The sequence below is a fragment of the Papio anubis genome, chromosome 6, assembly GCF_008728515.1.
Source record: "Papio anubis isolate 15944 chromosome 6, Panubis1.0, whole genome shotgun sequence".
Classification (NCBI taxonomy): domain Eukaryota; kingdom Metazoa; phylum Chordata; class Mammalia; order Primates; family Cercopithecidae; genus Papio; species Papio anubis.
The window spans coordinates 98,054,373-98,198,551 of NC_044981.1; positions in this window are offsets into that span (position 1 = coordinate 98,054,373).

Below are 144,179 nucleotides of genomic sequence, written 5' to 3' on the forward strand. Positions count from 1 at the left end.
AGAAGACCAAACGTCACACGTTCTCACTCCTAAGTGGGAGTTGAACAATGAGAACAAGTGGACACAGGGCGGGGAACAACACACAACTGGGCCTGTCTGGGGGTGGGGGAAAAGGGGAGGGAGAACATTAGGACAAATACCTGATGCATGTGGGGTTTAAACCCTAGATGACAGGTTGATAGGCGCAGCAAATCATATGGCACATGTGTACCTATGTAACAAACTTGCCTGTTCAGCATATGTATCCCAGAACTTAAAGTAAAAAAAAAAAACAATGAAAAGAAAAAGAGAAATAGATTAGATATTCATACAGGTTTCTCATAAATGTTTGTTTCCTATTGATAATAACTGACTTGTCTATTTTTACAGGTAACAGTACTTTATTTTAAACCCCTGTCCAGATCTGTTGGGTACTAGTTGCTTCTTTTTTCCCAAGCATTTTCTTAATGCAATTATATGTACTCTCACCGGCTTGTTCTGCTCAAATCTTTAGTGTTGAACAGGGAAGTACATAATTACAATCTATTTTTATAGCTTTATTGAAGTATAATGAACAAATAAAATTGTATATATTCAAGGTGTACAATGTGATAAATTTATATGTGTATACATTGTGTAATGATTACTACAATAAAATTAATTAACATATCCACACCACACATGGTTGCCATTTTATGTGTGTGGTAAGGACACTTGAAATCTACTTTCATCAAATTTCAAGTAAACAACACTGTATTGCTAAATATAGTCAGCGTGCTATATATTAGATACCCAGAATTTATTCATTTTAATATGAAATTTTTTATACTTTGACCAACAACTTTTGATTTTCCTCACTCCCTAGCTCTGCCAACTACCGTTCTACTCTCTGCTTCTATTCAGTTTTTTTTAGACTCCCCATATATATGAGGTCATACAGTATTTGTGTTTCTGTGTCTTACTTTTTTCACTTAGTACAATGTTTTCTAGGTTCATCCATATTGTTGAAAATGGCAAGATTTCTATTTTTTACTTCTGAATAATATCATTGTGTATATGCAAGCATTAGCATTTAAATAGATAGTAAATTTAGAAAAGCCAAGAGTGTTTATTCCTTATACATGCTTATAGTGTTTTCTGGAATAAATAAAATTTAAAGACTCACATACATGGATTATGATTAAGAGCAAGTATTGTTTACTGGGAATGACAAGAAAGTTTTAACCTCATATATTGTATTTAATTGATTGTATATGGCTCTAATAAGTGTATCTTTCTGAGAAGGAAGCTGAGAGTGTCCTGGCTCACAATAAATGCTGAATGGGATTAATTAATTATTTAATATTATTTAATTAATTGGGATTAATTAATTAGCAATTGTGCTATACTCCTCATTGTGGTCAAATTTTGGCAAATGCTGCGGCATTTTTTCTAAAGGCAGTTTGATTTATTTAGATGATTATAAACAATGCACTTTTACGTATCTTTGTGCTATGTGCACTAAATGGTGGCTAAATAGATTTGTTGTTTTCGGTTGCATGAAATGGACCATAACATTATATTTTGTTTTAGCATCCAAATAAATGCTCTACTTGTTTGAATAAGATTAATTAAAAAAAATAAATATACATCATCAATGTAAATCATTATTCTGGGTTTAAAAATAAATTTCATTCTTTATTTCTTCCCAAATTCAGCAATATTTCCCAATGAGAACCTACATGTTTGAAAAATAAAATGTTGACAGTAAGTATCAAAGAGGCTTATAACTCAGTTTCAGTGGGGATGGGAGGGAGAAATCAAAGGTGCACAAGCCAAATGAACAAGGCAAGAAATAAAATAAAACACACAGACACAGAGACACACATATACATACACACAGCATTTCCATGGCTTTAAATATTATACTGGTATGCCACAATATCTTATGTATTTTATGCCAATGAAAAACAGCTTTTCATCAATAGAGCTTATTATGCTTAGTATAATTAGAAGAAAAAAATTAAAAAATCTCTCTAACTTGGAAACAAGTAAACTTCATGTGTCTTGTTCTGCTTTTTATATTAAGAATGTATGCCTGTTTTGTAGAATAACTAAAGCAAGCTACAGAGGTGATTCATGAAATAAACAATTTCTGCCTGATGTTCAAAGTGAACTATAGTCAAACCTATGTAATTTCATATCTGTTATTTTCTTTTCTATCAACACATGCAATTGGAATGGAAAAGTAACAGCAAAGTATAACATTAGAGTAACACAAGTAGATAATAATATATTTTTATAGAATGTAATACATATACTTTTGCAAGTACTATGTCCCTTTCATACAACTATGACTTCATAGCTTTCTTATAATGCTCAAATGGCAATGAAGAATTTCAGTATGAAGACCTAAGTTTCATATGATGAAAAAATTGTCATTAAGAAAAGACATTTACTATGCTGTACTTAAAGACAATATATTGGTGGAGAGATGAGTCAAAGGAGAAAATATAAACATAATCTATGTTAGAAGTATTTCTTTTATCGAAGTCTTCCTGGCTAAATTCTGGAATGTGGACTGTGTTATGCAGCTGAAATAGAGTTCATAAATTTAATTTAAATGCCATTATTTTATACAGTAACTTTGTTGTAGTTATCAAAACCCATAAATTTTCTGGTACTTTAACTTTGCAATACCCTACAAATACAGTTTATTGGTAGTAGTTGTATTGGTAGTAGTTGTATTCTTTAGGTCTGAATAGCATTTATATTCACTTTAGAAACCACGTCTTTTCAATGCCTTTTTAAGGCTGTGATAACAAAACCTTAGCCACTTTGATCCAAGATCTCACAAGCATTACTCAAGCTCTGTCATATTGATCCCTTGTGTTTCACTTTATCATTGTAGAGCCTTTGGGTGTCAAATATAGGAAACTTTTAATTAAATTGTTGCTTGCAATATGAAGAAAATCTACATTTAGTAGCTGAGAATGGAGCTAAGCAGACATAAGCTGTAAGCATGGGGAGAAGCAAACAAAAAGAGGAGAGGGTGTGGAGAGATAGAGACAGACAGAGAGGAAGAGAGAGAGAGAGAGACCAAAAGCAGTCTGGTTGGCTCTTTTCTCCACAGCCATCCCAGGGGACTGTTCACAAATTCCTCTGTATCTAGATTTATATCATTTGTATCATAAAAGAGTAGACAGAAGGTATAGGTACTTAGAAAGATAGAATAAAATCAAGTAAAGTGTGTGACTAATATTGCTGTCTAACATTTGAAGCTTTGTGTTTAATCATATTGAAAGTTACATATTTTGCCAGTATTCTTATTATCTACTAAGAGGTATATTACCTTTAATCAACTTATTCTGATAGTGGAATAAAAGTGGATTTTCCAACTTGACATAATCCAGATTTAAGAATTTAACATATTACATCAATCCATTGCTAGTTTTAAATTTTCCTTGTATGTGCTAAACTGGCAATTGAGGCAATATAGGATATTCTGCATAAGTTCTGAATTGTCAAAATTAAGTTAAAAATGGCATTACTGCATTTCAGGAGACTCTTTCTGGAGTGGGTTTGCAACTGAATTTAGACAAAATTACCAAGTAATGTAGTAACAGGAAACAGATTTGGGCTAAAGAAAAAACATAAAATATTAGCAGGAAGAGTTCAGACAGGTATAGTTAGCAAGTGAAAGATACGCAAATGGAAACATTTGACTTGACATAGAAACAAGAATAGTACCAAATTATTAAAGAAGAAGTGCTTAGGGTGGGCATTCTAGAAAGAGTAGTCTTACCAAGACAGCTAAGAAACAAAGCAGATTGATAATATGATGTCTCCGCATAGTGTTAGAAGAGTTCGTGAGAACAGAATGAAGAAGGAAAACCCTTTGATAACTCAGTTGTCAGAGAAAATTTGACTCTGGTTACAAACTTATAAACCTGACTCAGCAACATAATCCTAGAAGAAACTGGACCTATTGATCCTAAAAGCAAATGCAATCTATTTGATATTGGAGATAATAAAACAGGCACACACTTACCAAAAATTTCCTTCCAACATATACTATTTTTATCTAGGAAGACTTTCAAGACACCTTTTATATGCTAGAATTTCACCAAAGTTTTGGTACACACACTCTCACCTAAGAATTGTTTGCTACCACTTAGCATTTGGTATTCTATGCAGCTGGTTGTCCAGCACACACCTTAATCCATCTGTGTACACAGGATGTTAGTAAGTTAGGGAGATGATTCAGGAGGGCTATGTTTAATAAGCAAAATAATTGGTTAGCTGAAAATAAGAACATAAAGAAGAGTTGTAGTACTATAATATTATAACATAAGTTTAATGTAATTTGGAGAAACTTCAAAGATGTGGGTAGAGATTTAGGGAGTAAAGCTGTATGACTCTCACTCTTTTACATGTGTTTTGGCTGAACAGACCAGGCAATGTTTGCCTTTTCACCGAGGTCATGGAGCCAAGTTGAGCACACCAACAAGGCACAAGTATACATATGTAACAAACCTGCACGTTATGCACATGTACCCTACAACTTACAGTATAATAATAATAAATAAATTAAAAAAAAAAAAAAAAAAAAGAAAATTCAGATAGCTGCAGCTGCTCCAGGTCCTTCATATTGCTCATAGAGTAATCAGATATAACCTTACCTCATGACCTGCTATGCATCTCTCCCTGTGTACCCCAGGACTTCCTTGGTGCCACCAAAGCATGAGGTTCCAATGAGTCACACTGGTGGCTACAGATGTGTATTGACTTGACCAGTGCACTGTGGCTTACTATTTGGATGCTACTACTTCTGTAATGGGCTCTAGATTTTCTTGCAGAACCAAAAGGACTGGGAGGTTCAAATTTTGTTAATACAAAAATAACAAATTAATCTTTCCCAGTTCTTCCTCAATGAACTCCTTAGAGATGCCGTATACGATCTCTTTGAAAGGATAAAGCAACCAGCTGTATGTTTTGAAAAATTGTAGTTACGTATTCCCTTATATTCACTGTAATTCCTTTTCTGCCTTACTCCCTTTATTCTCTCACTCCTGCTTTCCTGCCTTCCTCCCTTTATTCTCTCACTCCTGCTTCCCTGGTATTGCATTTCCAGTAAAGAATTAGCAGCTTTTTTTTTTTTTTTTCCTTTAGCCTCTCCGTGATGGTTAATACTAAGTGTCAGCTTGATTGAATTGAAGGATGAAAAGAATTGATCCTGGGTGTGTCTGTGAGGGTGTTGCCAAAGGAGATTAACATTTGAGTCAGTTGGCTGGGAAAGGTAGGCCTTCCCTTAATCTGGGTGGGCACCATGTAATCACCTGCCAGTCTGGCTAGAATATAAAGCAGGCAGAAAAATGTGAAAACACAAGACCGGCCTAGCCTCCCAGCCTACATCTTTCTCCTGTGCTGGATGCTTCCTGCTCTCGAACATCAGACTCCGAGTTCCTCAGTTTTGGGACTCAGACTGATTCTCCAAGCTCCTCAGCTTGCAGACGGCCTATTGTGGGGCCTTGTGATCATGTGAGTTAATACTTAACAAACTCTCCTTTGTATATGTGTCAATACATATATATATATATATACACACATACATATCTCCTGTTAGTTCTGTACCTCAAGAGAACCCTGGCTAATACAATCTCTAAGTAAAAACAATGTTAAAAAATAAAAATAAGAAAAAACTTAAAAATAGCACAAATCCAGGATCAAAACAAGTGAGTACAAAGAGATAGAAGATGGATAGGGTTTATGAAGGAGATGAAATGTCAGAGAACACTGGCTAGGTATGTATGTTGAGGAGAATCGGGGATGAGTGTGCCAAGCTTGGGCATTTTCATCCAGTTAAAGGTTGCTGGTGTTTACTGAAAGCCTAAGTTGAGAAGGAAGACAGTGAGTTTTGTGGATAATAATAATTACTCAATTTTTACATTCTCAGTTTCAGATCTTAGATAAATTGCCAAGATGAAATTTAAATGACCCCTAGATAGTGAGATAGTTGTTGTGTTAGGAAAGGCATAAGAGGGAAAAATTACGAAGATCACTAATGTTTGATGAGCAAATGGTATAAAAAGACCTTTGGAAATAATTCTTCCTACAAAGGAAATTCTAAAATTTCAATATTTTTTTTTCTAAAGCACTTATATTTAGGTAATATTACCTATACTAGGGAAGAGGTAAACTCTAACACTGTGAAACTGTTTAACACTTTATATCAGGACAAGGTAGATTTCCTTTTATTTTTTTTCTCCGGTTTACAGTCTTGATTTTATCCATGAACTAACTAAACCTCAATGAATACATAAAATTTTCATAATACTTTTAAATTATTTATCTCATTTATACTTTGAAGTGACCATGTGATATAAGATTTACAATCTTATTTTTCCGAGAATGTAAGTGCCTTACTTATGGATCATGGGCATAACTTAGTCTGAAACATATTTTTTTAAATTTAGTTCTTTTCTGATATATGTTTCTATGTTTGTTGTACATATTTGTTATATTCGCTATGATAGCAGTGTATTTAATTCGTGGTGTGATTTCGCAAATGATTGTGGTGTGATTTCACAAATGAGAGAGTGAGAGAGTCTCACTCTCTCTCCCAAGCTGGAGTGCAGTGGCACCATCTCGGCTGGCTGCAACCTTCGTCTCCCCGGTTCAAGCGATTCTCCTACCTCAGCCTCCTGAATAGCTGGGATTACAGGCACCAACCATCACGCCCAGCTAATTTTTGTATTTTTAGTAGAGATGGGTTTTCTCCATGGTGGCCAGGTTGGTCTTGAACTCCCGACCTCATGTGATCTGATCACCTCAGTCTCCCAAAGTGTTGAAATTACAGGCATGAGCCACTGCACAGGGCCCACCAATGCCATTTTTTCTTTCTTCTTTTTTTTTTTTTTGAGATGGAGTCTCACTCTGTCGCCCAGGCTGGGGTGCAGTGGCTGGATCTCAGCTCACTGCAAGCTCCGCCTCCCGGGTTTATGCCATTCTCCTGCCTCAGCCTCCCGAGTAGCTGGGACTATAGGCGCCCGCCACCTCGCCCGGCTAGTTTTTTTGTATTTTTTAGTAGAGACGGGGTTTCACCGTGTTAGCCAGGATGGTCTCGATCTCCTGACCTGGTGATCCGCTCGTCTCGGCAGCACATAACTGTGATATACACTTCAATAAAGTAAATCAAGAATGGTACTATGTATGTTTTGACATTATTATTTATTTGTATGAATATTATTTCACATTAAGAGTAATTATTATTACTGCTATTATTATTATTATTATTTTGAGGTTCAGTTTTGCTCTGTCACTTATGCTGAAGTGCAGTGGTAAGACAATGTCTTACTGCAGCCTCCAACTCCTGGGCTCAAGTGATTCTCCCATCTCTGTTCCCCAAGCAGCTGGGACTACAGGCTTAAGCCACCATGCCTGGCAAGGAGTAATTTATATGTTATATTATATTATATTATATTATATTATATTATATTATATTATATTATATTGTATTACATTAATTACATCAAATATATGGGCAAGTTCCTCAATGAGCATACACTAAAGGTAAAATAATTAAAAGTGTTTTAACGTGAAGAAGTATGGACTAGAATTTGTAAGAGCTTATTTTAGGCCTTCTGTTTCTATCAATATGAAAATAGTGAATGCTGTAAACTTCCTAACAAATAATCTCTAAAAGTTCTTGAAGTGATATTTAAAACATCATTTTTCTTTCATGCCTGAAAAAAATTTTAAGAATATTCTAAAATAAGGGAAAAGTGTTTGAAGACATGAGAAATTTATGCCTAGAGCATCAGTGGGTTCAGAACAAAAATATTTGAACCATTCAGGTTTTGGAGTTGAATGCAATTCAAGAAGAAGTACTAACTAACTGAGTAAATAAATATATAAATAAATAAAATAAAATAAGATGGTCCAAGAGGAACAGTCTGGGACACGAAGGGTAGAGTGAATAAAAGGAGTTACTGACTTAGTTAGTTTAAATAAGCATTGATGGTTTAAAACAAGAATAATAGCTATTAGACACACATAGGTTGACTTTGTTCTATAATATTTACTAAATATCTAGTAATATTTCTTTGTCTATATACTTTAGTTGTGTCTCTTGTCAAATCCAGTTATCTGCTTTACAAGAGAAACACCTAAAACTCACCTGGATGAGGAAACATTAGTAGAAAGATATGCCAAGCAGGTACTACCTAGAAGAAAATTGATAAAACTGATGCAAGTGAATCCCAAAACTGGGGCTGGGCCCAGGAGGGTTCTTGACTTCGTGTAAGAAAGAATTCAAAAGAGAGTCAACAATGTAAAGTGAAAGCAAAGCAAATTTATTACAGCAACAGAGTAGAAGAATGTGGCTGCTCCATACACAGAGCAGGGTTACCCCATAGACAGTGTAGCAGTCATGGATTGCTGGCTGGCTATGTTTATACTAACTCCATCCTCTATGGTAAATAAGGGGTGAGTTATTCATTAATATTCTAGAAAAGGAGGTGGGGAGTTTTTCAGAACCAAGAGTTCCTCCCCCTTTAAACCATATAAGGTAACTTCTGGGCATTGCCTTGGCATTTGTAATCTGTCACGGGACTAGTGGGAGTGTCTTTAGCTGCTAATTCATTACAATTAGCATATACTGAGCAATGAAGGCAACCAGAGGTTGCTTTCACCACCATCTTGGTTTTAACTGGTTTTAGTAGTATTTTTTACTGCATCCTGTTTTGATCAGATCCTGTTTTGATCAGCAGGGTAGTGAGTGGTGTGTAAAATACAAATCCTGCTGATCTCTTACCGAAAAATTATTAATATCATTCAAAACAGACACTCATTCTAAAACCATCATTAAAGTTGAAAATATTCAATACATAATATTAAAAGGCCAATGTGGTAAGCAGAATAATGTTCCCTCCAAGGATGTCCACGTTATAATTCTTACATCCAATGAACATGTTATATTGCACAACAAAGGTGAATTTAGGTTGCAGATGAAATTAAGATTGCTAATCAGATGATCATAAAAGAGGGAGATCATCCTGTATTATTTGGGTGGACCAATGTAATCATGCAATTTTTAAATGGAAGCAAAAGAAAGTTACAGAAAGAGTTGTAAAGATGCAAGTAGGGTGAGAGATATATTATGCTGCCAGCTTTGAAGATGAAGGATAGGAGCTCCTGGCCAAGCAATGTGGGTGGTACTAGAAGCTGGAAAAGGCAGTGAAATAGATTTCCCCTACAGCTCCCAGAAGGGAACACAGCTAAGCTGACACTTTGATTTAGTCCAGATACCCATGGTAGACTTCTAACCTACAGAACTGTAAGATAACAAATTGATGTGTTTTTTTTTTTTTTTTTTAAGCCGCTAAATCTGTGGTAATTTGTTATAACAGCAATAGGAAACAAACACAACTAGAATGATATTATAGAGATTACAGAATAAAAATTTACAGAAGTATACAGATCAAGTGACATGTAACAGATTTACTCTCAGGGTAACTAATCTACTCCCTGGATAACTCATTAATTTAATAATTCAATAATTCATGAATGGATTACTCTGTTTACGAGGGCAGAGTTGTGATGATCCAATCTCCTCCCCAAAGTCCCATTTCTCAACAATGAGGCAAGTTTCAAACACATAAAATTTGATAAGACACATTCAAGCAGTAGCATATGGGTAATATATTTTTTTTTTTTTCTTGAATCAGGAGGCTCGTGTTTTCTCTCACCATTTAAAAAACTGTGACTTACCGTAGCTTTTCATCTTGCAAACGGTAAAATCTCAGATCTTCAGAGTAGTTAACTGTTCTGGAGCCAATTTGCGCTGACTCTGAAGAGCTGATTAGGTACAATTCTTCCTAACTCTGGATTCAGTTACATTACACTGGTAGATTAAACTTGGCCATGTTGTGAATATTCACACCATGGAAATTGGCCAACACTACAAATTATGGTTTTGTTTACTTTTGTTTTTGTTTTTGTTTTTGTTTTTCCCTGGAAAGTTCCTATTAAAAATTTACCAGCTCAACACGGAACTAGGGACAAATAGAATCCTGAATGATGATAGCACTTTTACACATTTGAACAAGGATTTAAAAATTCCATACAGAAAACAATAGAATGAGCAATTTCACAGTTGAAATCTGTCAAATAATCAAGACTCACCCAAAAAAAAAAACTCTTTCAGATAATAGTAAAAAGAGGGAAGACTCCCCAAATTATTCTGAGATTAATGTGAATTTAATATCAAACCCAGTATAAATACCAGGATAAATGAAAACTAATTTCACTTATATTTGTATATATAAGTATCCTAAACACAATAAAGTACATCAATTTTAAAAGTGTAGCAGAAAAATGTAATATAGCATTAATATGTTTTTAGTATTCTACAAACTGTCACAGAATGTTCACACTTGAAATATCTCAAAATAATTTATCACATGAATGGTGAAAATTAAAACAATAAAATTTTCTCAATCAATGCATTTGCTAGAATTCACTATTAAATCATGATTTTTTTTTTTAAAAGCAAGAAACTTAGAACAAATTGCAACATCTTTAAACTAACAAATGATGACTTCCAAAATATTGCAGGAACCATCATTTTTCATGTCTGTATATAAAAGAAATCTCATAAAAATCAATAAATGTGAGGCTTGCTGTAACCAATTATATTCAATGCTCTACAAAGTTTTAACCTGTGCAGTATGTAAACTGTACAAAAGTGATAGGAATTACAAGAATTTAATTATCATTGTTTAGAAGTGCTACAATTGCCTATACAGAAAACCCAAAGGATCTACAGAAAAATGATTAAAGTTAATTAAGATAGCACAGCAATTTTACAAAACATACAGTCCATATCCAAATATTAGTTATATTTGTATATACTAGCTACAATTAGAAAATTTTTCTGGCTGCTAGAATTCTAGAGAATTATCGGGGGAACCAGCCCCCAATATTTCAATGTAGGTCCTTTCTATTTTCCATAAGTGTTGGCCAGCTGAGAAATAAAGAGAAAGAGTACAAAGAGAGGAATTTTACAGTTGGACCTCCAGGGGTGACATCACATATCGGTAGGATGATACCCATGATACCCACCTGAGTCGCAAAAACAGCAGGTTTTTACTGAGGATTTCAAAAAGGGAGGGAGTGCAAGAACAGGGAGTAGGCCACAAAATCACATGCTTCAAAGGACAAAAAGGAGAACAAAGATCACATGCTTCTGAGGCCAATAAAGATCACAAGGTAAAGGGCAAAATCAAAAACTCCTGATAAGGGTCTATGTTCAGCTGTGCACGTATTGTCTTGATAAACATCTTAAACAACAGAAAACAGAGTTTGAGAGCAAAGAACCGGTCTGACCTCAAATTTACCAGGGTGGGGTTTCTTCCCCACCCTAATAAGCCTGAGGGTACTGCAGGAGACCAGAAGGTAGTTCAGTCCTTATCTCAATAGCATAAAACAGACACTTCCAGAGTGGCCGTTTATAGACCTCCCTCCAAGAATGCATACCTTTCCCAGGGTCTTAATTATGAATATTCCTTGTTAGGAAAAGAATTCAGTGATATCATCCTTACTTGCACGTCCATTTAGAGGCTCTCTGCAAGAAGAAAAATATGGCTCTATTTTGCCTGACCCCACAGGCAGTCAGACCTTGTGCTTGTCTTCCCTTGTTCCCTAAAATTGCTGTTATTCTGTTCTTTCTCAAGGTGCAATGATTTCATATTGTTCAAACACACATGTTTTACAATCAATTTGTACAGTTTACACAGTCATCACAGTGGTCCTGAGGTGACATACATCCTCAGCTTACGAAGATAACAGGATTAAGAGATTAAAATAAAGAAAGACATAAGAAATTATGAAAGTATTATTAGGGAAGTGATAAGTGTCCATGAAATCTTCACGATTTATGTTCCTCTGATGTGACTTCAGCCGGTCCCTCCATTTGGGGTCCCTGACTTCCCACAACATCTCTCCCTTTCTTTTTTTTATTTTTTTATTATTTTTTTGAGATGGAGTCTCGCTCTGTCGCCCAGGCTGGAGTGCCGTGGCGCGATCTCCACTCACTGCAAGCTCCACCTCCCGGGTTCACACCATTCTCCTGCCTCAGCCTCCCTTGTAGCTGGGACTACAGATGCCCGCCACCGCGCTCGGCTAATTTTTTGTATTTTTAGTAGAGATGGGGTTTCACCGTGTTAGCCAGGATGGTCTCGATCTCCTGACCTCGTGATCCGCCTGTCTCGGCCTCCCAAAGTGCTGGGATTCTCCCTTTCTTTTTATATAAATGTGCCATGGTATTGAAGGCTTGTTCATTCTCTCGGTTTTGATGCGGGATTCTTTGACTGGTCCAGCACACTAAAAACAAGCCGATTAAACAGATAAACATAATTCCAAAATTTACTACAGTGGAGCCCCCAATAGACTTAATCCAAGTCATGGGGTTTAGTCCAGAAAGGCTTTCTGCCACCTGATCTATCGCCTCAGTTCCAGGCACAATGGATAAATGAGCCTGAGATGCTTTGAAAAGTTGTTTCTTTAATTTAGTTATGTCCAAGGATAAATTATCTTCCCTACCCAGAAGGTGTCCTTTGACCATTTCCCATGAGGGATGGGTCTCATTGTAGGAATATGGTGTGATACAGAAATCAGAAGTATTCCAATTGCACTGCATTTGCATGTGATGTTCCAGACTCATTAGCCGATCCCCAAGCCAAATAGCAGACTGTCTTAAATCATTAATTTGATTAACTAATTTTTGATCAATGCCTTGTCGAGAATTCCACATTTAGGTGGTATTGGCTTGCCAATCATTAACAAAATGAGCCGTTCGAATAGATTGAAGTAACGCCATTCTGGCAGTGGTGGCCAGTGCAGTGGCTGTAATTAGGCCCATGATCACAACAATTAAAGTGAAAACAAATCTCTTAGATCTTTTGATAATTCGTTGTGATACTTCATTAATTAAATGTACTAAGGGGGAAGATTCCCAAGGTCTGGATAAGGTTACTGGTATCCGGATTCCTTCTCAAGCTCGAACCAACATTATACTTTTCCTAGGGTCAAAACAGGAGTTAACACAAGTGTATAATTGACAATTAATGCTTTGGACAGTTTGATTGTTTGCCCAAATTTTGATATTTCCCACAAGCAGCATGTAAGGAGGCTTAACACAACTCTGTATGGGAATAGTCAAGTTGAGGTAAACAAAGCAGAAAGTCTGAAGCTACATTGATACTGAGGGAGAGGAGCGGTGGTGGCCACGCCAGATGTTCTCTGCCATAAAGAAGCAAACCAAGATGCCGGGGGAAGCCAAAGAGGTAAAGGAGCATACCTGTGTTGATAAGAATTATCATAATGCCAGTTGGAGTCCCATAAGGAGGATTGGCATCAAAAAGAGGAAAAGGGCTCAAAGGGGATTTATCATGGTGTTTAGAATCACGGATGTGAGGGGCGGTAGTGGGGACAACAGAGAAAAGTTTCCCCTTCCCATACTCACAGTCTGGAAATGGCAATACCCAATTTCCAAAGTTCTGGGTATTCTGGGCTCAGAATGGGAAATATCATATGAGACCTTGTGGGGGTAATGTCTTTATCTTCTCATTTTAAGGGAAAGAATGAGCTGAACCTCCTATGTGAAGTAGAATGATGATTCTCGTCCTCCCAATAAGAAATAAAATAAGTAGCCCCCAGGCATTCCCTTCTGCCAGAGGAGCAATTGTTTTTTAAATAGCCCTTTGGTGCCCAGTCTACTACTAAATCATAGGATTCATTTTTTAATATTACTGCATGTGAGTTAACACAATCTTCTCAAATTAAAGTTTTAGATGGGCCCTCAAAATTTTTAGGACATGGTTTTCCTGGAGATTTATACTGAAAGTATGGGGTATCTCCTATTATTCCCCTTTTCATTTGTCTTAAAAGAGAAAGGGAGAGGCCAGAGACCAAATGTCCACATTACCCTGTGGCTAATCTCTCTGAAAGATAAGCAGCCCAGACTTGAGTTTCTAGATGTATACAACCAGGTGCATATCCGAGGCACAGAGGAGAGTATTTATAACCCATAATAACATTAAATGCAGTGCCTTCTTCTCCTGGTTGAGTGGGGCAATGGTCATCTGCAGCTCCAGGGATCCACATACTATCATTAGTATAGATTTCCGCAGGAGCATCCATCCAGGTGAGAGGTCGAATAAGTGTAGGAAAAGGCACATAAGCTCAATAAGAATAATTTTGTGTAGCAGGTAAATCAGTGTGAGGGGAAACTGGTGAGACAAAGTATGAGGAGGAGAATTATTAAATAAAACGTATTGTAAGCGAGATCCAGTGTTGAGGGAGGAAAAGAAGAACAGAGGGATGTTATTTTTAGGATAAGAGGAATGGTGAGATTTTTAGGTTTAGGAGTAATGGGATTAGTTAGAGGGGTCTCCATTGTCATTAGGGAGGATTGAACCCTACCCATTTCGATTTGGCATGCCAGTTTCTGAGGACTCGGCACAGATCTCACCACGTATGAGGGCAGTCTTTGACATGGACATCTTTTCCCTGTGGTTTTCATTGTCAGTATTCACATGAAGTTTAAGTCTCCTAGTGGGCACCGAGACAGGGGATTGATATCTCCTGGTGAAACACAAGCATACCCTCTTCCCTACATTATAATTGTTCCAGGTTCCCAGGTATTGGTTTGGGAGTTTTTCCGTAACACTGGCTTGCCTTCACTCAGGGAGAATTTTTTGCTTGTATAATGGCATTCAACTGCAGTCATAGTGTTTTCTTTAGGAACATTTAGAAAGTTTAAAGTAAATAATGGTAAATGTAATTGGGAGTGAGGAGTAGTTAAATTATGCTTTTGTTGCTCAGACTGTTTGGACAACTGAGTTTTTAAAGTGCAATTGACCCATTCCACCACAATCTGTCCCTGAGGATTGTAAGGGATTCTGGTAATATGGGAAATTCCTCATTGTTGCATAAATAAATCAAAAGCCTTGCTAACACATCCAGGGGTGTTGTCTGTTTTTATCTGATATGGAAGCCCCATAACTGCAAAGCCAGAATACAGATGTCTTTTAACATAGGTCATGCCTTCTCCCGTTTGGCAAGTAACCCAAATAAAGCCTGAAAAGGTGTCTACAGAAACATGTACACGTGAAAGTCTGCCAAAGGAGCTAACACGTGTCACATGCATTTGCCATAAATCATTAGGAGTTAGGCCTCTGGGATTAACGCCAGGTTCTTGATTTGGAAGTACAAAAACTTGGCACTGAGGGCAGCAGTGGACAATAAGCTTAACCTCCTTCCAGGTGAGAGCAAATTTATCTTTTAATCCAGCAGCATTGGCATAAGTGCAATTATGGAACTCCTGAGCTTCTTGGGTTGCAAAAGACATCACACAGTCGACTTTATGGTTACCAGCAGACATGGGTCCCGGTAAAGTGGTATGAGATCTAATATGTGTAATACAGAAAGGGTGTTTACGTTGGTGAACCACCTGTTTATTATAACCTTGAAAATAAAGAAACCAATTCATAATCATCAACATGTTTGATAGTAGCAGTTTCTATATTTTTAGTGGCATGTACAACATAAGCAGAATCAGAGACAATATTTAAAGGTTTGGGGAAATCCTGTAAGGCAGTAATTACAGAAATTAACTCTGCCTTTTGAGCAGAGGTATAAGGAATAGAAACAAGCTTGTCTGTAGGACACACATAACCAACATTTCCATTACTGGAGCCATCAGTGAACACTGTAACAGCCTCAGGAATAGGCTGATCCTTGGTCAATCGAGGGACCATCCAAGAAGTCATTTTTATAAAATCAAACAATTTGTTTTTTGGATAATGATAGTCAATAACAATGATAAAATCTGCCAAGTGAATTTGCCACAGTATGGAATGTTGAAAGCAGCTTGAACTTCCAGCCAATTTAAAGAAACCTCTTCAAGGAGAACTACAAACCACTGCTCAGTGAAATAAAAGAGGACACAAACAAATGGAAGAACATACCATGCTCATGGATAGGAAGAATCAATATCGTGAAAATGGCCATACTGCCCAAGGTAATTTATAGATTCAATGCCATCCCCATCAAGCTACCAATGAGTTTCTTCACAGAATTGGAAAAAACTGCTTTAAAGTTCATATGGAACCAAAAAAGAGCCCGCATCTCCAAGACAATCCTAAGTCAAAAGAACAAAGCTGGAGGCATCACGCTACCTGACTTCAAACTATACTACAAGGCTACAGTAACCAAAACAGCATGGTACTGGTAACAAAACAGAGATATAGACCAATGGAACAGAACAGAGTCCTCAGAAATAATACCACACATCTACAGCCATCTGATCTTTGACAAACCTGAGAAAAACAAGAAATGGGGAAAGGATTCCCTATTTAATAAATGGTGCTGGGAAAATTGGCTAGCCATCAGTAGAAAGCTGAAACTGGATCCTTTCCTTACTCCTTATACAAAAATTAATTCAAGATGGATTAGAGACTTAAATGTTAGACCTAATACCATAAAAATCCTAGAGGAAAACCTAGGTAGTACCATTCAGGACATAGGCATGGGCAAAGACTTCATGTCTAAAACACCAAAAGCAACGGCAGCAAAAGCCAAAATTGACAAATGGGATCTAATTAAACTAAAGAGCTTCTGCACAGCAAAAGAAACTACCATCAGAGTGAACAGGCAACCTACAGAATGGGAGAAAATTTTTGCAATCTACTCATCTGATAAAGGGCTAATATCCAGAACCTACAAAGAACTCCAACAAATTTACAAGAAAAAAACAAACAACCCCATCAAAAAGTGGGCAAAGGATATGAACAGACATTTCTCAAAAGAGGACATTCATACAGCCAACAGACATATGAAAAAATGCTCATCATCACTGGCCATCAGAGAAATGCAAATCAAAACCACAATGAGATACCATCTCACACCAGTTAGAATGGCGATCATTCAAAAGTCAGGAAACAACAGGTGCTGGAGAGGATGTGGAGAAATAGGAACACTTTTACACTGTTGGTAGGATTGTAAACTAGTTCAACCATTATGGAAAACAGTATGGCGATTCCTCAAGGATCTAGAACTAGATGTACCATATGACCCAGCCATCCCATTACTGGGGATATACCCAAAGGATTATAAATTATGCTGCTATAAAGACACATGCACACGTATGTTTATTGCAGCACTATTCACAATAGCAAGGACTTGGAATCAACCCAAATGTCCATCAGTGACAGATTGGATTAAGAAAATGTGGCACATATACACCATGGAATACTATGCAGCCATAAAAAAGGATGAGTTTGCATCCTTTGTAGGGACATGGATGCAGCTGGAAACCATCATTCTTAGCAAACTATCACAAGAACAGAAAACCAAACACCGCATGTTCTCACTCATAGGTGGGAACTGGACAATGAGATCACTTGGACTCAGGAAGGGGAACATCACACACCGGGGCCTATCATGGGGAGGGGGGAGGGGGGAGGGATTGCATTGGGAGTTAGACCTGATGTAAATGACGAGTTGATGGGTGCAGCAGACCAACATGGCACAAGTATACATATGTAACAAACCTGCATGTTATGCACATGTACCCTACAACTTAAAGTATAATAATAATAAATAAATTAAAAAAAAAAAATTTTACTCCATTTTGAAGGAAAACTTAAAATAAAGCTGGAAATTTTAAGTTAAATAAAAAGGTCATTTTAAATTAATCAGTAATCTATAAAAATGAGCTAATTATTTTCTGGATTTTTGTGAATTAAAGGTAAAGTGTTCAATGCAAAATGTACACAAAAGAATCATTTGAGATGAAATAGTGTATCATAGATACAGAATTCAAGCTTCAGATTCTCCCTTACGCAAGTGTATCTTGGTCAAGTTAATTACACACTCTGAATCTCAATAGAGTCAACTGTAAAATATGGATTCCATTAATATAATTTCTCAGTTTATTGTAAGAAATAAGATATATAACTCCATTTATATACTTCTGTTATATAAATTTTAGTAAATTGTTCTACTTTTTATTTTTGAACAATGATGTCACTTGCCAATTAGTTAATATTGTTAATGACATAAATTATCTTGATAAATGCCCTGTAGGACTCATTTACATTTTAATATAAGTCAAAGAACCCAGGGTATACTCTAATAATAATGCAGAATTTTATGTTATTTATTGTTACCTAATACTAGAGATTTTTATATTGACATGTGTGTATCGAGGTACTTTTTTAAGAGGATCCTATAAAACTCATTGAAATTCAGTCATAGACACAAATGACTTATTTTATATTTTTCAAAATATGCCAGATTTATGAAACTGCTAAATATTTTCTTTGTTTCTGGGAAAGCACTTAATAAAAGTAGTGAATTACTTATTATATATATTTATTCACTTTGTTAGAATTGTCTAAAATTCACCACACTTACATATATCTGTCTGTTTCTAAGGTTAATACACTGCAGTGGTTTTTCACTATCCACAGAGCTAAAAGTACTAGTAAGCAAATTAACAAATCAAATTTTAAGTGATAGTAGGCATTATAGCATTTTGGTACCAGCAGTGGTTCTAGAGGAACAAAATTTTAAGGATAGATTTCTTTAGTTGGCTTTGGAGTTTCTGGAGTTGGCTGCTTAATCTGATTAGACCCCAAAATGCTAAGGACTCTACTTTTAATAGTATGAAGAACACCAGTAGTCCTTGATGTGAACTGTTTAGAGAGTTATGCAAAATGAATGCATTTGACACTCTCGATTCATCACTCTTGAGAGTTGAGGAGTTTAGTGACTGTATACATCATTCCTTCAACCATATGTGGAGAACCAAGGAATATAATGAAGTTGGTTGGTTGCCCATATGTTCACTGGACAAAGTGATGAAAGTAAAGGATGAGCTTAGGGATTCTAACTCCCAGCCTCAGAAGGAGATACTGAGCCTCGAATCTTCAAAGATTGCCCTGAGTGAGAGTCTTATCTCCTGCAGACAAAGGGCTAAAATTGTGAAAATCAGACACAAGCTCTTATCATGTGAGTGGCTGACCTGCAACGAAAGGTTCATGCACAGCCTCACCAGGTGTCTACTGTCAAAATGAGGGCATTGATTGGAAAAGAATGAGACCCTGCAACTTGGAATGGGGATGTGTGGGAGGACCCTGATGTGGCTGGGGCACTGAGCTCCTACATTCTGATGAGACTTTTTGTGAGGAAACAACCTGTTCACCCACGTTGTCCTCAGTGGTGGCAACATCCCCTCCCCCACCCACATTGCCATCAGCCTTTCCACTTTGGTCTGAGGAGATTAGCCATGCACTGCCTGAGGCTATAAGTGGCCTCCTTTGAGGCAGTTCTGAGGCAAGGCAATGCTGATTCTCCTCAGTAACCACCCCTAACACCCAGTTTGCTTCTACACCTATAACTTGACTCAACTCCCTGCAGGCCCCACAGGTGAGGTTCAGAGTGTGACCATGAGGAAGTGTGCTACACTCCAAAAGAACTGCTTGAGTTTTCTAATTTATATAAGCAGAAATCTGGGGAACAGGCATGGGAGTAAATATTAACGGTGTGGGATAATGGTGGAAGGAACATAAATTTGGATCAGACTGAATTTATTGATATGGGTCCATTAAGCAGGAATTCTGCATTTAATGATGCAGCTCAGGAAGTTAAAAGGGGTACTAATACTTTACTTGCTTGATTAGCTGAAATATGGATCAAAAGATGGCCCACTGAGAAAGAGCTGAAAATGCCTGATCTCCTTTGGTTTAATGTAGAGGAAGGGATTCAAAGGCTTAGGGAGACTGGAATGCTGGAGTGTATTAGTTACTTTAGGCCTACTCATTCCAGCTGGGAGGGCCCAGAAGACACACCCTTCACCAACACCTTGTGAAACAGATTTTTGAGGGGAGAACCTGCATCTTTGAAGAGCTCTGTTATTGCTTTTCCTCTGTATGCCAGATCTTACGGTGGAAACTCCAGTCACTCAATTAGAAAACTTAAACACAATGGGAATAGTTAGATTCCAGGGTGGCAGGTGCCAAGTGGCAGCACTTAACCATCAAAGGCAAGGTGGGCAGTTACCATAATAGACAGCAGAGCCAAAGTAACAATCAGAATAGTTTGGCTTGTGTAGAGCTCCAGCATTGGATAATTAATCATGGTGTTCCTAGAAGTGAAATTGATAGGAAACTTACTGCATTCTTACTTAATTTGTAAAAGCAGAAAACTTCCAGGTCAAATGGACAAAACACAAATTTGAATTATAAAAACAGACGATCACATACCCTCAATTTCCAGACTTGAACCAGTTTATGGACTCAAAACCCCTTGAATGAAGGGGAGGCTGGATCCGCTTGAGGAGAACCTCACTACACTACTAACAATGTATACTGTTAATCTTACTCCCATCCTTCCCCAGGGAAACCTCTGACCTTTTAGCAGGGTAGCTGTGCATTGAGGAAAAGGGAATGATCAGATCTGGTGGGAATTACTAGACACTGGCTCTGAGCTGACATTGGTTTCAGGGGACACAACACATCACTGTAGTTTTTCAGTTGAAGTAGGGGCTTATGGCAGGTATTAATGAAGTTTTAGCTCAGGTCTGCCTTTGCAGTGGGTCCAATAGGTCCTCAGACTCATTTTGTGGTCATTTCACCAGTACCAGAATGCATAATTGTCATAGACATAATTAGCATACTTAGCATGTGGCAGAATCCCCACATTGGCTCCCTGACTGGTAGAATGAGGGATATTATGATGGGAAAGGCCAAATTGAAGCTATTAGAGCTGCCTTTGCCTAGAAAAATAGTAAATCAAAAACAATATTGCATCCCTGGAGGGACTGCAGAGATTAGTGCCCCCATCAAAGACTTGAAAGATGCAGGGGTGGTGATTCCCATCACATCTCCATTCACCTCTCTCATTTGGCCTGTGCAGAAGACAGATGGATCTTGGAGAATGACAGTACATTATTGTAAGCTTAACCAAGTGGTGATTCCAGTTGCAGCTGCTGTACCGGACATGCTTTCATTGCTTGAGCAATATTAACACATCTCTTGATACCTGATATCCAACCCACCCATTGATTTGGCAAATACTTTTTTCTCCATTTCTATTCATAATGGCTGCCAGAAGCAATTGGCCTTCAGTTAGCAAAGCCAGCAATATACCTTCACTGTCCTACCTCAGGGGTATATCAGTTCTTTGGCTTTGTGTCATAATCTTGTTTGGAGAGATCTTGATAGCTTTTTCCTTCCACAAGATATTACACTGGTCCATTGTATTGATGGCATTATGCTGATTCGACCCAGTGAGCAAGAAGTAGCAAACACACTGGACTTATTTGTGAGACATTTGTGTGCCATGGGATGGGAAAAAAAAATATGACTAAAATTCAGGGTTGCCTCAGTGAAATTTCTAGGGGTCCAGCGGCATGTGGCCTGTCAAGATATTCCTTTTAAGGTGAAAAATAAGTTGATGCATTTGGCCTCTCCTACAACAAAGAAGAGGGCACCATGCCTAGTGGGCCTATTTGCATTCTGGAGATTACATGTTCCTCATTTGGGTGCCTTACTCCAGCCCATTTATCAAGTGACATGAAAGGCTGTCAGTTCTGTCTGCCCAGAACAGGAGAAGGCTTTGCAACCGGTCCAGGCTGCTGTGCAAGCTGCTCTGCCACTTGAGCCATATGACCCAGCAGATCCAATGGTCCTTGAGGTGTCAGTGGCAGATAGGGATTGTTTGGAGCCTTTGGCAGGCCTCCATAGGTGAATCACAGCAGAGGCCTCAAGGGTTTTGGAGCAAAACCCTGCTGTCTGCTGCAGATAACTACTCTCCTTTTGAGAGGGAGCTCTTGGCCTGTTACTGGGCTTTGGTAGAAACTAAATGTTTGACTGTGGGTCATCTAGTCACCACGTGACCTGAACTGCCTATCATGAACTGGGTGTTTTCTGGCCCATCTAACCATAAAGTGGGGGTGTGCAGAGGCATTCCATCATCAAATGAAAGAGTTATATACGTGATCAGGCTAGAGAGGATCTTGAAGGCACAAGCAAGACAATGAGGAAGTGGCTCAAATGCCCATACCCCCCTCCCTTCTCTCTCCCAGCCTGCACTGATAGCTTCATGGGGAGTTCTCTATGATCAGTTTACAGAGGAAGAAAAGACTAGGGCCTGGTTTACAGAGCGATCTGCATGATATGCAGGCACCACCCGAAAATGGACAGCTGCAGCACTACAGTCCTTTTCTAGGACATCCCTGAAGGACAGTGGTGAAGGGAAATCTTCCCAGCAGGCAGAACTTTGAACAGTGCATCTTCTTGTACACGTTGCATGGAAGGAGAAATGGCCAGATGTGCGATTATATACTGATTCATGGGGTGTAGCCAATGGTTTGACTGAATGGTCAGACACTTGGAAGAAGCATAATTGGAAAATTGGTGACAAAGAAATTTGGGGAAGATGTATGTGGATGGACCTCTCTGAGTGGTGGAAAACTGTGAAGATATTTGTATCTCATGTGACTGCGCACCAGCGGGTGACCTCAGCAGAGGAGGATTTTAACAATCAAGTGGATAGGATGACTCGTTCTGTGATCACCACTCAGAATCTTCCCCCAGCCACCCCTGTCAATGACCAATGGGCCCATCAACAAAGTGGCCATGTTGCAGAGATGGAGGTTATGCATGGGCTCAGCAACATGGACTTCCACTCACCAAGGCTGACCAAGCTACAGCCACCACTGAGTATCCAATTTACCAGTAGCAGAGACCAACACTGAACCCTTGATCTGGCACCATTACTTGGCTGATCAGCCAGCTGTAGCTACAGCCCAGGTTGATTATATTAGACATCTTCCATCATGGAAAGGGCAGCAGTTTGTCCTCACCAGAATAGACACTTACTCCAGATATGGGTTTGCCTATCCTGCACATGATGCTTCTGCCAAGACTACCATCTGTGGACTCAGGATGCCTTATCCACCAGCATGGTATTCCATGCAGCACTGCCTCTGACCTAGGCACTTTACAGCTAAAGAAGTGCAGCAGTGTGCTCATGCTTATGAAATACACCGATCTTACCATGTTCCCCATCATGCTGAAGCAGCTGGATTGATAGAATGATGTAATGGCCTTCTGCAGTCACAATTACAATGCCAACTAGGTGACAATACTTTCCAGAGCTGGGGCAAAGTTATCCAGAAGGCTGTGTTTGCTCTAAATCAGCATCCAACATATGGTATTGTTTCTCCTATAGCCACAATTCACGCATCCAGGAATCAAAGAATGGAAGTGGTAGTGCACCACCCACCATGACCCCTAGTGACCATGAGCAAATTTTTGCTGTTGTTTCTGTGACATTACTTTCTGCTTGTCTAGAGGTCTTAGTTACAGAGAGAGGAATGCTGCCACCAGGAGACACAGCAATGATTCCATTAAAATAGAAGTTAAAATTACCATCTGGCCACATTGAACTCCTCCTATCTCTAAGTCAACAGGCTCAGAAGAAAGCTACACTGTTGGCTGGGGTGATTGACCTACACTTTCAAGATGAAATCAGTCTACTACTCCATAACGGAGGTAAGGAAGAGTATGCATGGAATACAGGAAATCCCTTAGGATGTCTCTTAGTATTACCATGCCCTGTGATTAAGGTCAATGGGAAACTATAACAACCCAATTCAGACAGGACTACAAATGGCCCAGAGCCTTCATGAATTAAGATTTGGGTCACTCCACCATGTAAAAAAAAACATGACCTGTTGAGGTGCTTGCTAAAGGCAAAGTGAATACAGAATAGGTAGTAGAAGAAGGTAGTCATCAATATCAGCTACAAATATGTGACCAGTTGCAGAAATGAGGACTGTAATTGTCAGGAATGTTTCCTCCTTCTTTTGTTAAGAACATGTTTGTACATGTATACACTGTTACTAAGAAATTATCTTCGTTTCATTTCCTTTCTTTTTGCTTTATCACATGACATAAGGTTTATTGACTTTGTATCAGCATTTAAGTGTTGTTAACTTTATGTGATAGCATTTAGGTTAAGGATTAGTGTGCTTCCTGTTGAAGGAAGGATAGTTGTGTTATGTTAGGCATAATTATGACCTTATTATTATCTTTATTTAAAGATTATAAATAATTTCATGACGTGTATTGGTTCAAGTTGACAAGGGGTGGACTTGTGGTGGTTAATATTGAATGCCAACTTGATTGGATTGAAGGATGCAAGGTATTGTTCCTGGATGTGTCTGTGAGTGTGTTGCCAAAGCAGATTAACATTTGAGTCAGTATACAGGGAGAGGCTGACCCATCCTCAATCTAGGTGGGCACCATCTCATCAGCTTCCAGTGCAGTTAGAGTAAAGCAGGCAGAAGAAAGTGGAAGGGGTTGACTTTCTGAGTCTTCTGACCTTCATCTTTCACTCATGCTGGTTGCTTTCTGCCCTCTAAGTTCTTCTGCTTTTTGACTCTTGGACTTATTCCAGTGGTTTGCCAGGGGCTCTCAGGTGCCTATCGTGGGACTTCACCTTATGACCATGTGAGTCAATACTCCTTAAGGAACTCCTCTTCATGTATACATCTATTCTATTAGTTCCTCTAGAGAACCCTGACTAGTACAAACTCCAGCGGTTTGTCACTGCCCAAAGAACTAAAAGTACTACTAAACAAATTAACAAATCAAATTTTAAGTGATAGTAGGCATTATAACATTTGTAGGTGCTTACTCCTAAAGGAAAGGGAAGAGTAAGTATTTGGTTATCTCACTTGAGATACTTTGAACAATTATGAGGCTAAGACTGACAAATATCATATTAGGACAAAATTATTATAGCCAATATACTTCCTTTTATATTTTGTGTTTAGTACAATAAGTTCTATCTGCTTTAAATGTGCTAATTAATACTTTTCCTCTACATGAAATAGCTTATTTCCAGTTTTACGTATTTCCTTTCTTTTTTTTTTTTTTTTTTTTTTTTTGAGGCAAAGTGTTGCTCTGTTGCCCAGGCTTGAGTGCAATGGTGCGATCTCGGCTCACTGCAACCTCCACCTCCTGAGTTCCAACAAGTCTCCTGCCTCAGCCTCCTGAGTAACTGGGATTACAGGCACCAGCCACCTTGCCTGGCTAGTGTTGGTGTTTTTTAATAGAGATGGGGTTTCACCATGTTGGCCAGGCTGGTCTCAAATTCAATATTTGCTTTTATAAGACTGTATTTTTAGTACTTTTGAAAATTGCTGCCACAATTATTTAGATAATAATGTTTATGTTTATAATATATAATAAACTTCTATGATAAATTGTTTATTGCCATTTTATTTGAAGTTTATTATTAGATTACTTCTTATTTTTTATGGATATATAAAAATATAGATTGCAAAAAAACATTGCTACCTGTTAAAAGTTTACTTAAAGATATGGATTATGGGCTTATTTCCTACAATATGTTTAGTTGACTTTTATTTTAAATATATATGTACAAAATAAAATAACATAAGGTACAGATACTAGGGTAAGGTAATATAATCTTCATGAAAAAGGAGACAGCATAATTTTGGGATATATTGAGTGTTCAGTGTATTAATATAATCAAAACAAAATCAAAACCAAAACTAATCAAAACAAACAAAAAAATTTAATTGAACATCAAAAAGTTTCCAAAATAATGCATACATAAATGTTTTATTATGTTTGTTTAAATGTTTGGAAACGTTTTCTGATATTCTTCAGCTTTCCTGTGCATTTTTTTCTACTATGGCAATAATATCTTTGAGCAATTTTGAAACAAGTGTATATATTTTTTTGCTTTTCTAAGCTATGTTATATAAATTACATTTATTTTTTAGTGTTTACAAATCAATTTGGTTAAAGTAGGTCTACTACTTGCTCTATAACTGGAAAATCTAATGCATCCATAAGTCTCTGTCCTCTCCTAAGGTCTTCATTAAGAACAGTAATAGTATTATGTTGGCCATTTGTTAGTGGTTATGGTGAAGCCTTGAAGGGCAGAGGAGAAAGATGTTTGTTGTGTTTATTCAATTTCATTCCATTCCTAAAATACTCAGATTCGTTGCTGCTAGTTCTCCTATTTTAATGTTTCTAAGAAATGTTTCCAATAGTGATTTTTGTTTATTTACTTTTTAGAAATTGGCATATTGAGTTTCCATATTTGAATGAAATGTTTATGTAAATAAATACTTCTACAGATAGTATAAAAAGTAAATAAATACATTTGATATATGAGGCATTTTTTTCACACATGTAATAAAGCATAAAATAATCTTGCATTTTGATGATTTCTGTAATCATTAAATAATATATCTTTGTGTTTTTAATTGTTGACATATAGCCCAATTCAACAATCATATGTATTTATAGGTAATATGAATTATTTGGTTCAGTGTGATATGAGCTAATAATTTGAGTGACATCTATATCAAAATCAAATGATGATTAAAATAACTTTAAGCAGAAACATTTATAAAAATATTTTAAATATTATTTTTTTCAGTTAAATAATACAGATATAAACAACAATCCTATGAACATGTATTAATTAATTAACATAAATTATATTTCAGTTAATAATTTATATGGCAATTTATTCACAACTATGAAAGATTTCACTGTTATTGTAATTCTAAAGCAAACTGAAGTATGAGATTATATTAGAAAGGAAGCCACATACCTATGCTTTGGCCTACCATCAGTGATTGCCCTAGATTGATGTCATCTTTCCTTTGTATTTGTATTAAATAATATGAGTAATTCCTAATTTTAAAAGTTCATATTGACATGTTACCAAGAATTACAAAATAATTATTTACATATAAGAGTTTATAACATCACTGAGATTGCCCATTTAGCAACTAATATTTATATAGTATTGAAGTTAGTTCATATTTAATTTAAAATGTAATTTAAACCCACTTAAATAGCCAAAAAGTGCACATATTCTACACATTCCAAGAAATTCAGTTTGCAGCTATTTGATGTATTTGAATATAATATTTTTAATTAATTGTAATTGCCCTTTTTAGGGCAGAAATTATTTTGAAAGTTGTGCATGGAGACTCAATTACAATAATTTATTGGGCTAAAATTTAAAGATAATAAAAAAATTAAAAAACTAGTATGATTTTCAGAATGCAAAAATGAAACAATTGAATGACTTTTTAGTAGAGAAAAAATATATATAAAAAGAAAGCAATTTTTTAACAGAATAAAGGCAAAATAAGATGCACTTTCAGAGCTTCTTAATGCTGGGCTCAGATATTTCAGCATGATAATTTTTCTACCATCTCTTTATCAAAGTGGTCCCATAGGTCAAGCCAGGTTCAATGGGAGGGAAAGTAACTTTCATCTCTTAAGTGAGTATCAAGTACTAAACATAGGTGCAGATGTTTTTTTGGTCGTTTCTGGAAACTAGCTATCACATTCTACTCCCTGAAAAAAGCTATTCCTATTTTTCCCCTGTGCAAAATCAATCCTGTCTCCATCCCAAGATTCAAATTCATCTTCAATTATGGCATCAACTCAAAATCCATTATCTTGTCATGTAAATCAAATCCAGATGAAAATGAAGCTTTTCAGGAACTGTTACATAGAAGCAGCTCTTTCAGGTATGTTTCCTTTTATTTAAGAGTAATTTCTGAAATATTAGAAAATATAACTCATAAAATTATACGATAAGTACATTCAATGGACTTGATTTTATTTATTAGCTAATGATGTAATCAATAAGATGTTAAAAATGGTTCTTATAAAACTTCAGCTAATTATTCATAGATAATTTAATGAAAATATGTCAGATTAAGATTATTGGGTTACCATCCAAGAGGGGAGTAACCTGTGTGTATGCTTTAGACTTATCTTTTTCTAAAGAAAGAAGATACTGGGATCTTTACTAATCAAACATTTCTAAATTAATATTTACCCCTCCCAAGTTGTAAAATAATTCAGTTAAAAATCCAATCAAAGTTTCAAGACCAACACTGCACTGGGAGAAAAATCTAGTAATCTTTTCCTATTTTCATGTTTTAGATAATTCTCAAAAACAGTAAATTTGATGACCTGTGAAGGGAAAAATAGAGAGACAAATTACCTGCCCCTACCTGTATGAGAAAAATGGCACATGAGGAACAATAAAACTACCGTAGACACTCTATTATAAAGAAGGAACATGGGAGTCACAGAGTAGTCACTGATAATTCTGACACTTTGGAGTCCTTAATTAAGGAACAGTTCTGATCTCTAGCAGTGGTTCCTCGTGGCTTTTGGCTCAGATCTCTGGGCACTTAATTCTACATTGTGACTCAGTCTTCACATCCACAATAAGTGACCCATGTTTTCACAGAATGTCGTTTGCAGCCCATTTGCTGGCTGTAGAGATTTGAGAGACAAGAGACCTCTCTGGTTAGTTTACATCAATCTGGCACTTTAAAAAATTTTTGAGATTTTTTATTAGCAAATTATAATCACCTCCACTAGACAAAATGCACTCTTAGTTTTTTTTCCAAGACAAGATATTCTCTACCATGTATTACACATAAAGTTTAAATAGGTTAATTACCTATTAGAAGTGAATACTTTAGAAGTGATTCACTTCTAAAGTATTAGGAATACAACTACTTATTTGAGTAGGTCCAGGTTTCATACCCCTAGGATTCTTAGAAGTGTTTTGGCCAAATAATAGAGACAATGAGATAATATCTTAAATCTTCCTGAGGTCATGATTATAAGTCTGAATTTTACCGTGAGAACATATCTTCCCAGCAGTCTGTTAGATTTGAGCTCTACCCTAAGGCTTTTTTTTTTTTTTTCTAATGGTAATATTTTACTACCTAGAAAGTTCAGGAGGAAGAATATAATTTTATGTTTATTTATATTTCACCTGGATTCTGCCTAAAAACATTTTACTATATACAAATAAAAGAAGTTCATTGATATTGTAAATTTTAGGCTTGTAAATGTATTTAGCACAACCCATAATTTTTTTAGGTAATCTTTCTATCTTCCACATTACCTCTGGTAACAGTTTTGCTAATTGTCTTGCTGGTATGTAACAGGTCTGGCTTAAAAACAATTTCTTCATCATTTTTCAAATACTCACTAACAGTATGTTTCAGACCCTTCCTGGTTCTATCTGATGCTTACACTTTGACCCAGTGAAACAATATGTTTTCAGTATTTATTTGACATCACCTTATTCTAGATACAAAATTCTGTTTTATGATCTATTGCCCCATAAAAAACCACCACAAAATTTAATGATCCAAACCTATTATTGCGTATATCTCACAACTCAGCTGAGTTGGATAGTTTCCCTAATGGTCTCACTTTAAATTTCTTATGTGATTGCATTCAGGTGGCAGCAGGAGCTCTGCCTGAGGTTAGATATCTAAAGCTTCAGTAGTCCCCTGTAGTCTTCTCTCTCCATAGGGTATTTCATTCTCCAGAACCTCTCCATGTAGCCTCTGTCACTAGCAGGGTAGCCTGGGGTTATTACTTGGCTACTCAGAGCTTCAAATAGTAGAATGCATGAGCTTTGAAGACTTCTTAATGCCTGGACTTGAAATGTTACTTCCTTCACCTGTAATTGGCCAAAATATTCAAAGGTTCAGCTGCTGTGGGGAAGTGTCATAGGTCTATTTCTTAATGTGAGAGGGAGAATGTGTCTATACAGAAAGTAATACTTGTCAGAGGTCATATACTGAACCTAGCCAGAGAAGTTAGAATTGAATCTAAACGTTTACGCAGAAGTCTCTGTTGATTATAATAGCAGCAGCTGATTGTTAATTTGAGGTCAAATGCATCAGAAACTGAGAAGCTCAGAAGAACATTTAACTCACTTAAAGATTAATATGCAGGCAGGTGCGGTGGCACACACCTGTAAGCCTAATCCCAATTACTCAGGAGGCTGAGACAGGAGAATCCCTTGAACCTGGGAGGTGGAGAGTGCAGAAAGCCGAGATCGCGCCACTGCACTGCAGCATGGGTGACAGCGAGACTCTGTCTCAAAAAAAAAATAATAATAAATAAAGTTCAAAATTTTTATTCAAAGAGCAATGGGTAAGAGGCATGTTCAACATCTCAGGTTTTGCTTTTTGGTCATAGAAATAATTGTGAACTAAAGACTGATCTTCAAACGACCTGAAGTTCGGTTTAGAGCCAGTCTCACCTTTTGAATTAAGAAAATACTACTGAATCTATTTGCTTTATGGAAACGTACATAAGAAAAAGTATTACCAGGAGTTCAAACTTACCTGCATAATTTTTCATATTCAGTATGTGACATCCAATTAAATAACAACCAAACATAAAGGAGGCATGAATATATGAATGAAACTTAGGGGTAACAACAGACAATATGGATAGAAACACTGATAGAGAAAATGGAGTATCATACAAGAAATATAAAGTAGCCATGCTTGAAGTTTGAATAAATGAAAAACAAATAAGTTTAATAATTTTGGCAAATAGTAAAACAGAAAAAATAAAAATAAAAAATTCAGAATAGAATTAAGAACTCAATGAATGGGTTTGACAACAGAACAGACAAACATTATAAGCTAGATCATGCATTGGAAGATATTTAAAAGAAAGTATTCAACGGATGCAAGGAGAAGAAAAAAATTGAAGTCTATAGTACACAGAATATAAGAAAAAGCCTTGAGATACTTCTACACAGAGTCTTAAAAATAGGGGAAAAAAAAAAGATTAAAAGAAAATAGCTGAGAATAATTGTAACTGTTAACACATACATATCAAAGAATATGTTACAAAAGAGAATAATACCAAACCAGGATAAACAAAAGGAGCATTACATTCAGGTATATAACAAAGCTGTTGAATAACAACAACAAATAAAATTTTTAAGTAACCAGGGGAAAATGTATGCTACCGTTGAAAGCAAAAATAAGTCTAAAACCTTATTTTTAACTTGGCAAATAATAAGTAAAAACCAGAGGCATAGAATCATTTCATATATGTATGGTGAAAAAAGATGTGCTTACCCAGAATGCTACATTCAGAAAAAAATAAACTTCAGGAATAAAAATGAGATGAATATTTTCAGGCCAAACCCAACAAACACACACACACAAAAAAAAAAAAAAAAAAAAAATCAATTGACTCAGTATATGAGCAGGGGATTCACATTTAAGAATAAATGAATTTTCTTTTTGGTGGGGGCGTGAGAAGGGCAGTGCAGAAACCCATGATTTCAGAGGAAACTCAGACATAGAGCAAAAATAAACAATAAAAGGTAAAAATTTGTGTAAATGCAAATATTGACGATGTAAACAATTGTAATAATGTCATTTTGAGTTTATAATTTAAAGATGAGTATACAATCCCATAATGCCATTCAGGAAGAAGGGAAATAGAGTGAAAATGCTCTAAGTTAATTACATTCTCCTTGAAGGGGCAAAAGTAATAATTTTTATTCCACTCCGAGTATTTAAAGATGCATGTTTTCATCTCCAGGGTAATTACTATAATAAAAATATGTAAAATTGTTATAATATACAAAGAAATGTAATATTAAAATATACTTTAAGATGAGGAAAAATAACATGAGAAAATTTACAAACTAGTTTATGACAGTCATTTGTTCACTTAAAAGAAGTGGATGAATCTCTACAAAAATAGCACTTCCCATCCTGAAAAAAATGACTATGGATGACAAATTACCAGATTTATACTATTTAAAATTTCCATATGTATATAAAACCTTTTCTACAATTAAGCATACACATAAGATAGGAACAAGCAATTGCAATCTTGGGCATTTACCCCAGAGAAATGAGTACTGTTTTTTAATGCAAAATTCCATACATGAATATTTATAGTAGATTGATTTCTAATTTTAAAAACTGAAAACAATCAAAATATACCTTATCAGACAAGTAGGTAAAGTGTGATAGATCAATACTGCAAATACTATTCAGCAATACAAAATATTTAAGAAATAATACACAGAATAACTTGTGTGTATTGTAAAGGCATTTTCCTCTGTAAAAAGAGCAAATTTCACTTAAAAAAATTCCAACTTTTATTTTAGATGTAGAGGTTACATGTGTACATTTTTTACACAGGTATGCTGTGTTATGACGAGATTTGGGATACAAATGATCCCCTCCCTCAGGCAGTGAGAATAGTGCCCAACAGTTAGTATTTCAACCCTTACTCCTACCACCTCCTTTCCCTCTCTAGTGGTATGCATTACAGTAATGTCTACTGTTGCCATTTTTATGTCCATGAGTACCCAATAGTTAGCTCCAACTTATAAGTGAAAATATGCAGTATTTGATGTTCTGTTTCTGCATTAATTTACGTGGAATAATGGCCTCCAGCTGCATCCATGTTGCTACAAATGACATTATTCTATGATTTTTATGGCTGTGTAGTATTCTACGGTATATATGTACCACATATTCCTCATCCAATCCACTATTGATAAATATTTAGGTTAATTCCATTTATTTGCTACTGTGAATAGAGGTTCAAAGAACATATGAGTTCATATGTCATTTTGGTAGAATAATTTCTATTTTTTTGGGATATATTCCCAGTAATGGGACTGCTGGGTCAAAGGGTAGTTGTGTTATAAGATTTTTGAGAAATCTCCAAACCATTTTCCACAGAGGCTGAACTAATTTATATTCCCTCGAAGAATATATAAGCATTCCCTGTCTCCATAGCCTCTCCAGTGTCTGTTGCTTTTTGGCACTTTAAAAAGAGCAGTTCTGTCTCATGTGAGATGCTATCTCACTGTGGTTTTGATTTGTATTTCTCTGATTATTGATGTGGAGTATTGGTTTGTTGGCCATTTTTATGTCTTCTTTTAAGAGGTGTATCTGTTTGTGTCTTTTGCCCATGATTTTTTAACTTTCATTTTAGGTTCAGAGGTACATGTGAAAGTTTGTTACATAGGTAAACTCATGTCATGGGGGTTTGTTGTACATATTATTTCATCACTCAAGTATTAAACCCAGTACCCAATAGTTATCTTGTCTACACCTCTCTCTCCTCCTGCCCTCTACCCTCAGCTAGATCACTGTGTCTGTTGTTTCCTTCTTTGTATTCACAAGTTTTCATCATTTAGCTCCCATTTATAGTTGAGAAATGTAGTATTTGGTTTTCTGTTCCTGCATAAGATTGCCGAAGATAATAGCCTCCAGCTACATCCATGTTCCCACAAAAGACATGATCCCATTTTTTTAATGACTGCACAGTATTCCATGGTGTGCAGTATTCCACGTACTACATTTTTAAAATCCAACCTATCACTGATGGACATTTAGGTGGATTCCATGTCTTTGCTATTGTAAACAGTGCTGCAATGAACATTTGTGTGCATGTGTCTTTGTGGTAGAATGATTTATATTCCTCTGGGTATATGCTCAATAATGAGTTTGCTGGGTCGAATAGTAGTTTTGCTTTTAGCTCTTTGAGGAATTCTCATACTGTTTTCCACAATTGTTAAACTAATTTACACTCCAACCAACAGTATATAAGTGCCCTCTTTTCTGTACAACCTCTCCAGCATCTGTGATTTTTTGGCTTTTTAATAATAGCTATTCTGACTGGTGTGAAATGGTATCTCATTGTGGTTTTGATTTGCATTTCTCTAATGATCAGTTAGATGTTGAATGTTAATGATGTTGAACTTTTATTCATATGCTTGTTGGTTGCATGTATGTCTCTTTTTCAAAAGCCTTCATGTCTTTTGTCCATTTTTAAGTGGTTTCTCTTGTAAATTTGTTTAAGTTTCTTACAGATGCTGGATATTGGACCTTTGTCAGACGCATAGTTTGCAAATATTTTCTCCCATTGTACAGTATGTCTGTTTACTCCGTTGTTAATTTCTTTTGTTATGCAGAAGGTCTTAAGTTTATTAGATACCATTTGTGAGTTTTTGCTTTTGTTGCTTTTGCTTTGGGTATCTTTTTTCATGAAATCTTTGCTCATTCTAAGGTCCAGGATGGTCTTGCCTAGGTTGTCATCCAGGGTTTTCATAGTTGGGGGTTTTACGTTTAATTCTTTAATCCATCTTGTTCAAAATATTATTGGAAGTCCTAGCCAGAGAAATCAGGCAAGAGAAAGAAATAAAGGGCATCCAAATAGAAAGAGAGGAAGCCAATCTATCTCTATTTTCAGATCATATAACTCTATATCTAGAAAACTTCATAGTCTTGGCCCAAAGCTCCTTTAGCTGATAAACAACTTCAGCAAAGTTTCAGGATTAAAAAAATCAAAAATCACTGGCATTCCTATACACCATCAACACCCAAGCTGAGAGCCAAATCAGAAAGGCAATCCCATTCACAACTGCCACAAAAAGAGTGAAATATCTAGGAATACAGACAACAAGGGAGGTGAAAGATTTCTACAAGGAAAATTGCAAAACACTGCTCAGGAATCTTAGAAGACAGAAATGGAAAAACATTCCATGATTATGGATAGGAAGAATCAATATCATTAAAATATTCATATGGCCCAAAGCAATTTACAGATTCAGTGCTCTTTCTATTAAACTACCCAGTGCATTCACAGAACTAGAAAAAGTACTATTTTAAAATTCATATGGAACCAAAAAAGAGCCCAAATAACCAAGGCAATCCTAAGCATAAAGAACAAAGCTGGAGGCATCATGCTACCTGACCTCAAACTATATTACAAGGCTACAATAACCAAAACAGCATCGTACAGATACAAAAATGTACACATAGAGCAATGGAACAGAATAAAGAGCCCCAAAATAAAGCTGCACAGTTATGACCATCTATCTGATCTTCCACAAAGCTGACAAAAGCAAGCAATGGGTAAAATATATCATTTAATAAGTGATGCCGAGATAACTGGTTAGCCATATGTGGAAGACTGAAGCTGGACCCCTTATACCATTTTTAATGGGTTATATTATTATTATTGTTTGGTTTGTTGAATTAAGTTTCTGACAGATTCTGGATTATAGACCCATGGAAGTGCATACTTGGTGAATATGTTCTCCCATTCTGTAGGTTGTCTGTTTATTCTGTTGATTTCTTTTTCTGTGTAGAAACTCTTTAGTTTAATTATGTCGTATCTTATTCTTTAATCTGACTTGAGTTAATTTTTGTATATGACAAAAAGCAAGAGTCCAGTTTAATTCTGCATGTGGCTACCCAGCTATTCGACAACCACTTATTGAATAGGGAGTCATTTTTTATTGCTTATTTTTGTCGATTTTGTCAAAGATCAGAAGGCTGTATGGATTTATTTCTAGGTTCTTTATTCTGTTTCATTAGTATATGTATCTGTTTTTGCATCAATGCCATGCTGTTTTGGTTACTGTAGCCTTCTAGTACAGTTTGCAATCAAGTAATGTGATGCTTTGGCTACATTCTTTTCACTCAGAATTGCTTTGGTTATTCAGGTTCATTCTGAGTTCATATGAATCTCAGAATAGGATTTTTTTTTTTTTTTTCCTAATTCTGTGAAAAAATAACATTGGCAGTTTGATAGGAAATAGCACTGAATCTGTAGATTGCTTTGAGCAGTATAGCCATTTTAACAATATTGATTCCTCCAATCCATGAGTGTGGAATATTTTTACTTTTGTTTGTATTATCTATGATTCTTTTCAGCAGCGTTTTGTAGTTCTTTTTGTAGAGATTTTTCACCTATTTTATCAGATATATTTCTACATACTTTATGTTTTGTGGCTACTGTAAATAAAAGTGCCTTCTTGATTTGCTTCTCAGTTTGAATGTTTTTGCTGCATAGAAATTCTACTAATTTTTTATATTAATTTTGTATCCCAAAATTTACTGAAGTCATTCATCAGTTCTAGGAGCATTTGGTAGAGTCTTTTGGGTTTTCTAGGCATAGAATCATATTGACAGTGAAGAGAGATAGTTTTATTCCTCTTTGTCCTATTTGGATTTCTTTCACTTATATATTTCAATGGATTATTCTGGCAAGGACTTCCAGTGCCATGTTGAATAGGTGTGGTGACAGTGAGCATCCTTTTCTTATTCTGGTTCTCAAGAAGAACGTTTCCACTTTTGTCCATTCAGTATGATACTGGCTGTGAGTTTGTCTTAGATGACTCTCCTATTATTTTGAAGTGTATTCCTTCAAGGCCTAGTTTGTTGAGGGTTTTTATCATAAAGAGACATTGGATTATTTTAACAAAGACTTTTATTGATCTATTGAGATGCTAATGTGATTCTTGTTTTTATTTCTGTATATGTGAATATGTTCTCTCATTCTGTAGGTTGTCTGTTTGTTCTGCTGATTTTTTCTGTGTAGAAACTCTTTAGCTTAATTATGTCAAATCTTATTCTTTAATCCAGCTTGAGTTAATTTTTGTATATGAATCACATTTATTGATTTGCATGTGTTTAACCAACTTGCGTCCCAGAAATGAAGCCTACTTAATTATGGTGAATTAACTTTTTAATGTGCTGCTGGATTCAGTTTCCTAGTATGTTGAGGATTTTTGAGTGTATGATTATCAAGGATATTCACTGGCAGTTTTCTCTTTTTGTTGGATCTATGTAATGTTTTGGTATCAGGATGATTTTTCTTTTGTAGAGTAAGTTAGATAGTAGCCCCTCCTCCTCAGTTCTTTGAAATAGCTTCAATAAGACTAATATGGACCATTTGTTGCACATCTGGCAGAATTTGGTTGAGAATCCATGTGGTTTGGGGCTTTCTGTGGTTTGTAAGTTTTTATTACTGAGTAAATTTTGGAACTCATTATTGAGTCTGTTCAGGGTTTTAAGTTCTTCCTGATTCAATTTTGGGAGGTTGTGTGTTTCCAGAAATTTATCAATTTCCTCTAGATTTTTTAGTTTGTGTGCACAGAGGTGCTCATATTTGTCTTTGAGGATCTTCTGTATTTCTGTGAGATCAGTTGTAATGTCACCTTTGTTGTCTCTGATTGTTCTTATTCGTACCTTCTCTTTTTCCTTATTCATCTAACTAGCAGTCTATCAATCTTGATTATCCTTTCAAATAATCAAATTTTTGTTCTATTGAGTCTTTGTATGAATTTATCTTCTCAGTTTTGTTCAGTTTTGCTCCGATTTTAGTTAATGTTTTTTCTTCTTAAAAGCTTGGGGTTAGTTTGTTCTTATTTTTCTAGTTCCTTTAGATGTGATGTTCAGCTGTTAATTTGACATCTTTCCAACTTTTGAGATGGACATTTAGTGCTACAAACTTTGCTCTTAATACCTCTTTTGCTGCATCTCAGAAATTTTGGTGTGTTGTGTATCTGTTTTCATTTATTTCAAATACTTCCTTTTAAAATTTCTGCCTTAAATTTGTTGTTTACCCAGAAGTTATTCTGGAAAACATTGTTTAATTTCCATGTAATGGTGTAGTTTTGAGAGATCTTCTTGGTATTGATTTATAATTTAATTCCACTGTGGTCTGAGAGTATGGATTATATGATTTTAATTTTTTTATTTGTTGAGACTTACTTTAGAGCAAAGCATATAATTGACCTTGGAGTATATTCTGTGTGCAGGTGAGAAGAATGTATATTCTATGGATGATGGGTGGAGTATTCTGTAATTGTCTATTAAGTCCAATTAGTCAAGTGACAAATTTAAGTTCAATTTTTCTTTGTTAGTTTTCTGCCTTGATTTTCCATCTAACCCTGTGAGTGGGTTGTTGAAGTTCTCCACTATCATTGTATAGATATCTAAATATTTTTGTATGTCTAGATGTAGGAGTTTTATCAACCTGGATTGTCCAATTTTGGGTAGGTATATATTTAGAATAGTTAAGTCTTCTTATTGAATGGAAAACTTTATTATTATGTAATGCCCTTCTTTGTCCCATTTTACTTTTTGGTTATTGTATGTTTCATCTGATATAAGAATAGCAACCCCTATTTTTTATTTGTGTTCCATTTGTGTGATAAATCTTTCTCCAACATCTTCCTTTGAGCCTATAGGGTGTTCTTATGTATAAGTTGAGTCTCTTGAAGGCAGAAGGTAAATAAGTCTTAAAATGTTTGTCCAACATGCAACTCTGTGCCTTTTAAGTGGGGCAATTAGATCATTTACTGTCAAGGTTAATATCGATATGTGATGTTGTGATGCTGTTGTGAAGTTGTTAATTGGTTGCTTAGTAATTTCTCTTGTGTTGTTGCTTTACAGAGTCTATGGGCTATATACTTCAGTGTGGTTTTGTGGTGAAAGGAATCATGTGTTTCCATGTTTAAAATTCTGGTAAGGATCTCTTGTAAGGCTGGTTTAGTGGTAATGAATTTCTGTAGTGCTTGCTTATCTGGAAAACATTTTATTTCTCCTTCACTCAGGAAGCTTAGTTAGGTGGGATAGAAAAATTTTTGGTTAGTGGCTGGGCACAATGGCTCATGCCTGTAATCCCAGGACTTTGGGAGTCTGAGGCATGTGGGTCACTTGAAATCAAGGGTTTAAGACCAGGCTGACCAACATGATGAAACCCTGTATCTACAAGAAAAAAAAAAGAAAGAAAAAAAAAAAAAGAAAGAAAAAAAAAAAAAAAAAAAAGAACCAGTCGTGGTGGCTGGAGCCTGTAACCCCAGCTACTTGGGAGGCTGAGGCAGGAGAATCACTTGAACCTGGGAGGTGGAGGTTGCAGTGAGCCAAGATCATGCCATTGCACTCCAGCCTGGGTGATAGAATGAGATTCCATCTCAAAAAAAAAAAAAAAAAAAAAAAAAAAAAACAATCTTGGTTAGAAATTCTTTACTTTAAAAATTCTGAATATACGTCTGGCACAGTGGTTCATGCCTGTAATCCCAGCATTTTGGGAGGACTAGGTGGGCAGATCACCTGAGATCAGAAGTTCGAGACCAGTCTGGCCAACATGATAAAACCCCATCTCTACTAAAAGTACAAAAATTAGTTGTACATGGTGGCAGGTGCCTGTAATCCCAGCTACTCAGGACATTGAGGCAGAAAAATTGCTTGAACCCAGGAGGCAGAGGTGGCAGTGAGTGGAGATCTCGCCACTTCACTCCAGCCTGGACGACACAGCAATACTCCATCTCAAAAAGAAAAAAAAAAAAAAATCTGAAAATAGGCCTGCATTTTTTTCTGTCTTGTAAGGTTTCTGCTGAGAAGTTTCACCATTAGCTTAAAGGTGTACCCTTTCCACATAATTTAATTTTTTTCTCTAACAACCTTAAAGATTTTTTTCTCAATATATTTTGAGACACAGTCTGGCTCTGTCACCCAGCCTGGAGTGAAATATTGTGATCACTGCTCAACATCTTGAACTTAATCAATGCTTAAACCTCAGCATCCCAAGCTCCTGGGACTAGATGCCCATATTTTAATGCAGCGCAAAATTCTTAAATTTTTGTAGAGACAGGGTCTCTCTATGTTGTCTCCAAATTTGTATCGAACTCCTGGGGTCAAGTGATCCGCCCTCCTTGGCATGCAAAGTTCTGGAATTACAGGTGTGAGCCACTGCACCTAGCCACATTTTTTTTTCCTCTAACTTTGACTTAGGATCGTCTGGTAATTATATACATAGGTGTTCTTCATTTTGTGTAATATCTCACAGGTGTTCCCTAAATTGCCCATATCCAGATGTCTAACTCTCCAGAACAATTAGGGAAGTTTTCCTGAATTGGTGCCTCAAATATATTTTCCAGATTGTTTACTTTGTTTCTTTTCTCTCAGGAATGCCAATAATTCATAAGTTTCATTACTTTACATAATCCCATATTGCTTGAAGAGTTTATTAATTTTTCTTAATTTTTAATTTTTTGGGGGTACTTAGTAGGCATATGTAGATGTACATTTATGGAGTAAATGAGATATTGTGACACAGCTACACAATGAATAATAATGACATCAGGGTAAATGGGGTGTCTATCACCAGAAGCACTCATTCTTTGTGTTACAAACAATTCAATTATACTCTTTTGGTTATCCTTAAATGTACACTAGAATATTGTTGACTACAGTCACTCTGTTGTGTGATCAAATGTTGAATCTAATTTATCTCATTCACGCTCCTTTTTTTTTGTACCCATTAATCATCCCACCCCCGAACTCCACCTGCCAAAACTACACTACCAGTCTCAGCCTCTGGTAACCATCATTCTATTATCTCCATGAATTCAATTGTTTTAATTTTTAACTCCCACAAATAAGTCAGAGCATGTGAAGTTTGTGTTTCTGTGCCTGGCTTGTTTCACTTAACATAATGACCTGCAATTTCAACCATGTTCTACAAATGACAGAATCCCATTCTTCTTTATGATTGGATAGTACTCTGTTGTGTATATGTACCATATTTTATTTATCCATTTATCTGTTAATGGACACTTAGTTTGTTTCTAAATCTTAGTTATTGTGAATAGTGCTGCAATAAACATAGCAGTGCAGATATCTCTTCAATATGCTGATTTCTTTTCTTTTGGGAATACACTTGGCAATGGGATTCCTGGATTACATGGTAGCTCTATTTTTATTTTTTCAAGCAACTCTATTGTGTATTCTGTGGTGGTTATACTACCTGAGATAAAAGCCATTTTAACTTAGATGAGATGATGTCTCATTGTAGTTTGATTTGCACTTCTCTGTTGATCAATTATGTTGGGTACTTTTCATATACCTGTCTGCCATTTGTATGTCTTCTTTTTAAAAATGTATATTCAGATATTTCCCCATTTTAAATGGGTTATTAGAATTTTTTCCTATGGAGTTGGTTGAGCTCCTTATATATTTTAGTTACTAATCCCTTATCACTTGAATAGTTTTCAAATATTTTCTCTCATTCTGCAGGTTGTGTCTTCACTTTGTTCATTTTTTATTTCTGTAGATAAAACTTGATATGATCCCATGTGTTCATTTTTGCTTTAGTTGCCTGCACTTTTGGGGGAATTACTCAATAAACCATTGCCCAGCTCAACGGTCTAGAGAGTTTTCCCAGTGTTTTATTTTGGTAATTCCATAGTTTAAGGTCTTACATTTAAGTTTTTAATTCATTTTTACTTGAGTTTTATATATGGCAATAGATAGGGCCCTGGTTTTATTCTTTTGCATATGGACATCCCATTTTTCCAGCACTATCTTTTGACGACAGTATCATTTTTCCAATGATACTTTCTCAATTTTGTCAACTTTGTCAAAAATGAGATTGTTCTAGATGTATAGATTTGCCTCTGGGTTCTCTATTTTGTTGCATTGGTCTATGTGTCTTTTGTATTGTTTTCTTGTTTTTTCGATTTTATCTATTTCTATTCTGATCTTTTTTATTTCTTTTCTTCTACTAATTTTGAGTTTGCTTGCTCTTGCTTTTCTAGTTATTTTAGATGTAATGCTACATTGCTTATTTGAAATTTTTCTACTTTTTTGATGTAGGAGCTTAATGCTTTATGAACTTTCCTCTTAGCACTACTTTCTCTGTATCCTATAGAATTTGATCATTTATTTTTCCATTATCATTTGTTTCAATATATTTTTCAATTTTCTTCTTAATTTCTTTATTGACTCACTGGCCATTCAGAAACATATTGTTTAATTTTAACATGTTTATATTGTTTTGAAAATTCCTCTTGTTATATCTAGTTTTATTCCATTGTGGTTGGAGAAAATACTTGATGTTATTTCCATTTTTAAAACGTTTTAAGATATGTTTGTGGCCTAACATATGGCCTGTCTTTGAGAATGATCCATGTGCTGAGGTGAAAAATATGTTTTCTGTGAACATTGAATACAATTTTCTGTAAATATTTATTAGGCCCATTTGGTCTGTAGTGTAGATTATGTTCAGTGTTTCTTTGTTTATTTTCTGTCTGAATGATTTTTCCAGTGCTGAGAGTGGAGTGTTTAAATCTCCAGCAATCTCTTATTGTAGAGAGGGCTATCTCTCTTTTTATCTCTAAAGATATTTGCTTTACATGTCTGAACGCTCCAGTTTTGGGTGCATATAGACACAGAATTTTTATATTCTCTTTCTGAGTTAACACACACATCAACATATAATGACCTCCTTTGTCTCTCATAATTTTAGCCCTGAAATCTATTGTGTCTGATATAAGTCTAGCTACTCCTGCTCTTTTTTGGTTTCCATTGACATGTAAGTATTTTATTTTTTTTGTCTATCTCTTTATTTTCAATCTTTGTGTGTATTTAAAGGTGACATGAGTTTTCCTTAGGCAACAGGTCATTGGGTCTTTTTCTCCCATACATTCAGCCACTCCGTGTTTCTGCCTACAGAGTTTAGTGTGTTTACATTCAATGTTATTATTGATAAGTAAGGACTTACTTCTACCATTTTGTTGTTTGTTTTCTGGTTGTTTTGTAGTCTGCTCTTCCTTTTTTTCTTCTTTGCTGTTTTACTTTTTGTAAGGGAGATTTTTTTCTGGTAGTATGTTTTAATTTCTTATTTGTGTGTGTGTGTGTGTGTGTGTGTGTGTGTGTCCACTGCATGTTTATAGATTTGAGGTTACCGCAACACTTGCAAATAATATCTTATAACCTATTATTTTAAACTGATGACAACTAAACACTGATTGGATAAACAAACAAATAAGGAAGGAAGGAAAAAGAAAACTAATAAAAACTCTACACTTTAACTTCATGTGCCCATTTTTTCACTTTTTGTTCCTTTTATTTATGTTTTATTATACTGCCTAAGTCTTGAAATTTGTTGTAGTAATTATTTTTTATTTTTCTTTTAGTCTTTTTACTCAAGATGAGTAGTATTTGTTGTACTTATTATGTTTGGTTGATCCATCTTTCAGTCTTTTTACTCAAAATATGAATAGTCTACACATCACAGCTACAGTGTTATAATATTGTATGATTTTCTGTGTACTTACTACTACCAGTGAGGTTTCTACCTTCAGATGATTTCTTATTTTTTATTAACATTTATTTCATTAAGACTTAAGAACTTTTTTTAGCATTTATATTAGGACAGATTTGGTGTTGATAAAATCCTTCAGCTTTTTATCTGGGAAAGTCTTTATTTCTCCTTCACAGATGAAGCGTATTTTTACCAGATATACTCTTTGTGGGTACAAGTTATTTCCTTCAGCACTTTAAATATGTCATGCCACTCTCTCCTGGCCCGGAAAATTTTCTGTGAGAAGTCTTCTGGCAGGTTTATTGGTGCTCCATTGTATGTTATTTGTTTTCTCTTATTGGTTTTAGAATTTTTTCTTTCTTCTTTGCCTTTGAGTGTTTGATTATTAAATGCCTTGAGTTAGTCTTATTTGGGTTGAATCTGCTTGGTGTTCCATAAACTTCTTGTACTTGGATATCTGTTTTTTCCTGTAGGTTTGAGAAGTTCTCTGTTATTATCCCTTTGAAAAAACTTCCTACACTGATCTTCCTCTCTAAATCCTCTTTAAGGTCAATAACTTTTAGATTTTCCCTTTTGAGGCCATTTTCTAGATAATGTTGGCATACTTCATGCTTTATTATTCTTTTGTCTTTTGAGTCCTCTGTGTATTTTCAAATATCCTGTCTTGAAGTTCACGAATTATTTCTTCTGCTTGATCAATTCTGCTGGATAGAGATTCTGATGCATTCTTCAGTATATCAGTTGCATTTTTCAATTCCAAAATTACCGTTTACTTATTTTTAATTATTTTAAACTATATGTTAAATTTATCTGATAAACTTCTGAATTCCTTCTCTGTGGTATCTTGAATTCTTTGAGTTTCCTCAAGACAAATATTTGGTATTATCTGTCTAAAAGGTCACATATCTCTGTCTCTCCAGGATTAATCCCTGGCGACTTATTTTGTTCATTTGTTGAGATCATGTTTTTCATGGTCGTGATGCTTTGTGTGTATTCATCAGTGTCTGGGCATGGAAAAATAGAAGAGTTAGGTATTTATTCTAGTCTTTGCAGTTTGGCCTTGTATGTACCCGTTCTGTTGGGAAGGCTTTTCAGGTATTCAAAGGGACTTGGATGTTGTGATTTTTTTTTTTTCCACTGCTGTCATATCTGCATTAGGGGGAACTTCAAGTCCAGTAATTCTGTGACTCTTGCAGACTCATAGAGGTACCACTTTGGTGGTCTTGGAAATTATCTTCAAGAATTCTCTGGATTGTGGTCTTGGAAATTACTTAAAGAATTATCTGGATTACCAGGCAGAGAGTCTTGTTTTCTTTCCTTATTTTCTCCAAAAAAACAGTCACTCTCTCTGTACTGAACTGCATGGATCTGCAGGTGGCGTGACACAAGGCCCCCTGTAGCCACCACCACTGGGACTGTGCTAGTTGTGACTCTAAGCCATAATCATACTGGTTCTCCCTTGAGGCTCATTGTAATCACTACCTGCTTATCTCCTGCGTATTCTCTTGGTCATGGGGCTCTAGAATAAGCAGGTGGCAAATCCATCCATGCTTTCGTCCTTCCCTTAAGGGTTGCAAGGTCCCCCCAAGCCAGGGTGTCCCTAGAGATACAATATGGGAGCCAAGGCCTGAAGTCAGATTCTTTGGGGATGTACCTGATGCTCTGTTCTACTGCAACTGATCTGGGACTCAAGCCACAAGAAAAAGCCTTTCCCACTCTTTCCCTCTCTTTTCACAAGTAGAAGAGCCTCTCCCCACCATTGCCACAGACCTACAAGCTGTCAGGCTACTGCTAATGTTCACTCAGCGCCCAGGAGCTCTTCAGTCAACTCATGGTGAATGCTGCCAGGCCTAGAACTCACCCTTCAGGGCAGTGAGATTTCCTCTGGTCCAGGGATATCCACAAAAGCTATAAAAGAGCCCCCGTCTAGAATTGGACACCTTAAGCATCTGCCTAGTACTCTATCCCATAGTGTCTAAGCTGGTATCTAAGCTTTAAGACAAAATTTCCCACTCCGATTTTCTTAAACAGATGGGGTCTGTCCCTGTAGCCAGCACAGCTTAGAATGTGCTGGATTATATCTGAAACCAATTTGTCTCAGAGTCTCACCTAAGACCCACAACATGAATTAACTGCTCTCACTGCTGATTATTCAGGGCCCAAGGGTTCTTTAGTCAGCAATCGATTAATCCTTCCCGATTCCTAGTTTCTTCCCTTCAAGACAAGAGTTTCATCCCTGGCCCAGGATATACCTTAAAATGTCATCTGGGAGCTAGGGCCTGCACTGAGTTACTCAGTATTCTCCCCAGTAGCCTGTCCTATTGTGGCTGAGGCAGTGTTAAAGTTAAAAGACAAAGTTGCAGGTTTTCTTTACTCTTCCATCTCCTGTCCTCGAGTGGAAGGAAGGAGTCTCTTTCAGAGCTGTGAGCTATGCTGTTTGGGGCTGTGGAAAAGGAGGTGCAAGCATTCCCTCGCTCACCCTGGCTGGTGTCTCACTAGGACACCTGCCCCTCATATTCACTGGCTCTGAGTCCACCACTGCACTAGTACTTGCATAAAAGCTGCAATCCCTGTGGCATAGCCTGCCTTTCGAGTTTATTTAGAACCACAGAGTACTTAAGCCCATGGTGGTGAGACTTGCCAGAGCTCAAGTTCTGACTGCTAGGATATATGATTTCCCTCTGTCTAGGGCTGATCTAAATGGTCCCTCCATGGGCATCAGCTGAGTGATGCCCTCTGTTGCTTCCAATGTGACAGGGCAGCACTGAGTACCAATGCAAAGTCCCACAATCATTAGACTCTCCCTCCTCCAAGTGCAAAGTTTCTAATCACTCTGTGGGTTTCTGACAGTGGATGGGGGAAGGGTGGCATTGGAAGTATGAGCTTGTCTTTCTTCTTCAGAGCCTCTTTCAGTGATATAACATTACAACCAACTATTGTGATCACTCACCTGAATTTTGGTTCTTATGAAGGTGATTTTTGTGTGGATATTAAACTTGACATTTGAGCAGAGAGAACAATCAGTGGAAACATCTTTCGAGCCATCTTGCTCCATCTTCTATCCTGTTCTTTTTTTTTTTACTTTTTTCTTTTTTTTTCCTGACTGACTGGATAGTTCAAAAGGCTGGTCTTTAGGCTCCGAAATTCTTCTGTTGTTTTATCCAGTCTATTGATAAAGCTTTCAACTGTATTTTGAAATTCCTTAAGTGAGTTCTTCAATTCCAGAACATCTGATTGATTTATCTTTAATATGTTTATCTCTTCCTTTATTTCCTGGATTAACTTAGAGTTTCTTTGTGTTATTTTTTAACCTTGTCTTGGAGCTTACTGTGCTTCCTTGAAATCCATGCTTTTAATTATTTATCTGTCATTTCTTGTATTCTATTTTGATTAAGAACTGTTGCTAGAGAGCTAGTTTGATCCTTTGGTGCTGTCACTACATTCCTATTTTTCCTGGTGCCAGAATTTTTGCATTGTTTCCTTCTCATATGGAGACACTGGCATTCCAACTTTTGTAATTATTTCCAAGTGCATAGGGTCTTAAATTTTTCCTTCTTTCCCTATAGTACTATTGCTTCCCTCCTCCCTTTTTTTCCCCTTCCTAGCTTGTGTGTCTATTGAGAATGTTGAGTAAGGTATTTTGACTTTGCTTCTACAGTTATATTCACTTCTGTGGCAGGTTTTATATTGGGCTGTGCAGTTTTACCTAGAAGCCAGTAGATGGTGCTTATAGGTAAGAACTGGCTGCAGTCAACATTGCTGGATATACATTTGATCCTTGTATACCACAAGCCCTCTATTGCCTTGGGCATTAGACTGATGTGTGGAGTACACAGTCAATCTGAGCTCCCTCCCAAAGACAGGCTGCGGGGCAAGATGTGTATGGGAAAGATGGACCCCCAGATGGCAGACACAAGCGCCAGTGCCAAAGGAGTGTCCATTGAATGGTCACCAAGCACCCAGAGGTGTGCCTAACCACGAAGGTGGGAAACCTCCCCAGTCCCAAGTTCTCTGCATGGGCAGGGGCACAGCCTTAAATTTCTAATCCAGAAGAGTGGGTGCTCCAAATGCCTAAAGATCTGCCTAGGAATGCAGTGTAGAGGGCCTTGCTATTCCACAATCTCTGCATGAAAAGTGTTGAAGGCTCTGGCGGGTAATCCAGATGAATGGGTGCTCTCATTGCCAGATATTCCTGGATGTTGAATGGAGAGAATCCTACTTCACCCTAGTCTCTGCACAGGAAGGGTGGGCTGGCTCAGGCCTTTGATTCAGGTAAATGGTTGCTCCAAATGGCTGGAAATGTGACTAAATGTAAGGCACAGAGGGACTCACTTCACCACAGTCTCTGCCCAGGAAGGGGTAGCTCAGGCTGCTTATCTGGTGAGCAGGTGCTCAAACTGCCTGAAGATCAGCCTGGGTGTGAAGCAGAGAGGGCCCACCACACCACGATCTCTGTGGAGGAAGGGTGGGTCAGCTCAGGTTACCTGTCTGAGCAAGCAGATACTCCAGATTCCTGAAGAGCTGCATAACTGAGGAATTCATGCTATTTGAAAATCTACTATGAAAGTATTATAATTTATACAGTGTGGTATTGGTGAATGTTGGCCAGACGGACCAAACCAAAAGAATAGACAGTCCAAATTCTTATTTACCTATGTAGGGTCAACTGATTTATAAAATGGGCATGTTAGAACAGTAACAAATATAACTTAAATATACAGTGCTGGGAAAATTGGGTAGCCATAAGTAGAAAGCAGAAAGTGCATCCTTTCCTTACTCCTTATACAAAAATTAATTCAAGATGGATTAGAGACTTAAATGTTAGACCCAAAACCATAAAAACCCTAGAAGAAAACCTAGGTAATACCATTCAGGACATAGGCATGGGCAAGGACTTCATGTCTAAAATACCAAAAGCAACGGCAACAGAAGTCAAAATTGACAAATGGGATCTAATTAAACTGAAGAGCTTCTGCACAGCAAAAGAAACTACCATCAGAGTGAATAGGCAACCTACAGAATAGGAGAAAATTTTTGCAATCTACTCATCTGACAAAGGGCTAATATCCAGAACCTATAAAGAACTCAATCAAATTTATAAGAAAAAAACAAACACCACCATCAAAAAGTGGGCAAAAGACATGAACAGACACTTCTCAAAAGAAGACATTCATATAGCCAACAGACACATGAAAAAATGCTCATCATCACTCGCCATCAGAGAAATGCAAATCAAAACCACAATGAGATACCATCTCACACCGGTTAGAATGGCAATCATTAAAGTCAGGAAACAACAAGTGCTGGAGAGGATGTGGAGAATAGGAACACTTCTACACTGTTGGTGGGACTGTAAACTAGTTCAACCATTGTGGAAAACAGTGTGGTGATTCCTCAAGGATCTAGAACTAGAACACCATTTGACCCAACCATCGTACTACCAGGATTATAAGTCATGCTGGTATAAAGACACATGGACACGTATGTTTACTGCAGCACTATTCACAATAGCAAAGACTTGGAATCAACCCAAATGTCCATCAGTGACAGACTGGCTTAAGAAAATGTGGCACATATACACCATGGAATACTATGCAGCCATAAAAAAGGATGAGTTCATGTCCTTTGTAGGGACATGGATGCAGCTGGAAACCATCATTCTCAGCAAGCTATCGCAAGAGCAGAAAACCAAACACTGCACGTTCTCACTCATAGGTGGGAATTGAACAATGAGACACAGGACACAGGAAGGGGAACTTGGACACAGGAAGGGGAACATCTCACATTGGGGCCTATTGTGGGGAGGGGGGAGGGTTAGGTATAGCATTAAGAGATATACCTAATGTAAATGATGAGTTAATGGATGCAGCACACCAACATGGCACATGTATAACTATGTAACAAACCTGCAAGTTGTGCACATGTACCCTAGAACTTAAAGTATAATATTAATGAAAAAAATAAAATAAAAATAAAAAGCTCGTTCTCCAGCAAAAAAATAAATAACTTAAATATATAACATATATTATTATATATTATGTATAATATATGATATATTATAACATATATAATTATACATAATATATATAAATATAACTTAAATATAACAAATATAACTTAAATGCATAGAAATACCATATTCATGGAGTAGAAAGTTTAATATTGTAAAGATGTCAATTCTCCCTAATTGATCTATTGAGGTAAACTTTCTACAGGATTTTTATAGAAATAAACAGGTTCAATTTCTGTGGAAATTGAAAGGATGAAGACTGGGTAAAATAATAAATATTTTAAAATATAACATAAATGTATTTTTTACCTTAGAATGAGCATATAATTTAAAACAATATCCTCAAACTATTCAAATTTAAAGAAAATAATTAATACATTTGATTAGATTAGGATGAAGACCACATATACCATGGAAATTACTTTAAGAATTATCTGGATTACCAGGCAGAGAGTCTTGTTTTCTTTCCTTATTTTCTCCAAAACAGTCACTCTCTCTGTACTGAGCTGCGTGGATCTGCGGGAGGGGTGACACAAGGCCTCCTGTAGCCACCACCACTGGGACTGTGCTAGTTGTGACTCCAAGCCATAATCATACTGGTCCTCCCTTGAGTTTCCAGTTTTGAGTTATTGTGAAAAGAAACTCTATGAAATTTCTTGTGAATGACTCCTGATTCACATGCACTCTCATTTAAATTGGATACTTCCCTAGTAATAAAACATCTGAGTCAAAATATGAATTTATTCAAAATTAGGAGATATTGCAGAAATGTTTACGAAAGTATTTGTACCAATTTACACTCACACTAGTGATGAATAAGAATTCATTTTTATCCATATCTTTGTCGGCATTCACCTTAATACTACTAACAGGGGGGCTGTGGTAATTCATTGTAGCTTTAGTTTGAATTCTCCTGATTACTAATAATGTTGAGAAATTTGTATAATCCAATGGCCATGTGGATATTTATTATTATCAATTGCCTTTTCAATTATCCTATATTTTTTCTACTGTCCTGTCTTTTACTTACTGATGCACATGAGTTGTTTATAAATTCATTTATCACAGAATTAGCAAAAGCTATTCTGAAATCCATATGAAACATAAAAGAGCCCAAATAGTCAAAGAAATTCTAAGCAAAAATAACAAAGTTGAAAGTATAACATTGCCACAAGTAGACCAATAGTACAGAATAGAGAGCTGAGAAATAAAACTGCACACTTACAATCATCTTACCTTTGACAAAGTCAACAAAAACAAGCAACGCAAAAGGACTCCCTATTCAATAAGTGGTGCTTGGATAGCTACCTATTCATCTGCAGAAGAAGGAAACTGGACTCTGACTTTTCACCATATACAAAAATTAGCCTAAGATGCATCACAGATTTAAATGTAAGACCTCAAACTATAAAAATACTGGAAGAGAACCTAGGAATATCATTCTATACATCAGCCTTGGCAACGAACTTATGGCTAAGACCTCAAATGCAATTGCAACTAAAACAAAAGTTGACAAGTGTAACCTAATTAAAGAGTCCCTGCACAGCCAAATAAGCTATTAATACCAACAGATTACACAGACAACATGCAGAATGGGAGAAAAGATTTTCAAAGCATGCATTTGACAAAGGTCTACTATCCAGAGTATCTGACGAACTTAAATAATTCCAGAAGCAACAAACAACCCCATTAAAAAGTGGACAAAAGACCTTAACGAACATTTCTCAAGTGAAGACATACAAGTGACCAACAAACATTAAAAAAAAGGCCCACATCACTAATCATTGGATAAATGAAAATCAAAACCATAATGAAATACCATTTCACACCAGTCAGAATGGTTATTACTGAAAAATCAAAAAATATCAGATCCTGGTAAGGCTGCAGAGAAAGGGGAAGAGTATGCAGTGTTGGTGAGAATGTAAATTTGTTCAGTCACTGTGGAAAGCAATTTGTAAATTTCTCAAGGAATTTAAAACAGAACTACCAAATGACCCAGCAATCCCATTACTGGATATATACTCAAAGGAAAATAAATCACTTACTTTATTTATGTACTCGACGTGTACTCGCATGTTAACACTATTCACAATAGCAAAGGTGTGGAATCAACCTATATGCCTATCGACAGTGAGTTGAATAAAGAAAATGTGGTACACATACACCATGGAATACTACACAGCCATAGAAAAGAATAAAATCCTGTCCTTTGCAGCAACATGGATGCAGCTAGAGCTCATTATATTAAGTGAATTAACACAGGAACCAAAAACCAAATACCACATGTTCTCATTTATAAGTGGGAGCTAAGCGTTCAGTACACATGGACATGAAAATGGCAGTAATAAACACTGGTGACTCTAGAAGGGGAAGGTAGGGAGAAGAGTAAGGGTTGAAAAACTACCTATTGGGTACTACATTCACCACCTGTGTGATGGAATCATTCAAACCCCAAACCTCAGGATCATGATATACTCATGTCACAAACTTACATATGTACTCCCTGAATCTAAAATAAAAACTAAAATTATATATAAAAGAGTAACATTATATTAAGAACTTGATATGATTGAAATGTGTATGCCACATTTCCTGTGTTGGAAACTTAATTTGAAAATGCGTATGTTGATGGTATTTGGAAGTGGGGCCTTTTAAAAGTAGGAACTTTGGAAGATAATTCTGGATTAGACAGGGTCATCAGTGTGTTGTTCACACGATGGGACAACTGATTTTAGAAGAAAAGAAAGAGAGACCTGTGGCGGCATGTTCTTGCCCTTTTGCCATGTGATGTTCTTCACCATATTATGATTCAACAAGAAAGCCTTCACCAGATGTGGCCCTCAACTTAGGACTTCTCAGCTTCCAGAACTGTAAGACATAAATTTATTTTCCTTATAAATTACCCTGTCTATGATATTCTGTTATAGCAACAGAAAATGAACTAAGATATTAAAAAAAAAAAACCCACCAAACTACAATACTTTTTTTTTTTTTGCAGGTTTTTGTGTGGATATGAGTTATTATTATTTATCTATTTATTTATTTTTAATTATACTTTATGTTCTAGGGTACATTTGCACAACATGCAGGTTTGTTACAAAAGTATACATGTGCCATGTTGGTGTGCTGCACCCATTAACTCATTATTTACATTATGTATATCTCCTAATACTATCCCTCCCTGCTCCCCCCACCCCACAACAGGCCCAGGTGTGTGATGCTCCCCTTCTTGTGTCCAGATGTTCTCATTGTTAAATTCCCACCTATGAGTGACAACATGCTGTGTTTGGTTTTCTGTTCTTGCGATAGTTTGCTGAGAATGATGGTTTCCAACTGTAAACTAGTTCAACCATTGTGGAAGACAAACTACAATACTTTTAAATCTTGAATGGATTAATTGAAAATTTTCATTTCAAATCTAAAATTTCTGCATTTCATGTAGACAAAGATTTTCCAAGATTTAAGCAGCATGAGTGATATTTAAACATAGATATTCAAACTATTTTGTTAATATCATGTAGTCTCTCCAATTATGGTCCCATCATATGGAAATTTTCACTTGGAAAATAATATGGATCCTGTGGGTCATGTTCATTACAATAGTTTGACATTTCAGTAGTTTAGGTATCTATAATTTGTGGCATTAAGTTGCTTAGCTAATTTGATGTTTTTCTTTAAAGCATATTTTATATATTAGAAACATGATGCTCACAAATGAATATGTGATTAGGCATTAAAAATATTTGCTTTTAATATAAGATATTTCTCATATAGAGTGCTGTATTTTATAGTATTTTATAAACATTTCTCGTCAACCTTAAAATGTACATAAGGAGAAACAAAACCTAACAAAACCAAACAGTAGGATTCTGTGCTTTAGAGTCTCTAAGATGTACACTAAGCTAGATAAAGAGTTTAAAGTTGCCCTACTTTACCATCATTATGAAATCTCGTTGTTGTTTGAATCCTAAGTAGATAGCAGGCAGCCATTATGTAGCATATGGGATTGCTATGGAAGTCCATATGCCTTGTAACAGTTGGTGTTCAAATGAAAATGTGTGAAGTCAAATAAGAATGTGGCCCAGACAACAAAACCTCATTACCATCAGCAGCATCAAACTGCAGGCTTTCTTTCAAATTACCTATACCACTTTTTATGCTGCTTCCCAGAAATTTTCTTGGTAATGTAATTTTTCTACAAAACTATAGATTATAATAAAACATTCTTCTTTGATAAAGTGAAATATGAGATTAGAAAAATAGCTTTCATTCTAATTTTATACTTCAGATAAAAGAGATGTTTTCATCTTATCGAAAAACCACCCCAAAGCAACACCATATACAGAAAAACCCATAGTCATCATACATAAGACTAGGAGATGTCTGTATCCCAAAGTTCACACACACACACACATGCGCACACACACACACACGCACACACTCACTATTTATGTCTATATTTGTATGGATATTTATCTTATTTATCTATATGTACCTGTGTGTACATGTAGGTGCCTGGGAGCAAACTCTGATGGGAATTTTATGCCGAAATTTGTAAAGTAAGGCTGACAAAATGTTGTTTTTTAAAGTAAGTAGCGTCATCTGAAATTAAAATACAATAATCACACTTTGGAAACATTCAAACATGTATGCAGCCTAGCTGGGTGTTCTTACTGAACCAAATTAAGTATGAATTCTTGAGAAGAAGGAAAAGTCAGTTTTTGTTTTATAAACAGAAAACCTTTGCCAGGACGTTTCTGATTGGAAAGAGATAAGGATAAAGAGACATTCTGCATTATGAGTAGTCTTTGTGAGTAATATTTGTTAAATGGAAAGACACAAATGTTAAAACAGCTCACACTAAATAGTAGGTTATAAGAAGACACTTTATTCTGGAAGATATACTTGTCTCTGCCCTGACATAAATATCCAGAAAATAACTTGTTCAGGAAACAATACCATGGCAATCAAATAAGAATTAGCTGAAGGACACAAGTAAATTTACCACTGCAGAGATGAATATTTTTACTGAATATACTGCCAGCAATTAAAAAATATTGTGGAAACAATCTCTTCTATAAAATAAGGAAGCAAAATGAATATAAAAATAGTCCTGGCTCTGTGTGTGTGTGTGTGTGTGTGTGTGTGTGTGTGTGTGTGTTTGTGTGTGAAAGAGAGAGGTAACAAGAGAGAGATTGTGAAAAAACAGAGTTGGAAAACCACAGGCCTAAGAAGAGTGAAAGCAAACTGCAGAGAGACTTGAAAACATAGTAATGACTTGCAGAACAGTGTTGAAGAAACAGTAAATCGAGAGCGTAAACACAAAATTTCAACAGTTAATAATTAAGAGATCAAACTCGGTATGCGTCCATCACTCATCAATTGCTCATGAGGGTATTTTTCTATATGAATATTGTTTCATGTTTGGGAAAATAGTAGCTAAATATTTCATTGTCCCTCATCTGCAAAAGAAACACAATTCTGCTTTCTTTGCTTGTAATCATTAGATGACTGGTTTTATCTATATTGCCATTACTTCTGCCTTCTTCAAACAGCAGTACGTTTTGTGAAATCACAATACATATTCTTTTATTCTGACATATTTTTAAAGTTGTATTGTAAATATAGTTTCTAATTACGGATGTAAAATTAAATGTAATTTTAATTACAACAATTCAGTAAAAACACACTGATACAGAAAACAGCTTTAAAAATGTAATAGTTTTGATATAAAAACAGTGATATTCAAGATATACAGAAAAGATAATTGCCTTGAAGTAATAAAATAACGAGATAATAAAAGAGTACAATTTATCAAAATGCAAAAATATTAAATCTTGAGTTGTGAAGTTTTTGTACTATCTCAAGACAATTGATATGAAATCTTCAAAATACACACATCATTTTAAGGTACACTCAGGCAAAGAGATCAGAGTATTAAAAAAATTAACAAATTCTGTGAGGTATGTACATTTTTATACTAATATGTATTTATATTTTATTCAAGGAAATAAAATGTGGTTAATATTATTTAGACCCAATTTATATTTATCAAACCCAAGAAATTTACCACAAAAAATTAAACCTCATGAAACATTCATAACATTTCATCTTACTAAAATTACAAAAAATCTTAAATTATAGACAAAAATTAAAATTACAGATAATTATATTTGATCATAATGAAATAATATTTAAAATTAATTTAGGAGAAAAAATCTGGAAGTGAAAAAAATCTATCATCTGGAAATTAAATGTGTCAACACATAAACAAACACACATTCTAAATTTCAAAATGAACTCAAAACTGAAATTGCAGTTAATATGTAAGGGAAAGAAGGTAGAGAAAGCAATATAAACAGAACCTAATAGCTATAGCTAAAGGAAATCCCAGACCCTTGAATATATATAATTAACTAACACAGAATTGAAATACATGTTAATTATCCTCCTAAAGAAATTTAAAAATGAAAATCAAATAAATCTGTAGAAAGTAGAAGAAAAAATTAAAGTCAATAGAATAAAGCAAATCATAAAGTGGCTGATATGAGCCTTTTCCTTGGCAGGGATTGGGTGGAGGCAAAAGAAAAATATTTAGAAGCAAAAGGGAAAGGTATGAAACCTCAAACTAAGTGACACAGTGAGCATAATCACTGTCAGAGGACAATGTTAAGAAAACACAAAAGAGAGGAGAATGTTAAGAAAATACATAAGTAAACTGTATGCAATGAAGTGATGTGCATAAAATGTACAATTTTAATAATGTATATAAATCAGCAAACAGCTATGTAGAAGAAATAGGGAAATTTACCAAAAGGTACCAGGTCAATCTATTTTTATTGTGCAATTCCACCATAACTTTAAGAAACAGGAAACTCTAATATTATTTAAACTAAGTTGAAAGAATGATTTTTTTCTAAACTTTATGGGGGTTATTAATGCCATGAACCTCTTATAATTAAGAGAGTTTATACATTTTTTAAATTACAAAATAAAATTAATAAGATTACTAAAAATTCATGCCGAGGTACAAACATACTTTTAAAGGCAATATTAAAAGTATGTGTTTCTTTATTAACACATTATGTAAAAATCTAACGTACGGTTTAAAAATACATATAATTTTAATGCAATAATGAGAGTTAACCATAATTCAAAATATCCACAATATCTGTAACCACATTTGAAAATATATCCAATACCTATTAGTGAACAAGTCACATTTACTGCTAACACTACTACAGTTCATTGCCTACACTCATAATGAAAGGAAATACTAAATTTTAGATTAGTAAAAACATAGGTGTAATTCTTTCTACTGAAGTTTATTGGCTTCCTCATTATCCTGATGTAAGTTGTTTCAGATCATAGAAAGAAAATAAAGTTTTTAATTTTAGGATTTTAGCATAAGAGTCGTAGATGGCACACATATGGGGGCACACAAGGGCAGTTACAGAATATCAATTAACAATCTAAGCATTACCTATCATAAGGTCTATAATTAAAAACATGCATATATGTACTGATATGGAAAGATTGCTGTGATTTGCAGAACACTGAGTAGAATACGCTACCATATGTGTAAAACAATAGTGATGCAAACACACCCATATTCATATGTATATGAACAGCTCTCAAAAGAGATATAGATGAGGAAGAAGGTAACTGGGTGACCAGGGAGACAAGGCTTACTTTCACTATGTACCTTTCTTTCCTTTCTATGTTCTAAAATGTTCCATAATTATCTCTTTAAAATCAACAAAACAATTAAGAAGCAAACAAAGCACTAATGAAAACATAAATACCATTCTCCACTTCAATAATAAGTTGTCTTAATGAGTGGAAACTATGAAGAGAATAATTTAGATATAAACATACCATTAAAAAAACTGTTTGAGCATTTTCTTTGTGCCAAAATTTAAACGGACATAATTTAGACATAAATCTCAAGGAAACTGATATACCAGGGCACGTAAGACAGACATATTTGAAATGGATAAGTAGCCTAGGAATTATTTAAAGTCTCTATCAACTATGTATTTGGCAGTTAGATGATAGCAGAGAGTATGGCTTAGGGATATGTAAATATCTCCACGTGTCACTTTTCTGCGAGCCTGCAGACTTCAGGTTAGTGACAGTAGTAGGCAGTTGGACTTGTTGATAGCTTTCTGACAAAAATAAAACATGGCAAAGTACATATTTTTCCCGTGTCTGCTCTGCCAAAGTCCAGAGTGTCAATGGCAGAGGAAAGATACTTCTCGGTTTTGAATATTCTTTATAACCAAGAGCCTATAGGAGTCATGAATACAGCATTACAGTGAAAACCAACGGAAGTAATAGCATACACACATTGATTTTCTTCTGCTTAATAGAAAATGAACTGTTTCAACATGAGTTAAATTTCATTAAACATCCTTTTTCTCTTTTAGCAGAAAAATATGCCAAAGGAATCATTAGCCTGCTTTACTACCTGACACAGTGGACTAGTCTAACAGCTTTGGTTTTATGCCCCAACTGTGCACTCTATAGGTGTGAGCCATTTCATAAATTACAGGAACTCTCTAAGCTTCAGTAATCTCCTCTGTAAAATAAGGGTAATTACATGTAACTCATGTTGTGTTAATGAAAATTAAATGACATGATATATATAATCTACTTAACATTGTATCTGATACTTTGGGAGCTTTTGAGAAATGGCAGATATGTAGATAGAATAATATACTCTTCCCTTAGACTGGCTGAGTTCAAACCCTTGCTTCACCAGCTACTGCCTGCATCACCATGGTCCAGTTGGTTAACCTACCTATTACTCATGTTACTTTTCTAGATTGAAAGGATAATAAGAGCATATTCCCCCTAGAATTGTTAAAATAATTGAGATTATACACATTCATACAAACATAAACACACACAAGCACACACACACACACAAACATATGCCCAAAGACTGATTAAAACAAGATCTGACACACAGTAAATGCACACTACATTCTATTACTTAAAATGTAATATTAAACTCTTAATATTTTCATTGTATGTAAATTTGATTCAAACCTTTGACTCTTCAATTCTGCAACAAACTTCCAAATATATTTAAATAATTTTTAAGTGTTTGCCACTATTTAGGAATTTTAAAATTGTTTTTCAATTATTGTTAAAATTTAAAAAAATACACAGTAAAGACAAAATATTAATGACTTGTAGGAATTGGAAATAAAATTTTTCAAAGCAATGGATATTGCCAATATTATCACTGTTTAACAAAATATTTATCTGATAAATCCAGGCAGTAAAACATACTTCCAACCTCAGGTGCACCAAAGAGAAATAAAAATGGTGTAGTCCTAAATCAATAACTTATTAGTTTTCTATAATACAGTTCTTTATTATATATTTTATAAACTGAAAATGTGATTATATATAGTTTTCTTTATGTATTGCTGCTATTAATATAGTCTTATCACACAACATTTATATTATGATTGTGGTAAAATTCCATATTATGCATAAAGTACCTTGCATTTTTGTTTTTCACTACAAAGGACAACTATCTACTTTCAGAGATCCGAATTAAAGTTATCTTTCCTTACTTTAAAAAGAAATAATTACTTTGCAAAATTCCCAAAATAAGTATGACAACAGAGTAAGTTGTACTGCAAACATATTATTTTTATATTTTAAAATAACACAGAAATGAAAACCCTAAGCACAACAAAGCCCTCAGCCAATCTCCTGGCAGCGGTTTAGGGGTATGAAGTTGTGATTGTCCTCCAGTGTTATCCCAGATTGAGGAAGGGGGCCAGGCCTTTTCACCCTACAGTTCCATGAGGAGTAGGCATTTAAACATGGGCTTTCCCTGGGTTGTTTTATGTAAACTTAAATAATGCAGCTTCCTTTGGAAAAGGTCAATTCCTAGGGAGGGATCCAGCCAACAACGCATCTGACAGCTGAGAGAATGAGTGTGCAGGTATGAATCTGGAGACACACAAACAACATCCACAGCATAGAATTCATCTGCTGAGCATATGGGCTCTAACTGTGATCGACACTGGTTCCTGAAATGGTGCGCTGCCAAAACAATTCTACAGGAGGTGGCATCATTTTTGAGATTGGGCAGCAGGTGGTGAGGAAGCCATTAGAGGCGATATATTCATATCATTTAATGCTAAAACATGTGGCAAGATTTGATCTGCTCTAACTTCTAAAGCATACCACTGTAGTTCTCAGGGAAAATATTTGAAAAAACAGTAAAGAGGTGGTAAATGTTTTCTATTATTGGATGGTGTTGGAAGATATAAGAAAGACAAACCAAGGAAAGCACTGGTCAGTTTGTAAGCAGGAGTTACAGATAACAGAGGTAACCTAGAATTTGGGGTCTTTACAATATCAAAAAATATATATACAAGTACATCTGGGTCTTAAATCATAAGAGAAGGGATTACAGAAAGACTTTAACAGATTAAAACCTCTAACTAATTTAAATGTTTCAGGGCAAAATTTAAATTAAGGGTATTATTGACACATAGGACAACATAGAACAACTAGATCAGAATCTATGTATTTTTGGAAAGAGTGGCAATGCTAATATTAACCAGATTAAAAATGCCGTAATTATTTAAGAAATAAAACAAGATTTTCCTATTCTATTTGAGCAGGAGTTAAACTGCTTAATAAGGCCTAATTCCTGAGCTCCAGTAATGAGTGTATGATAGATAGATGATAGATAGATAGATAGATAGAGACAATTTTTATTGCAAATGTTGATGATAGAAAAATATTGTAAACAAACTAGTTAGATAAAACATGGTATATGCTTAAAAATTAAATTCTAGAAAGTGATTAAAAATAAAATCTCTTTAAGAAAAGACATATAAATTAAATTTTCAATTACGAAATCAAGTTGATATAGTTATATGCAACAGATAATCCTTTTCTTTCTTCTCTAATCTTTTCTTAAAAATACATTGGATAGCAAATTTTCAGATAAGGGAACTCTACAATTCATGATTTAAATAAAATAATAATACACTACTACACATTCAAAAATTACATTAGTGCTATTACTCTTGAAATGTTATTTTACTTCATCTTTTTTATTTATACAAGTATAGCATTAAACTGTGAGCCTGTAACACATTTTTTTTTTTTTTTTTTTTTTTTTTTGAGACGGAGTCTCGCTCTGTCGCCCGGGCTGGAGTGCAGTGGCCGGATCTCAGCTCACTGCAAGCTCCGCCCCCGGGTTTACGCCATTCTCCTGCCTCAGCCTCCTGAGTAGCTGGGATTACAGGCGCCCGCCACCTCTACCGGCTAGTTTTTTGTATTTTTTAGTAGAGACGGGGTTTCACCGTGTTCGCCAGGATGGTCTCGATCTTCTGACCTCGTGATCCACCCGTCTCGGCCTCCCAAAGTGCTGGGATTACAGGCTTGAGCCACCGCGCCCGGCCTGTAACACATTTTATAAAATTTTTGCCTATAAAAACGGTGACATAAACTCAAAAGATCATTTGATAAATCATAATTGAGACCACAGTTCAGTTTTAGTATTTGAATGAGGACAGCTTGACTAAATCTCACTTTGTTCTTCACAGCCAGTTACAATCATCAGTTATAAAAGTAAGGTTTCAGCCTGAGGCAGGTATTAATACTGCTACACAGACATTATAATTTTCTGCCACCAATACCTTTTTTTATGTCAAGGATATGACCTCATCCCAAAGTACACACTAAGTTGCTCAAAGCGAGTAAAAATGTTAAAAAAAAAAATTGTATAAGGCTGGTAGTCATGGGACTGTCTTCCCTTTTATGGGCTGGCCTCTCATCTACACTCCATTTGTTTATTGTGACCTTCTAGGTGCATGAGTCGTGCAGTTTATTACATTTGCAGGCTGGCTGCCAGTACTTAGATTTGTCATGCCTTGAAAATGGACCATTTAAAATGTTTTCTCACAAAGGTATATCTTCATTGGCTGAACCATAAAAAGAAACTGGGTGCTCAAATTACTGCTTGGAGAAGAAATAACCTCTGATTCAGAATACCAAATTGGGATTTTACTGGAGTGAGAGATAGACTCATCATTTCTGATTGATTATACATTTTAAAACTTGTTTTCTACCTTACATTTGCTGGCTTAGCACTGAATTAGGAAGCATATGAATGCATTTGATAACTTTTCCATTCTTTAGTTTTATTCTATTATTAATTGACATAAAATTACAAATTTCTAGTTAATATATGAAGCTAGCAGTTAGATAACTACTGGAGTAATATGGCTTGGCTCTGTGTCCCCACCAAAATCTCATCTTGTGGCTCCCATAATTCATAGATATTGTGGAAAAGACCCAGTGAAAGATGATTGAATCATGGGGGTGAGTCGTTCCCCTGCTGTTCTTATGATAGTGAATGCATCTCAGGAGATCCCATGGTTTTAAAAATGGGAGTTTCTCTGCACAAGCTCTATTTTTGCCTACTGCCATCCACGTAAGATGTGACTTGCTCCTCCTTGTCATGAGTGGAGGAAGGGTGAGACCCTCACCAGATACAGCTGCCCAATCTTGAAACTTCCAGCCACCAGAATCATGAGCCAAATAAACTTCTTTTTTTGTTTATATTAATAATTTACTCAGCCTCAGGTATTCTGTTATAGCAACACAAAACGAACTAAGACATCTACTAATTTAGTTTCATGATTTTTCTCAAACACGCTGATCTCAGGACACTTTTACACTCTTAATAATTAGTGTGGACCCCAACAACCTTTTGTTTATGTGTCTTATATCTGCTGGTATTTATCATATTAGAATAAAAAACTTAAAAAATTAAAAACAAAGATTTATTAATGCACATAAAATAGCAATAACAAATTATTAAATGTGCTCCTAAGCACTTACAATACCATTTTTATTGTTTGGTCATCTGGTTCCTTTACTAAACTGCAAACACTCATGAAGGCAAGATGTATTAGTCTGTTTTCCCACTGCTGCTGAAGACATACCTGAAACTGGGCAATTTACAAAACAAGGATTTTTTTTTTTTTTTTTTTTTTTTTTTTTTTGTCTTTTGAGACAGAGTCTCACTCTGTCACCCAGGATGGAGTGCAGTGGCTCGATCTTGACTCACTGTAACTTCCATCTCCCAGATCCAAGCTATTCTCCTGCCTCAGCCTCCCGAGTAGTTGGGATTACAGCCATGCGCCACCATGCCCGCCTAATTTGTGTATTTTCAGTAGAGATGGGGTTTTGCCATGTTGGCCAGGCTGGTCGCAAACTCCTGACCCTGAGTGATCCACTTGTCTCGGCCTCCCAGAGTGCTGGGATAACGAGCATGAGTCACTGCGCCCTGCAAGAAAAAGGTTTAAAGGACTCACGGTTCCGTAGCTGGGGAGGTCTTACAATCATGGCGGAAAGTGAAAGGCACGCCTCACACGGTGCCAGAGAAGAGAAGAGAATGAGAGTCAGGCACAAGGAGTTTCCCCTTTTTCTACCATCAGATCTCGTGAGACTTACTCACTACCAAGGAAACAGTGTGGGGGAAACCGTCCCATGATTCAATTATCTTCCACTGGGTCTCTCCCACAACGTGAAGGAATTATAGGAGCTACAATTCAAATGATAGATGGTTGGGACACAGCCAAATCATATCACAAGGACTATATTTTGGTCACTTCTATATTTACAGCACTTACATGCTTTAAAATTTTTTAAATCTATTTTTAATAGAAGAGTAAAAATTATGTATATAGCATTTGGTATACCAAATGAGTATTTTAATAATATCATAATCTTGTTCAATTTTATTTTGGTCAGAATATTTTAAATAAAAAGTTTAAAAATAAAAAAACAGAAATAACATTTTTGCAAAGAAAAAATTATTTTTGAAAACAAACATTAATGGGAAAGTGATAATTTTTAATGACTTTGCAAATCTTTAATTTCGGCTTAATAAACAGTAAATTTCTAAAATCTTGTGCACTCAATCTTTTAAAATATGTTGTTTTGGTTCATTTACATGATGAAAACATAGCTTAATTCAGATATGTACATAGAAAAGGAAGGAACCTTTAATGGAGTTTTCAGATAATTGTGAATATTTTTCTTAGTACACCAAAACTAAATAAGTAAGATTTTTACTTTTCTGTGATATGGAAACTGAAACCATATCAACAACAATATATAATCTGTTATATTGTAGTCTATTTGTCTATCTTGCACATTAAATTGATTTTTTATTCATATAACTTCGAAACATCATAGTTTTATCACTTGGAAAATATTAGTTCAGACTGTTCTGTGGCTCTTCCGAAAGTGTATACAGGTCACCATACAAATCAAAAGTAGCATCCATCAAGATCACCACCATTTTTTTCAGTATAGTCTTTAGTTATCCAGAATCTCATAAGTTCATGGTAGTAGTTTTCAATTTTTTTTTTTTTTTTTTTTTTTTTTTTTTTTGAGACAAGAGTCTCGGAGTGCAGTGGCGCGATCTCGGCTCACTGCAAGCTCCGCCTCCCGAGTTCGCGCCATTCTCCTGCCTCAGCCTCCCAAGTAGCTGGGACTACAGACGCCCGCCACCAAGCCCGGCTGATTTTTTGTATTTTTAGTAAAGACGGAGTTTCACCGTGTTAGCCAGGACGGTCTCAATCTCCTGACCTTGTGATTCGCCCGCCTCGTCCTCTCAAAGTGCTGGATTACAGGCGTGAGCCGCTGCGCCCAGACTCAGTTTATTTTTAACTCAAGTTTTGCCTTTGGCGAAAGGTACAGTCATTATTTTTCTTACAATAACAATTTATTCATTTGCAAGAAAATGATCGCCTAATACCCAAGTCTGAACAACCATAGTTTGTCTGTCAGTGATTATTTCAAGTAAAAATGATGTTCTATGTGAAGGACAGCTAGTTCTGTCGCAACTAAAGCAATCACAATAGTGCTTTTTCTTGAGATACCATGGTATTTTGGCACAACAGAAGTGCTATGTGCAAACTTTCATTATATTAAACAAAATATTTAAACAAATATTGTGCTCAAGGTTATATAAAACCCTCCTAATTCATGAGTCTAATATATGACAATTAAATAATTTCATTTTCTCTTATAAGACACTTTGCTAAAATAATAATCCTAAAAATATATAATACAAAAGAGGGTGATTTTTTGAGAGAATAACATAATACAGTTTTAAGTTGATACCTTTTTGTTAGTGTTGCCAAACATAAAATAGAATTTAAAATACTTAAGAAATGAATTAACTATAATTAAATCTATTTCACTTCTGTAATTAAAAGTTATTTCAGCTAAGATTTTGAAAGGACATAGTACGTAGTAAGATATTTTACTCTCTACCAAAAAAGAATAAATATTGCTACAATGTTTAACTTGTGGAATAAATATGTAGAGAAAAGAGAAACAAAGTACAATAGCATATATGTGTCATATCAAATTAGAATATATATATGAAAAATTGAGTAGTCCAATTTTATACAATATATGTAGTTATATATTTACTTGAGGTGTTTTAAGAAATACAGGAATTCCTATTTTAGGAATAGTAGGATTCATATTTTCCAAGACAATATTCCATTTTAGACAAAACAAAAGTTTCACACAGAGTGGTTAATAATATGACTCACAGTGACATTTTTAATCCTTAAATAAAATTGTTTAAAACAAAAAAGAGTGTGTAAAACCAATGAGGGTGTAAAATGTGTAGCATTTTGATAATGTATTTCCATCATAAATTTTTGCTTTTGTCAAATCCAGTGCTCAAGCTTTAATACCATGGCTATTGTATTTTAAATCTTTATATATAAATTTTGTTCATCTTACTTTTTAAGCATATACATAAATTGTTCATAAATATAAAAGTAAGACCATAATTTAGTAAGGAGAGAAACGTTCAAATCTTTATATAATCATTTCAAAAGTTATCAAAAAGATTAGAACTTATTTCAAATACTACGTTATAGGAGCAATAGGCCAATGCTTTTGCTGAGCACTGGAAAAAGTGGGGGAACTTATTAAATTACGAATTTAAAGCCATTAGCAACTTGTGAAAGATGCACTAAAATTTCACAGAGGTAAGTTCTGTTAAGAGATGAAATTACGACAGGTAGACATTGGTTTTTATTTGCCTTGTTTTCTGGGATCATTTGGCAAATCTTCCTCTGGGATATGAACAGAAACTTGGCCAGCAAATAAAATGCTGCTGGAGGAAGTAAAGATATGAAGCCTATTAGAGGTTTGTAAGCCTTGAGTGACAAAAATACAAGTAGGAGGGTTTCAAATACACAAATGGTTTTTCAACAATGTTTAGTTGAATTCGAATACTGTGCAGGATGCTAAAGAGCTAGAACCAAAGTTTCTATGAACCACAAAATAGATTAAAAGACACAGTATTTCAACATGAAATGAGGAGTTAAAAATATATAGGATATTTTTAGCTCTCACATAGGAGTTGAGAGCATGTGGTATATCTATGCATGTAACACATTCATGTATTCTCAAATGTGTAAATTTATATATCAATAAAGAGACAAATATATAGTTTTTTTTAAAGCACCTAATAATTATACTAGAATTAAGTCAAATATCTAAAATTATAAGCTCATTTTACAATTGATGTAAAAATGCAAAGATCGAGGAAATCCAATAAAATAATGAAGACGAACAATAAATTTAGGGCTTAAAATAGAGCTCAGCTGGGCACAGTGGCTCACTCCTTTAATCCCAGCACTATGGGAGGCTGAGGTGGGCGGATCACCTAAGGTCGGGAGTTGCAGACCAGTCTGACCAACATGGAGAAACCCCATCTATACTAAAAATACAAAAGTAGTCGAGCATGGTGGTGCATGCCTGTAATCCCAGCTACTCAGGAGGCTGAGGCGGGAGAATCGCTTGAACGTGGGAGGCGGATGTTGCGGTGAGTCGAGATCGCGTCATTGCACTCCAGCCTGGGCAACAAGAGCGAAACTCCGTTTCTAAATAAATAAGTAAATAAATAAATAAATAAATAAATAAATAAATAAATAAATTGATCGATTGATAGATAGTAGAACGCAAGACCTATTTTTAAAATTCAGTAATAAAAACTGTGTTTTGTTGCTAAGATAATAAATTCATGAATGTATCATGATATGTAAGTTCAAATACATTCCTCCAACTCATCACCCTCACCTAACCATACACAGCACCAACTGATTTATTTCAAAGATGATGGTGCAATATATTTGGGAAAAGATGGTCTTTTCCAACACAAGATATAGGGTCAATTGTAAATAAAAAAAAATCTTAACTTCTACCCCACACCATTGACAAAGCTCAATTTCCGACAGATTGAAATAATATGTTTAACAAAAATATACATTTCCTTGACTTTGGAGTAAGCAAAGACTACAAATACACAAAAAGCAGTGTCTACTAAAATGATATGATGTACAGATTAATATTTGAAAACTTCTGTTCATCAAAGAAGAAAAAAATAAAAACTCCAGAAACTATAACCATAGAGTAGGAGAAAACATTTGTAATATACAAATCTGACAAAAAAAAAAAAACTGTGTCAGAGTACATTCCTAAGGCTAAGGGAAACATGGAGAAGGTTGGGAGAAATGAAAACATTGGCAAAAAACTAGAAAGACATTTTACAAAAATATATATACAAATAGACAATGTGTATAGGAAAAAGTGGTCAATTTTGTTAATTTTCAAGATGCAAATAAAACACCAATGAGATACTGCTCTACACGTACTATAATGGCTAAAATGAAAATGATGGAAAATAGCAAAAGCAGACAAGGATATGAAATAAAATAATCTATAATGATAAAAACTAGCACAATAGAACTTTTTAAGAGTACATTGGTAGCAGACCAGAAATCAAATATTTATAAATATAATATCTTTTTAGTGATATTATTATGAGGAAGATTTAAAAAATGCTATCTTCTTGAAATATAAAACCCTCAAAAGCCTGGGGGCCGTGCCTTAGGCCTGTAATCCCAGCACTTTGGGAAGCTGAGGTGTGTGCATCACCTGAGATCAGGAGTTCAAGGCCAGCCTAGCCAACATGGTGAACCCCATTTCTACTAAAAATACAAAAAAATAGCAGGGCATGGTGATGGGTGCCTGTAATCCCAACTACTTGGGAGGCTGAGGCAGAAGAATCGCTTGAACCTGGGAGGTGGAGGTGGCAGTGAGCCAAGATGGTACCACTGAACTATAGTCTGGGCAACAAGAGCGAACCTCTTTCTCAAAAAAAAAAAAAAAAAAAAAGTAAAAAATATATGGAGAAACAGAAATTTATGTTAAAACTGTCTTTCACAGATACAGAATGTTCTTAGGCATTTTTAACTTACTATTTTGTGACTCATTACCAATAGTGTCCAGTGTCAAGTTTATTAGACCAGTATTTTTATTCAGAAATAAAAATTAGTATTTGAAGATATGTTTTAGCGTAAATAAATTCCATCTGCACAATATTTCCTAAACTGTTTAACAATGTGACAAAACTTTTGAATATCAGTGAGACATGATAATAAGCAAGTTTGTGTTATCAGATCAACAAAATATTTTCTACTAGAAAAAGTATTCAATGATATAACACAAACCCAAATGATGTGAGAATTTAGCTTTCTCTTTGTCCCTATTTTTTATAACATTATTAATTGTTATTTTAATGTCACTTTTAAAATTTTCCTATAAATATTTTTAACTTAATGACTGCATTAAAACCCTGTAGGAATTTTAATGTATCATGTGAACTAACCCTGTATAGCATCTTTATCAATATATAACTAGAACTAACTAGAGTCATAGCAAGTTTAGATAGTAAAGTCTCTGGCAGGGAGGATGTGGTAGAGCAAAGTTATACTTATTTACTAAATGCAGTTTGTCTCCAAATTAAAGATATCTAGAATCTAATCTTTCTTTAGGTCAATTTTCTCAGCTGGATTATATTGAAACCTTTCCTAATATTTCCCTTTTCTTCTTAGAAAATAAGAAAAGGGAAATATTATTTTCCTCTTTTCCCACTTCCTGCTTTACACATCTATTTGGATTATAATCCTTTTTTCTCTGTAACCTCTTTGCCCACTAATCACTTTATTCCCAAGTACTTCCTTAAGTAATTGATTCAAGATTGATGACAGGATGTCTTCTGGAGGCAGAACGGTCAGTGAAGAGAAAAAGAGCAGATAGTAAACAAACACAGAATTGCCCCTCCCCCTTTTATCTTTATCAAGGAACTGTTTCTGGGCAGTCTCACTTATTTGGTCTTATCATTTTCTATTATTACCAGTTTCTACTAAAGTTCTAATAATAAATCCTTAGAATAGCCTTCTATAATCAAGGAAAATGCTGTCAAGTGCTTGTATTTCCTCTGAAATTAGAATGACTATGTCAGTCTTTCTGTACACAGCACCGGTTATTCAATATATAACTAATGGAGCTCTACCATACACCTCCTAATGAAAAAAATAAGAAATAAAGAGTAAATAACAAAAACTGCAAAGAAAAATGTACCACTGAGTAGGTAATTTTGGAGAAAATTTAAAAAGGTATGTAAACATGTATAAACACATACAGACATACACATACACACATATACACATACTATATATGCACACACATATATATACACACACATACATATATCTATATCTATATCTGCTTATCTATCTATCTATTCATCTAGCTATCTATCAAGAAAAGCATAATGATCTCTATAATGGTTTAAAGAAGTTTAATCAGGATCCTAGAGAAAGTGGCAGAGAGTGAAATGACATAAAGGTATACAACGTAAACTATCCTTTTTTAAATATAGAAAATATAAAACTTATTTTTGGAATTAAAGAGAGAAGTTTTTGCATTTCCTCTCTTTCAATGTAGTACTTAATTAGGTATATTTTAAGCATCTGTCTTATAATGAAGATGAGTATGTAAACAGATAACTTCCGGTGGGCCACATAAAACAGCAAATAATTTAAAAAATATATAATATGAAGCAAATGGATCTTAAGCTCAGAGGCCTGAATTTTCATCATATCCTTCTGTCGCCCTTGGAAGGCCCTAAAATATGTTTATGCAAGCACATTTTTTTTTGTAAAGTATACAGAAATAATGTAATAGATCTGCAATTGATTAAGACCATTGGTAGGAGGTTATGTAAAGAGTAATAGCAACAAAATGACTAAATTCTTATTATCAGAAATTTTACAAACTTGGAAGTATGTTTAAAAAACAAAGGTTTTCTTGAGAAATGTTTAGATTATAAAAACAATATCATACTAAAATAAAGTTTAGTAGCAAATTAAACATTTTGTTCTATTTATTTTTAAAACACTTCATTGTCATTTTTGTAATATCATTTTGCTGAATGTACATTTCTAATTTGACAGATTTTTGTTTTATTGTTTTACTTTTAACTCCGAGTATGGATTCTATTGCCTATAATTTTACATAATTCCTAATGAGAAAAATGTAGTCATTTTGTCCCTCTTGAATATAGTTATTTTGTCCCTGCTGTTTTTAGTTTGTCTGTAAATTTCCACCTCATAGCTACTTTTCAGATGCTCCTCTTCCTGCTGCTTTTTAATAAATTCATTGCTATATGTATAGCTTTTATCATATGTAAAAAAAAACATCATTATCCTTCAATACGTTTTTTTGGTCTACCCCTTCTTTCCTCTTAGTTCTGCAATTGTACATGTTAGACCCAAGGTAGATGAGGCTGTGGCCATTTATTTTAGTCTTTTCTCTCTATATTCTTCAATTTGGATAGTTTGTATTGATACATATTAAAGTTCATTGATCTTTATTTCTGCAGTGTCTATTCTTCCAACAATTTCATCTATTAGATAAAATATTTTGATACTATATAGTGAAAACATTTATGAAAAAAAATTATCCTAAAGCAGATCATAAACTGAACTAAGACATATATAATAGGCTGGGAGTTTATACTTATATATATGTATATATAATAAATGGTTGTAAAGATTCTTACATAAAGTACTCCTTGAAATAAGTAAAGAAAGGGAGTATGAAAAAGCAATTCACAAAAAAGTGATAATTATTTAAATCATTATCGTAAGATAAATAGAATTTAGAAGTATGAGATGACAGTTTTTAAGTTATTTACACAGCATACATTTAATAATATTTATTATGATAATAAAAATATGTCCCAAAAGGCAACATTCATGGATTAATTTTGAGATAGCAAAATGGGTCAATCTTTTGGAAGGCAATTGATAATATACAAAAATAATTTTACAATGTATACACTTGTCCCCAGAAATTCTACATCTGCAAAAAGAGGCAGATAGTAAATGTGTTAGTAACATTCTTAGAAGTTGCAGGAAGTTAGAGTCAAAAGTGGATAAAAACATTTACTTTTCATAAAGGGAGGTAAAATTGTTTTTTTGAGCCCAGAGAGGAGGGTGAGGAGGAATATCAGATATGTATAGGTATTGACAGTGATAAATTGAGCACCCGAGATATGTGAACTAACTTCTTCTGGGGATTCCTTTGCTCTTTCACTTTTTAGAGAAATCTTCAATGGAATGTCATCTACTTTTGGATAGTAGTCTTTTATCAGATGTATAGGTTGTGAAGATTTTCTCACACTGTGTGAGTTGTCTGTTTACTTTGCTGACTGTTCCTTTAGCCGTTCAAAAGCTCTTTAGTTTAATTAAGTCCCAGCTATTTATCTTTGTTTTTATTGCATTTGCTTTTGGGTTCTTGGTGATGAAATCCTTGTCTAAGCAATATCTAGAAGGGTTTTTCCGATGTTATCTTCTAGAATTTTTACAGTTTTAAACCTTAGATTTAGGTCCTGTATCCATCTTGAGTTGATTTTTGTATAAGGTGAGAGATGAGAATCCAGTTTCATTCTCTTACATGTGGCTTGCCAAGTATCACACCACCATTTGTTAATAGTGTGTACTTTCCCCACTTTACATTTTTGTTACCAAAGATCAGTCGGCTATAAGTATTTGGGTTTATTCTGGAGTCCTCTGTTCTGTTGCATTAGTCTATGTGCCTATCTTTATACCAGTACCATGCTGTTTTGGGGACTATGACCTTATAGTATAGCTTGAAATCAGGTAATGTGATGCCTCTAGATTTGATCTTTTTGCTTCGTCTTGCTTTGGCTATGCGGGGTCTTTTTTGGCTTCATATGAATTTTAGGATTTTTTTTTTCTAGTTCTGTGAATAATGATGGTGGTATTTTGATGGGGGTTGCATTGAATTTGTAGATTGCTTTTGGCAGTATGGTCATTTTCACAATGTTGATTCTACTCATTCATGAGCATGGGATGTGTTTTCATTTGTTTGTTCAAACAAATTAACAACAACAAAATAAAAACAAATAATCCCATCAAAAAGTGGTTTAATAACATGATTTGACAATTCTCAAAAGAAGATATACTAATGGCCAACAAAAGCAAAAATGCACAACATCATTAATGATCAGAGAAATGCAAATCAAAACCACAAGGTGATACTACCTTACTGCTGCAAGAATGGCCATAATCAAAAACTTTAAAAAAAAAAAATAGATGTTGGCATGAATTTGGTGAACAGGAAACACTTCTACACTGCTGGTGCATGAGAGACAAAAGACTACAAGTTGGGTGCAGTGTGTACTGCTCAGGTGATTGGTGCACCAAAATCTCACAAATCACCACTAAAGAACTTATTCATGTAAACAAGCTCCACCTATTCCCCAATAACCTACAGAAATACAAGTATTTTTTTTTAAAAAAAGGAATGCCATCTACTTCCAATATTTATGTGTGTGTATATGTATCCGTGTTTTTGAATGTATCCTGTAAGTATCTGATACAAAACTATAAAAAATGCAAATATGTCATTAGCTCCAGTAACCCCCAAAATTATTTATTTTGTAAAAATCTTTCATACCCAGTGTTCACTGAATCAAGAAAAAAAACTTTCGTGATGATGACTACTTAGATTCACAGTCTTCATGGAGTGATTTTGTGCCAAGGCTGAATGAAGAGGTAGAAGCAAAGCCATTCATCTCTGCTGCCCTCCCAGATAAAAGGGATAGATAACATTCACCATGATATTCATCTGTACCCATGAAGGTTCTTTGAGAACACCTGCCAACAGTGAGGAATGTCATCTTTTGTATTAACTATCTTTTATGATACACTACTTCAGAGCCCCATAGTAATCATCATAAATGATGATCAAAATCTTTCAACTGTAGCGAGGTACAAACCCATTAGACAAATTTTATGAAAGAATTGCAGCCGGTTCCCTCTTCTGTAAAAACATTAATCACAATTCCTTCATTTTTGAACTGTTTTGATTCATTGTTCAACAAGTATGCAACAATAGTTGGATATATGATCATTCTACCTTTCTGTTAATTGAAATCTTTTTATTATATAAAACTTATATTTTGGTTTTGAAATACTTTCGTCACATTATGCCATTAAGTAAACAATGAAGCTTGCAATTTCATTTGGTACATAGAGTACACTTCATATTATTTCTAAGACACCTATCCAAAACATAAACATAACAAAGGCATATAAAACATTACAGTTTTTCATGATTTCTTTTACTGTTGCTACATTTCACCTCTGATTTTGTAGCAGGATGAGCCGCAGACAAAGCTCCTCAGACACTGGATTAAAGAAGGTAGAGATTTTTTATTCGGCCAGGAGCATCGGTAGACTAGCGTCTTAAGAGCCAAACTCCTTGAAAAAGAAATACTTGGCCTTTTTAAAGGCTTACAACTTTAAGGGTCCACGTGAAAGGGTCGTGATAAATTGAGCAAGCATGGGAAACATGACTGGGGCCTACATGCATCAGCTAACAGAACAAAAAGTTTTACAATGTTTTTTGTCATACAGTGTCTGGAATTTACAAATAACACAAATAGTTTAGGTCAGGGGTTGATGTTATTATTACTACTTTTTTTTAACTCCTAGGGCCAGGTGGTGGCGCCAAGGTTGATTGGCTATTTATTTTACTTTTGTTTCTTTCTAACTTTTTGCTTTCTCTCTTTTGTGAACTAGGCAAGGTGGGGGGAGGAGGGCAGCAAGAGTAGTAGTGGTCTCCTTCCTTAATTTCATGGAGTAACAAATTACTAAGGAACTAGAAAACATAATGATTTGAAGAGTCATAGATGTATATAAGTACACCACTTTTCTCTTTCTCCTTGGACACCCAGCTCCTTTATTCTTAACCTACCACTCAAAAAATCAATTATGTATTGTGTACATTTTACTATCACATCACACAACTAACACATAGTTTCTTTGCCTTGAGGGTGTGTGTTAAGACCTACTCTTCTTTACATCTATTCAGATCATTCCCTGATATCCTGAATCATAGCTTCAACCATGACCATCTTTCTTGCCCACTCTTCACATTTTGCTATGGTCTACAATCACATATGTTTTTGATATCCAATATTATTCAGAAAAAAAACAAAGTCATATTTCCTATGTAAAATTAATGGATTTTCACACACAAGATCAACTGATTCTACAGAATTGAACATATAATATCACAAAAATGATGGTTACATCACACATTATCATTTTTTCCTTTATGGTATTTTTACCCACATGGAATTAGCTTAAATAGAATATATAGTAAACACAGGAGTCTGGAAATAAAACCATCATAGTATGGTAAAATAAGAGCATCTTGCAGGCACAGACATTTCTAAGGTAATAAATGTGTAATGAAATACATGAACATAATGTTAGTTGCTGCCTATGTTTGAATCATTGTAACTCAACTACGTTTAAATCATTGTGATAACAAAAATACAAATCAAACGAGTGTTTATTATCCTTAGGACTTTTAAAATGTAATATAAAACAATTATCTCGTTTTCTTTTTGCTTAGTATTGTTACCTATCTCAGACTGAATTTGTTTCTTTCTTCTGAATGATCCAGTTTGTTCATACTATATCATGTAGTTGATACCGGAGGGGGCATGGAAGTGCTGGGTAGAGAAGGGCGGGGTCCCCGGAGAGGGCTCCACCCTCGGGTCTGTGCCCGGGGACTTAAGTGAGAACAGGCACTCCTGTTTCACTCCCAAATGTTGCATTTTCCAAGGCCACTCTAGCCTGCCATGTCCCTCATCGTGTGCCCACATAAACCTGAGACCTTAGTGGATACAGAACACAAAAGCGGCCGGGAGCGGCGGCAAGCAGCTGAGAGCAGCAGGGCGCCACGCAGAGGAGAAAAGGGGCATCAGAATGTCAAGAGGAGTTTGGCCCAGAACAGCCAAACTCCAGGGTAGGATTGTCTCCCCCACCCCACCATCCCACTCCAGTTCCCTATCTGGCCGAAAGCCACCTCCACTGCTCAGTACACTCTCCGCATTCATCACCTTTCAAGCAGTTCATGTGACCTTATTAGTCCAGGACCCCGACAAGAATCCGGGAGTTAACAGTCAGCTATCCCTAGAAGGTAAGAGTAAAGGAATACATTGTAACATATGCCTACCCGGGCTTCGGGAATCGTAGCTACCGACCCCTAGACACTGCCGTGGGCCCGGAGCCCAAAAGCTCTCGCACTGGCTCCTACACCTGCCAGTCTGCATGCTCCCCTTGTCCCATAAAGTTTGAGATCTCAGTGCGGAACAGAGAGCCACACCCATATTACACGGCCTGCGCGGGGGAGGGGGCAGGAGGCTCTCCTGTTTCATAATATGCATATGTATTACTGTGTATTTTCATGCACTTATGCTACAATTGAGCAGCACAGCCTTAAGTTTTGTAACCTACCCCACCCAAACTTACTATAATCCAACATTCAATATACCTGGGTTCTCCAATTTAGAATGAGCTCAGTGTTTCCCATTTCCCAAAAATCTTACTACCAATCATTTTATCTTTTTTATCACATTCTTATACTAATAAGCATGTACATTTTAAGGTAAATACAGTCCTCCCTCACCCTGAGGGATTGACTCCAGGATCTCTCACGAATGCTGAAATTCGTGGAGGCATGCCTTGATATAAAATGATATAGTATTTATATAGCCCCTATACGCATATTCCCCTATACTTTATCTCCAGATTACTAATAACCCCTAATATGATGTAAATACTATGTAAAGAATTGTTATACCGTATTAAGAAATAATGACAAGAAAAAAAAAGTGTGCATATATATATATAGTACAAATGCAATTATTTTTCAAATATTTTAGATTTGTGATTGGTTGAATATATGTAGGTGAAACCCACAAATACAGAGGGTTGACTATGTTTATTTTTATTTTTCAAAGTATGCATAGGTTATTCTATGTTAAAATAGCCTGTACCTCTCACTATATCTCTCTGTTATATTGTATGTTTACTTTAACACTTTATGCAGAATTGTGTACTCTGAAATGCATCCTTGAAGAGAAGGGCTCTATCTAGATTACTGTATATACAAGAGAATCCATTAGATTGTGGTGATGATTAATAACAAACACTTAAAAGTAAGGAAACCACAACCCGTTCTAAGGGCTCAGGGCTTCATAAACACTGAGTAACATTAATATACTATTGGTTTATAAACACCAGAATATGTCAAAATATAGTAATAAATACAAAGCTGAATGAACAATAAATTAGAATTGATAATATTATATCAAGAAATATATCAAAGGAATATAAAGGAATCATTTTTATTAGAATTCCAATAAAATTTGAAGCCCTTAAGTTTTCTTCATAGTGTTTTGTAGAGGTAAGTGCTTAAATTGTTTTTCTGTTGATTGAGCAGTTGCATTCCTCATAAATGCCTTCCGATCTTTTGATAACTGTCCTCATATAAAGGATGATTTCACTCATCACACATTTCATCATTCGAATTGCTCCTTATTTGCATTTTATGACTGACTTTTCATGACCATATATTTATATTTAATTACCTCTTATAAGCCCTATTCCATACTTGATAAGGCATTTTGCACAGTTCGTAAATAAATGCATTAACATACAAATATCAACATGTAAAACATTTATTTAATATAAAACAAAGGTGTAGATTCACTGAAAGAGGGTCTACACATTTAAAGTGTCTTTTTCCCAGTATTAACCAGGCTTATTTTCAGATTTTACTTCCTCGGTGATGCCCAAAGTAACCTGCCAACATGAAATTGTTTTTATTACCTGACTGGTAGATACAGCAACTACTACAAGTTGAAAAGAAAGCCCAGAAAATCTGAGAATAAAATGTTGTTTTATTCAGTCCTAGCATAAGTGCAAAGAGTGCTATGAGAAATTGCTTACTTTGAAACTTAAGCAAGTCTGTTTCCAATGATAGCTCTGAATTATACATTATCTTGCCATTCAGTGGGTAGTAACTAAGATATATCTGGAAGACTTAACTGGTTTTTTTAATTTGTTCTGTTTCTAGTTCCTGAATTGGATAACAAGAGGTGATAGCTTTCTTCTGCCTTTTGTCTTGCATAACTGAGTTAGTCTTTTCTTGTTGCCATAAAAAGTTATCAAAAATTTAGCAGCTTAAAATAATGCTCATTGATTATCTCACAGTTCTGTAGGTCAGAAGTTCAGCATGTGTCTCATAGGGCTCAAAATCAAGATGTTGGCCACATTGTCTGTTTTACTGAAGGCTCTGGGGATGAACTCAATCCCGAACTCACTGAGATTTCTAGCAAAATCCAGCTTCTTGTAGTGAGAAGGCTAAGGTCTCTGTTCCTTGAGAGCTGTCAGCTAAGGATCAATCCTGGCTCCTTGAGGCCTTTCTCTGTGCTCTGCAAATGAACTCCTGCATCTGAGGGCCAATAATGGTACACTGAGTTCTCATGCTTGAAATCGTTCCGACTTTGCCTTCCACAGCATCCCTCTTCTGCCACATATCTCTCTCTCAATTTTTTTTTTTTTTTTTTTTTTTTGGACGGAGTCTGGCTGTGTCGCCCAGGCTGGAACGCAGTAATGCCTTCTGCAATGCTCACTGCAACCTCCGCTCACTGCAAGCTCTGCCTCCCGGGTTCAAGCGATTCTCCTGCCTCAGCCTCCTGAGTAGCTGGGACTACAGGCGCACACCACCAAGTCCGACTACTTTTTGTATTTTTAGTAAAGACAGGGTTTCACCATGTTGGCCAGGATGGTCTCGATCTCCTGACATCATGATCCATGATCCACCTGCCTTGGCCTCCCAAAGTGCTGGGATTACAAACATGAGCCACCACGCCCGGCCAATCTCTCTGTTTTTTGTTTGTTTGTTTGTTTTATTTTAAGTTCTAGGGTACATGTGCACAATGTACAGGTTTGTTATATATGTATACATGTGCCATGTTGGTGTGCTGCACCCATTAACTCGTCATTTACATTAGGTATATCTCCTAATGCTATCCCTCCCCTATCCCCTCCCCTCAATAGGACCCGGTGTGTGATGATCCCCTTCCTGTGTCCAAGTGATCTCAATGTTCAATTACCACCTATGAGTGAGAACATGCGGTATTTAGTTTTCTGTTCTTGCGATAGTTTGCTGAGAATGATGGTTTCCAGCTGCATCCATGTCCCTACAAAGGACACGAACTCATCTTTTTTTTGTGGCTGCATAATATTCCATGGTGTATATGTGGCACATTTTCTTAATCCAGTCTGTCACTGATGGACATTTGGGTTGATTCCAAGTCTTTGCTATTGTGAATAGTGCTGCAATAAACATATGTGTGCACGTGTCTTTATACCAGCACAACTTATAATCCTTTGGGTATATCCCCAGTAGTGGGATGGCTGGGTCAAATGGTATTTCTAGTTCTAGATCCTTGAGGAATCGCCACACTGAAGGAGATAGAGACACAAAAAACCCTCCAAAAAAATCAATGAATCCAGGAGTTGGTTTTTTGAAAAGATCAACAAAATTGATAGACCGCTAGCAAGACTAATAAAGAAGAAAAGAGAGAAGAATCAAATCAACACAATAAAAAATGATAAAGGGGATATCACCACCGACCCCACAGAAATACAAACTACCATCAGAGAATACTATGAACACCTCCACACAAATAAACTAGAAAATCTAGAAGAAATGGATAATTTCCTGGACACTTACACTCTCCCAAGACTAAACCAGGAAGAAGCTGAATCCCTGAATAGACCAATAGCAGGTTCTGAAATTGAGGCAATAATTAATAGCCTACTAACCAAAAAAAGTCCAGGACCAGATGGATTCACAGCTGAATTCTACCAGAGGTACAAAGAGGAGCTGGTACCATTCCTTCTTAAACTATTCCAATCAATAGAAAAAGAGGGAATCCTCCCTAACTCATTTTATGAGGCCAACATCATCCTGATACCAAACCCTGACGGAGATCCAACAAAAAAAGAGAATTTTGGACCAATATCCCTGATGAATATTGATGCAAAAATCCTCGATAAAATACTGGCAAACCGAATCCAGCAGCACATAAAAAAGCTTATCTCTGTTTTTAAAGAGCATTGTGACTAGATGGATCCCACCTGGATTATACAGTATTACCTTCCTAAACAAAGTCTGTATCCTTAATGACTGCTGCAAAGTCCCTTTGTCATGTAATATTACATATTTACAAGTCCCAGAGATTAAGACATGGACATCTTTTGGTGAATTCGAACTACCACAATAACATATTGTATTAATGTACTTCAAAATTTGTATCCACAGTGTGGAGAAATAAGATGTTAAACTACTGATAGTATAAAAATTACATAAGTGTACTTATATCTTTATTAAGTTCACCTAGTACCAGGCATGCACTACCATGACCACTAATTAAAAAAAAAAAATTGTTTATAGAGGTGAGAGTCTCACTATGTTGCTAGCCTTGGACTCCTAGCCTCAAGGGATCCCCCTGCCTTGGCCTTCCAAAGCACTGGGATTACAGGCCTGAGCCACCATACTCAGGTTATAGTCATAATTTTATTAGTACAATCAGAGCTTAAAATGCTACCACAATTTTATGTGTTTGTATGAATGTACCAATATTCATTGCTTTATAAATAATAATCACTGTTTGTATACTTATCTAGTAAACAAAACTTATTAGAATTTATACTTTTCTCCCTGTGAGAATCTCATTTCTATTAGTTTCAAAGTTATCACTACTGGTGGGTTTACATTTCATGATCCTTACACACCAAATTCAGGCCACTCAGAGTCAATTCACATTTCTTCCAGGTCAGTACAATCATTTTATAATAAAATTTAATGTGTCTTACAATGGATAAATTATCACAATCTTTTCTCTAAAGTGATTTATGACTTCGAAAATGTTTTTTGACAAATCCTTCACTAGGTAAAAATAATTTATATTTTAATCACATTTCTTCATAGCTATTATATTTTTTATTAAATAACATTTTTCATGAAAATCCCTACATTAACATTATATGCCAGAAAGCATTTTTATATTTATTAACCATGCTTCAATTTGTTAAATATATGTTATATATATATATGAGACAAATTTTGAGTTAAACACTTGAAATCAAGGGAATATCGAGCATAATTGTCATTTTGAAAGTTTCAACTACATGCATTTCACTCAGATCTCATTATACCACTGAAAACAATTGAAAATTATGGACACATTATATATTACATGTTATAAAATATATTGTTCTGTGAAACACATAATTTTGTATAATTTCAATGTACTCTCTTGAGGCTTGCACTATTAAACAGTACCTATGTTTCTCCCAGATTATTATGCAATGGTCTCTCAGTATCCATGGGGGATTTGCTCCAGGTGCTCCTGTGGATACTTGAACTGTATATGCTCAAGTTTCTTATATGAAATGGTATAGTATTTGCATATAACCTATGCACATCATCCCATATACTTTAAATCATCTCAATATTCCTTATAATACCTAATATAATGTAAATGTTATGTAAGCAGTTGTTATACAATTTTGTTTAGAAAATAATGGCAAAAAAACAAAAAGATTTGACATCTTCAGTATAGATGCTTTTCCTATTATTATTATTATACCTTAAGTTTTAGGGTACATGTGAACAATGTGCAAGTTTGTTACATAGGTATACATGTGTCATGTTGGTTTGCTGCACCAATTAACTCCTCAATTACATTGGGTATTTCTCCTAATGCTATCCCACCCTCTTCCCTCCACCCCATGACAGGCCCCCGTGTGTGATTTACTCCGCTCTGTGTCTAAGTATTCTCATTGTTCAATTCCCACCTATGAGTGACAACATGTGGTGTTTGGTTTCCTGTCCTTGTGATAGTTGGCTCAGAATGATGGCTTGCAGCTTCATCCATGTCCCTGCAAAGGACATGAACTCACCCCTTTTTTATGGCTGCATAGTATTCCCTGGTGTGTATGTGCCATATTTTCTTAATCCAGTCTAACATTCATGGCTATTTGGGTTGTTTCCAAGTTTTTGCTATTGTGAATAGTGCTGCAATAAACATACATGTGCATGTGTCTTTATAGTAGAATTTTAATCCTTTGGGTATATACCCAGTAATGGTATTGCTGGGTCAAATGGTATTTCTAGTTCTAGATCCTTGACGAATTGCCACACTGCCTTCCACAATGGTTGAACTAGTTTACACTCCCACCAACAGCGTAAAAGTGTTCTATTTCTCCACATCCTCTCCAGCATCTGTGGTTTCCTGACTTTTTAATGATTGCCATTCTAACTAGTGTGAGATGGTATCTCATTGTGGTTTTGATTTGCATTTCTCTGATGACCAGTGATGATGGGCATTTTTTCATGTGTCTGTTGGCTGCATAAATGTCTTCTTTTAAGAAGTGTCTGTTCATATCCTTCACCCATTTTTGATGGGGTTGTTTGATTTTTTCTTGTAAATTTGCTTAAGTTCTTTGTAGATTCTGGATATTAGCCTTTTGTCAGATGGGTAGATTGCAAAACTTTTCTCTCATTCCGTAGGCTGCCTGTTCTCTCTGATGGTAGTTTCTTTTGCTGCGCAGAAGCACTTTAGTTTAATTAAATCCTGTTTACCTATTTTGGTTTTTGTTACCATTGCTTTTTGTGTTTTAGTCATGCAGTCCTTGCCCCATGCCTATGTTCTGAGTGGTGTTGCCCAGGTTTTCTTCTAGGGTTTTTATGGTTTAGCTCTAACATTTAAGTCTTTAATGAATCTTGAATTAATTTTTGTATAAGGTATAAGGAGGGGATCCAGTTTCAGCTTTCTACATATGGCTAGCCAGTCTTCCCAGCACCATTTATTAAATAGGGAATCCTTTCCCCATTGCTTGTTTTTGTCAGATTTGTCAAAGATCAGATGGTTGTACATGTGTGGTGTTATTTCTGAGGCCTCTGTTCTGTTCATTTGTCTATCTCCCTGTTTTGGTACCAGTACCATGCTCTTTCACTTACTGTAGCTTTGTAGTATAGTTTGAAGTCAGGTAGCATGATGCCTCCAGCATTGTTCTTTTCGCTTAGGATTGTCTTGGGAATGCAGGCTCTTTTTTGGTTCCACATGGACTTTAAAGTAGTTTTTTCCAATTCTGTGAAGAAAGTTATTGGTAGCTTGATGGGGATGGCATTGAATCTATAAATTACCTTGAGTGGTATGGCCATTTTCACGATATTGATTCTTCCTATTCATGAGCATGAAATGTTCTTTCATTTGTTTGTGTCCGCTTTTATTTCACTGAGCAGTGGTTTGTAGTTCTCCTTGAAGAGGTCCTTCACATCCCTTGTAAGTTGGTCCTAGGTATTTTATTTTCTTTGTAGCAATAGTGAATGGGGGTTCACTCATGATTTGGCTCTCTGTTTGTCTGTTATTGGTGTAGAGCAATGCTTGTGATTTTTGTACATTTATTTTGTATCCTGAGACTTGGCTGAAGTTGCTTATCAGCTTAAGGAGATTTTGGGCTGAGGTGATGGGGTCTTTACCTTACATGTAAATGGGCTAAATGCCCCAACTAAAAGACACAGACTGACAAATCGGATAAAGAGTCATAGACCCATCTTATGTGCAGAGACACACATAGGCTCAAAACAAAGGGATGGAGGACGATCTACCAAGCAAATGGAAAACAAACAAACAAACAAAACAAAACAAAAATCAGGGATTGCAATCCTAGTCTCTGATAAAACACGCTTTAAACCAACAAAGATCAGAAGAGAAAAAGAAGGCCATTACATAATAGTAAAGGGATCAATTCAACAGGAAGAGCTAACGATCCTAAATATATATACATCCAACACACAAGCACCCAGATTCATAAAGCAAGTCCTTAGAGACCTACAAAGAGACTTAGACTCCCACACAATAATAATGGGAGACTTTAACAACCCACTGTCAATATTAGACAGATCAACGAGACAGAAAGTTAACAAGAATATCCAGGACTTGGACTCAGCTCTGCACTAAGTGGACCTAATAAACATCTACAGAACTCTCCACCTGAAGTCAACAGAATATACATTTTTCTCAGCACCACATCGCACTTATTCCAAAATTGACCACATAGTTGGAAGTAAAGCACTGCTCAGCAAATGTGAAAGAACAGAAATCACAACAAACTGTCTTTCAGACCACAGTGCAATCAAATTAGAACTCAAGATTAAGAAACTCACTCAAAACCACACAACTACATGGAAACTGAAGAACCTTCTCCTGAATGACCACTGGGTACATAACGAAATGAAAGCAGAAATAAAGATGTTCTTTGAAGCCAATGAGAACAAAGACACAACATACCAGAATCTCTGGGACACACTTAAAGCAGTGTGTAGAGGGAAATTTGTAGCACTAAATGCCCACAAGAGAAAGCAGGAAAGATATAAAATTGACACCCTAACATCACAATTAAAAGAACTAGAGAAGCAACAGCAAACAAATTCAAAAGCTAGCAGAAGGCAAGAAGTAACCAAGATCAGAGCAGAACTTTGCATGTTTTTGCAGTGGCTGGTACTGGTTGTTCCTTTCCATGTTTAGTGCTTCCTTCAGGAGCTCTTGCAAGGCAGGGCTGGTGGTGACAAAATCCCTCAGCATTTGCTTGTCTGTAAAAGATTTTATTTATCCTTCACTTATGAAGCTTAGTTTAGCTGGATATGAAATTCTGAGTTGAAAATTCTTTTCTTTAAGAATGTTGAATATTAGCCCCCACTCCTTTCTGGCTTGTAGAGTTTCTGCTGAGAGATCCACTGTTAGCCTGATAGGCTTCCCTTTGTGGGTAACCGGACCTTTCTCTCTGGATGCCCTTAGCATTTTTTCCTTCATTTCAACCTTGGTGAATCTGAAAACTGTGTGTCTTGGGGTTGTTCTTCTCGAGGCATATCTTTGTGATATTCTCTGTATTTCCTCAATTTGAATGTTGGCCTGCCTTGCTAGGTTGGGGAAATTCTCCTGGATAATATCCTGAAGAGTGTTTTCCACCTTGGTTCCATTCTCCCCATCAATTTCAGGTACACCGGTCAATCATAGATTTCGTCTTTTCTCATAGTCCCATATTTCTTGGAGACTTTGTTTGTTTCTTTTTACTCTTTTTTCTCTAAACCTTTCCTCTCACTTTATTTCATTAATTTGATCTTCAATCACTGATACCTTTTCTTCCACTTGATCAAATCGGCTATTGAAGCTTGTGCATGCATCACGTAGTTCTCGTGCTATAGTTTTCAGTGCCATCAAGTCATTTAAGGTCTTCTCTAAACACTGTTTATTCTAGTTAGCCATATATCTAATCTTTTTTCAAGGTTTTTAGCTTCCTTGCGATGAGTTCAAACATCCTCCTTTAGCTCAGAAAAGCTTATTACTGACCTTCTGAAGCCTACTTCTGTCAGCTCATCAAAGTCATTCTCCGTCCAGCTTTGTTCCATTGCTGTTGAGGAGCTGCGATCCTTTGGAGAACAGGTGCTCTGATTTTTTGAATTTTCAATTTTCTGGTCTGGTTTCTCCCCATTTTTGTGGTTTTATCTACCTTTGGTTTTTGATGCTGGTGACTTACAGATGGGGTTTTGGTGTGGATGTCCTTTTTGTTGATGATGATGCTATTCTTTTCTGTTTGTTAGTCTTCCTTCTAAGAGTCAGCTCCCTCAGCTACACCTCTGTTGGAGTTTACTGGAGGTCCACCCCAGACCCTGTTTGCCTGGGTATCACCAGTGGAAGCTTCAGAACAGCAAATATTGCAGAACAACAAATATTGCTGACTGATCCTTCCTCTGGAAGCTTCATCCCAGAAGAGCACCCACTTGTATGAGGTGTCAGTCGGCCCCTACTGGGAGGTGACTCCCAGTTAGGCTACATGGGGGTCAGAGACCCACTTGAAAAGACAGTCTGTTTGTTCTCAGAGCTCAAACACCTTGATGGGAGAATCACTGCTCTCTTCAGGGCTGTCAGACAGGGATGTTTAAGTCTGCAGAAGTTTCTGTTGCCTTTTGTTCAGCTATGCCCTGCCCCCAGAGTTGGGGTTTACAGAGGCAGTAGGCTTGCAGAGCTGCCATGGCTTCCGCCCAGTTTGAACTTCCCTGGCCTCTTTGTTTATCTACTGAAGCCTCAGCAATGGCAGATGCCCCTCCCCTGCCAGGCGGCTGCCTTGCAGGTCTGATCTCAGATTGCTGTGCTAGCAGTGAGCAAGGTTCCATGGGTGTGGGACCCAAAGAGCCAGGCACGGGATATAATCTCCTGGTGTGTCATTTGCTAAGACCATTGGAAAAGCGCAGTATTTGAGCAGGAGTGTCCCAATTTTCCAGGTACCATCTGTCACGACTTCCCTTGGCTAAGAAAGGGAAATCCACCGACCCTTGCACTTCCCGGGTGAGGCGATGCCCTGCTCTGCTTCTGCTCACCCTCCATGGGCTGCATCCACTGTCCAACCAGTCCCAGTGAGATGAACCAGGTACCTCAGTTGGAAATACAGAAATCACCCATCTTCTGCGTCGATCACACAGGGAGCTGCAGATGGGAGCTGTTCCTATTCAGCCATCTTGGAACAGAATCACTTTTTTTATTTTTTTAACATTTTCAATTTCTGGTTAGTTAAGTCCATGGATGTGGAACTCATAGATACAAAATCTTAGCTATACTTTCTCTAAATATTTGAAAATATTGCTAAATATTTAAAAATAGAATTTAATATTCTAAAAGATTAAGTTCTTAAAATACACACAATTACTAACATTCTCAGTAAAAATAAATGTTTATGCTATCAACCCAAAATTTCAAATAGAATATGATAATTATCCCAAATATATGTATATATTAAGATATATACATTTTAATCACATAGCTTGAAATAAATAATATATATTATTTTACACATAATATATATTTATCTTAATATAATATATGTTATATATTTGGGATAATTATCTTCGGGCAATATATTCTCTTTGAGATAATTATATATATATTTTAATAACATAGCATATTAGGGGAGAAATCACATTTTAAAATATTCAGACATTACAGACATAGCAAAAAAGAACAATAAAATTTTATTTTTATCCTAATTTTAAAATAATTTTATTATAACTAAGAAATTGTATGAACTTTTAGCATAATTATATTTTCATAATCATGTTGAATAATTATCATTATGAATTTTAGAATACAAATATAAGATTTGTATATATTGGTTAATTCAATGAAATAGAAATATTTCTGAATGATTCTCTAATATATGTTCATTTATCTTCTTATTTATTTAAATTAAGAGTGCAGAAAAATATTATTTGATAGAGATCATTCTTTTAATGTTTAGAAATATTCTATGTATAGCAAACTTTATTTAAAAAATAAAAACTGCATTCTTCACCATAAAGAGTATTTTTTTCCCTCTCAAATGTATGCAACTGGACAATGACACTCATAACTTTCTATACATGTAATGCTTTATATCATTCCTAATACGCATTTACCTCTCCCTCAAACTGCCAAAAAGAAGGTAAATAAGTTAAAAAATACTGTGAAATTTTTAACTATCCAAGTATTACAATTAACAAATATTTTATGGGTTGACTATTTCTCCACAATTGCCAACAGACAAATACAATGATGTCTGCTCTCGCCGCTTATATTAAACAATTTAACTATTGCTCTAAAGTACAAAAGAGAAATTCAGTTTAAGTTAAAAAGGAAGCAACAAAACTTTTATTCATATATGTTATTATCGCGTACTTACAAAATCTTAAGGGGAAAACACTTACTACTAATAAGATTAAGCAAGCTCCCAGACACTGATATGAACATGCACACACATACACACTCAAAAGTACCTGTTGTTAATGCAAATATATAAAAATTTGATTTTTGTTTTGTTTTGGTTTTGCTTTTGTTTTCAATTCATTGGGGGAGAGAACAGTTTGCTTAGTATAAAAATAATTTGTGAGGCAAGGAGTACAGATGAGGATGGCAAACACGGGATATATGCTCCCCTCAGTCTGGCCCTACGGGACGGGCTTGTTCCCCTATCATAAGTGGGGTGAGTAAGGGCAAAAATGTGCTGCCGTAAGTAAAACATAGGCAGAAAATAAGTTTTTTATGCTCTCTTGCTCAGTGTCTTTATCTATATTGTATCTATCCCAAATAGACTTTAATAGTTATTCTTCGAACTATGTCATCATCAAAAACTGCTGAGTTAACTAGAATTTAGAAGGAATTTTATGTATTATTTATGTTTTTTTTCCAAATTTAAATCTTTACTAGCACTGTTATTTGGAAGTATAACTCTCTTTCTCTTCCTATATGTGTGTGTGTGTGTGTGTCTATGTGTGTAGCAGTAGGCTTCTCCAAAAAGAAAGTAGTACCTGCCGGATCTCTTTAGTGTCTAGGCTCATACCTATCACAGCATCATTTCCACCACATTTCACATTTATGTCCTGCAGGATTTTACTGAGAATAATAAAGTATAGAAGAGTGAGTAAAAGCAATGATGCTTGAAAAATGCTAAAAGAGTATATCTTAAATATTGTCGCCACGAAAATAAGTATATGTAAATCAGCTTGATTTAACATTTCATGATGTATGAATAAACCGAAATATGAAGAAAAAGAAAAGAGTAATGGTACTAGTATCAGACAAATATAGGTTTTGTCTTGACTTTTTTATTGAAAGCTGAATGATCCTGGATAATGTATTTTTCTTTCTTATAAAATGGGAATTAAAACAGGTCATGTTAAAAGGAATTTGCATTGCTTTATTAATAGTGATTCAAAGGTTAGAAAATATATCCTTATGTAATATATTTTATTTTAAAAGTCCTAAAATTAACCAACATCATCAACAAAAGTTTTAGCGAGTCCACATTTTTTTTTCCAACAATTTGGTCTAAACTGAAGAATGTGATTTTCCACGTTTAAGATGAGAACCATGTAATTAGTTATTTAAAACAAGGAAATGGTTAGGGATACCTCAACTTTTATTACAGTAACCCATAAGATTTCAATTAGTCAGTGGTCAACATTGTTATTTTATCTTGTAGGACTGAATCAAACAACATACGAAATGTCATTTATTTAGCAATCTGGACATTTTTACTGTAGTTTAAATCTGAGTCAGCGAATTAGCCTAAGAGCACACATTGTATTGTGTTTCATTCAAGTATGTGAGTAAACACATGTGTGTCATTCATATATAAATATTAAAGTCGGAGACATTTAATATTTTGTCCCTGACATTCTACACATTTACTCTTAAATATTAGAGTACTTTCCCAATAATATATAACCACACTACAATTATCAAAATCATTAATTAGAACATGTCACAGTATTTTTTATATAAATCAATTGTACATATTCAAATTTCATCTATTGCTTTGTTATTGTCCTTATTAGCTATTTTTGTTTTTTCAATGTAAGGTTCAATTCAATCCATGCATTACATTTATTTACCACATTACATTAGTATTTTTTAATCTGTAAGACTTCCTTAGCCTTTCCTTGGCTTTCATGACCTTGACATTTTTTAAAAATTGCAGGCCACTTATTTTATGGAATGTTCTTCAATTTATTTTTGACTCCTGCTTGCTAATGATTACATTTAAATGATATACTTTTGATAGGAACATCACAGAAGTGATGCTGTGTCTCTCTCAGTGCCTCCTATTAGGAAGCACATGCTGTCAGTTTGTCCCATTATTGCTGATGGTGACTTTGATTATTTGCCTAAGGAGATAGCTGCTAGGTAAATCCACTATAAAATTATTGGTTCTTCTTTAAATATATATATAAAAACGTAATTTGACAATATTCAAACATCCTGATCCTCATTAAACTTTTGCCTGCTAGTTTAGCTCATGCTCTTGATTTTTGTCTTATTCGATTTTTATAATAGTTTCTAAGTGGTGTTGTTTCTAATGCTATCATTTTTTCTATCTATCAGTACTTGTAAAAGCTATTTTCAGCTGAACTAGAATAGCTCAGTGCATATCTCCAGGGATGCCTGGAAGTTTGAAACTGACTCTTGGCCAAGAGAAGAATGAAAGGACTAACAAATGATGTATAATATAGTGTTTAAAGTTTGAAACTTTCCTGGTGTCACCAGGCCAGTTTGCAGACTTTTAGCTGGTGTAACTGGTTATACAGGTTGGCTTGGCCATGTGACTAGAAGAGTATACAGGTTCCCACTGGGAATTTTTCGGAAGCTCTTTCAAAACCTAGATGCTTTGCACAAGTCATAGTGTTTTCTGTTTCAAAGATGAAGCACATCTTGTGGAATGTTCCCAACACAAGGAAATGATAAATGTTTGTAGGTGATGGATATCACAATTATATGGATTTTATCATTATACAGTGTATGTTTGTAACAAAATATCATATGTCCCATAAATGCACACAATTATGTATCTATAAAAATTAAACATCTATTTAATAAAAGAATAATCTTGCATCTAGACACGGTGGCTCACGCCTTTAATCCCAGCACTTTGGGAGGCTGAGGCAGAATATCACTTGAAGTCAGGAGTTCCAGGCCTGCCTGGCCAACACGGTGAAATCTTGTCTCTACTAAAAATAGAAAAATTAGTCAGGCATGCTGGCAGGTGCCTGTAATTCCATCTACTCAGGAGACTGAGGCAGGAGAATCACTTGATCCTGGGAGGTGGAGGTTGTAGTGCACAGAGATCGTGTCACTGCACTCCAGCCTGGGCGACAGAGTGAGACTCCGTCTCAAAAAAAAAAAAGAATAATTCTGGGGAACTGTGCCTAGAAGTCTCTCAGGCTAATAATGCTTGTCTGTACACTCTTTCTTTTGCTGTGCTATATCTTTTGCCTTTGTTGAATGTTTTTCACAAGTATGCTCTCTGAAGTCTTTTGTATCCTTTTTACTATCTGGTCCTGTGAAATACTATTTATATTGTAAGACAGGGCAGTCCCTTTTCTCTCATTCATTCATTTATACATTCATTTTTGTCAATATGCACTCATAGTTTCTTGCTTAATTCCACAAAACTCCTGTTACTATCATTTCTTTGGATGTTAAAATTTCTAAGCTTTGACTATTGGGAGATCTTTCAAGTTGGTTGTGTTGTCCTGTTGACAGGTATAGAGAACACAATTATATATCTTCTTCTACCCATTTTGGATTCATGGCTGAAGCCCCTATACCAAAAAAATATTGAAAATATAAAAGCATACAAGTTTATTTAATGCAGTTTTACCTGGCACAGGAGTCTTTATAAGAAAATTAATACCCTGAAAAACAGTTAAGCCTTAGTGTTTTTTTATAGTAGTTTTACGGGAAATTGCACAGCTGTGGAGAAATCTAATAGGGCAAAAAATATATAATCTAGTGATAATAAACTAGGGTGGTGGTGAACTCAGTAAGGCTTATTTGATCGTATTCTTCTGAGTCCCTGTATCTTCAGCGATAAGGATGCCTGTTTCCACCAGGTATGGGGAGGGCATCTGTCACATGAAAGTCTACGATCTGCTTCAGCGGAAGGTAAGAAAAGTCTTCCTAGATTTTGTGAACTGCTTCAGGGAAGAGATGAGAGGAAGTCAACATGAACTTTCTCCTTCAGTCGTTTTCTCAAATTCTTTCAGTTTAAAATATTCAATATGCCAAAGGACGTATTTAAGATTTTATATGCTTTTCTCTGCTTTAGTTTTTCATGGCAGCAAGAAGTCCATGTGTGCATATACACAGAGTGTGTGTACACACACACACTCCATATATATACGTATGTATACATATATGTATATATATGTGTGTGTGTCTCTGTGGGTGCATGTACAATTATATACACACACATAGGTTTTTAATATCCCAATGCAGTACAAGTGTTAACTGTAGCCTAACTCATTTCTAATATTCCAACTTTCTTTCATTGGTGAGAACCAGTTTCCTATTATTCTCCATATAGTAATCATTTGCTCAATTTCAAAAGACATAGAAAGAATTTTTGTAATTGCTAGTCTACACCACTGTGAAAGTAAACCTTTAGCTAGACTTTTCTGTTTACTTATACTCAATTTTTGGTCTGTAGCCTGAGGCTATATAGGAAAGTGTTGTGATTAAAACTTTGATTAGGTCTTTTTCCCTTTTAAAGTGCTTAGGTTATTTATATGTTTTGGTTTTGACTCTTTCTCAGTATTTAGTCTTTCTTATTTTATTTATTTTTGAGATTAATAATATGGTTCTAACATTCAAAACTGTATATAAGGATATACTAAAAGATATGTCACTCCTCCATCAATCTCTTCCATCTTGTTCACACCCACTCCTGTGTTATACCATTTTAAATTCCCAAAAACCTATTTTCCCATAGCCTTGTCAACAGAGTTTATTAACTTTGGCAATTTTTGCTGATCTCTTAGTTTATAAATGGTAGTTCTTTGTAGTTCTACTTTTCATGTCTCTCATTCTTAGTAAAGTTGAATGTTTTAAGTGGTTAAATAATCAATATAATTTTGTACATTTGTTTTCAACTTATTTTATCAGGTTTTTGGTTTTTTTCCCTAAATTTTGAATTTTGTTATATATGAAAGGTATCACATTTTAACTGTGATGTTTGTTGCAAACATGTTTTACACCTTTCCATTGTCTTTAGAATTATTTTATAATGTTTAGATTTTTTGTTACATAAAATGTGTAAATATATTTGAATATATAAATGATTCCTTAAATTCCTTTGGGGTTTTGAGTCAGAATTTCTTTCCCTACACCTAGAATATATAAAACTTGACCATTTTTTTTTTCTTTTACTTGAGCCTATTTTGTTGGATATCTTAAATGTTTGGAGTTTATTGTGCGTTATAATGCATGTTATCTTTTTCAGCAGGCTATGAAACCATCCCAACACCATTTATTAAAATATCTGTCTGCACTCTAGTAACTTCACAGGTCATCTTTATAATACATTAAATGCACTGGATAGTTTACATATATTTCTGGATTTTCTATTTTATTTCACTGGTCTGTTTCTGTTTTTGCACTCTATCATACTGTTTTAAATAGGGTGTCTTTAGAGAGTGTTTAATAAAGTGTTCACGCACATGATTTCAGTTATCCTAGTTACTCTCACAAAATTGTAATAAGCTTTTCTACATCCCTAAAAGTTTATAGATATTTTATTGATATTCTAATAAATTCATAAAGTTACTTAGGAAGAAGAATCACCTTTGTGAAGGTAAGTTATATTATTAAATAATACAATATTTATTTCCATTTGTTCAAACCTAATGTATGTCTTTCAAAGGTATTTTAAAGTTATCTTTATAAACAACTTCTATGTTTCTCTCTATCATTATGTCTTTGAACTAGTTTCTTTATATCTATGGTTATGTCAAAGAGAAGCCATAAAGTACTTCCTTTAAGTAAAAAAGTAAACCTTTTTTTTTTTAAAAAAAAAGGTTCTGGATGTTTTGTATTAATCATCTTCTGCTACTTTAGTGACTTATTTTATTGTTGAGTCAAATTTGTTATTGGTTCCAGAAAGACTCTAGATGTACTATCCTGTCATGGGCAAACAGAAATGATTGTACATCTAATTTTCCAATTTGTAGCAATAATTTGTTTCTGTTGCTGATAGATATACCTAGTACAGTGTTCAATAGTAGAGGTTTTAGTCATATTTGTTTTTGTCTGATGTTAGTGGCAATACTAGTATTTCCACATCAAGCAGAATATTAGCTTTATAAGTAACGTATTTGTTTTTATCATGTTAAGGAAGTATCTATCTAGATATTTTCTTAGCTATATTTTTAAGAGGAGCAGTCCTTTATTTTTGCCAAAGGATTCTTCATCAGCTTTGGAGATAAGCATATAATGTTTCTTCTTCAATATATTAATGGTATAATATATTAATAGATTCTCTGATATTAAACCAAGCTTGCATTCCTGGAATAAATACCTAATGGTATTGATGCATTATTTTCTTGAAGTGGTATGAACACTATTGAGTACAATTTTCTTCAGGATTTTAATCGCTATTAAATCACTCATTGTTTCTTTTTATGCTTATTTTTGGTGATTGGAGAAGGGATTTGTGAGCTTTGATAATTTTGCTATTATTTATTTGTTTGCCTTCTTTTTTTTCTTTTTTGCAGAGCCCTCAATTTCCTACTTTTTCTTCTATTGCCATAGTTACTGAATGTTAAAAAATCTCTCATTTTATTTTACCTTTCTCTTCTCCAGCAACGATGCCTCTCAAAGCTTAGCACGAAGAACTGTGCCCTCTTTTAATTCCTTTCTGTGTTTAGTCATCTGAACAAACACATTTCTTTAATTTCACACTTACAGTGGAATTTTTCTTGCTGGCAGTGACCATAGGTAAGTCTTGGTGCTTGTTCTCTCTTCTCTTCAGCAAAATATACCTAGATGGCATTGTTTTCACAGAAGTGAGACTAGGGAGTGTGAGAAATAGCTTCACTAATATTTGGATTATCTTTTCCATTCTTTTTGTTTAGTTAGAGGTAATTTGATTGTGTGTATTTTTTCTATCTTCTAGATGTTCTGAGTGTGAGGGTTCTGTGTAGTCATATGAGTTCTTACGGAGGAGCTGCATTGTCTTCTGAGAAAGCATAAAGAGATACAGCTAGTGGCGATCACCATTTTCAAGTTTTTGATTATTTTTTGCATTATTGATTTTTTAATAAAAATTGAAAGACATAAAAGAAATATGTGTAATTTACTTAGAATAAGGCCTAGCAACATAATTACATATGACATAAAACAAAATTTGTAAAATATATTGTGAAAATCACAGCATTTATCCATGTCAAGTTCTTATTGTGTGCTGACTTTATTGGTGGGAATAGAAGCCTCAAACAAGCCTATTAGAATAGTAGGAGAGAGAGAGAAAGAGAGAGAGAGAGAAAGAAAAGAGAGAATTCTTATTTATGTTTGCCTATGGCCATCTAAAATGCTCTCATAAACACTGCCTTACTGCTATATAACAAAAGTTCCAAAACTTAGGTTCTGAGAACAATTATAGCAATATTAAAACGTGAACATTTTTACTGCGATGTTAAAACAAAGGGAACAAAATTAAATTACCAGAACATCATCTGAGTTCTTATGAAAAAATATTCCAAAGCATATTCATTGAGGTTACCTCTGGGATTTCACCCAGATGTGCTTTAAAATGGTGCAGATGGAGGAAACATGTTCCATGAAATCAATTCTCGCTCTCCAACTTTCCTGTTTTATTAAGATGACTACTACATTGAATATAGACATAGAATTCTTTTAGCCTAGTGCATTTATTTTTTTTAATTTATCATTTGAATCATTATTCTGCCTCATCTACCTACTTATGCCTATATAGCACCTAAATGTTAAGAGCAATGACAACTATTTTCATAAACTCTGACTATGTATAAATGTATAAATAACCATTTAACCTTTAAATATTGGGATAATCACTCAGCAAGCCAAAGGCATAGATGTCACTAGTTTTAATGCACACACTGATTTGCTCTTGGATTTTATCACTTACAACCATTAAGAATTGAAAGGATAATTTATCTTGAAGGTTGAAACATGTGTCTTTTAACTAAGTGTTATCTAGGGACAAAAAAAAGGAACCATAAACAGATGGATTAGTTGTCTGTGAACTAAATCTAAAGGGTACTGAGCGGCATGATATGTTCTCTTTTGTTTTTATCTCTAGCTCAAGGTCATGATTGGAAAATAGTAATCCTCTATGAAAGCTTCGTATCACAGGAAGGTACATTTTATTATAACTGTATTATGTTTATATTAATTGTTTTGTTTTTCTGCAATTAAGTAGAAAATCATGTTAATTGTATTGATTTATTAGTTTACTGCTTTCCCTATGCTTTATATATTTTTAAAGAGTTACTTGATTAAAATAAAATTCAAGAAAGCTAGGCAAATGCATATTGGTAGACTGAATAAAGAGCTAAATAGTAAAAAGAAATAACATTTATTAAGAAAATATATTAAGACCCATTCACTTTAAATAAGCTAGTCCTTTAATACCTCTTTTACCCCTATAATTTAGATAATTTATGTCAATTTAACAGATGAGGAGATGGAGGCTAATACTTTGTGTAATTTTTATAAAGTCATAGTCTTTCTGTTAAGCAGAACAGCTCATATTAAACACCATGGTTACATAAGACATTTCTAAAGTTTAATACATAGACATTTTCTAAAGTTTAATACATAGTAGATTGTTAAGGGATGCCAGTATTTCTAGAAATATAGTTATCATGTAATATAAACTGTTTTGAGGTTTTTATTGACAAAGAGAAAGATACATGGATCAATAAAACAAAATAAATAATCCAGAATAGACCACATATATGGCTAATAGATTTTTGACAAAGAGGTAAATTCAATAAATAAAGAATATCTTTTCAAAAATTGATGCTGGACAATTGTATGTCCACAATTTAAAAATGAAACTCACTCTCATATCTTATATAATAAGTCAAAAGAAATCATATATTTAAATGTAAAATTATAAATCATTGAATGGAAAAAGAGGAGAAAAATATTTTGTTACCTGATGTTAAACAAAGTGCTTAAATGTAACAGAAAGCTACAAAGTGGGAATATTTGCCAATCGCATATCTGACAAAAATGTTGTATTCAGAACATATAAAGAATTCTCAATACTTGACAGAAAGGAAACAAATACCCCAATTAAAAAAATAAATGAGTGCAAGACTTGAACAGATACTTCATCAAAAGGATATATAAAAGTTTAAAAGAACATTAAAAGATGTTCAACATTACTAGTGAGTAGGAAAATGCAAATTAAAAGCTGTAATGAGATATCACTGAAACACTTTTTAGAATGAATAAAATGAAACGTATTGACAATTTCAAGTGATAGCAAGGAAGCAGTGCAACTGGAACTGTCATGAATTCACAATTGTTATGGCACATTGACTACTCTAAAATAGTTTGGGAGTTTCTTATAAAGATAATTGCATACTTACTATACAGCTCAGTGATCACACTCTTGTGTTTGTTCCAAAGAAAGCAACAGTTATTTTCAAATAAAAATCTATACACAAGTATTCACATAATTTCACAAAACTAAAAACAACCCAGATTATCTTCAGCTTGGATAAATCTCAAAAACATTACACAAGTGAAAGAAGCCGGTCTCCGAAGTTCACATACCAATTGAGCCCATTTATATCATATTCTCAAGAAGACAAATCTGTTGTGACAGATGCCATCAATAGTTTCCAGAGACTAGTGGTAGAAGGACCCTGTGACTAAAGAAAAGGATAGAATGAGGTAATGCTTTGTGGTAATGAATCTGTTCTGCACACTGATTGTTGTATAGTTACACATGATCTATGAATGTGTTAAAATTCATAGAACTGTACACCAAAAAATATATTATCAAAATACTATTGTTGCTCTCAGAAGAGAGTCAATAGACAGCATCAATGGTTTCAAAGTTATAAACCATAAAATGCAATTTTGAATAATATTGCAAATTATTATATGAAAACATTATTCCATATGGGAAAGAACCATCCTCAGAAATACATCAGTGAATAGGCATTAGGGACACATAAACCTAAGAAACTGATTAAGTATGTAAACAGAAACCAAGAGTAATAATTCTATTCATGGTAATTTTTCATACTTAGATAATCAAAATAAAAAATTTTCAATTTTGCTTTAACACATTCCATTTTCAAGGAAGTTCATTTTTCAAAATAATTTTAATTATACAAGCTTTTAAATAAGTCCAACATTATAATAAAATCAATTTGTTGGAAAATAAATAAACAATTTTAAAATAATATATCATTTTCAATTCTTAGCACCTCCTTTAACTTTCACGTGAATCTTGGTTTGGACAGCATATTGTTTTCCCTATAATTAAATAAATGAATAGAGTCTTATTTTTTTACTATGACCCAGAACATTAGTTTATCTTTTCACACCTCATGCAATGCTTCTTCTCTTCTCTACATGTAGCTCAAGCTCTTTCTTCATTTAGTAGAAATCCAGCTTCACCTTCTACTATTCTTCCTTTTGGCTTTGCTTTCATTCTCTATAGACGTTGCTTGTCTGCCCTTGTTAGCAATGATCAACTGTTGCTTAATATTGTTCCTTCCCATTATTTTTCTTATTTGAAAATTTCTTCAAAGTGAGAAAATATCTCTATGTCTTTTGCATAGAGGCACAGAATTTGCCTAGCATATTGTTATCGTTTACGTGTTTGATAGAGTTACGGTGATTAACTGTAGGATAGTATTAGAATATCAACTTTTTGTCCATGGGGATGCCAAGTAACAAATTTGAAATGTTATAAAAATAAACTGTAGAGAAATTGCTGCTGTACTGATGATCAAAATGTATATACCTCTTCAAAAATACATTGTTTAAAAGAAACAGGTGAGCTTAGAAAATTAAACTGCATGAGAGCTGACAGCTGTCCTGTCCTATTATAGAGAGATTTTCTTGACTTGCAAGAATAAACCCTGAGAGTCAGCAGACTGACTTGCTCTTGTCACAGAGTAAGAAGACAGGTGTCAAATTACAAGAGTATGCACATAGCACCTTTGGGTATCAAATTTCCTATTGTAAATAGAGGACCAAACACCGTGAAAACTAATGAGCAGTGGGCCATTTCTGTACTTTTTTGATACAAATAGAGGATTTTTGCCAGGCACAGTGGCTTCTGCTTACAATCCTAGCACTTTGGGAGGCCAAAGTGGAGGGATCACTTAAGGCCAGGAATGGAGACCAGCCTGGGCAACATAGGGAGATCCCCGTATATACATTTTTTTTTTTTTTAAAGAGAGAGTGACAGAGAGAGTCTTTGATGGGGGGGAGGGAAGACATGTTTTTATATACAGGTAAGAAATCCCATAAATCTTTAAGATTTAAATACATCATAAAGATAAGTTAACAGCTGTGTTTCCTAAGATATTCAGCCTCATCCCTGCTTGAAAATGCACATCTTCTTATAGTAGCCAGCTGATTTAGCAGTAGAGTTTACTGAGGCAAGTGAGAAAAGTTCTCCAGATTTTTGACATAAGAAGTAATATTACAGGCAAGGTATGGTGGTTCACACCTGTAATCCCAGCACTTTGGGAGGTCCAGGGGTTCAAGACCAGCCTGGGAAACATAGTAAAACCCTGTCTCTATAAAAAAAAATATAAAAATTAGCCAGGCATGGTGGTGTGTGCCTGCAGTCCCAGATAATCAGGAGGCTGAGGTAGGAGGGTCACAGGAGTTCATTCACAATGTCAAGATGGTAATAAGCTGTGATCCTGCCAGTGCCCTCCAGCTTGGGAGACAGAACAAGACCCTGTAAAAAAAGAAAAGAAAAGAAAAGAAAAGAAAGAGGAATATTAAATTCTAAGCTTCATTGATAGTGGTAATTATTCATGTTTGAAACTTACAGTACCTTACAATGTTATGAGAAGAGTATATAATAAAATTTTTATTGAATGGATATTATATATATAAAGTATAATTTCCAGAAATAAATACTAAGTTAGAAAGCATTTTAAATATAAAAATTAATTTTAATTATTGCTCTTCATATTGATATGGTTTGGCTGTGTCCCCACCCAAAATCTCATCTTGAATTGTAATCCCCATGATCCCCGTAATCCCCAAATGTCAAGGGAGAGACCAGGTGGAGGTAATTGAATCATGGGGGCTGTTTCCCCCATGCTGTTCTCATGATTGTAAGTTCTCATAAGATCTGATGTTTTATTAAGTGTTTGGTAGTAACTCCTGCATTCATTCTCCTTCCTGCCGCCTTGTGAAGAAAGTACCTTGCTTCCTCTTCACCTTCTGCCATGATTGTAAGTTTCCTGAGGCCTCCTCAACCATGCTGAACTGTGAGTCAATTAAACCCCTTTCCTTTATTAATTATGCAGTCTCTGACAGTTCCTTATAGCAGTGTGAAAATGGACTAATACAATTAGTATAATTGTATTATAAGTGTAATCATGTTCCAAGTTATCTGCTACTCTAACGTAGGTCTTAAAAGGTGGAAAGCTATTAGTAGTTGGAATTAGGCAGAGTTTATGATGCAATAGCTTTTCATAAGTAGATACCACAAAACAAGAGTTTTGAAAGGAGACTTGAAGAGTTAGCTGTTAGATCAGGGATATGTGCATTCCTGGTGTTTTATAGTCATATTTTCCAGTACCAACTATATCCTGGAGCAAATATTTTTACCTGGAATAAGATTATTCAATACAGAGACAGGAAAGCATGCCTGTTCAAAGAATTGTTTAACCTAGGAACAGGAAAATACGTTTGTTCTCAGTATTGGTACAGATAGGGACAGGGGATTAGGTTGGCTTTACTTTTCATTATTATTTTTGTGTTGTTGTTTCTTATTCCTCTGTTCTGCACTTATTTTTGTATCTCCATTACATTTGTATTGAATTTCTTTTACCCATTCCCCTGTGTCTAACTTTTCACTTATCATCTTCTTCTGAGACTCATACTTGTGTTCTGAAAGGATTTCTTGTGCTAATACTCTCATTCAATATATCTATTTCGTACAGGATTCAATTTGTTATTTACTCTCTCCATTGCATTTTTAACCCCTATAATCAGATTTTTATTTTGTATTTTTGTTTTTAATAATAAAACAATCTTTCTTGATCTCAGACATTCTAATCTTTTGAATGAGAGGATCATTTAGGTAACCAAACTATATACTTTTCTATTAGGTATATCTTCTAAATATAATTATGCTAATACAAAATCATACCTGAATTTGTAAGAACATAACACATTTAGGCTTATCAGAATGTTCTATTTTGATATTTACTAGTATTTACAATGCTACTTTTGAAAATCAAAGTTATAAAATGAAGATTTTAATTCTAAACTTTAGTTTTGTGTGTACAAATAAAGATTTGAAGGCAACTTTTTTTTTTCTATAAAAACGTTCATTTTTCCACAGGCAGAACACTGAGAAGAAGGCAAATACAATGCTAGAGAATAAATCATTTCTCGTGAATATTTTCCAAATAGGAGAAAATGACAGTAATTTGAATTTATTTTAATACTGTATACAAAAATGTTATGTATAGAAGATTATGCTAAGATTTTGAAATGTTTTACTAAATAACTTTAAAAAGTGTAATTGGTTTATTTGTAACTCAAAGGGTAAATGCTTCAGGGGATGGGGACCCCATTCTCCATGATGTGCTTACTTCACATTGTATGCCGGTATCAAAACATCTTATGTACCCCATAAACATAACACCTACTATGTACTCACAAACCTTTTTAAAAATAAGAAAAAAGATTTAAAAAAATAAACTAATAATTTGTATAAAACTAATAATCGCATTTTAAATGTGTTTCAAATATGTCTTCCCAACATCACTGCTTTGAATTTTCGAATGCACTTTTAGCCTATAAATGCTGAAGGAAAACAAGTATTGTTCAGTTTGGCACTGTTACAATTCCATTGTACTGCATTGCAATACTTTACAGCTTGATTTTGTCTCAAAAGTGCATTTCATTTTATGGCAGGTGAAACCTGTATCCCTATTTCTTTCTACCCCTGATGCTGACTAGCTTTGTAATGCAACATGTTCATACTCAAGGGAAAGAGGACATATCTTAATTGTTTTACTGCTAAGGAAAACAAACAAGACGTGTTGTTTATTGAACTTATTCAATTGTTTGTAAAAACAGAACAAAAGGAACAATATCCTGATTTGTAACATAATATCCACAGAACTATCAGATCACAACTCTACTCAGTTGGAAAGTTTCTGAAATAAAGCAATACCTAGATTGTTTCTCTTTTGTAAAATCTGCAAATAGTCACATATTTAGTAAAATCTTATAGCAATAATTAGACACATATAAATTATAGGTTTAGGATCCCTTATCCAAAATGCTTGGGGCTAAAATTGTTTGGGATTTCAGATATTTTCCAATTTTAGAATATTTGCATTATATCCACTTCAGCATCCCTAATCCAAAAATCCAAAATCTGAAATGCTCTAATGAATGTTTCCTTTGAGTGCCATCTCAGCGTTCAAACAATTTTGGATTTTGAAGCATTTCAAGTTTCTGTTTTTCTAATTAGGGACATTGAACCTGTAAATATATTAAAACTGGGTACCTAATGTTTTGAGATGAAGTGGCAATTAAGCATGGAGGATGAAGTATACACAACTGAAACAAAATAAAATAAATGGTTTCGCACAAACAGATGATGACAGGTGCCACGGATTGAAGAGTCAGATCAGTTCAACTTGGGGCACAGGAGAACTTAATGGGAAATTCAAATATTTTTTATATAGACAGCATGTATATTAAAATTGCAGAGTAGTCTGTAGAGGTGAGATGTAATTTTGAAGCAGCCAACTAAAAACCTTTAAGAGATTTTAAGGAACTTATTATTTAATGTGAAAAATCTGAAGAGACAATACATATTTTTAACCTAGGAAGTGAAATGATCACATTTGCTATTCTGAATTATCACTCTGACAATATGAACAGACTAAAATACAGCAACAATAGAAATGAGAGACAAGAATTAAGTCTTTTTCAGTGACTCTTACAAAATATGATAAAGGGATACACTAGGGTATGAACTAGTAAGAGATGAAACACAAACCTTAAATAAAAACTTTAGAATTGTTAGGACTCATAGTTGTTTAAGATGTAGAAGTAGGTCAGTGAAAGAGGTCGGGAATGGATCAGTGTTATAAATTGAAGAACTAGTGTTATTCCTGGAGAATAAACAAGTAGATTGAAGATATAGGCTGGTGCAAAAGAAACTGCGGTTTTTGCATAACTTGTAATGGCCAAAAAAAAAAAAAAAAAAAAAAAACCGCAATTTATTTTGCACCAACCTAATATATTGAAACGGAAGTCTCTGTGGCCTGTACAAAGTGACGTATCCAGTAGATAGTTGATACGTTGCCCAGTGGATTCTAGATATAGGTCTTCAGGATGCTGAAATTAAATTAGATATGTCTGTCTTTCCTACTATAGGAAGACATTTCTTGACACCACTGAACAGATGGCATTTGTGCATAACATTTAAAAAAAATAATTGTAATATCTACTACCCAAAATAGGTCATTATGTGTTTCATAGTTCAATGAAAATATTACAAATTATCTTTGCCACTACCCTAGTTCTGTAACTAAATAAGTGGATTTGAAATAGATGTTGAAAATTATAGCGTGATTTCATAGCTAAATATGTGAATAAATAGATTTTAAGTGATTGTCAATTATTACCATAATTATACTCTGTTACAGAAAAAATTAGAGGTTATCTTATTGATTTGACAGTAGTTCACTCCTCTGTTGTTTATACAGAGATGGGAAGACATTATGGTTAAAAATATGGGCTCTGAAGTGAGACATGTTAGGTCTAGCTTTTACCTTGAGCAAATTACATAAAGCCCTTGATTTTCACTTCCTCATTTTTAAAATGCAGCTTCTTTGGTACTTTAGGTAGCTTATCTCTAAGATGGTCACTATTGCTGCCTTCCTTCTCAATATCTACATTCCGTTCTCTCACTTGAAAGATAAGATGAAGTTTGTTCTTCCACTTCCTTGAAACTGAGTTGGTCTGTGACTGCTTTGACTACAAAATTTTAAAGAGATGGTCATTTCTAAATGGTCATTTATGGTCATTTCTAAAACCAGGAGGTTATAACATTTTTAGGCTTTAAAAGCCATGGCAGCTTCCACCTAACTATCTTGCAAGTTTTTCTGGTGAAAGGGAGTTGCAGTGTAAGAAGTTCATGTTAAGGTTGCCATCTGATGGCCGGGCACAGCGGCTCATGCTTGTAATCCTAGCACTTTGGGAGGCCGAGGCGGGTGGATCACGAGGTCAGGAGTTGAGACCAGCCTGACCAACATGGTGAAGGCACATCTCTACTAAAAGTATAAAAATTAGCCTGGCGTGGTGGTGCACGCCTGTAATCCCAACTACTCAGGAGTCTGAGGCAGGAAAATTGCTTGAATCCGGGAGGCAGAGGTTGCAATGAGTCTAGATTGCATCATTGCACTCCAGCTTGAGCAACAGAGGGAGACTCTGTCTCAAAAAAAAAAAAAAAAGAAAAAAAAGATTGCCTTTTTATGGCAGCATAGTATTGCATGGTGTCTATGTACCATATTTTCTTTATCCAGTCTATTGTTGGTGGGCATTTAGGTGGATTCCTTTCCATTGCTATTATGAATAGTGCTACAATGAACATACATGTCTATGTGTGTTTATGATAGAATGATTCATTTTCCTTTGGGTGTATACCCAACAATGGGATCACTGGGTCGAATAGTAATACTGTTTAGAGTTCTTGAATCCTCACAGGCTTTCCACAATGGCTGAACTAATTTACACTCCCACCAACAGGGTATAAAGCGTTCCCTTTTCCCTGTGACCTTGCCAGAATGTATTATTGTTTGACTTTTTAATAATAGCCATTCTTACTGATATGAGATGGTATCTAATTGTGGTTTTAATTTGCATTTCTCCAATAATTAGCGATGTTGAGCATATTTCATATGCTTGTTGACTGCATGTATGTCTTGTTTTGAGAAGTGTCTGTTCACGTCTTTTACATACATTTTAATGGGTTTGTGTATTGCTTACAAATTTGCTTCAGTTCCTTATGGACTACGGATATTAGACCTTTGTCAGATGCACAGTTTCTAAATATTTTCTCCCATTCTTTAGGTTGTTTAATCTGTTGATAGTGTCTTTTGCTGTGCAGAAACTCTTTAGTTCAATTAGATCCCATTTGTCCATTTTTGCTTTTGTTGCAATTGCTTTTGACATCTTTGTAATGAAATCTTTGCGACTTACTATATCCAGAATGATATTTCCTTTGTTATCTTCCAGAGTTTTTTATAGTTTTAGGTTTTACATTTAAGTATTTAATCAATCTTCAGTTTATTTTTATATATGATGTAAAGACGGGATCCAGTTTCAATCTTCTGCATATGGCTAGCTAGTTATCCCAGCAGCATTTATTGTATAGGGAATCTTTCCCCATTGCTTTTTTTTTTCTTTTTTTGTCAGCTTTGTTAAAGATTGGACAGTTGCAGTTGTGCAAAATGAGGTTATGTCCTCTGCAACAACATGGGTAGAGCTAGAGGCCATTATCCTAAGCAAACTAATGCAGGAACAGAAAACTAAATACTGCATGTTCTCACTTATAAGAGGGAGCTAAGCAGCAAGAACACATGGGCACAAGTAGACCCTGGGGCCTACTTGAAGGTGAAGGGTGGGAGGAGGGAGAGGATCAGAAAAAATACCCATTGGACCCTATGCTTACTACCTGGGTGATGAAATAATCTGTAAGTGAAACCCACATGACATCAGTTTCCCTACATAACAAACCGGCACATGTACCCCGAACCTTAAATAAAAGCTAAAAGAAAGAACAATTGAAGAAATAATCTAGTATTTTTTAAAAAGCTAGAATTATCCAAGTTGATGATTTAAAAGCCTTCGAATACATATATAATTGTCCAGCAGAACCCAATATTAACATGAGGAGAGAAAAAGGGAACTAAAAAAATCAAGTTAACAGAATTCCTGAGTTTTAGAGTTAAAAAAAAAAATATGTGCAAGGTTTAACAACTATGAATACTAAAGTTAATAATTTTTCCTGACAATAATATAACAGAAGAAGAGTCCTGAGTTGGCATGCTCTTGCCCTGTCACACATGATGTCCTCTACCATGTTATGACTCAGCATGAAGGCTCTTCCTAGATGCCAGCGCCGTGCTCTTGGACTTCCCAGTCTTTGCAACCATAAGCTAAATAAGCTTATTTTTCTAATAATAATAAAAAAATCCACCCCCACCTCCTCAAAAAGAACCCACTGTCTGCTGCCTGCTGGGAGAGTGTCTAAGGTAGTTTTGTGGGGAGGTCACGTTATTGCTTTACCTGTTTCTGTATTTTCTACTTTAAAGTATCCCTTGTCTTCAAAATCAACAGAACTTTCTGTTTCTGGTCTCATTTTTTCTAACCAACTTTAACAAGTCCTAGCAGCCCAGCACATATCATTTTACATCCTATTTGTATACATTTTCAGGAATTACTACAGCAGCAGGACCTTAATGCTATACTTCAGTTTTCATAGGAAGAAGATTAAGTCCAGTAAATATAGAGGTTGACAAGGGATAGATGTCCACAATGGAAAGCAAACTTATCTGTTCTACTAGCTATACATCTGATACTTCAGGAAGGTAGCTCAATGCTCTTTATCTTTGAATTAATAGAAAGTTTACTCTTTTCTCATCAAAACTTTCTTCAAAACTTTCTTGTTGCAGAGGCCCAACCTAAAAAGACATTTTTCCCTATAATTGCTGGACAGTGAATGTCATTCAATGTCAAAAGCAGTTTATTAAAAGCTAAAATTCAAAGTATTATTTCATGTAGAAGATGTCAAGTAGTAACTCTGACTGCATTTTTACTGAGTCAGCTAAATTAACCTGAGGGTTTACATGATTTAAATACAGCAAAAGTGGCAATAGTTCTTCCATTGGCAATTATTTTTGGCTAATTAAAATTGGCCTCCCTCTAATTTTTTTTTTCTTAACAGACCTTCTTGTTAAAGCTTTAGTGATATCAATTTGTTGGAATAACCTACAATTTCTGCTATATGGTGGCCTCTGCAGTCAGGAGAATTAATTCGTCAGCCACATTACATTTGTTACTTTTGCTCTTCTCCTTTTTTTCCTTGCTACCCTTTTCTTTCTTTTCCTCTCCTCACTCCTTATCATATTATTTACTATCTGAACAATATCTATTAATAACAGGTGTTACTATAAATGAATTTAAGAAAAATAAAAGGTATTTGATAGCATACATTTTCATAACAATTTACCTTTGTTCTATTTCAGTATTACATTTGAAATCCCAAAATACAAAGTTCATGATTACTCTGAACTCTATGGTACTTATATCAAAGAGCAGACCAAGAAATATATGCATTCTTGCTAGGAAGAACGAAATCACTGGTCCTTTATTCAGAAAAATGTAATGCCTTTCACTACAAAAAAAAAAAAAAAAAAAAAAAAGTCTTAAATAAGGAATATTGCTGAGTAAAACAAATAAACAAAAACATGATAATTATGAAAGGTCTTTTGAGTACAGACAGACTTCATTTTATTGAGCTTCCTTTTATTGTGCTTCATAGATATTGCAGTTTTTACAAATTGAAGATTTGTGGCAAGCCTGCACCTTGCAAGTCAATCAGTGCCATTTTTCTAATAGCACATGCTTACTTTGTGTCACATGTTGTTAATTCTTGCAATATTTCATACTTTTTTAGTATTATCATATCTGTTATGATGATGTGTGTTCAGCAATCTTTGATGTTATTATTGTAATTTTTGGGGGTGCCAGGAACTGCATCTTTATAAGATGGTAAACTTAATTAATAAATGTGTGTGTTCTGACTGCTCATTCACCAGCCATTCAACCATCTCTTGTCCTCACCTCAGGCTACCCTATTACCTGAGACAGAAAAATATTGAAATCAGGTCAATCAATAAATAACCTTACAATAACCTCTAAGTGTTCAAGTGAAAGAGAGAGTCACTCACTTTAAATCAAAAGGTAGAAATGATTACGTTTAGTGAGGAAAGCATGTCAAAATCTGAGATAGGCTGAAAGCTAGGCCTCTTGCACCAAGAGTTAGCTAAGCTGTGAATGCAAAGGAAATGTTCTTGAAGGAAATTAGAAGTTCCACTTCGTGAACATATGAATGATAAGAAAAAGTAACAGCCTTATTGCTGATATGGGGGAGGTTTTAGCGGTCTAGATTAAACCAGCCACAACATTTCCTTAAGCCAAAACCTTATCCAGAGCAAGGCTCTAATGCACTCCCCTCCCGCATCAATTCAGTGAAGGCTAAGAAAAGTGAGGAAACTGCAGAAGAAAAGTTGAAAGCCAGCAGAGGTTTTTTCATGAGGTTTATGGTAAAAAGCTGTCTCCAAAACGTAAAAGTGCAAGTAGAAGCAGCATGCTGTTGGAGAAACTACATCAAGTTATCCAGAAGAGCTAGCTAAAATAATGGGTAAATGTGGCTACACTCAACAGCAGGTTTTCAATACAGATGAAACAGTCTTATATTGGAGGAAGATGCAACCTAAGACTTTCAACACTAGAAAGGATGTCAATGCCTGACTCAAAGCTTCATGAAACAGGCTGACTCTCTTGGTAAGGTCTAATTCAACTGGTGACTTTAACCTGAAACAAATGCTCATTTACCATTCAAAAATTTTTAGGACTCTTAATACTTATGTTGAATTTTAGTCAAAACAATACTAAGCACAAAGAACAAATATGAAGACATCACAATACCAGACTTCAAATTGTACTACCAAGCTATGGTTACCAAAACATCATGGTACTGGTATAAAAATAAGCACATAGACCAAGGGAGCATAATAGAGAACCTGTAAATAAAGTCTAATACTTACAGCCACTATATCTTCTGTAAAGCATACAAAAATATAAATTGGGGAAAGGACAGTCTATTCAATAAATTGTGCTGGGGAAACTGGAAAACTACATGTAGAAGAATGAACTGGATTCCCATCTCTAGCCTTATAAAAAATCAACTCAAGATGAATCAAAGACTTAAATCTAAGACCTTAAATACCTAAAAGTAGATCTACCATTTGATCCAGCAATCCCAGTCCTAACTATCTACCCCCAAAAACTCATTATGTAATAAAGCAACATGCACATGCATGTTTATAGCAACACAATTCGCAATTGCAAAGATATGGAACAAACCTAAGTGCCTATCGACCAACAAGTGGATAAAGGAAATGTGCTGTATATATACTTGGAGTACTACTAAGCCATAAAAAGGAAGAAAATCGTATCTTTTGCAGCAACTTGGAGGAAGCTGGAGGCCACTTTCTAAGTGAAGTAACTCAGGAATGGAAAACCAAATACTGTATATACTGTTCTCACTTATAAGTGAGAGCTAAGCTATGAGGGTGTCAAAACATACAGAGTGATATAATGGACTTTGGAGACTTTATGGGGAGGGTGGACGAGGGGTGGGAAATAAAAGATTACATAAGTGTATACTGCTTGGGTGATGGGTGCACTAAAATCTCAGAATTCACCACTAAAGAACTCATCCATGTAACTCAAAGTCACCTGTACCCCAAAAGGTTGTACCCTGTACATCCATGTAACTAAAAGCTACCTGAACCCTCAAAACTATTGAAATAAAAAAGATAATAAAAAGCACATTTAAAAATAGTAATGCTAAATCTACTCTATGCTCCACAAATGGAGCAGCAAAGCCTAGATGATAGCACATCTATTTAGATAATGGTTTACTGAATATTTTAAGCCTACTGCTGAGACCTACTTGTGAGAAAAAAAAGATTCCTTTCAAAATATTACTGCTCTTTGATATGAACTCTGATGCAGATGCATAAGGGGATTCACATTTCCAATACAACTGACACATCAGTTTTTCAGCTCATGGATCAAAGATTAATTTTGACCTTTAATTCTTATTATTTAAGAAATACATTTTGTAAGGCTATAGCTGCCATAGATAGTGATTTCTCTGATGGCTCTGGGAAGAGTAAATTGAATAGCTTCTAGAAAAGAACCACCATTCTAGATAGCATTAAAACATTTCTGATTAATGGGAGGAGGTCAAAATATCAACATCAACAGAGGTTTGAAAGAAGTTGATTTCAATTCTCATGAATGGCTGAAGGGATTAAGACCTCAGTGAAGGCAGTTAACTACAGATACAGTTAAAATAGTAAGAGAACTAGAATTAAAAGTTGAGCCTGAAGAATATGACTGAATTGGTGCTATCTCATGATCAAACTTGAACAGTTGAGGACTTGCTTCTTATGGATGAACAAAGAAAGTTTTCTTGAGATGGAATCTACTTCTGAACAAGATGCAGTGAAAATTGTTGAAATGACAACAAATGATTTAGAAGCAGTGGCAGGTTTCCAGAGGATGGACTCCAGTTCTGAAAGAAGTTCTGCTGTGGGTAAATGCTATCAAACACATGGCATGCTATAGGTAAATACTTCATGAAAGGAAGAGTCAATTGATATGGCAAATTTCATTGTTGTCTTATTTTAAGAAATTGTTACAGGTACTCCAACCTTCAGCAATCATCATGCTAACAAGTCAGTAGCCAACAACATCAAGACACAAATCTCAACCAGCATTAAAATTACCATTTGTTGGAGGTTCAGATGATTGTTAGACTTTTTTTTACAATATTTTAAAGTATGTGTATATATATATATATTAGACTTTTTAGACTTAATGCTGTTGCACATTTAATAGATTCCAGCATAGTGTAAACATAACTTTTAAATGTACTTGAAATCCAAAAATGTAGTGTGACTTTTTGTGATATCACTTTGTTGCAACATTCATTTTATCGTGGTGGAACAGAACCTTCAATATCTCTGAGTTACGTCCATGTTCTGAAGGTGCTGGTCATCAGATGAATTCCAAGTAATTCATAATTTAATCCAGTGATCCTACCTCACTTTGAAATAACTTTACATTCTTTTTCATTTTCTTAATATCTTTGAAGATATCAAATGCCCATCATAGGGGAATGATTATACATAGTCTCCTTCTCCATCTGTTATGTTGCTACAGAAATGAATAAATATAATACCTATCAACAGACTTAGAAGAGTTTCCAAACAGAATCTTTACTGGAAGAAAGCAATATACAGAAACACATTTTTAATATAATCTAATTTTGTAAAATAAGTGACAGCAGAATCAGTTTGTATATGTGTTTATATATGCATAAATCTGAAAAAGTGTAGAAAAACATGCGTCATATTCTTACTGTCAGTTTCCTGGTAATAAAAAGAAAATGATATTTTAAAAATAAAGGAAATACTTTTAAAATAACAAATATACCTATGATTTTAAAATTGTATTACAGCAGAATCTTATGCACAATAATGCATATATATTTATATTTATGAAAACATGTAAAAAATAAGATCGCTAAACATGTTAATGTTGGCTTCCTTATAATAAATGCATTCAAGTATATTAATTTTAAAATTATCTTATATCCTATTTACTTAAACATGAAATAAAAAGAACAATTTCATCTAATTTATTTTATTTATGTCCTTTCATTTACGATCCTGACAGAAATTTTTTACAATGGTGATATGATTTGACTCTGTGTCCCCACCCAAATCTCATCTTGAATTGTAATCCCATAATCCTCACGTCATTTACAATTATCAGACTTCTCAGAATAGATTAATTTTAGCTGTAAATATAACATTCTGATATAACATTTAGTTACATGATAATGCTTTTTAGCACTTGGGTATCTAGTAAATGGATTGACAAGCACTACTCAATAACCAATCTAGATAGCCAAAACAAATTACTTAAGCCTCTAAAAGATACACACAACATGGGTGCAAATAATTCATTCTGTTCTAGGACTTCAATGAGTATTTCATGTATATGAAATGTTATTTGTCTTTAGAACACAGTAATTCCATGTCTGAGAGTTTTGTACAAAAAGCCTCATTTTCTCTCATAGCACAGTTTGCTTTGCACAACAAATAACACACTTATAGTCACTGTATAGCCATTTCGTGCACTGATTTAGCTGGTAAGTCATTCAGTCTCTTTAAAGCAGATACTTGTTCCGTGTTTGACTCTCTACTATGAACTGGGGGTGGGGTACATATAATTTATCTCTTTTTTCCCCATAAAAAGTATATAAAACATACTTCAATAGGAAGTTAAAAATTGCCTTTCCAACATTAGGGCCATTAGCCAAAAGTTATCCTGATACATCTGGAAAGTTCTGGGCAGTAGAACTAAAATTATAATCGACCTTTTATAGAGAATGTATTTATCTGACCATCAGTACATAGATTCAGAAAAAATTATTTTGGCAAATTTAATTAATTACATTCTCCATCACACGAAAGCATAGATTTATATAGTATAGTCCTTATTTTTCAAGCCCAGTGTTCTAGAAAATTAGTTACTTTAAGAAACGGCTGAGTACAATAAACCTCTCAACTGAAGGTACATTTGAATAAGTGAAGGCACCTACTTAAAAGGGTTTCCTCACATCAGAAATATAGAAAATAAGGAAGAAAATAATGCTATTTAAAGGGTATTTTACAATATAAAAATGAAATTATTTAACTGTGGGTATTTAACACAGAAATATTTAATTGACTTCCTTAGCCTGGGAAATAAATTTGAGATTGTAAATCCGTTTGTCCTCTGTAAAAGATGATGTAGTCGGTGATTTAGATACATAGCAGCAGGTAAAGGATGCCTCAGAAACATTCCAAGTCCGTGGATCTATTCCTATCCTATTGAATTGAAATTTTTCAAGTGAATTAGGAAGATGATGACCTTTTAAAACGATCTTATACTATAAATTTAGTTTAGAAACATATAAATAATCCCTTGTACAAATAATAATGTGCTACAGTATGATTTAGTGGCTACATATGGAGAAATTCTACAGTTTAAAAAAAATGCAGTTTTTGTTTTTGTTTTTTTGTTTTTTTGTTTTTTAACTTTCCTTTGTTTCCTAACAGTGAGAGAGATACAATATATCTAGGTGAGGCAGCCCTCCTACACCTTTGATGACTGAATGCTTGTAAGAATTCTGGAAAACATTTAGTGGAGATTATTAGTGAGCAGAATTACTGGTGAGTGAGTTAAGCATCCTAGGGATGTTTTCTTTTGTTTCTGTTTTTTTTGTTTTGTTTTTTCGGGATAGTGTTTTCGCTCTAGTCGACCAGGTTGGAGTGCAGTGGCGCCGTATTAACTTACTGCAACCTCCGCCTCCCAGGTTCAAGCAATTCTCCTGCCTCAGCCTCACAAGTAGCTGGGATTGCAGGCACCTGCCACCATGCCCGGCTAATTTTTGTGCTTTTTTAGTAGAGACGGGGTTTCACCGTGTTGGCCAGGCTGTTACCGAACTTCTGACCTCAGGTGATCCACCTGCTTCAGCCTCTGGAAGTGCTGGGATTACAGGCATGAGACACCGTTTCTGGCCCCAGGGATGGTTTTAATCAGAGCCAGCGCTACTGCACATCAGGGAGAGAAACAAGCTCAACACAGCATGGTTTACTCAGCATTCATTTACATATATATTAAATATATATTACTGCTTGGTAGATAATCACAGTTTTCAATATTTATAGTTTAGAATCAATGACACTATCACTTGCTGTTTATGGCACCAGGGCAAAAACTGCTAATTAGGTGGTGTATTCTCAAATTAGCTTTATTTCTCTGACTAGCTGCAAGATAATTGGAATATGCATGTTAGACTGAAAATATCTATATTATGCGAGGCACCTAAAGTTGAAACACTGAATACAATAAATAAGCAGGGCAAAGGAATGTCCTGCATCTTTAGAGAGGCACAAGGCTAATGTGTACATCCACGGAACACTAATTATTTAACGTTTACAGTGAAAGTACCATGATTTTATTTTGCCTCAAAGTTCCAAACACCCTGAAAGTAATAACTTTGTGGTAGAATCTGGGTTTAAATATTCTGCATTTAAATATTATTCCCATTACTTACTAGATGGATAATGTTGGAGAAGTTACTTCCTTCTCAATGCCTCAGTTATTTCGTTTGTAAAATGGAGGTATCAGCGCTAGTTACTTCACCCAGTTGTTCTGAGAGCTAAATGAGCCATCCCCTATAGAGAATTTATAATTGAGCCTGGCGGATAGGAGGTCCTCAATTAATATTATCTGTTAATGTTATGTTCTAAAGTACATTCAATTTTATTTAAAGTCTGTCTTATCACTGATTTTGTTTGTTTGTTTCCACTGGTTCTCTAAAACTACAGTGATTTGATAAATAACAACAACAAAATAATAATCATGTACTATTTATGAATTAGAAACACTTAGAAATTTATTTCGTAAATATTGTCATACTACTGTAAGCCTTTCAAATTTATTAAAAGTTCTTTTTTCTGCATAATTTTAGAAATATTATAAACAAGAAATATGGATAAGGCAAAAAACTCATGCAGCATACAGGAGAATTCAGCATATTTTGAGAAAAAATACTATATTATCTACTTTGGGCGGAAAGATAATTATATGCATATTTAATGGTAGTATAAAATTGGAGGAATGAGTTTTAGTACAGATCCTAGTGAGAAATGGATTCTTTTTGCAAAAGGAACTTAGAAAATAACTTTATTCAGGTTTAGGAGAAAATGTGTGTTTTGTTTAAAACCACAGAAGACAAACTGCACTTTTATTAAGGAGAGTCACAGAGTTGCAAAGCGGTACACAGGAAGTTCAACTCTGTAGGTAAGGTAAGCAGTAAGATTTCTAATGCAGAGACCTATAGAGGAAGAAACCAAACACCTGGAATCCCATAACAAGTATCTGACAGTTGACCTTCTGGAAAGATAGGAGTATATGCACACAGCTCATTAGATGAAAGCATTTCATTCACTGTGAAGTGAAAGAACAGCCCAACCTTATACCACAAACTCTGAACAATAGCTGATAGATGATGAACATTAAACAATTCACAGTGTTAGGAATTAATTCATAAGAGTATGGAATTTGTATTTTATGATACAGTAAAAGGCATAGGAAAATGGGGGAGGGGGAGGTCTGAAAGATTCCACTAAATATGTACAATGTGAAAGAAACAGAGCAGACCCCATCACAGAATGGGAAGAGTGCTTAGGAACCAGGTGGCTCTCTGCCATTTTCATTACAATATGATAGTTTTCTTATTAAGAATAGCAATGTCTAGAAATGAAGCTTAGCAGTAAAACAATATATTTAAATAGAAATACAATGACCAATGCTTTGGATCAATACTAACCACATTGAGTAATGTGCTAAAAATAAAAAAAATTAAAAACTGCTAGGTCAATACCATGCACAGACGTGAATTTTAAATGTATATTATTTACAACTTGTAAAGTCTGTTATGTGAACAGTTTGGAAGCCATTAGGAAGCCATTAAAATGCCTAGAGCTCCTGGCAAACAAGTCCTAAAACAGTCTTTGCCAATATTTTCAGAAAACTCTAGCACTGATGTGTTTGTACATGTGCAAGTGCATGTGCTCGTGAAGTCCAAGAAGTAATAAAAACAAGTGACTACGATGAATAGGATAGAAATGCAGCCACAGATGTTTGCTAAGACTAGTATCAATAATTTTGCCAGTAAATTAGAAATCTTATATTCAAACAAATAAATTCTACAATACTATTCCATCTCTTATCAGATCATACACTCACATATTAATATTGATATGAGAAAAACATAAAACATTAAAAATAATGCCTGACTATGACCAAATTTGATTCAGTTGTTTAAAATAAGCCTATACTAAAATAACTAGAACCAGAAGTTACAATTTTTTTTTTTTTTTTTTTGAGACGGAGTCTCGCTCTGTCGCCCAGGCTGGAGTGCAGTGGCCGATCTCAGCTCACTGCAAGCTCCGCCTCCCGGGTTTATGCCATTCTCCTGCCTCAGCCTCCCGAGTAGCTGGGACTACAGGCGCCCGCCACCTCGCCTGGCTAGTTTTTTTGTATTTTTTAGTAGAGACGGGGTTTCACCATGTTCGCCAGGATGGTCTTGATCTCCTGACCTCGTGATCCGCCCATCTCGGCCTCCCATAGTGCTGGGATTACAGGCTTGAGCCACCGCACCCAGCCACAAGATAATTTTTTAATTCCAATGGAATAATAGTGATCTATAAGAAGCTAAATCAACTTTTCAAAGAGAAATGTTGGGAGAGAGGCATGTGCTTTAGTTTTAAAGAGATGTCATAAAAGCCTAGTAACAGATGTGGAAAGAATAAAAAAAAAAAAAATGACCAAGGAAATAAAATTGAGAACTCAGAGAACACTTTTTTTCTGCAGATGATTTAAAATAGATAAACAGTGTAATATTTTGTTGGTGTTAGAGTACTCTTTCATATGGAAAAAAAAAAACTAGATGACAACTTAAAATTTTGTAAAAGATATATAGATGAGGAGTCCAGATATATTAAAGATTTATATTTGAAAGGTAAAATTTTGCAATCATTAGTATTTACTATATAACTATTTAGAATCTCTGTGACCTAGTGGCGTTAAATTTTTTTAATAGGGCTCCAGGAGAAGGCTAAATAAATAAACTAGCAAGCAAATAAATACATATAATTCATTTGCTTTCACTAAAATTATAGATTTCTGTGCAAAGAAGAATGTCTAAATAAAAATCAGCAGATATTGACAGCTTGTAAATGTTATTTGTAATATATAAAACAAACAGAAACCAAAATCAAGATGATTAGAGAAACTCATGAATCTTCCAGAAAAAAGTACAAACACAAAGAATATGCATAGGTAACTCCCAAAGGTGAAATGCTAAATGATAATATAGGTATGCAGATATCTCAAATCATTAGGAAAATGAGAAATAAAATTTAAGTAAGTAACAAGATGCCAGTTTTCTCCCATCATATTTGCAATATTCGAAAATCGGATGATGTCAGTCTTATATAATGTCATTATAGGCGTGACATTCCATCACTTTGACCATATTCTATTGGTTAGAAGCCAATAAAGGATCTTCCCCACACTCAAGAGAGGGGATTATACAGTAATATAAATACCAGAAAGCCAGGAGTGGAAAGATCACCTTAGGATTTGTGTACCACAGTACGCCCTCTGGCCCCCAATGATTCAAGTCCCTTTCTCATGCAAACGGTATTAATTCCCTACCAAGATTCCCAAGTGTGATGGTTAGCTTTATGAGTCAGTTTGTGCAAGCTATTAGTCCCCAGTTAATAAAATACTAATGTAAGTATTGGCTGAGGGCATTTTGTAGATGCGAATAATGTCTAAAATTCATTGACTTTAAGTAAAAGAAATTATTGTAGATAATCTGAATGGGTCTGATTCAACCAGTTGACAGACCTTAAAAGCAAAACTAAGGTTTCCTTGAGGAAGAAATTCTGACTGTGCACTGCACTTTCAGCTGGTGTCTGAGGGCTCCATCCAGCCCTGTGGATTGTGGATGTGTTTAGACAGCCCCCACAGTCAAATATGCCAACTTGCCATAATTATCTATCATCATCTGTCTACCTATCCATATACCTATCTATCTCCTACTGGTTCTCTTTCTTTGAATCACAGACCAATAATATTCTCATCACATTATAGCATGAGCTCAAGATGAAAACTTCATTATTTAAATTACATCCTGGCTCCATGAGTCTTCCAGCTTTAATCTATTAAGTCTAACTCCTGGGACACAATTTTTTGTCACCTTTGGACTTGTGAAACAAAAGAAACAAGCCATCTGTTTTCAGTACATCCAACCTAAAATGGTTCAAGAGACATGAAAATTAACTGTAGACATTGTGGTTGAAAGGGAAGCGAATGGCTGGGTATCTCCTCCTTTACTCTCTTTACTCATTAACTGCAAAAATGATTATTTTTATCTCCCTTTCAGATAAATCCTCTATTTTGGTGAACTCATTTTTGTTTTTGTTTGCTTGTTTGTTTGTAGCTAGATTTATCTTCTCATATTCTACATTGATCTTTGTTTCTCAGCAGCCTTTTGTCCTGGTTTGGTTACAGATATATTTTAGATTTATATAAAACTAAATTGACTTTCTATTTCTCATTTACCTTGGCAATCTGGGTTAGTTTCTGAGAGACAAAATTATAACTATATTTACCTTTTTCAGTAATAAAACCTCAAATTTCATTCTTAAACTCAGAAGAAAATATTTAAAAAGTGACCAGGTAAATGTGGAAGGAAACAACCAATATTCTCAGATGGCTCGTGGATCTAGGAGAAGTTCTACAAGTGCGATTAATAAACTAAAAATAAACAAAATAATGTAACAGTATGCAAAAATGTCTGCATCAATAATTTCTTTTAACAGTTAAACAGGTTGTAATAGAATTAAATGTTCTTGAAAACTGACATTGTTTTGCTGACTCAAGGGATACAAATGTTCCACCATAATCAATAAAGAATAAACACACTGCAGTTTGTTGTTGACAATTTGAACAGAGTTTATAGAAACCCATTTTAGTGAGAATGCTCTATAGAATTTTAACACATGAAGTTTTATTTTTCTCATATCTTGGAGTTTTAAAGAACTCCAGAAAGTGACTTTGGGTGACTTTAAGCAGAAAAACCACTCTTGATTCAAGAACAGTGTTTTATGTGGGTGAGAAGTCACACGGATGGAAAAGACAAACCTGTTATCTTTGTTGTCTCTAGACTGTTTGGAGAGAATCAAGCTCTAGAAATTAAATAATGATTAATTTTAACATTTAATAATACTATGGAAAATATGACTAGTCCTGTTCTTTTTATTTTCTTGTGTTGTGCTTCCATCTTACAATAAATTTTCCAGGAGAGAGATAGAGAGAGAGGAAGAGAATTAGAATACATTTTTTTAAATTTCAAAAATCAAAAAGAGAAACAGAGAGTAATTAAAAGGTTCCATGGATTAGAATAGCATGAAGTCAAAACCAAAGTTTTTCTAGCGTTTTGGGAACAGTTAGAATAGTTGAATGGGGCCGGGCGTGGTGGCTCACGCCTGTAATCCCAGCAATTTGGGAGGCCGTGAGGGGTGGATCACTTGAGGTCAGGAGTTCGAGAGCAGCCTGGTCAACATGGTGAAACCCAGTCTCTACCAAAATACAAAGATTAGCTGGATGTGGTAGCACATGCCTGTAATGTCAGCTACTTAGGAGGCTGAGGCGGGAGAATTGCTTGAACCCGGGAGGCGGAGGTTGCCGTGAGCTCAGATCGAGACAGTGCATTCCAGCCTGGGAGAGAGAGTGAACCCCAGCCAAGAAAAAAGAAAAGAAAAGAAAAGAAAAGAAAAGAAAAGAAAAGAAAAGAGAAGAAAAGAGAAGAAAAGAGGAGGAAAAGATAACAAACTTAAAAGGATGAAAAAGACAAAGTTCTAGTCTCCTGAGGATCCCAGAACTTGTCAGCAAAATCAAAATTGTCTTAAGGTGTGTGAGAGAGGTAGGAATTAACTGTATTTTCTCATGTTTCATTGTGAGAATAAGTACTTGATTATGAAGTTGATGAAATAAGAAATATGAATAAACCCATGTTCAAAGTTATTATTGGAAGAAGAAAAAGAAATGCATATATTGTAAGTTGCTAGATGGGAAAAGAATTCATAAAGGAGAGACATAAAATGCACAAAGCCAAGGCAGCATCATGTAATAAATATTTCAAAATCAGGTGGTTTTACATGACAATAGGAATAATGAGGGCATTAAGACTGGTGCTATATTCCTCTTTGATTTGTTGCCTTCACCTGTTGTTTCTTAATGGCCAAAAACACTAAGCTGCTAGGAAAATTCTTATATGAACAAACACAATTATTACTTCATATTATATCATTCTATTTTCAATTACACATTGGTTATGTTAATGACTCTTATCTTTTCATTTGATATCAAATTATAATGTTTCTATTTATTTTCTTAGTTATTATTATCTTTGTTTTGCAAGTAATAAATAAATGGCAGTCCCCTTGATACTTCTCCCAATATTATTTCAACTCCCATAGAACACAACAATTAACAATCAGTATATTATATATATACACAGTTTGGCATATTATTTTGGGCTATTGTCTGTTTTCAGAAGCATTGTTGTTAAAACAAATTACCACAACCTTAGTGGCTGAGCAACATATTTACTGTCTTACAGTCCTGTACGTCAGAGTTCAGACATGGGTCTCACCAGCTAAAATAAATACGTCAGCAGGGCTGATTCCGTTCTGGAGAGTACAGGGGATAATCTGTTTTCTTGCCTTTTTGACCTTCTGGCAGCTGCTTGCATTTCGTGACTCATGGCCCCCTGCTTCTATCTTCAAACCCAGAATTAGTGGGTTTAATTTTTCTCACATAACCATCTTCTCCAGTTAAACAAACAAACAAACAAACAAACAAAAAATAGAGAAAGACCACTCTTCCACTTTTAAGGATTCAGGTGACTATATTAGGCACACAGGATTATCTAGAATAACTCCTAGATTTCAAATGTATTTGATTAGCAATCTCAGTTGTGTCTGTGTCCTTAACTCTTGTTTACTATGTAAAATAATATAATAACAGATTCCAGGGATTAAGTCATGAGCAACTTTGGGGAATCGTCATTCTACCTACCACACTAGATAAACATAAACAATGTTTATTTGCTTTAGTTTTGTCCCAAAAAATCAGGTATCACTCTTTGAATTTTATATGTTTTGTTTCCCTTTAATAATAAATACGTTTTGGAGGGCTTTCTATTATCAGTAAGCACAGATTTAATTGATTATTTTTAAAAACATAATGTTCCAGGGTATGAATATAGACTAATCTAATGAAACACCCCCTTCTACAACTGTTGCCATTATAAGCAATGATGAAACATAAACCTTGTGTTTACATATTTATACACAAGTGCTACTACATCTATACGATAAATTCATAATTACAGAATTTATTTGTCACTACCAAATTTCTACCTAAAATTGGTTAAAAATAGTAGTTAAGCTAATGATTCAGAGTTCCCATATCCCTGGACATTTATAAAAGTAATTATTAAAAATCATTTAATATTTGTTCATGTGATGGTTTAAAAAAACATTTTATTGGCTAATTTGTCTTTTGCCTGATTACTAATGTACAGATTTACATTTCTGTCTTCTATAAACATAAACACTCTATCATGTGTTTATTAACCAATTACATTCATTTTGGGGATATAACCCAAAATATCCCCAACCTTTCATTTGAAAGGAATGAAATATCATTCAACCTTTGCTTGACCTAAAATTGAATGATTTTACATCACATTAATTATTTATTATAATTAATTCATTTCAACTTATCTCTTGTATTATAATTTTGGTTATGGAGCCATATGTGAGAATTTAATTTTTCAGTTGTTAATTTTGTCAGTCTTTACTTTTACACTGTCTGAGTTTTGTGTCATTCTTATGAAGTAATTTGTGTTTCTGTGTGTGTGTATATGTGTATTCACATATGTGTCTGCTTTTTGTTAGTTTTGTTTTCCTACCTCAGACCTAATAAGTATTATCTTATATCATCTGATTGTTTTTGTTTTATTTTGTCTATTTTCTTTACTTTTCATGTTTGTTTTTTATTTAATACTTTAATTATGCTTATTCCCCTCAAATAGCGGTACCTATAGCATTATTTAGACATCTAACTTTTTGGTAACAATGACCAATTTCCTGAACCCTATCAGTCAGTTCTGCTATAATGCAACGTATGTAGTTCTAAAAATCATTATGCTGTGCAAGAATGGCCCAATAAAAGTCATGGGTCTTATTAGAAAAATGGGGTTGAAAAAAATATACTAAAACATCTAATTAGTGACACAGAGAAAACAAAAATGTAGGAACACAATGAAACACAGTGAGATAGTTTTATCCATGTCAAATGGTTCACAAACGTGAAGTCTACAATTGATACGGTACGTTACTTAGAAAAGAGTTGAATTTTCTGGAGGTGAGTGTTGGAATGATTGCAGCTTATGTGTTATTGTGAAGTGATGGGAGGGATGTCTCTGGAATCATATGGAAAGTTCTAATTTTTAATGTGGATGGGTGTGACTCATAGCACACATGAACTAAGGTATCTAAAAATTGAAATGCGTGTGGATGTTTTTTGTATTTCTATGAGACTGTTCTGCAGAGTGCAATTTGCTGCATTCATTTAATGCTTTTCTGGAAAGAAATAGCACATAAGCAATCAGAAAATTTGCATTATACTCCAGTCGTTCCGTAATATGTCAATTGTATTGGAATGAAGGCCTTTTTGTAAAAGCAAGTGTTGTGTATGTAAGAACTGATTATAACTAGAAATGTGACCTGAATCATTGTTTATGCCTTTATGTATTCATGAGTCATTTTCTGTATTTTCTATTTACTTCCTCTGATCTGTTTGTTTTCTGAACAAAGTCATATGGTCAGTTTTTATATTCAATTGTATCTATTTCCTATTTTCTTATGATTAACAAAACAGAAAAAGGTACTATAATAAGGATATAGGTAAGGCGATAAGTTAGAACAGGAAATGGAACTACCAAATCGGGCAAATGTAATTAAAAAATAATACAGGAGATTGGCAATTGTACTAAGTTAAATAGTGGGTTTTATTTGATAAACAGAAAATGAAATAAACATGACAGATTGAAAGAATATTGTAAATCAATGTTTTAAGTGGTGGATAATCATGTGTCTATTTTTTGGAACATGGTGTCATCCAGAATAATTAGAAGGTCATGAGTTTAGAGGAAAGTATTGGGATAGGAGTCTGAAGTGGTAGAATGGACTTAGTAGACTGTACATAAGCTTTCATTGAAAGACACTAAGACATAATACATAAAAACCACTAGAGGGAGGCCGAGGCGGGCGGATCACGAGGTCAAGAGATCGAGACCATCCTGGCTAACAGGGTGAAACCGGTCTCTCCTAAACATACAAAACATTAGCCTAGTGTAGTGGCGGGCGCCTGTACTTCCAGCTACGCGGGAGGCTGAGGCAGGAGAATGGCGTGAATCCAGGAGGCGGAGCTTGCAGTGAGCTGAGATGGTGCCACTGCACTCTAGCCTGGGTGACAGAGTGAGACTTGGTCCAAAAAAAAAAAAAAAAAAAGCCACTAGAGATGTATTTTGAATTATGCAAATGTTATGAATATGAGGAAGAAAAAGGAAGATTTACTCATGTGAAAACATCAAGGAAGTAAATTCTGTCCAATGCAAAGGCAAGGGGATCTCATAGAGGACTTGTGAAACTAAGGAATAAAAACTTACGCATTTCGTTAGAGTGAGACTTTGCCCCAAACTTCCTAGGCTCAAAGTCAGCTCCAATATGTCCCAGCTGTCAAGATCTTAAGTAAAAGTAAGTTAGGTAACATCACTATGCCTGTGTTTTTTCATCTTTAAAATGGATTAAAGATAATAATACTTCATAGATTATTGTGAGATTTTAAAACAGAATCAACACAAATAAAACAGGAATGCTTCTGATACATAGTAAGTGATTCATAAATATTAATTAGTATCTTTATTTTGATTTTCATTGTTGCTGCTGCTGTTGTCATAACCTCATTCTAAGGAAGAGGGCAACAATGTCACTTCTCTGTATTAGTGACCCACATTCATTTAACCTCTTTGTATACCACTTCTATTATGTTTATAACTTACTATAATACTTTTTGCAATTTTATCTCATCACTTCAAGTCACCAGCTATTAATGCAGAGCACACTGATACAATGAGAGTAATATCTATTTATTCATAAAGTTATAAAAGGTGCTCATTTAAAAATATTTTTATCTAGTTGGTTTTGTTCAATCAGAGTTCACTGTTGCTTGACATCCTAAAACCTAAGGAAATTCTCTGGAGTCTCTTTCCGTATTGAAAATAAAGCTCTTATTTATTTAATTCAAACTCAGTTTATGCTCAAATATGCTCTTCTAATAGACCTATGTAATTTATCTCAAATTTAATTCTCCTTCATTTCCCTAGTATATTTAAATGAAACAAAACTTGTAGGGACTGGCTTAAATAAACAAACTTTCTCAAAGCTATTTATCATAAATGTGCTGAACAAATAAAAATCTTTGCTCTGGTTGAAATGCACTGTGGTAATCAGGATAACATTAAACATGACTGTCACAATCACATTTAGATGACCTATCTTTGTTTTCTCTTCCCATACTCCCTCTCTCTCAGATTATCCACATGAAAGCTTTCTTTGTATTCCAGTTAATCTTTTCCCCACCTGAATCTAAAATGCTATGTCTCCTATCACAGTTGGCTTTTGAAAATAATAATAATAAAGTTACAAAGAAAGGATTAGGATAATAGGCTGAGAAAAAGAAACACACAGAAGAACTATCAAGAATTAAAACTCCTGTTTATATTTATGTGTTGGCAGTAACAATCGGGAGACCAGTGAAAAAGATGGATAGAAAACAGTTTAAGCAGGACACAGATAAATAAATAGAATGTTTTGAAAATTATATCCACATTGAATGCATTCGGAAATTTTCTATGGTGTGCCAACTTCTTTATAAAATATTTGTATATTTTAAGATTTTCCTCTTAGAATTTAATCACATTAAATTTATCTACGCTTCAGGGAATATTTGATACATTTAAAATTTGTCATTGGAGTAATAAATAAAAGACATGTTAGAGTCTCTATCATTTAAAATATATTCATTATGTCTTTTATTTATTATTTATGACATACAAAACTACAAAAGTTGCATTAATAAAATTGTTTCACTTACATTAAAATTATTCAAATCTGTAACAATTTTGTTCAGTTTCCATTGTGGGGGAAAATTTCCTGTATATAAGTGGTGGTTTAATATAAACAAATGGATAGAATATGACGGATTAGAATTTTTGGTTAGCAAAAAAGTGTTAAACTTATCTTGATTGGCTTGCAATGGGCATGGACAATTTTATTCAGAATCCAAACACTAAAACATTCCAAAATGGATCAAAAGTATTACTGATATTGGAATCTCTCTATATATATCAGACAAGCAAATGAAAAATAGAATAGAATAAAGTAAATAGCTATAGATCACAAACAAATGTAATATTAGGTGACAAAAATATCCTTTCCAGGGAAAAATACCAAGTTTAACAAAACTTTTGAATTACAATATAAATGTATGTGCTATTAGCCTTACTCCATTTGTACACACACACATGTGAACACATACATACATGTGCACACAAACACATATCTGGCACAGATAGGAGCTGATTTAGGGGCAAGTAATTAAGAGCAGGAATAAATGTATGCCGCCTAACTATAGAAGATTTTACTGTGCTGTCCAATGGGATACATAATTGAGACAAGCATCCACTAAAAATTGTGTACACTGTACAAAAAAACTGCATAATTTTGACTGGGGGGTACATTTCATGGGATGCATATGTGTATATATTTATCAGATTATATACTATAAATACTGGCATTTTATTAAAGTCTTTCTTAATAAAGCTGTTTTTTAAAAGAGTGAACAAAATAATCTCTAACCATGAACTTTATTCCAAGCTTGCTTAGTTATCAATCCAGTGGGAATAAATTCTGGTAAGTGCTTTCTCCATTTTATGTAAAATAGCAGAAAGGGGGCAGATAAATTGGATTACAAACATATTTTTAAGGAAGTATTTCACTTGTTTTTAAGGGGACTAATAATCTGCTAATTGGTTTTATTCTAAGGTGAGCAAATCATTTAATTAGTTAATTAATTCACACATTGATTTCACTTGTAGATTCCTATCCTATGAGTGTCTATAAAGTAATAAATTGTGGTTTGTAGTTTGGTTGCCAAATCTTAGACTAGAAAAGTAAAAGCTTAACCATGTTTAACCACATGAACCCTAAGTATCAGGAATGGACAGGCTGAACCCCAACAGTAAGATGTTCAGAGAAGTAGTGAAAAATGAAAGAGTGGCCTAAACAGAAAAGAATTTTAGAATTTTATCTAAAGCAGTCACAACTTCTGCTCCAGGTTAAGCTTACCTAATTCTACCCTAAAAGCCATATGATTAAATGTACCCAACAGTAAGCACAGAGTTTAGTCAAAGGATTATTCCACTATTCCATAACTGTATATCAAGTTAATGAAAAGTGAAATTCATTTGTTACATGCACTACTTTCTTTCCACCAGGCAAGGGAGACAGCATGGTGGAGAGGCTAAGAATTCAGTGACTGGAGCCAATTACACTGGGTTGGAAACCTCTATCATTGCTTACTAACTGGATAAACTTGGGCAGGTCGCTCAACATCTCTGAAATAATATTGACTTAAGCCTAGGATTGTTAGAAGAATAAATTGGTTAATATGTGTAAGGATCTTAGTATTAGACTCAAAATAAGAATCATAAATATTACTGTTAATTATCACCATGAAAACCCAAGGCTTACTGAGATTACGTGATCAACTTACTCTGCAGTGGAGAGGAGGAGGGTAAACAGAAGGAGCTTTGACCAACAGCTGCTGCCAAGCTTTACGACTTGGAGGAGATAAGGGTTGTGGATGTATTTATTATCTTCTGTGGAAAGAAAAATGATCGTCTGTGTTAAAATTCAATCAAATCTACATTATCTAATTGAAGCACATCCAAGGGACACATTTTGTTGTTAACAGAAACATTAATCTGAAAGCAGGCTTAATTTTTTAAATAAAAAGATATTTGTAACAGCGATATCTCAAACATAAAAATTATTTTCCTTATAGAACGTATAAATAGTGTACTGTAAAATAATCTTATTTTGATTAGCACTATAGCAAAAGACAACAAATGCAACTTACTAATTCCATTTTTCCTCTTACACTAAATGAGATAATCATAAATTGTATAGTACCGAATTTGGCCAAGGTCAGTCAAAGCTCACACAGTCTTCTGATATTTTAATTTCCTAGGTGAAATGGTAAGCTTTCTTTAAAAAAAAAAAAAAAATATATATATATATATATATATATATGTGTGTGTGTGTGTGTGTGTGTGTGTATCTCCCATGACTTTCTATTTGGTAAGAGTTTATATATTTCCTATTACATATTTATCTTATTAAATAATGAATAATACACCCACACTTCTAACATAGGGGGCTGATTTTAACTAAAACCTCTTTCAGAAGTCAACTAAATTATTTTGGAACTAATGACTGTTCAAGTTTCCATTTATATTTGTTTGATTTATTCATTTTATTCAAATATTATTCACATCATACCCAAATTGTTATTTTCTGAAGTAGTCACATTTCCAATAAATGAAATCTACTTCATGGCAAATGATTTTTATCATAGGCTGAAATCATAAATACATTTGGTAAAGAAACAAATTACAAAGAAAACTTGCAATGTCACTAACAAGCAAAAAAGATCTAACATGTAGGCTCCTGTCAATATTTTTCTTTCATATCACATTGAAGTTTATTGTTTTGTTTAAAGCAGACATGCTAATTAAAAATATTTTCTAATGTAACAGTTTTACATTTTCAGAGAAGAATTACTTTATGACCAAAATTGTAGAGGTATGATTAACCTTAAAACATTTTCATACAAATAAAAGAATATTTTACATTTTGTGTAAACCAATTTGAAAGTAGCATTGAAAAACTTTTGGTTGTAATTTTTATGAGGTATAACTTATATAATGTAAAATGCACAGAACTTAAGTGTTCACGTTCATGAGATTTGACAACTGTATCCCTCCAAATAGCTACCAACCAACAAAAAATGTAGAATATTTCTATCACTCAAAATGTTTCATCATTCCTTTTACCAATCAATCTGAAGTATCACTCTCAGTGGTAGCTCCTTTATCTCAATATAATGTTTTTAAGGTTTGTTAATTCTTTTGCCTGTATCAATAATTCATTTCTATTTCTGAGTAGTATTCCATTGCAGGATATGTAACAATTTGATCTTTATTAATCTGTTGATGAACATTTGAGTTGCTCACAGTTTGCAGCTATTATGAATTAGGGTGTTCGAAATTTTCTTGTATGAGACTGTGGAAACTCAGTTTGTTATTTTCAGTTTTAAAATGCCTAGATCATGTTGTAACTGTAAATTAATATTAAGAATGAGTTAAACAATTATTAGAGTGGTACTATTTAACAATTCTACCAGCAATGTGTGGGAGATGCAGTTTCACATTCTTGCCAGCAGATTTTATTGTCAATTTGAAACATATATCCATATAATTAATTTTAATATAAAATAAATAATCTAAAACACTTAAAAATCAACCAATGTTTTGTAGAATTAATTCTCATTATATGTAGCTTTAAAATATATTTTCAAGTAAAATTATTTTTAATCCTTACATATTAGTATTTTAATTATATCTTAATATTCGCTAAACATTATTTTTTCTTCTCCTCAAAAGCTTTATTCATTAGGGATAAGATGCTCATCTTAAATTAAATTTTGGCAATTTTCAGCATGTCTTTTTCTATCAAAAATATTTTCCATTTGAATATTTATTGCATCTATTAAAAATGAATAGAAATGGGAATAATAAATGTAATAATTAGCTTATATTAGATACAGGACATTAATGATAGCATTGCTTAAATATTTCTCAAGAAATTAAAATTAAATCTGCATCTTAATTATATTACGTAATAATATTATTTCAGAATAATACAAGTAAATGTTTAGAGATCAAGTCATACAGCTGGATATTTAGGGTACTAAACATACTTTCATTGTTAAAGATATTCTTCAATATTATTAGAGGGTCAACGTGATTAAATAGTAATTAAAATACATCATGTGTGATATCTATTTGAGCTGATCTCAACTACTTCACCACTGTTATACATGCAATAGGATAAATAAATACCACATGTGTCTTTCTGTAAGTGGCAGGAAAGGGGAAAAATATGAAATAAGATGAACAGAGGCTTAAGAACCCTATTATTATTTACAAACCAAGCTTTTGTGTCTAACTTATGATTATTAATCAATTTAGAGCTGACCAAAAACTTGAAATAGATATAAAAATGCCCTCTTTGTTATTTCAACTGCAACGGACCCCTCCAAAATAATCTCTTTTCCATTTTAGTATTCTTACATTTTAAAGCTTAAAGTAGTATTTGTCCTACTCCCCACCATCAAATTAGCTTTTCCTATGGGTATACTATCTAATTCTACCTTTCTCTCCATCAAATTTCTACTCTACCTTTAGGATTCATCTCCTTAAGCCACATATCTTATGTTAATCCCTCCCCAAAGTAAGGTTCCATCTCTCTCCTCTGAATATATATAACATACCTTTCTGTAACATATTTAATTCATTTTGCTGCCTTTTACTATTTACCATCAATTTATTTATATTTACCTTGTTACCCCATATTTTTTGTTATTCTCTTTGTATGCCTTATAGTAATCAGCTCAGGGCCGTACATGTGCAGGTAAAAACACACTCATTTTGTTAAGAAAATATAGAGCAATTAAACTCACTTTTGCTCTGAAAAGACAAAGCAGAAGATTTCCTTGAAAGAAAAACATTAAAACCAGTTTTGGGCATGTCCATATGTAGAAAATAAAGAGCCAGAAGAAAAAGATTTAAAGGGCAGATGAAAGTGCAGATGATATTTAGACGATTGCCAGAATGAAACTTGAAAAACTGACAAGTACTAACGGAGAATTCTGCTGAAGGAAGAGTTCTCTAACAATTGGACATACTCGAAATATAGAATGGGTAGTCTCACTTTACCAAACAATTGGAACTCAGGGGACACTTTTTAAATATTAAAAACACTAAAGAAAAAAGTATACATTGAATTGATGATTCTGGGTTAAAATTTACAGGTTAGCATTATTGTGCTGCCTAGATTTCTTAATTCTCATCAAGGAAGAAAACTGTTCTCAAACCACTCTGTAGATGTGAGGACATTTATTTATAGGTAGACTTGTCATATAAATTTAGACTACATGAGGACCTCTAAATATTATTTAGTTATCTCAAGGAGTCAGTAGATAATTATTTTATATCAGCCAATATCCATGTTCTAAACATATAAGGAGAAAGCCTACCATGACATTAAAAAACTTATTTTCTTTTACCTGCTTAATGCTATTTACTATAGAAAACAATATAATGTAAAGGTGTTTTATGGGTATTCCAGCCATCAGCATTCAGATAGTAAAGAACCTCATTTTAGGACAATTTTACTTACTGGATCTTGTTGGCAGTACTCTAGGGAGGCTTTGACCTGTAGAAGTTTCAAAAATATAGTTTTTTTTAATCTCATAAATTAATCTCCTTTCAGGAAGAAACAACTTTTCATATCATGGATATACAGAAACATTTATCTTCATAAGTGTGTTAGGGTTCTCCAGAGTAACAGAACAAATAGGAGATCTATGATTATAGAGGCTCAGTCCCAAGAGCTGCCATTTACCAGCTGAAGAACCAGGAAGGCCAGTGGAAGGCCTGAGAATCTGAGAGCCAATGCTGGAGATCTCAGTCCCAGAATGAAGACCTGAGAACTGGGAGCACTGAGGTCCGGAGAAGATAATTGCCCTGACTCAGCTGGTCAGGCAGAAAAGGAATTCAGTCTTCCTCCATCTTTTTTTGTACTATTCAGTGTCTTTGGAAACACTCTCACAGGCATATTCAGAAACTATGTTTAACCAGCTATCTGATTATCCATTGGCCCAGTCAGGCTGACATGTAAAATTAACCATCACAATGTTTCCAAGGGGATGCTAACCATGGCATATGTATATGAGGAGCTCTCTTGTCCTCCTTAGGCTTTAGAATCAAACCACCTTGTTTATCTTATCAATATTTGTCTTGATATCATTTATCAACACACTCAAAGTGTCCACAAGTCATTCATATTGGTTTCAGAATTACAGGATTGGATTTAGCTAGTGATCACTAATCAATGTATTAAGTATTTAACTATTTATCCTGTCCCACTTCCACTCCCTCCAAATAGGTCGTGAAACAGGTATCTCCCATATATGATAAAACTTATGAATCAGTTCAATGAACAAATGATCAATGTGTTCCATTGAAATTTACAAACTTTACTTCAACGAATTCCTTCTTAATTATTACTGACTGAGCTATTTGACACTAAAATTTTTTCCTGAGAATACCTCTGTCATATAAATGGAATTTGATTATCTAAGTCAGTGATGCATACCCACACATAGGCATGCACATGCACACACACATACAATCTCATTAAAGGTAAACTATACATTTAATATGCTTGTATCAATATGTAATTTTATATCATAATGGCATATATCAATAAAATATATAAATATAACATAATATAATATATAAATGTAAACTCAGTTTTGACCATCATTGACCTTGAAAGTTATTCACAGCTAAAAAAAAAAAACAGCTACCAGTTTCAATTTTATAGTGTTAATTAATTGCCTACTGTTTTAATCTATTTGATCTTTTAATTTCCTTTTTTTTGAGACAGAGTCTCACTCTGTCACTCAGGCAGGAGTACAGTGGTGAGATCTTGGCTCACTGCAACCTCTGCCTCCTGGGTTCAAGCAATGCTTCTGCCTCAGCCTCCTGAATAGCTGGTACTATAGGCATACACCACCATGCCTGGCTAATTTTTGTATTTTTAGTAGAGATGGGGTTTCACCGAGTTGGCCAAGCTAGTATCGAACTCTTGACCTCAGATGATCTGCCCGCCTCAGCCTCCCAAAGTGCTGGGATTATAGGCGTGAGCCACTGCGCCCGGCCCTTTTGATTTACTTTTGTCTTAAGTGTCATTGTCAACTATATGCCTCAGAAATTTTACAGCCTTTCTCTGAATTGATGCCTTGATAAATAACATGTCTACTGCATCATTCCTGACCTTTCTGTAAATTTTTATAATAACTCACTCTTCTGCACTCTATTCTGTGGAATATTATAGCATAGAGGCTAAGAGTTCAGGCTCTGAAATCAGAATTCATGTGATGAAACCTCAGATTCATCCATTTAGTACCTCTGTGATTCTGCCATAAAATGTAAGAGCACAATAAAAAAAACAGAATAAATGAAGAAATTAATAAATATATGCATGAGAGTCAGAGAAGATCACATGATCTTTAAAGAGAACGTGCTAGTGGTAGTTCTCTGCCAGAATATTTTATTTGATAATTTTCATATGCTTGTTTCATATTCTGTTGTGTAGCTAATTAAATTATTGAAAGAAATGATTGGCATTTCTATCTCAATGTGAATTTTTACCAGTAATTGTTCTTTCTCAGAGAAAGAAATATTAGTACCTAATCTAAATTAAAATTCTCAGCCTAAACTCTTAAAATTTAAATAGATTTTGAAACCAGTTTTAAAATATAGCCATTTGGCTTTCATTTCTCAACTACAAATTGAACCTTTTATATTATATCTTGAACATGAAGAAGTAGGGCTGCTATTAATTCAGATTGGTTACCTTGGAAACAGGAGCTTTTACTTTTTAACCCATCACTAGTGTCATTCATGTTTTTAAAATAAAAAAAATTAAGGTGGAATTTTAAAAAGGTAAACTATGGTTTTTTCCCATTTTCCATTTAGGAGACTAGGTAAAGAATAATATAGAGCAGCAAAATAATGTTCATTAATAACAAATATAGCTGATTATAAATGACATCTGTCATCTACCTCTGGGGCTCCAATAATACAATCTTCTCGATACATCTCAGTTATTCCTAAGATCTCAAGAAGAGAATACCTTTGTTTGGTAAAAGATGTATTATTGCTATGCTGTAGCTATAGCAATGTAGCTGCACTGTATGCACAATGTAGCTAATGTATGAACTGTAAAATCAAAAATGCATACTAATATGTACTGGTAAATTTGAAAGGTGTGTGTACTATATGCACTTTGCTAATGGAACTGAATCTAAGTACAGAAAGAATTCCTATGACAGTATTACTGAATAAATACTAAGTAGTGGTGCAGTTCCACATTAACCACTACCATTAAAAATCTTTGAATAGAAGCTAACAATTATGAAGAAACAAATGAGTTTATTTTTCACCACAGATTTTAAGTCACCATTTCAGTGGTAAATACTGGATGCAAACTGGTTGCCACTTGACCCAAATATGATAAAATAAAATCCCTGGAGATATCATGTCAAAAAAATCATGAATAAATTAAAGTTATTATTGCCCATTTATACTTAAAAAGGTAAGTTTGTTAAAGTAAAAAAGCAAAATCACTAAAGGTTACTAAAATTTTAGATGTTTCAAAGTTGATTTACCTGTAAAGTGCATTACTAAGCATACTATTAAAAACAAATTATTTAATAAAATGGCAAATATTTATAGTTAACAAATAGAAGCCAATATTTGGTGTCAGAAACTGTAATTCACTGTCAACTTTCTTACAAAGAGAACGTGAGTCCTTGGGAAATGACTTTTAAGCTTACTAACATTAAATTTTGTTTTTTTAAAAAATTTATGGAAATAAGCTCTACCAAATAAAATTATTGTTTTACATTGAATTTGGTAATATGTGTAAAAAAGATATTATAGAAAAATTAGTTTCAAACAAAACTTGCACGTAGATGTTTATTGCAGCTTTATTTATAAATATCAAAACTTGGAGGCCAACAGCATGCCCTGCAGTATGTGAGTGGATAAACACACTGTCGAGACAATGTGTTTCGAATATACTCTGTTGAGACAATGGAATATTATTCAGCGCTAAATTGAAATGAGCTAGCAAGCCATGAAAAGACATGAAGAAAATTTAAATGCACAGTGAACAAAGCCAATCTGAAAGGCTACATACTGTGTGATTCCAACTACATGACATTCTGGAAAAGGCAAAACTGTGGAGAGAATAAAAATCTAGTGGTTTCCAGGGATTAGGAAGAGAACGGATGAAAAGGGGAACACAAGATTTTTATGCTGATGAAACTACTCTGTGTGATACTGTAGTGGCAGATACATGTTGTTTTACATTTGCCCAAATCTATAAAATGTACAATACCAAAAGTGAACCTTAATGTAGACTTTGAGTGATAAAGATGCATTCATGTAAGTTTATCAGTTGTAATCGATGTACCACCCTGATAAGGGATGTTGAGAGTAGGGAAACCTATGTATGTGTCAGGGCAGGGGCTGTATGGGAATTAACTACACATATCTCTCAGTTTTGCTATGAACTTAAAATTGCTATAAGAAATAAAGTCTATCAAAACTATATAGTGCAATATGAAAAATATATACATGTAAGCAAATGTAAAATTATACATATATCTGCTGTCAAGGGTCACTAGTTTATACAAACAGAATTTCAGTGATGTGACATTCAGAAAGATATTGATTAAAATCTTCATTAATTGAGGCAACTTAAGCAAGTTGATGGAATAGGAGGTCATCTGCTCTTATCTCCCCACAACAATAATAATTCTGTACAGCTCCACAGCCAAAAGGCTCTGTAGAAACCTTCAGATGTGGCAGGAGGTTGTGAAATGGAGGCCAAGACCCAGGAGAGTCATTTTGAGAGTGCCAGTGCATACTTAAGTGGCAAACCTGCCAGTCATGAACTGGAGTTCAAATTTGGCTACTGCCCTCTTTGGCCTTGAGCCTGTGATTGAAACCATGTGCCAAGGAGTCCAAGATAAATTATGCACACCAGAGCATTGGCAGTTTGGTCTGCCCACTGACATCAGTTTTAGCAGTGGATCAAAAAGTTACCCTGTACTGAAACAAGATATTGATGTCCACTCTCACCACCTCTATTTAACATAGTACTGGAAGTGCTAGCCAGAGAAATCAAGCAAGAGAAAGAAATAAAAAGCATCCAAATAGGAAAAGAATAAATAAAACTATTACTACTTATGGATGATATGATTCTATACCTAGAAAACCCAAAAGACTTCACCAAAAGCCTCCTGGAACGGATAAACAACTTCAGTAAAGTTTCGGGATACACAATCAATGTACAAATATCAGTAGCATTTCCATTTACCAATAATGTTCAGGCTAAGAGCCAAAACAAGAGTGCAATTGCATTAGCAATAGACACACACACACACACACACACACACAAAATATGTAGGAGTACATGTAACCAAAGAGGTGAAAGATCTCTACAAATAAAATTACAAAATATTGCTGTACAAAATTAGAGATGACACAAACAAATGGAAAAACATTCCATGCCCATGGATTGAAAGAATCAATGTTGTTAAAGATGGCCATACTGCCCAAAGCAATCTACAAATTCAGTGCCTCTCCTATCAAATTACCAAAATCATTTTTCACAGAATTTGGAAAAAAAAGTCATTCCAAAATGTATGTGGAACCAAACAACAGCCTGAATAGACAAGTCACTCCTAAGCAAAAAGAACAAAGCTGGAGGCTCCCGATACCTTACCTCAAACTATAAGATAAGGCTAGAGCAACCAAAGCAGCAAGGGACAGGCACAAAAACAGACACATAAACAAATGAAACAAAATAGAAATACGGTAATAAAGCAGCACATCTACAGTCATCTAGTCTTCAACAAAGTCAATAAAAAGTAATCAATAAGGAAAAGACTCCCTATTAAATAAATGATGCTTGGATAACTGCCTAGCTATATGCAGAAGAATGAAACGGGACCTCTACATTTTGCCACAGGTAAAAATCACGATGGATTAAGATTTAAATGTAAGAACTCAAACTATAAAGATTCAAGAAGAAAAACTAAAAAACATCATTCTGGAAATTGACTATAGGAAAAAAAACATTGTGAATAAGCTCTCAAAAGCAATTGCAACGAAAGCAAAAATGGACAAGTGAGAACTAAACAAACTAAAGAGCTTTTGCACAGCAAAAGAAACTGTCAACAGATTAAACAGACATTATACATCATGGGAGAAAATTTTCACAAAGTATGCATCTGACAAAGGTCTAATATCCAGGATCTGCAAGGAACTTAAAACAATTCAACATGTAAAAACCAAATAAACTAACTAAAAATGCACAAAGACATGAACAGACACTTCTCGAAAGAAGACAATACAAGCAGCCAACAAACGTGAACAAAAGTTTCATATCACTAATCATCAGAGAAATGCAAATCAAAACTACAAGGAGATACCATTTCACACCAGTCAGAATGACTATTAAAATGCCAAAGAAACAACAGATGTTGGCAAGGCTGCAGAGAAAGAGAAATGCTTATACATTGTTGGTGGAAATATAAATTAGTTCAGCCACTGTGGAAAGCCGTTTATAGTTTTCTCAGGGAACTTAAAACACAACTACCATTCAAACCAGCTATCCCATTACTGAGTATACATCTAAAAAAACAAACAAAAATATGTGTTCTATCAAAAGACACACACTTATACATTCATTGCAGCACTGTTCAGAGTAGCAAAGACATGGAATCAACCAATATTCCCATCAACAGTGGACTGGATAAAGAAAATGTGGTACATATACACCATGAGATACTACTTAGCCATAAATAAGCATGAAATCACATCCTCTGCAGCAACATGGATGCAGCTAGAGGTCATTATCCTCAGTTAATTAACATAGGAACAGAAAAGCAAATACCACATGTTCTCACTTATAAGAGAGATCTAAACATTAGATACTCGTGAACATAAAGATGGCAACAAGAGACACTAGGCTACCAGAGGTACTACTAGAGGGGAGAAGGACAAAGCGAGCCAAGGTTTAAAAACACTAACTATTGAGTACTATGCTTACCACTTGGGTGACAAGATCATTAGTAACCCAAACCTTAGCATCACACATTATACGCAGTTAAAAAGCCTGCACATGTATCCCTTGAATGTAAAATAAAACCTGAAATAAAAGAATGTATGCCCATAGACACAAGCAGATTACAATGCAATGCACATTTAAATCAGTAATTGCTAAATTTATTTTTAAGTGCTGACATTGAACATAAAAATAAATAATAATAAAATTAAAATAGCAAAAAACAAAAATAGAGATATTATAACTTATAACACAGAAATATACAAGATCATCTGGGACTACTATGAATGAATACCTCTACGCACACAAAATAGAAATCTAGAGGAAATGAATAAATTTAATGTAACACACAATCCCCAAAGCTTGAATTAAGAAGAAATAGAAATCCTTAAACAGACCTATAACAATTGAGGTTGAATCAGTAATAAAATTTTTTTAACAAAAACACCCAGTACCAGACAGTGTCACAGCTGAATTCTATGAAGGTAATATTACCCTGATATCCAACCAGGCAAGTCCCCACCACAAAGTAAACTAGAAATCAGTATCTCTTATGAGTATAAATGTAAAAATTCTCAACAAAATTCTAGCAAACTGAATTCAACAGCACATCTAAAAGATAATTCACCATGATCCAGTAGGTTTCATCCAAGGAATGTAAGGATTGTTCGACATATTCAATAAATAAATATAATTCACCACATAACACAAACATAATTAAAAACAAAAATTGTATTGTTATTTTAATAGGCATGAAAAAAGCACTTGTTAAATCTAGCATTGCTTTATATAAAAACCCTAAACAAACTGTGCATAGAAAGACTATTCCTCAAAATAATAAAAGCCATGTTTAAGTAATCCATACTGAATGAGGAAAATTTGAAGGCATTACCACAACAACTGGAACAAGTCAAGGATGAGCACTTTCACCACTTCTATTCAACATAGTAGTGGAAATCCTAGCCAAAGCAATCAGTCAAGAGAAAAACAAAGGGCACCCCAACTGGAAAAGAGCAAATCAAGTTACCTCTTGTGGCAGATGACATGACCTTATATCAAGAAAACCCTAAAGACTCCTCCCAAATACTTGTAGATTTGATAAATAAATTCAGTAAAGTCTCAGGTTACAAAACCAATGTACACAAATTAGTAGCATTGCTGTATACCAATAATGATCAAGCTCAGAATCAAATAAAAAACCCAGTCTTATTTACAATATCCACAAAAAATAATACCCAGATATTTTATCTAATTTAAAATTATATTACAAGGTTATAGTAACCAAAAGAACATGGCACTTGTATAAAAGTAGGCATACAGACAAAAAGAACATAATACAGAACTAAGAAATAAAGACAAATACCTAAAACCAACTGATCTTCATCAATCACACAAAAGCATACACTGGGGAAAGAACTTCCTATTCAATGAATTGTGCTGGGAAAATTGTATAATTGCATATAGAAGAATAAAACAGGAGCCCTGTCTCTAATGATATACAAAAATTAACTCAAGATGTATTAAAGACTTAAATCTAAGACCTGTAACCATAAAAATCCTAAAAGAAAATCTAACATAAACTCTTCTGGAATTTGGTCTAGGCAAAGAATTTATAACCAAGACCTCAAAAGCAAATACAACAAATAAATAAATAGGACCTAATTAAACTAAAAAAAATAAGTAAAAATAAATAAACTTCTGCACAGCAAAATAAATAATCAACAGAGTAAACAGACAACCTACAGAATGGGAGAAAATATTTGCAAACTATGCTTCTGACAAAGGTCTATAAGGAACTTAAACCAATTTACAAGGAAAAAACAACCCTATTAAGAAAACTCCATCATCTCAGCCCAAAATCTCCTTAAGTTGATAAGCAACTTCAGCAAAGTCTCAGGATACAAAATCAATGTGCAAAAATCACAAGCATTCTTATACATCAGTAATAGACAAACAGAGAGCCAAATCATGAATGAACTCCCATTCACAATAGCTTCAAAGAGAAAAAAATACCTAGGAATCCAACTTACAAGGGATGTAAAGGACCTCTTCAAGGAGAACTACAAACCACTGCTCAGTGAAATAAAAGAGGACACAAACAAATGGAAGAACATACCATGCTCATGGACAGCAATAATCAATATCATGAAAATGGCCATACTGCCCAAGGTAATTTATAGATTCAATGCCATCCCCACTAAGCTACCAATGACTTTCTTCACAGAAGTGGAAAAAACTGCTTTAAAGTTCATATGGAACCAAAAAAGAGCCTGCATTGCCAAGACAATCCTAAGCCAAAAGAACAAAGCTGGAGGCATCATGCTACCTGACTTCAAACTATACTACAAGGCTACAGTAACCAAAACAGCATGGTACTGGTACCAAAACAGAGATATAGACCAATGGAACAGAACAGAGCCCTCGGAAATAATACCACACATCTACAGCCATCTGATCTTTGACAAACCTGACAAAAACAAGAAATGGGGAAAGGATTCCCTATTTAATAAATGGTGCTGGGAAAACTGGCTAGCGGTAAGGAGAAAGCTGAAACTGGATCCCTTCCTTACTCCTTATACAAAAATTAATTCAAGATGGATTAGAGAATTAAATGTTAGGCCTAAAACCATAAAAATCTTAGAAAAAAACCTAGGTATTACCATTCAGGACATAGGCATGGGCAAGGACTTCATGTCTAAAACACCAAAAGCAACGGCAACAAAAGCCACAATAGACAAATGGGGTCTAATTAAACTAAAGAGCTTCTGCACAGCAAAAGAAACTACCATCAGAGTGAACAGGAAGCCTACAGAATGGGAGAAAATTTTTGGAATGTACTCATCTGACAAACGGCTAATATCCAGAACCTACAAAGAACTCAAACAAATTTACAAGAAAAAAAACAAACAATCCCATCAAAAAGTGGGCAGAGGATATGAACAGACACTTCTCAAAAGAAGACATTCATACAGCCAGCAGACACATGAAAATATGCTTATCATCACTTGCCATCAGAGAAATGCAAATCAAAACCACAATGAGATACCATCTCACACCAGTTAGAATGGCAATCATTAAAAAGTCAGGAAACAACAGGTGCTGGAGAGGATGTGGAGAAATAAGAACACTATTACACTGTTGGTGGGACTGTAAACTAGTTCAACCATTGTGGAAAACAGTGTGGTGATTCCTCAAGGATCTAGAACTAGAAATACCATTTGATCCCAGCCATCCCATTACTGGGTATATATCCAAAGGATTATAAATCATGCTGCTATAAAGACACATGCACACGTATGTTTACTGCAGTACTATTCACAATAGCAAAGACTTGGAATCAACCCAAATGTCCATCAGTGACAGAAGACTGGCTTAAGAAAATGTGGCACATATACACCATGGAATACTATGCAGCCATAAAAAAGGATGAGTTCATATCTTTGTAGGGACATGGATGCAGCTGGAAACCATCATTTTCAGCAAACTATCGCAAGAACAGAAAACCAAATACCACATGTTCTCACTCATAGGTGGGAATTGAACAATGAGATCACTTGGACGCAGGAAGGGGAACATCACATACGGGGGCCTATTGTGGGGATGGGGGAGGGGGGAGGGATAGCATTAGGAGAGATACCTAATGTAAATGACTAGTTAATGGGTGCAGCACACTAACATGGCACATGTATACATATGTAACAAACCTGCATGCTGTGCACATGTACCCTAGAACTTAAAGTATTAAAAAAAAAATGAGCAAACTACATGAACAGACATTTCTCAAAAGATATACAAATGGCCAACAAACATATGAAAAAATGCTCAACATCACTAATTATCAGAGAAATGCAAATTAAAATTACAATGAGATACCACCTAACTCCAGCCAGAATGGCAATTACTGAAAAGTCAAAAAAACTATACCTGTTGGTGTGAATGTGATGAAAAGGGAACATTTATACTTTGTTAGTAGGAATGTAAATTAGTACAACCTTTATGGAAAAAAACAGTATGGAGATTTCACAAAGAACTAAAAGCAGATCTACCATTTGACCTGGAGGGAAGCACATCTAGTATTGGCCCTGCAGGCTGATGTCCTGACCTCAGTCACATTGTGGATCCTGAATAGCCTTATAAGTTGTTGTTGTCAGTGGTGGTGGGTTTTTTTTGTTGTTGTTGTTTGTTTTTTTTTGTTTTATTTTTTTAGACAGCAGGCTCTGTCAGCAGGCTAGAGTGCTGTGGCTCGATCTTGACACTGCAACCTCTGCCTCCCGGGGTTCAAGTGATTCTTCTGCCTCAGCCTCCCAAGTAGCTGGTACTACAGGCAAGCGCCACCATGTCCCGCTAATTTTTTTGTATTTTTAGTAGAGACTGGGTTTCACCATGTTAGCCAGGATGGTCTCGATCTCCTGAACTGGTGATCTGCTCACCTTGGCCTTCCAAAGTTCTGGGATTACAAGTGTGAGCCACCGTGCCCGGCCTGTTTTTAGCTCTTCTCAACCCTACTCTGAGAGCAGGCCTGCTCACTCACTAACCTAATGGGAGAAACACCTACTTATGACTCCAAAGACAAGCCTAAAGATCTTGGTCTTGAGTGCAGGCATAAAACAACCTTGTGTCTCAATTCCAGCCCATCTTAGCCACAGACTCAAGCAGTACTGCCAGCCCAGGGACCCATCTAGTGATTCAGCAGGAGCCCTCTCAGAGATCTGGAGGAAGCAGCAGCCATCAGCATATCTAGTATGAGGCCTCCTATCTGTGAATGCTTGAGATGACTCTCATCTCAGTGCCAGCCCCACAGATCAATGTCCCGGTGACAGTCCAGTCCACCCAGAAACCAACCAGCACCCACATCCAGTAAAGACCCTGGAAGTAAGTCTGCTAGCTGCTTGAATCTCCATTGTGGAGTCAGCATCAGCCTCAGGACCTCAATCCAATCCCATTCAACTGTAATCCTTGAGACGTTATCATCAGCCAACAGATCTAACACAGCGATATTTTAACTTGTCAAAACCAGTCTGGAAGATTGAAAGAGAGATTTGCTTATTTAAATGCAAATATACTAATGCAAGGATATAAAGAATAACAAAGAATATAAAGATAACAAACAATCAAGCAAAGACGACACTACCAAGGGAACCTAGTAAAGTTCCACTGACCCCCAAAGAAATAAAAATGTAAGAAATGCCTGAAAAGTTTATCCTAAAGCTGCCTCCTTACATATTTTAAGTTAGACCTAAAGGTTTCTCTCTACATAGTGAACTGTAACTTGCCTTTGTGCCAATCACTGAGTTTCAGGTCAATCAGAGGTGTCCAACAGTTCAAACCGTGTTCGAATAAGGCAAATGCTAGAGCTGTAACCATGGCAGTTTCTGTGCCTCATGTGCATTAGATGTAAGTCACTTTCCTTTTTCTGTCTGTAAATCTTTGACCACATGGAATCACGATGCTCTCTGAACTTTTTCTGGCTCTGGGGCTTCCAGATTCGCCATTCATTCTTCAGTTAATTAAACTGTAAAATTTAATTTGTCTAAGGATTTTCTTGTAGCAAATCTTTAGTGATCTGTCACATAGAATAGTGACAATAATAAATAATAATGCATTGTATATTTAAAACCTGCTGAAAAGAGTAGATTTCAAATGTTTTCACCACCAAAAGTGATAAGCATATGAGGTGAAACATTTAATAGCTTGATTTAATCATTCCACATTATAAACATACATCAAAAAATCATACTGTACTCCACATATACAAGTAGCATTTGCCATGAAAAGTAAAATTAAATGATAATACAAAAGCAGCTTCAAATACTTAACTTTTATTGATTGATTAAAATTAACCATTTAATTATTAAATTCCAGTATCTACATTATTTGGATCCCTGTATTTTTAATTATCATAAGGTAGTATATAAATTTGAGTGAGAATAAGAACTTTAGTTTATGCAAACTTCATTTGTTATAGGGCTTGATGTGCTATTATATTTTATTAATTAACATTTATTACTGTACTTATGGAGACACAAAGGTAAATATAAATTGATTGCATGACAATATATTTATTAGCAAAGCATAAAGTGTATATATATTTTATTTCCTATGTAACAAAATCTATTGCATTCATCATAGTCCAGTAAAATTCCATTTACAAATGTACTTATTATGTTTCCAAAAGTAAAATTGACTGTGTGAAAAACATTTTGGCTAGAAAATGATTCTATAAATCGTGTTGAAGTCCCTATGGCTATCAACAAAATTACTATAAATATTATATAATTTATTTATGTTATGGAGCTAACAATCATTTATAAGGTTATTTCTACTGCAAAATAAATTCTGAGTTGCAGCACAGATTGCAGATGATTCATTTCACTTTGCCTCAGCAAATGGAGGGGAGGTAGAGACAGTTATTTTATAGCTACAATATTTAGAGATTTCCAAACGATGTATAAGTCACATAAATGTAAGTCATTCAGAACTCAATGTATTCATCATTTAGAGTTACTAAGGGTAGAAAGACTGCTAAACTAAATTGAAACTGTTTTATATATATATATGATCAAAATATATATGAATGCTAATTTATTATTTATTTTAGGCAAAGATACATATAACATAGGTATGCATAAAAATCTCATTGTTAATGAGGAAAAATCAATAATATAAAAAAGCAATTTGGATTTATATAGTGTGGTGAAATAATTATTTTTTATTTATTTATTTATTTTGAGACGGAGTCTCGCTCTGTCGCCCAGGCTGGAGTGCAGTGGCGCAATCACGGTTCACTGCAAGCTCCGCCTCTCGGGTTTACACCATTCTCCTGCCTCAGCCTCCCGAGTAGCTGGGACTACAGGGGCCCACCACCTCGCCCGGCTAGTTTTTTGTATTTTTTAGTAGAGACGGGATTTTCACCATGTTAGCCAGGATGGTCTCGATCTCCTGACCTCGTGATCCGCCCATCTCGGCCTCCCAAAGTGCTGGGATTATAGGCTTGAGCCACCGCGCCCGGCGAAATAATTATTCTTTAAAAAGTTCCTTCTACAAGCAAATAAATACATATGTAAATAAAGAAGGACAGTGGGAGAGAGAAAGAGAAATTTATTAAGCTTCTGTGATGGTTAATAGTGAATGCCAACTTGACTGGATTAAAGGATGCAAAGTATTGATTCTGGCTATTTCTGTGAGGATGCTGTCAAAGGAGATTAACATTTGTTTTCAGACAGTGGGGTGGGAAATGCAGACCCAACCTTAATTTGGGTGGACACCATTTAATCAGCTGCCACTGTGGCTAGAATATAAAGCAGGCAGAAAAATGTGAAAAGATGAGACTGGCCTAGCCTCTCAGCCTACATCTTTCTCCCGTGCTGGACCCTTCTTGACCTAGAACATCAGACTCCAAGTTCTTCAGTTTTGGGACTCAGACTGTCTTTCCTTGCTCCTTAGCTTGCAGATGGCTTATTGTGGGACCTTTTGATCAGGTGAGTTAGTACTTAATAATGTGTGTGTGTGTGTGTCTGTGTGTGTGTGTGTGTGTGTGTGTGTGTGTATGAAGGAGAGAATCAAAGGCAACACTACCAAAGGAACTTCATAAAGTTCCACTGACCGCCAAAGAAATAAAAATGTAAGAAATGCATGAAAAGTTTAGCCTAAAGCTACATATATACACATATATACATGTATATATCATATAGACACATATATGTATGTGTATATGCATATGCATATGTATATATACATATGTCTCAAAACAAAAGGTTTTGTGTATATGTTTGTATGTGTATATACATATGTGTCAAAACAAATGTCATTCTCCTTTGGCAACATCCTCACAGACACAGCCAGGATCAATACTTTGCATCTTTCAATCCAGTCAAGTTGGCACCACTATTAACCATCACAGAACCTTAATAGATTTCTCTTTCTCCCGCTGTCCCTTATTTACATATATATTTATTTGTTTGTAGAAGGAACTTTTTAAAAAATAGCTACTTCACCATATATATATAATCCTATTAGTTCTGTCTCGCTAGAGAACCCTGACTAATACAGATTTTGGTACCAGGAGTGGTTCTAGAGGAACAGAATATTAAGGATGGAATTCTTTCATTGGTTTGGGGGTTTCTGGAGTTGGCTGCTCAACATGATTAGACCCAAACATGCTAAGGACTCTACTTCTAATAGTGTGAAGCACACTGATAGTCCTTGGCATGAACTGTTTAGAGAATTGTGCAAATAAATGCATTTGACATTCCAGACTCACCACTTGTGAGAGTCAAGGAGATTAGTGATTCTATACGTAATACCTTTGACCGTAAGTGGAGAACCAAGGAACCTTATGAAGCTGGTTAGTTGCTTCTAAGTTCAGTGGACTCAGTGATCCAAAACAATGATGAACTCAGGGATTCTAACTCCTGGCTTCAGAAGCAGATACTGAGCCTCAAATCTGCTAAGGTAATGAGAGTCTTATCTCCCGTAGAGAAAGAGCTAAAATTGTGGAAAAACAGACACAAGTTCTTCTCATGTGAGTGGCTGACGTGTAACAAAAGGTACATGAACAGCCTTGCCAGGTGTCTACTGTTAAAGTGAGGGCACTGACTGGAGAAGAATGAGACCCTGCAACTTGAAATAGGGATGTGTGGGAGGACCCTGATGAAGCTGGGAACACTGAGTTTGTAAAATCTGATGAACATTTTTTTGCCAGAAGAAACAGCTTCCTCATCCCCAGTAGTGGCAACATCCCCTCCCTGATCCATGCTGCCATTAGCCTTTCAAGTTTTGTTTGAGAAGATAAACCCTTCGCTTCCTGAGGCAACAGTGATGGCCTCCCTTGAGAAAGTTGCCATGCAAGGTCATGTTGATTCTCTTCAAGAGCCACCCCCAACACCCCTGTTTGCTTCTAGACCTATAACCAGACTAAAGTTGTGGCAGGTCCCTAGAGGTGAGGCTGAACATGTGATCCATGAGGAGGTGCACTACACTCAAAAAGAACTGCTTGAGTTTTCTAATTTATATAAGCAGAAATCTGAAAAACAGGCATGAGAATGGATATTAAGGGTGTGAATAATGGTGGAAGCAACATAGAATTGGATCAGGCTGAATTTATTGATTTTTGGCCCCCTAAGTGGGGAGTATGCATTAAAAAAAAGGTTCTAATAGTGTATTTTCTTGGTTAGCTGAAATATAGATTAAAAGATGGCCCACTGTGAGTGAGCTGGAAATGCCTTATCTCCCTTGGTTTAATGTAGTGGAAGGGTTCTAAAGGCTTAGGGAGAATGGGATGGTGGAGTGGATTAGTCACTTTAGACCTACTCATCCCAGCTTGGAGGGTCCAGAAGATATACCTTTGACCAATGCCTTGCAAAATAGATGTGTGAAGCAGTACCTGCATCTTTGAAGAGCCCTGTATTTGTTCCTCTCTGTATATTGGATCTAACAGTGGGAACCACAGTCACTCAATTACAAAATTTAAATACTATGGCAATAGTTGGATCCCAGATGGCAGAGGCCAAGTGGTCACATTCAACTGTCAAAGGCAACGTGGGTGCAGCTACTGTAACGAACAGCAGAGGCAAAGCAGCAATGAGAATAGTCTGACTCATGGAGAGCTCTGGCATTGACTAATTAACCACAGTGTTCCTAGAAGTGAAATTGATAAGAAGCCTACTGCATTCCTACTTAATTTATATAAGCAGAAC